A 121,896-nucleotide genomic window follows, 5' to 3' on the forward strand; every position below is an offset into this window, starting at 1 on the left:
TGTTTCCTGTTTACGGATTGTGAGTCAATGTTTCAACAGATGTGCAATTTATCAATCTCAATTAAGCGTTCATGTATTTAAGTTGAGTTATTCTTCCGACTCCAGCTTCTGGCATTCGAAAAACATTTATGGAAAACATGGTATTATGCATGATATTTCACTTTTTTTGTACAGATAAAACCAATATGCGGAGGATATGAGGCAGATCCTATCACAGTTTCGTTATGAAACCACTGAAATGCTTTGGTCTGGATATTTGCATAATATGTCACTCTCAAAACACATCAACTAAAGCCATATTTACATACAAAGTTTACAATTTTTTGTATTTTGTGCTTATGTGCATCAATCAAAACATTTAGTTCATATATTCTAACACCATGTGGCAAAGTTCACAAAGCCCTTAAATGGTTTTCTGAGTTTCTTGAGGTAGAAATGGACCGAGCTGCACAGAGCCCGGAGCTCAGAAAGCAGTGACCGACATCAGTAATGGGAGGGAATCACTGCAGCCAGTCTGTGATTTTGTGATTGTTGGTGCACATACTGTACTTTATACCTTTTACAATTTAAAGCAGTTTTAAAGTAACTTCGGTCAAAGTCAAGTCAAAATCTCTATTAGCAAACTGCACGTTTGTCTGATCTGCCTCTTCCTTAAGGAAACTTCAGAAAGCTTAATTCTCCTGCCAAGTTCTTGTCAACTTTCACAGAGGAGCAATACAAAGCATCCTGATTGGAAGCATAACAAACTGGCATGGTCTGTGCATGGTGCAGGACAGAAGGGCTCTACAGTGACTGATTAAAGGGGCCCAGAACATCATTGGTACCCATCTATACCGAGCATGGGCGAGGAGCCCAAAAGAGCCTGTTCACCCTGCTGCTTGCTGTCTGGCAAGAGAAGCAGAAGTATCATAAGTCATCCTTTTCATTCCACCATAAAAAAAATCGTTTTGCTTTGTTTGGTTTTTTCTCATGCAGCATAAAGGTACTACAGCTTGCATTTGTGCAATCCTGTGTTTTAGAATGAAAAGCTGCTATATTTGTTTTCCTTTTTTACATAATTGTCGCCAAGTCCCTTCAGTGATTACGCCTAATAATTTAATATCCAAAGTATGTGGAAATCAAATTCATTCTTCATTGTTCAGGCATTCAAATCTCGACACTACCAAGTCTCCAGCTGGCGCTCCAGCTTTATTTTACTTTGTTGGGGAAACAATCTCACCTTAAAGCTCCGTTTATAGTCATCATATCACATCATCTTCACCAGCAGATGGATTTTGCACAGTTATCGTGGAAGTGAAGACTTTCATTAATTCTTTACTTGAGCGCTTGAGGCACTGCATGTTGACTTAAAAGTTGAGTTTCAAAGTTAGTTCCTGATCTTTCTGTAAGCGCTACTCTGACTCATTTTTAGCCCAACAATCGTATCCCCCAAACTTTTTAAAATATGAATCCCACTTCTACCAAGGAGGATAAAAATATCCATCCATTCATGTCTGGATCCTTTGGGTTTCCTCGTTAAAATCAGGACAAGAGACAAACACAATGAACAGAGCCGGATGTAAATGCAAACATTTCTCCGCGGATCCATTGGAGACAGAAACAAAGAGGACAGCGGGAGATAGAATAAAGGAGGGAAGAGAATAAAGAACGTCTCCATGCTTACTTTAACAGAAGCTGCTACCCCGGCGGGGAGAGTTTGTATTTTTCCTTTATCAGATTTCGTCCTCACTGGCTACCTAATTGCAGCTTGAGCAGCCACTAATGATAGTCACAGTCGAAGCACTAGCTGCTGTTTCTCAACACAATGAGACCAACATCAGATATTACTCGGACGGGGGGGGGGGGACAGCTTTTTTTTTAATCAGCAGGTTATATTTCATTTGGTCTTTTTGTTGAAATGCAGCTTCCACACTGCACCAAGAGCAGGAGATGAGGTTTATGTATTGAGAGCTAAGCACACCAGCCTCCGAGGCAAAGACGTGTGCCCTGTCCAGAAGAGGCTCAACTGCAGAGAATGACCTCTAAAGTAATCCATAAAGATTTCAGGGAACACAAACACACTCACATGTGTTAAAATCTTGTCCTGATTTTAACACACTCACATGCACACAGAGAACCCAATCCCCTTTTCCTCACATGGGACTAAAGACAATTGGATTAACACTTGGACTGTGAGGACGCTTTCCTCCGCAGCTTATAGCACCTGAAAGTGCCGTGACAGTGTCATCCTCGATGACAACAAAACCCTGACAAATGAAACTGAGCCAATGAGATGCAAATATGCATTTCAAAGAGCAGAGATACGCAACGGAAAAGAGATTGTCTCTAACCATGGAATAACTCCAAGCCCGGATAGGAAGAAAAATAGCTCCCTTCTCCTCTAGAAAGCATTTTCCACCTGGTTAAACCACACAATCTACTTCCATGTGAGCAGAACGGTCAAATCTGCTCCTCAAAGACGAGACGGGTAGGATGAAAGCAGGCACAGCACTGCAGGAGAGCAGTAATCAAGGCAGCACAGGATGTTCTGCCTCGGCACACACTGAGGCCACAGTCCCAGAAACACCAACTCTCTCCCATAATGGCTGAAGTACGTGTTGTAGCAATGAAGCATCAAGACTCCAGAGGAACAGCGTCTGACTGCTCCGTCCGTCCATCAGGTTGCACACTCATCTGCCTGAGGGGTTTGCAGATTTATTGAGAGTTGGCGACCTTTAATGTGTCGGTTCGGTACCGGGCCGGCCTATGTTACCGAGTGACCTTCTGCTCGCTGCCCGAATTGGCAAGTTTGTGAAAAGGTCCTGCTCCATTGCTGACAGATCCCGGGGATAGCTGACAACAGAGAGAGAGAAGAGGAAAGGGAAGGAGAGGAACGTGGAAATGTGGCTTGTTTAGACGTAACAGTGTTTGGTTTCACACTGTCTCGTCATTTAAGAGTTATGACAGCTCCGACAGAGCATAACACCAAAGTTATAGCTGGTAATTGGGAAGGGCAAAAGGCTCTCTGTGTGTGGTCCGTCATATGTCCCATCCAATATTAATGAAGAACAGCGAGGCTCATACTCCGCTCATCGATTGCCTTTACTATCTAACCACGGTTTGTCCCACAAAGATCTCTCCTTTTTCTTTCTCTTCCCTTTTCGCACATCATCACTCCAAACCCGCGCGCTGGTGTGAGCGGGCTTCTGAAAAGTGTCAGAGTTGACTTGCTCGGGCACCCCGTGCCATCTGGCCTCTCCCCGCTGTGGCGATACAGACATCGCTGAATGACAGCGTGTGAACAGCCTCTTGTGTATTTAGAGGGTTCGCACATCAACAATGGCCACATAACACAGGACATCTAATCAGCCCGGTTTCATTCTGCGTTTGTTTTCTCAGAAAAACGGGTTCGAGCAACAAGAGCGTGAAGAGGGCACTCGAGGACTTTCTGTTCCCAACGCTGTTACTTCAGGAACTCGCAGACGCCAGTTTACCACCTCCGAGCTGCAAACCAACATAGTAGACCTGTGTGCCTGTCCTTTTTCTTCTCTCTGTTCGCGTCTCTCTTTACTCGCTCATAATAGTTCAGCGCCTGCAGGTCTTCATTTGAGCTGGTTCCGTCTCTGTCCCCAGAGCTGTTGGCAATATTACAGTAAACATTCAAATAAACTGCTCGATTATAGAACTAGTTTGATATTGTAGGAAATAATCCACTGATCCACTCTCTTGCTGGGAATAAGATTAGAAGATTGATGACACTGTGCGTTCAATTTGAAGCTACAGCCAGCGGCTGGTTAGCTTCGCTTAGCATGATGGAACACAGGGGGAACAGCCTGCCTGGCTCTGTAACAAAATCCACCAATGAGCACCTCTAAAGCTTATTATTTGTATATATATATATAATATATATTCAAGTTATTTGTTTTTAATTCATACAAAAGCTGAGGAGTGAAAACAACAAAGTATAGTTTTAAAGGAGGTTGTGTGCTATTTCTCACCCGGACACAGTGACTTCCTGGAGTCTTGTCTTCACAGTGAAATCAATTATTGGTTTTAATTCGTCAGCCTCAGAGGTGCTGTTGGAGGCAGATTCCGTTATCTTTGGACAGAGCTGTTCACCGTTTTTGTGCAAAGCTAAGATAACCTGCTACAGCCAGCAGTGTGTTAGCTTACCGATCAAGCCAATCTCCCAAAATGTCAAACTGTTCCTTTCAACCAACCACTCCGCCCATGGGACCTCAGGAAGTAGAAGAGTGTCACATCACCACAGCTTCTTTCTTTACCCACCAGTCTTTCCCTCTGTCACCCACCCTCTCCTGGAATTTACATTTGAAGACCAAAGTCTTCTCTACTCAATCATTCTTTAGGCCCATTTGCTGTCTTTCCATTAGTGTCTCAGCACCACACTGTTTCTCCTCCGCTGAGTCCTATTTTGTTGCAAACACAGCTTACGGCCTTTACCCGCCTCTGTGTTCTTTTTGCAATCACATTTTCCCTCTCCCACTGCTGGAACAGTTTGATTTGAATGCAGAACTGCAGCTTTCTCAGTCCCAGTCTTGCTGCGGGCCGTCTGCTAGATCAAGGCCTTTTGCTTTTTCGTCTTTAGACAAGCAGAAGAAGAGGAATCTCCACAGTTCCTTGACTGAATAATGCCGAGAGCTGCCCGTCCTTTTGGCTTTACCCAGAACATCATCAAACGGACAGTGAGAGGGAGGAGAGATAAAGGGAGATTGAGGAGCGATAGACAGAGCTGAGATCAAGGTCCCGACGGAGGCCAGCACTCCCACTCGCTCCACGCTGATGACTCACAGAAAGCATATCTGCTGGTTGTCTCACCCTGCGCTGTATATTTCTATCAACCAGGCGGAGATGGAGCACAGAGAAGAATCTCACCTTCTGATACGTTCAAACACAAGGTTCGCGGTGTGATGCGGCGTGAAAAACATGCACGTTCATCGTATATACAGTAGCACACCGTAAACTAAACGCCCATTCATTGTGGCGTCTGTCACAACACTGGGTTTGATAAAAGCACATAAGAGTAGAAACTTAAATCAGCATTTATATGAGGCGTGTGTGTAGAGAGGCCTCTAGGGAAAACAACTCATGGACTTAAGTCTAATCGTATGTGTGTCCCTGCAGTGCTAATGCTATTATTGTGTATTTCAATGCGCTCCATAATGTTTCCATAGTTTACACACTTTCACTACTGACATAGAATTATTGACTGTGAGCCAATGTCGTCAGATCGTGAGCGATGTTTGTGCTGGATAGGCGAGCTTCTCTCTAATTTAACAATAAAGCAGCATTACTTACAATAAAACCTAGCTCAGCTAATAGACCTTCAAGTAGCCGCATTTGATTATTCCCATCCAGATAAGTCTATTATATAAAAATGAAATGATTGATTGTGAAGTCCAACAACGTACAGCCTGCAAGTGAATGAACATGTAATACATTTCAGTGTTGATAGGACAAAGTCCCCTCATAATGCCCTGGTTACATGCCATTTCCTTCTTGTTCTATTGGTCTTTTAATGGTGCGTTTGCTGGGTAATGTCTTTTTGCTGAGAGTATCCAGAACTAAATGTATATTCTTATGTACTTTGTCATGTACCGGTCATTTAAGTCTGCATTATAATCATGTAAGATAATCACACCACATAGATGGTAATGGTCATTTCTCTCTGAAAAGGGGGGTTGATGTCTGGGCTTCGCCCTCAACGGTCTCGGTCATGATCCACCTAACTGTGAATAAGGTTTGGGCTAATGGTCTTGTTGCTATGACAACAGTTTTGAAGAACTGGGAAAGCCAGGCTTGTGCCAAATTATCAACAATGAAGTCAAGCTCACTACAAATATCCACGTAGACAGAATGAGTCTCAGGTCTCATTTAACCAGTGCAGACAGAAAGGAAAGCAGGAAGCTCAGAACACAGAACACCACACACCTTTAAAAATGGATGACCTCAACCGGCCTGAGGCGCACTAATACGCCTTAGTTAAGCACTTTGCAGACAGCAACAGTAGCTCATCCTCTCTCATCTTATTTAACCACCACACTACTCAGTTGTGCCTCCTGGTATCATTTCATACTTGGCAGAGTTCACTGACACAATATATCAAGGCGGTTAAAAACATTTACGGGCTGCAAATATACACTCAGCGTTGACTTGGTTGTAAAACATTTAGACAAATTGCAAAATAAACAGGCTCTAAGTGTTGCTGCAGTGATTTTGTAATGAGCCTTTGGTGGAGTTCAACACATCTGTCATTTGTCACAGCCACCACCCATAAAGGTCAAGGGAATCTTTCAGAATAAGCCGCACGCTGGGTTCTTAAGCTCCTGCGACTGATTGGACTTGTGGGTGTCGCAAGTTGAATGATGGCCCTGAAAACCTGGATGGGTATAGACCATTAACTCCAAATGTATTGAAAAGAAAGAAAGAAAAAAAAAAAAACTGTCTTTGAAAAATGGCACTCGTTCTGGATAATATGGAGCTGTGTCCATCTAGTGTTCGGACACGGTAATTGATAAGACACAGACGGGAGAGGAAATGAACCAAGTTACAATCAGGTTACAATATGTACGCTAGAGGAACGTAGTGTGGTTTGAACCGAGCTAAAAATACAGGTAGCTGTGAGTAAACGTGTGACTCAGTTCTCAGCATGAATGTTTTCTTCCATTGTTATCGTACAGCTGTGCAGTAATGTGCTGATTATGCGTATTACTAGAGCTCTTTTGTCAAGTCACAAAACAGCAAGGAAACAAAACTATTAACATATTAAAAAACAACAGTGTCCGGTTTAAACCATCATTTTATTTGGCATAATTTAAAATCATCTCACTGTTAGTTCATTTATACAAATATGCTTTTGTTATATATAAAACAATTACAAACAGATTTCTACAAATCAAGTTCCCAGTGTAAAAGCGTAGTACCACGCACACGGCAGCATACAGCTCCAGGACACAGACAGAGAGCCCACAGGTGTATGTTCCACTTCAACAGCACTTTCTGAGTGAAATCAGGACATGAAAAAACAAAACAAGCTCACCACAGTTGACAGTTTGACATATTGTGCACTTACATTCAACCCTCCACACACACACACACACTCTCTCACCGATCTCACACATCCTTTGGCAGATCTCAAATCACATCACTGTTGTTCCACAGAATCTCCCGCTCGTGCTGCGCTTCGGTTATGCTCGACTTTACACGGGCCACAATCTAGGTTGACTTATAAAAAAAAGTAGTAAAAAGGGGATGCTGGTATTACTGGCAGCTGAAAGCACAAATGAGCAACCAGTCATTACTAAAAAAATATTTTATAAAATGTATAAAAATCTTCAGATGTGATAAGGCACGTTCCGCCAACGCAGCTCTTGCTAACCGTATGTGCAAGTTGCACTGGTGCCTTGCCTTCACTGCACCATTGCAATGCAGGGATGTAAACCACAATCTGTGAAGAGCTGCGGGCCACGAGCGCTGCGTTTCATGTGCTCGGTTGTGTCAGTTTAACACCTGTGTCTTACAAAAGGGTGAGAGAGTGTGTTTACTGGCAGAAAGTAGGGCGGAGAACTTAACGACAGAAATGAAAGCCAGAAATGGTTGGACCTGGAATTGAATGTCTCGTGGCACCTTCATCACTATGAGAACTTTTGGGTTGAACAAAAGAACACTGCTATGGTATTTGGTTTGGATAAGGCACCTGACCAAATGAAGGGCTCCTTGTGTATAGTAGATAACCTGCTAGTACAAGATGAAATGATTTAATGCCAGTTAGAACATAGTCTGCTGTTATATGCTATACTGAATCAATTAGGCAGTGGTCATAGTCTGTTGAACTTAAATGTAAGGCAATGATGTAAATGACAAGGGGAGCATTATGGAGTTCTGGTTTATCAAATATGAGTATTATCTATTACACACAAACATCTTACTGATCAAATAAACATAAGCTATTACAAAAAATATATTCAACTTTGGCCATAACCGCACTCGTAGGTTAAAAACATTTGAGGAAAAAAAAAAAAAAAAATCATTTACAGAGTAAATTCAACATAATTAGACAACAGTCTTTTCGACCCCACCCTGTCAAAGAGACATTCTTAGGCATGTTTTAATGGCACTCGGTGTCAGCCTCAAGAGTTAAGACGTAGACAGAGGAGAGCTGTGCTACAACCTGACTTCCTGATATGCCAGCTCGAGAAATCCTGTACCAGTGTGGGTTAATTTGGCAGAGGCCTTATGACACCTGCTCCTCTAATACTGAAGAGGGCAAACGGCCAGCTGCTTTCAATGGGTCCCGCTTATCTTCAAAGGCCTACTGGCTCCTCCATGCGTGGCAGTGAGAGAGAGCAGTGCAAGAGCCTGGAAGGGCAGCCTGCCAGACAGCTCCAACATGCCAGACTGAGCACAAGGGGAACTGCAGCTCGAGAGTTTAACCTCTAATCTGTGCATATTGGTTAAGGGGTACTGGCATTTGTCTGGGAGTCACCACATCATGTCTGGATTCAAGCTGCTTGAAATTTAAAACTTGGTCACCCTCTATTTGGCCGTTTATTACATCTAGATAGGCAAGTCAAAGCATTTTGATGGCGACGTTGCTTGATACTTATGAGATGCAGCCTAGGTGAGAGTATGAGGTAGTCATTATTTCTCCACCTTAACAAAAGGCAGATCTCTTCTCTCCAGTCAGTCAGGGTAGCTTGGTAGGTTGGTTCCGATGTTGTTATGGCTTGTGACAACCACGATCAGCATTTATAAGGCAAAGCAGAGAAGCTATAAATCTAGAACAGATGTAAAATTGGAGAAAAGTGTAAATATCAAAAGTTAAAATGTAAGAAAAATAGAAGGAGATCCGGTCTATTGCCCCCATTTTGGCATAGTCACTTTGGTGGTGATGGCAACGGAGTGAAATCCTCCAGGAGATGAATCAGGAAGAGAGGAGTAACAGAGGAGCTGAAATCAAAGTCTCAACTGCTGGAGGTGGTATTGGAGGCAGCCAGATGACGACGTTCATTCCTCAGCCTTTGCATCTGTGGATCTCCTTCATCCCTCTCCACAGTCCAAATCGGGGAACCGTTTATTACAACAGCACGCACTTCTTGGGGTTCTTTTTCGTGACTGGATACAACACTGCCCTCACAGCTTCGGCAAAGACCTCCCTGACGCCATCCTGCAGCAGAGCAGAACACTCCATGTATTTGACAGCCCCGATCTGCTTGGCCAGGGCGTTTCCCTGCTGCTGGGTGGTAGGAGCCAGGCTCTGCTCCTTCAGCTTCTTCACTGTTTCTGCATCGCCCCTCAGGTCCCTCTTGGTGCCTACCAGCAGGATGGGCACGTTGGGGCAGTGGTGAGACACCTCAGGGTGCCACTTGTGCCTGACATTGGCATGGGAGGAGGGGCTGCCGATGGAAAAGCAGATGATGAAAACGTTGGTCTGAGGATAGGAGAGCGTGCGCAGGCGGTCATACTCCTCTTGGCCTGCTGTGTCCCACAAATTGAGGCTGACGGTGCGGCCGTCCACGCTCATCTGAGCGCTGTAGTTGTCAAACACTGTGGGAATGTACTCTTCTGGGAAGGCATTGGTGGTATACGAGATGAGTAGGCAGGTTTTACCGACTGCCCCGTCACCCACCACCACACACTTTATGGTCTGCATCCTGCCTACGACCACTGGGGCTGCAGCACCTGACAACAACAAGAAGAAGGCACCTGGGTAACTTATATTATTCATGCACCGAGATGCTTGGTTACATTTATCAGCACCACTGATAAGCAGGATAAATATTAATCTTCGAACAACAAAAGCTAAAATTGCCGCCATTAACTTACGAAAGCTGTTTTTTCACAGTATTGCAACTTTTCACCCAATTAGCAGACGAGCTAATCAGCGCCAAAGTTAGCTTGTCGACGTAATTAACGTTACATTTGTAAGCTACAATCCCAGCCGTCCACAAATAAACATCGTCTAGAAAGTGTACAGAGCTAACTATAGTCCTTGAACCAAAAACAACTAGTGAATCAGAAGTGAGACACTTGTTTGCCAGCGTTTGTTATTTCGCACGGTTCACTTATGATACTAGGCGTTCCCCCGGTGGCTAGCATCAAGCTAAGGAACTAGCGCATTCAGTGGCTAACAAGCTAGCTAGTTAGCAAACAAGTTGAAAGTTTATTTGAAAGCCACTTCTCATAAAGGTCTGGTCCCAAAAACATACCACAAGTAACTCTAAAAATTACATTATGTTCCAATACAAATGTTAGAAGTAGTTACTTGCAGTAACGGAGACATTTGAAGGATTTTTGTGACTTACCGCCACTTGGCTTTCGATCTCTTTTTGCCTGGTATAGTCAATCACAGCCGCATCCGGGGAGATGTCCATTACGTAAAAATCGCCGTACGGAAACAATGCAAACTGGTAGTTGTAGTTTTATTTTGTGATCGTTGTTTCCGTCACACTCCATGGACGCTAGATGGCGATGTTAAGCTGTTCTGTTTTCCTGGGATTTGTCTAACTTCTATGTGACCTGGGTTGACAACAGTCTGTGCAGAACCCAGGACCAGCACGAAAAAAGTCAAAGTTTAATATAATATTTATATTTGGCAGTAACTGCAAGTGTGGTGACATAATGTCAGGATAACAGAACAGGTTTTGTCCTTTCTGGTAGCTTAAATAGTGGCTTTGAGTATTTAAGTATTGAGAATATTGTAAAAATGTTTGTGCAGAATAGACTCTTTGAAGGAGTTATATTGAGGTTTACTGATGTATTACATTTGTAAACTGCATATTAATTCTGATTGAAGTGAAGCTCATATTAATGACTTTATATACTGTTGAGTAGCACTAACAATGCTTATAAATCTGCAAACAGCTGTCAAATAAATGAGGTATAAAGTACAGTATGTGATACTGAAATTAATACTACGGTATAAGAGTAGCAGGATATGGAGGTACTTAACAAAAGTAGGCCTGTACCTCAAAACTGTAGTTAAGTAGAGTACTTGGGTAAATGTACTTACTATGCACCACTGTCCCCAGTCACACACACACATGCACGCACGCACGCACACACACACACACACACACACACACACACACACACACATACCTGCCTGTCTTCAAGGTCATAATTGACAGATTTATGAATATAGTTTGGCTTGATATTTACAACTTCGTTTTCCATGAATGTGACCCCTTGACCACAATTATTATGACTTTAAATACCTATATTACACCTTGCAAAAACCAAAGACAGTATAACATCTCTCAAAAGTGACAAAAAAAAGGAAAAGGACGTCCCAAAACCTTACTGCTTCTAAATTGTACCGGCCTGTTAACATTTCAAAAGGAGTGTAAATGCATGAAAATACTTTTTGCTCTGACTTCACCCCTTCTCTTGAAATTGCCACATTCTCGCCCCTCAAATGTGTCACTGTGTGCATACATACCCCGCATTCAAAGGCCGTAAACAAATCCTGTCCCTTGGACCTCATCCTCTTTGGTGAGCACTGGTCTTAAAGCCCAGATATTACTTATTCACCTTCAGACAAGTTATTATTCTCACTAAGCCAGTGCTGTCAGATCAATGCGGGATACATGAAGGCAGCTAAAATAGGGACCACTTTAGACTACTCTGTCCTGCACCCCTGGAGACCCGTTGATGATGTCACCTCTATACACTCGGGCAGGTTAAGAGGCCAACGCTGGCCGACAACCGGACACTCAAAAACACAAAGAGGAACCGGTTTATTGCCTTTCCCAAGAGGTTCTGGCGTCACTGCAGCTTATAAAGAGAGAATTCCCACTGGGACCCTACACCCACAGTCACCCTCCACCCCAACCCTTGCACCCCACCATTCTGCCAGGAGATTCCCCGGGACGTCTGTGGCATTTCCATGACAACAGCCACTGACAGAGTTGGGGGTGATTGTGTCAAGAGATGCAGCAAGTATGGAGTTCAGAAACGAGAGGGAGAGAGAAAAGTGGGGGTGACAGGAAGACAGGACGGCAAGATGCAAGAGCAGAGCAGAGCTTGAAAGTGAAAGCTCCTCACAGCAAGTGCTCGTCTGTATGCAGAGACTGAAGAATAGATGTGAATATATATCAAAAAACACACAGGTACTGTTGAATACCATCTTTATTCATCTTCTCTTTTTTGTTTTATAAATCCACATAATACAGTGAATAACAACCAATGCTATTCAATTAAGTTATAGAATCTTTTGATACAAAATAAAAATGACAGTAATCATCTCCTCGCAGTTTTTAAAGTGCATCAGAACAATGAGGCCTCTCACCAAGAGGATAATCAGGTCAATGTTGTACCGAGTTGATTGTTGAGTTCAGTTCGGACTGTACAGTAAGATCACTTAGCGGAGGGGTCACAGTATTCAAAACATTTGGACAAAACTACTTTTTTCAAGAGATTGAAACAGTTTCCCAAATATAATAAAGACTATGCAAAGTAATGTCAGTTGGTTGCATTTTACTGACCGATTTGCGACCCAAATCTACATATATATATATATGTAGATATATATATATATACATATATATACATATATATATATATATATATACATATATACATATATATACATATACATACATATATATATATATATATATATATATACATATATATACATATACATACATACATATACATATATATACATATACATATACATATACATATATATATATATATATATGTATATATACTGTGTATATATATGAAGAGTTACTGTAAGATGGCTGGTCTTGTGGTGTCCTATTGCCTGCAAAGGACACAAATGTGTATAAAAAGGAGGTAGAATTTATTCTGCTATTGGGTGAAGCACATGAGATAAATTGTCCCCGATGCTCCCAGTGCAGCTCCCTCTCACAAATGTAGAACATAAGCACTCAGAACTACATACAAATTTCATAAAAGTTGAGTTTTGACGACCGATATCTAATTAAGACCATAAATCTGACTGATGACTCACACTTTTCATGAATACCCACACTTTTTATATTAGACTATAATCCATGAAAGCGTGAAAAGTGTGAAAGGGCATTTACAAGCACTTATTCGTCATCACTTCCACAATGGCGAGGCTGCAGAAGCTCGCGGCATTTTGGGACCAGGTATCCGTGAAACTGTGGGGATTTTCGAGCTGGCAGGAGACATGCTTGTGCTTGTTGTCTTGGCAGTTTTATTTCGGGCAGCAGAAATGACAGCCGTGCGTATGGTCTTGGCCGTGGCGGATGACGAGCTGTGGGCGGTTCGAGGCTGGTAGGGCGCCTGAGTCTCCGAGGTTGGGGCGACTCTTTTTGACACACGGAGAGGGGTTCCTCTGATGAAGGCTGGCTGGATGCTGCCTGAGACCTTCTCCGGTACGGATCTGTCTGAGGTCCTGCGGGTTACGGTGGGCTTTCCTGTGGTCTGTAACTCACTTATAGTTCTCTCCCGTGTGCTATTGCTGCGTTTCACATCTGTCTGAACCGCTGCAGGCCGTGTGATAGGCGACGAGCGCATGGATATGCTGCGAGGACTAGACAGCCGGCTGGGAGGGGATGGGTTAGCGGGGGTGGGGGCTTCATTTGAAGGCTCAGTTTTGGAGCGCACCCTGGGAATGCTTGTGCTATTGGAAGATCCTGCACGTGACACGAGTCCCCTTTTGGCCCCTATTCCACTACGCACGGGGATCTTCACGGTTCGAGCCTCCTCCTTTGATGTAGGAGACCCTGGAGTTGTCCCCGCTCGGAGGTCAACCTCCCTCTCTTTCCTCCACTTGGAGCAGAGGCTCGGTGCGGGTCGTGGGAGTGGGGAGGTTGGGGGTGACAAGGCATCATAGGATCGGAGGCTTTTCACCAGAGTGTGGCACTCCAGTGTTTCGCCCACGCGGGAGAACGGCCTTGCCGTCTCCCTCTCGGGACATGGCAAGTCAGAGTACTCCTCTCGCTGTGATTGGCTGAACTCCGGTAGACTGGAAGGCATCCAGTTTTCCTCCACAGGTGTGGACGCCGCCTCTGTGTTCGTGGGCTTTGCTAAACATACATCAGGCAAAGGCATCACAGCACTTGCTGTTACGGTGGGCGTCTCTCTCGCCTGTGGTTGGGACTGGATCCTCTCTGGAGCATTTACACAAGATTGCGGTTCACTCTCAGATCTCTGGTCCCCTAACGTCCCAGTCCTGGTGTCACTGTGAGGAAGTATTCCACTTGAATGAAGAGAGTGAGGCACAGACTCACTCACACGAGAGCTGTTAGATTTACTCTGAACTGGTCGAGTCTTGTCTGTACCTGGCAGGCCAAACCTCTGCCTGTGAGTGGGGGTCTGATTTTTAACACAAAGGACGGGTTTATCGGTAGGTATAGCAGCAGAGTTTTTACAAGATTCAGCGGACGTCGAAACCACGTGCTCATGTGGAATCTCAGCTTCTTTTTCAAGTCCTGTTGTCTTCGATTGGCCTTGCAGCACATAAGAAATGCTCTCAGGCCCGAGCTGCTTGACTGTGAAGTCACGTCTGTGCTGAAAGTGACCAAACATGGCGATGTGCGAGTCCTGAACTGCATCCATGCTCCTGTTCGTTGCTCGCCTGTGCTGAAACCTGCTCCCTTGACCCAGAACAGGTTCTTGGTCGATGGGGGAGCATGTGCCGTCAGTCTCTGGGGAGCTACAGAGCACAGCGGTGGTCTCGTGGTCGGAGGAGCTGTTGGAGTAATAACTGGTGGACGTGGGGCTGCTGCCCAGCTCGGGGAAGCTCTTGAGCACGGATGAGTTGTGGGGGTGGGCGTCGTTGTGGAGGAAATGGGAGTGTCTGCGGGACTCGGAGCTTCTCAGGCTACGTCGACTCCAAGTGCAGCTCAAGTTCTTCTCCAGCAGCTTCTCCAGCTCTCCTTGGTTCTCCTGACTCTGAGGCTCTCTGGCCAGGCTGAGAGTCACGTCCAGCCCCGTGCAAACAGCCAGGGAGCGACGCTTTTCCACCATCTCATGTTGACGCTCCAGACGTTTCTGCTCCTTCAGCTCCCGCTCCGCATTCTCCTGTAGAAAGGGGAAGGAATCAGTGCAGAGTTAAATCTATACTATTTTTGACAACATACAGGTTTTTATCAACAGATATTTGCTTAATCTAACCTGGACAGCTCTTTGGAAGCGGAGGCAAAACGAATGGAAGACCTTGCACGCCTCCTCTAGTTTGAAGGTGCTGTCATCTTCACAGAAGAATTCCACCAGAGCCTGACTCGACATCCTCATGCCCTCCACCTCATCCTCCGCCTCCTTCAGACGCTCCTCAGCCAACTGCACACAGTTTACACAGTCATCTTCGGAATTTAAGGCATTAGGCGACGTTTTTGATATACAGACTAGGTTTCATACCTCTAGGAAAAGTTTTGTGTGCTGCAGAATCTCTGCCTCAGTCTGGATGTTTGCTTTGAGGGCCACCACTCTGCTTTTTAACTTGGATAAGTCCTCCAGCACAGACTCCTCACTCAACCTGCAGAGTGAGAGAGAGAGAGAGGACATATAATACACAATTAGAACAAGGACTGTAGAGAAATAGCTCTGTAAGATATCATGAGAGAGGTCTCGTGAACAAAAACAGTTGATAAATACATACAAATCATTCAAAGTGTGCAGGAAATCAGTACTTTAAAATGGACTCCATGCACCCAAAAACGAGATTGCAGTGGCATGGAGGAAATGCTTTCCTTTATAAAGTATAAAAATAAGGATGGTCATTCCTTAGCACCTTGCAGATAAACTCTCCTGCAGAGTTTAAATATTGGCTTGGAGTATCAATGTTGTCATGACCCACTTTCTCTCAGGCAGCTAGCTATTGTCAACAGCTGGGCTCCTTGCTCTGATACAAGAATGCAATAGATTTACGTTATGTTTGTTTTGTTGGGGTGTACTGATGTTATTAAGCAGGGCTTCGATATTCCCTCAGACACAGTTGCTGTAGGATCTAAATTTTGGGAAGAGACTGACCTGGAGGCGGAGCCAACATGGCCTATTTGGCTGGGAAATGACAGTAAACTCTGGTCCTTTTTCACAGCTTCCTGGGGAGACAAACACAAATGATTATCCAGCTATTGTTTCAAAAGAACTAGCCCTCATTTGTTAATGTTGACAAAATAATGTGCTTGGCGAAGCAGGCTTGACAGGCCGCTGTTCTCAAAAACAATTGTGTCTTGCAAAAACGGTGCTATAATGAAATTCCCCCAAATATTTTCAACCAGAAATATTGACACCTTTTTACTGTAAAGGTGCAGCTTTTCACAAATACATTTACACACAATGTATATCCTCTTCATGAGGAATAGTGTTCAAATTTGATAAAAAAAGAGGCAGTTGGCACATAAATAGTTGTTTTCCATTAGCTCTCTGATTGGATACTACATGTTGTTCTTTACCATTGCAACAAAATGCAGTAGATTCATCCCCGGCTTGTTGGCTTTGGTGTCAGCCAGTTTCAGCAGCGATGAAATTCGGAAACCAGCAGCGTTCCCCGCATATCCTCCCTAAGAGGCCAAATACAAGGTCAGAATAACACACACACACACACACACATACACAACATGGGACAACTTTAAACAAACAATGATACAAAACCCAGGTGCACAGTCAGAGTGACGCCCCTGAACACACACCCAGACCCAGACCTGCATTGTACACAGACAAAAAAAGGACTGATTCCGCTTTGTTGGGTTTAAGAAAAGAAAAACAATAAAGAAGCGCTCACAGCGTTCATGTAGTTCCCTGCTTTCAGGACCAAACGAAGGATGGAGTGTAATTCAGGACAGCTCAGCAGTTCTAGGAGAGAAGACAGAGATTTAATATTGTGCCTCAAGGTTGAGGCATAATGAGCATGAGCGTGCATGCAGCTGGCACCAAGGCCTTAAGATGAGTCAGCAACTTTGTTTTGAAGAACTGACACTAAAGCTGACTGGTGAATTAAACTTTTAGACCAAACAATATATAACTGATCGCAGGTTTCTCCTTAATCAGTATAAAACTATTCTGAATGCTAATCACATTTGTATTCCGGGTACAAACTTTACCACTCTAGACTAATTCTGAATAGGACCATATAAGAGGGACCTAGGTCTTTATAGTGGTGGTGTACACAACTCCCTGCTGTTAACTTTACCTCTGGCCGCCTCCCTCAGACATCTGGCTGCCACACACAGAGAGGTCACAGCTGGGTCAAACTCTTGTTGCAGGATCATGGCATCCAGACGAAGCCGAAAACTAATGGAGGAGGAAAGAGGGGGACGGACGGATAGATGGACGGATGAATGGACAGGGGAGAGTGACGATGGCGACAAAACGATCAATCATCAGTTAAACAAGCACACGTCACCACAAAGTAAAGCATGTGAGCAGGACTAGTGTCACATAAATAAAACGAATGCTTAATGCTAGAAAAAAAATAAAAAATGTTGGAGAGTACTGGGGCTATTTCTGGTCACTTTATCCAATCTAGGACTAAGGGTGTACCTGGGGACTTCCACCAACAGCAGTAGGAAAAGATCAGGCTCTCCAAGCCAACTCCGCTCCCCACTGAACCTCCTCAGGCGGGACTCCTGAGAGAGAACAGATGCTTAGTCAAAACAAAAAAAAGCAGCTTAAATTGTAAAAATAGAAAAAGAAAAAACATGCCAATAACAGTCAATTCCAATATCTTTCAGCGCGATCCTTCTCCGGAAACAGGCCACATCATACGACATGGTGTAATGGCAAACTTTTGATCATCTAACCAGAGCCAGATGACGAGTAAGAGAAGTGGAGGGGAAGGGAAAGGGGGTTGTCACTGTTGTATTTGTATGCAAAAACAAAAGGCACTTTACCTCCTCATTGTCAGGCAGCAGTTTGCAGAGCTCTGAGAGCTTCTCTGCTCCGTAACGGTCCCCAGCACCGTGCCTGATATCCTCAACTATCTCCTTAGCAGGCCTGCGGAAAAATGATAACAGACATGTTTTTGGTATGACGTCATTGTTAAATGTGCGATGGGGATTTCAGCCCACGACACCCCTCAAGAAAACTCATATTATGAGCAGTATCGGCTCTTTGTCTCGCCTTGATCGCGCGGTGTTCAGGCTTATCACATTCTTATCAGTCAAAGATTGTTGGGGAGTGAGGCTTGGTTGACGCCACACTGGCGCCACAAGGTGGCATATCCATCCAGTGGGCAAATAAAAGGCAGACATGCAGAGAAAGCGTCTGAGAGGCCTTGGGATGTCAAGGTGAAAGAGCAGAAACATAACTGACTGTTTGACCTCTGACTTACTTCCTCTGAGTGACACATCTGTCCAGCAGTTTTCCATTATCCTCTCCCCTCCCCCCTCATCACACATGCTCATACTCCATTACACTACTGTGTGTGAGGCTTACTCTCCTCATTCATAGCTCAACATTCACATCCATATTCATCCAATCCTTTGACAACAGCACTTCTATCTGGATGTCCTGATAGCTCTACCTATCTAGAGAGATCCAGATAAATTATTCTCATAAGAACTCTCTTTCAAAACCGGAGCGTGGTTTGATACTCTTATTGTGTGTTGTTATCTGTCCCAACTAGTTTTCTGCTGAAAACAAAATGCGTCAGGAAATAGCCTACAAACTGAACTAGTAAGTGACGACTACAATACAAAACCATATTTTGTTTGAACTACACCCACAATTCAGCAGCAGCTCTTCACATAATGGCTTTCCCTACAAGTCTTGACAAATCTAGGCAAAAAAAAAAAGAAACGCTCTTCCATTAAGTCTCTGTGAACATGTCATGCACACGACAATATAGCCACTCAGCACTTATTTTCCATCTCTTTCTATCATTGTTGCAACCTGCAGTTTTCAGACATTGAACTACATGTAAGTGTGCTTTAACGATTATTAAAACAGCCCTATTCTTGACAAGAGGAGAAGCTTTGTTTGAGGCAGGCCGGCGTGCTAAACAGGCGTTAGGGGATGGGTGGATATTACAAGCCACCTGGGGTCTCTTTCTGTAGAGGGTTGCCTTAACATAAGACACTCTTTAAGAGCATCAGCAGGTGTCAACTGTGACTCCTCGGGCTATACTCGGCTACTTACCCCCCACCCTCCTACAAGTCCCCCAGTCCTGCTGCTCAGCGTGCACCCTCCCCTCCACCTGTCCCCCTGCAATATACTTGTGTCCCCTCTCCGACACCAGACATCCTCTCTCCTGATGAGACTTCACACTTCTGACACCACACACTAAAATCTTTGATTTATGGCCACACACTCTCGTTCAACTCAAGTGACGTACCGTTCCTCAGGGCACAGTTGTACACACTTCTGTTTCCTCCTCTTTCATTTTGACTGACGGTGACTAAGGATGCACCAATTTGACCTTTTCAGTCCCGATGACGACACCAATACCAATATATGGGCTTTTAAATGGAAAGTTGAGAAAAAAATGTCCATAACAGTTTCTCAAAGCCCGATGCAACGTCTTCAAATGTTTTTCATTTGTACGACTAATGGCCCAAACCCAAAGATATTCAATTTAAGATGATACAAAACAGATGAAAAACAGCACTGAAGCTTACATCTTAAACTGACGTAGAAATATTCCAATGTTCATACTGCGTTTGGAGTCCAACAGGGAAATCTGTAAAAACAAATGCAAAGGGCACAATTAAGGGGAGGAAAAGTGCAAGAAATCTCCCTGTCTTTATAAAGAGCTGAAAAATATCACTGTCACCCTAATGATCTGACCTCTTCCGAGCTGTCCTGCGGGGATCTGCAGCGCAGCAGAGAAGACCGGCGTCTCAGGGTGCTGGTTCTGTCCCGAGGCTTACTGTCCTTCTGACCAAACAGCTCATCCAGAGAATGGAGGTCTATGGGGAACTCGTCCTCGCCCGGAGCCGCCCCGTTCCACACACTCTTCCTCCCCTCCACCTTCTCTTTGGGGATGCGCTCCCAGTTCAGCTTCCTCAGCCGGCTCCGACGGGCACTGTCGGCCCGGCTGAAAGGCGAGGAAGACCCAGGAGGTGGTGGTGGTGGCGGCGGAGGGGGTGGAGGTGGAGGAGGGGGAGGCGGAGGTGGAGGAGGTGTTTGGGGAGGCGGTGGAGGGGCGACCAGCAGCGGACGCGACTCCATGGCTGTCACTCCCACAGTGTCAGGGGCAACGGCGGGGAGGGCAGGCTGTGTTCCATGAAAGGCACGAGATTCCTTGATGGCCACCGTCAGGTTGATGAGCATAGAGGCTGTATGGGTTTAACAGGGAGGGGGGATGGCGGGTGAGCTGTCTCTGCTCAGTCGGTCAGTGACGTCTTATTCCGGTTTTCCAGTGAGTTCAAAGGCCCATCAATAGTGGCAGCCTAGGAGACAGGACAACAATACATCTTATCTCAGGCAGTATTGAACACAGAGAGACACGGGAAATCCGTGTCATCCCAGAGTCATGTATCAGCAAGACGGCTGATGGCCTCACCTGAGCTCGTCTGACACCTGGCCTCACTTCTCCTTTCATTATCATGACTCCAGTGCATTAACTGGCCCAACAAGTGATTGGAGCTAAAAACGTAACCCCTGGCTCAACCTTCGGATGAAGTACAAGGTGTTTTGGGGAAAGTACGAGCTGAGCTAGAATGAGCTCTCCCCCCTCTGTCGGCTGTTTGAACTTCATGTCCCATCCTGTTCAGCTTCACCTCACTGCATGCGCACACACGCTTCCCCCTTCTAATTAAAATACATGGACCTTGACACCACAGGCAAGGTAAGATGCGCAGTTAACCACAAAGATGAGAAAAGTCTGCAACTTCCGAACCGTGACTTTTCCTTGTTATGGGAGGTGAACATCTGAAAGCTGGTTTGCACACACTCTTGCACAAGCAAGTTTTAAACAGGATTAGTGATGCAATTAGTGTGACTCAGAGGTTTCAGGTGTCTGGTTCAAGGAAAAGTCTTTAATCACGACATGGATTAGCATTTGGCCAAAAACACAGCTCGTCCTGTTCCGCGCTCGTAGCATGAATCAGAATTTATGGGAAGCTTTTCAGGGATGCGCGTGATTGCCGTGCTGTTCTGCCGAGCGCCGCACGAGCGCGCTGCTAAAACCGCTGCTGGTGATGTCACCCCGCATCTTTTAATCTGTATCTTGACAAGCGAAACTTTTTTTTTTTGATAAATCATGTTGCCCAAGAGTTCATAGGAACTATAAAAAGTAGCGGGGAAAGTGACTTATCAATTAAATAAAAACCGCAGAGTGATAACTTTTAATTGAAGCATCTTCACGGCTTTTTCTTTTTTTTACAATAACATTTTGTTTAAGCTTACAACACCGGTTCTCATAACCCGGTAATTTATCCCTGTACATTTTAAGTATAGCCTTACATTAAAAGTTAATGCCGCAATTAAAGTTTGACATACCATTGTTCAAGTAATTCTGTCAGGATAACCCAGTCAAGTTATTTCACTTACCTGCCGTTACGAAGTTACTCTTCATGAAGGTAATCCCAAAAACACCAACAAGAGCTCGCGACTTAATTGTATGGAAGACGCATTTACGCTTCAATGCCAGGTTTTTGTTTCCTGTATCCCCTTTATCTCAGTGACCTGTGCCGCTCCACTCGCTGCAGTCCCCTTGTCTTTCTCTACTTGCAGGGAAACTTCCACACAGTCCACTGGGAACGCGCAGACGCGCGCACCCGCTCCGCATATGCCTCATTGTATCCTCCCAGTTTTTCCATGGGCGGATTTAGATGTTTTCAGGTGGGAGTACTCGCTCTTAACTCCCTTTACTCCACTTTTAGACTTTGAAGATGTTGTGATGGGACTGAATGTCTGGTATGTTTGCAATGTTGAAACATACTAAGTCCCTCAACACAATCAATAAACCTAAAATTGTAATTCCTGTTTTTCTTTCATCTTTTAGAGGAATTGTTTTGATGGCAGTGATTCCTCATCTATTGTCTTTATAATAATGTTTGTCCAGATAGGATTGTGCATGAGAGCTTGCTGCCAGGAGCTGTACTGACAACATGACATGTCTCTATTTCAGGCTAATCATCATAGTGGGCAGGACTCTGATCTGTAATTGGTGCAGAAGGCCTTGATCAGGCTAAGAGGAGTATACTGAGAACCTGAGAGAGGGAGCAGATGGCTATCAGACATGGGAAATGATGTCTGCAGCTCCTCTCTGTGCCATGAACGAGGCATAGGTGAAAGCCAAGAAGACCAGAAGTCCCTCTGAGGTGCTGAAATGGCCCAGGTTCTGGGATGTAGACCCATAACACCGACCTTTCATCCGAGGTGCTGGAGCGCTCCTGGCCGATGTCACCTGGTGCAACCGAGTCCGGCGTAGGTAGCACATTTCACAGGCCACGCTGACAGGCAGTTTTCATCACTTCTGGGTTCTGCGGTAATTAGGGGGTTACGACCCCAAAGATCTGGTTATTATTGTGCCTGTGCAGCAGGGCATGTTATAGTGTACCCGTGCCAGAATAAACCTCTCTCAGGAAACTTCACTTTCTATTCAGTCACTCACTTCTCGGAATACAGTGCACTTCTCAGAATACAAGGAAATGCCAATGGTGAGAGACGGCAGCTTTATAGTCCATAAAGGCTCCGAACAACCCTGCACGATTCCACATATTATGCCAGCATTCATGCAACACGGACGTTGTGACGTTGATTAATGAATGGTAAGGAGTTAACTTGGCAACCCTCAGATGTTTCACCAAGACACTTACATCGCAAGGAGACAAAACAGTCTGTGATGTGTTTACAGGCCCACTCCCAGATGGTACTTGATCTCATCTCTTGGATTCATTTCATGTTTCACTAATGGTGCCTTGATATCTGCCCTCGGCCTCAAAGCAATATGAATTTCTTATGAAACTAAAGGCATTACAATACAAGGTTGTCAAGTGGAAATGTCATTGTTTATTTAAAAGGTTAAGGTTAATATATATGTTGGCACAGTTCAGGCCATCACATTGGCAGCCTGTGTGGGAGAAAAATGTATTTGTGTCTTGATGAAGAATTCACATTGTGGCCAGATTTCCTCGCCTAGTAAATCAGCTCAGCTGTGGTATTGGCATAATGAAGAGACCTCAATGTCCAGGTGGAGAAATGAAGCTGGAACCACAGCAGGCTCAGGTGTGGCTCAGTAGCTCACGACCAACATCCTGAAAACATTTTTATTACATATGATATATTTCTTTGACATATCATATGACATTTTTATAACATATTTATGACATACTATGATATTTTTATAACTTATTATGCTAACAATTGTTATGGCACACTATAGTATGATTTTTTAAATATTTGTATAACATTTTTATGGTATACTATGATATTGTGTATAACAATTATTATTGCATACTATACTATGACATTTTTTGACTCATTATGCTCTGACATTTTTATGGCATACTATATTATGATTTTTTATTAAATGTATACTATGACATTGTTTATAACATATTATTGTATGATATCTTCATAGCATACCATACTAAGCCATGCTAATGTCTATGACATTTGTTATGACTCATTATGCTTTGGCAGTTTTATGGCGCACTATATGATTTATTTTATTTTTAGAGATAACTATAAGGATGGCTTGTTATGAAGCCTTATAGATACATTAGAATGTGTTATGATTGTGCTTATAAAGCATTATACTCATGAGCTTTTTATGAAGTTTATTATTGATTTATTAAATATTATTCTGGTTGACTGACAGGCTTTTATTGATGACTTATGCGAAATTGAGAAACTCAAGACCGTTTATTAATGACTACTAATACTGTTCATTTTGTCATGTGTTTTCTTGCTGTTGCAGGGTTAAAGAGGTTAAAAGTGTCACATGATTTACAAATTATTTATCTTGTTCATGTGCTTGAATGTAAATGTACAAAATCACATTTGTGTTATGAAAGCATTTTCTAATGATTAAATAATTAACATTGCACGAGTTTTGTCATTTTTAATAGGCCAAATATGAAATATTGCAGGATTTAAATGATGGAAGACTTCACATTTGAAATACCTATTTAAGGAACACTTTCGCATTCAGCCCAGAGTCTTTTTATTCAATTTTGCTGACCTCAGATGGCCTCATATCTTTTTACGATTAGACAAGACTGAAATCAGTCAGACAACGTGCACTATTGAAGTGCAGCCTTGTGAGGGTGAATGTCTTAAAATACATGAAAATTCAGCTGTTAGCTTTGAACTTTTCATTGCAAAAAGCCAAAGAATCAAAGACAGACATGTTGCATTTTGAGATATTTTTAGTTATTATTTAATAACACTCACTTAGTGAAAGTAGCACAACATTTACAAAGTATTTTTTTCATATTTTCTAACTTTGACGATATGGAGATTATGGAGATAAACTGCAACATCAGGAAGATCATTACAACTGTGCAGCCGCTATGTGGCCACACCTCTGTTAATGCAAACTATAAAGTTAAGATAAAAGGCTCCTTCAGCCTTTATCTGCTCTCAGTTGGCAGTATTTGATTATCCTGAGTTATATTTAAGTGCTGCTTTTGAAAGTGATCTTAAAGTACCATTATGCTTTATGTTGCCCTAAATCAAACAGCTACAGTGTTTACAAGTCTTCATATTTTGTACTTTTGTACAAATATTCCGTGATACTTTATTTAGTTTTATTAATCTATTCTATCTGCATTCCATGCCACTTTATTATTACTTTTATAACTTAGATATTTATTCTGCTATTCTTAATAAAAAATGAATCTAATAATCAGGGGTCTCTGTGAAAGGCAGGCAACAGAAATTGTTGTCATGAAGGAGCGGATGGCCGCCAAAGAGCTCACTTGGGACCATGAGAAACAGAAAATAATCAATACTCTCAAGTCAGAGAGAGAGCGTAGCAAAATAGAAAAGGTGGTCACAGAGAAGAAGAAGGACGAAATTAAAAGTCTGCTTGAAAAGCAGAATGAGAGTGCCGAGTTCAACCGGGTTGTTAAATCCTTGAAAGAGGAGAACGAGACGTTCAGAAAGAATGTGATGGACATGGATGCAAAACTTGAAACTCAGCAACAGAACTTGCTGAGGCAGACCATCCTGGACCTGGAGAGCTACGCCAGGCAGAAAGACAGCGAGCTCATCCGGAGCGAGGCGGAGTGTAAAATAAAACTCACGGCTCTGGAAGATCGGATGAGAAGCGAGCTTGCTGCAAAGGAGGAGGAGATCAAGCTCCTGACACAGCAAAACGCTGACCTCCAGGTACATAACCTCAGGCTTCAAGTGCTCGCCCAACAAACTGACAAGGAGAAGGCGCAGTTTAAGAAGGAGGAGAAGAAGGCCAGGAAGGAGGCGGAAAAGACGCTGAAGAAGGACAGGAAGGAGGAGGAGAAGAGGGCGAAGAAAGAGAACAAGAAGAGAGAAAATGAGGAATTGAAAAGACAGAAGAAGGAGAGAAAATAAAATGAGAAAAGAGAATAGGGGGAACTGAAAAGACAAAAGAAAGAAAAGGAGTTGATGGAGAACAAAAAGAAGGGGGGAAGTAGAAAAGAGAGAAGCAACATCCTTTCTCTTCTCCTCACTCATCCCCACTTCTAACCTGTCCCCACTTCTACCCTAACCTACCCTAACCCTACTTCTACCCTAACCCTGCTTCTACCCTAACCTACCCTAACCCTACTTCAACCCTAACCCCACATCTACCCTAACCTACCCTAACCCTGCTTCTACCCTAACCTACCCTAACCCTACTTCTAACCTATCCCCACATCTACCCTAACCTACCCTAACCCTGCTTCTACCCTAACCTACCCTAACCCTACTGTTGCCCCAGACAGACAGTTTTATGTACTGAGTGAGTCAGACAGGCAGACAGAGAGACAGACAGACAGACAGTTTTATGAACTTAACACTAACTAGCTTTTGTCAAACACACATTAAAAACGACTGAATGTAATTAGACAGCAATATAACGCTCACGTTACTTCCAAAAGTGCTTATTCAGTTTAATAAACTATTAATTTAAACTAATTGGCTTTAAAGTGAATCCTTGTAGGAGTGCCCATGCACTCAAAGGGAAAGTTTGTCCCAGATAATATTACAACTCCCCACACACTCAGTATTTGCTATTTTACTGTCATCTATGGACATTGAAAACAATACAACACTGTCAGTCCTCCACATTGACCTCTCTTGCCCACATTGTGGAGTTTGATTTTAGCTAGTTAGCCTAGCTAACTGAATGTGCGAGCACATTTGAGCTAACGTTAGCTTTCAACTCGGTCAGGTTAGCCCTCTGCTATTCGGTATTTCAAGACACAAAAACAACTGGAGTGTATGTTGAACAACAATATTAAGTTATTCTAATTATTCTTTTCTGCTGAAATGCCAAAATTTGGTTTCATAAGTGATTTAGAGAAACTTCCCACAGTCTTTTGAGTGCAAAATGGCGCGGTGAAACTCCTGATCCGTTTGAAAGGAGAAGGAGGGGAGCGGAGCTTTCCAGAGTACAGAGTACTTTCCAGAGTACACTACGTCTTGTAGCAGTGAACAATGACATCGACACTGGGAGGGGGCGTTTTACTCTTGCTGTTGTTGTAATAACTCTGAAATAGTCAATGTACTTTGACACTGTATATTATACACTGAAAAGTTTAACTCTGATTATTTTCACCAACACTGGCTGATAAATTGGTAGTAATTACTCTTGCCGTTGTTGTAAGAACTCTGAAAGAGTCCATATACTTTGACACTGCATATTTGATACTGGGGAATTTACTGTGTACCCCCCTTTGCATAACAGTGAGCTTCAGAGTCGGCGCTTCACTCAGCCCATTCTTTAGTCAATGAATGTGCATGAGGGTGCTCATGTATAAGATTTGTGTGTGAACCTGTGTGAGGGGGAATCCATGCATGCAAGTTGAATTGTGCTGCGTAGACATACGTTGGTAAGAAATAGCAGTTTTTCTTGATCAAGGATTTAAGTAAACGTCCAGAATTGGTAGTTCATAAGCATGAAGGAAGGTAACACATCAGACCCCAACAGCAGCAAGTCCATAGGAGCTCAGCCCTTAGTTTGGTGGGGTGGTTGCAAGTGTTAGCCCTTCTTAATGTCGCTTTGAAGTCCAAGAGGGGTTTAGCTCCCTCCTCCCCTAACTTACACACACATAATCAGAGTTGGACAAAAACACACAAAAATTGATCTGATGCTGTACTTTTGCTACGGGTGTCAAATTCTGCGCAGTGGCCTCTGCTACAATTGGCTTTTCACACTGCAGAAAATGAATCCGGATGTTGAGAAATCAATACAATAGATCTTTTGCCCAGATGTCCCATTTATATAGCGTGTAAAAGAGGCTGTAAAACTATTCCATGTGAAACTATCGACATAACTGTATGGGGGCTTAGTGTTACTCTGCCACTCTGGTCGGCCTCCTGGGTCTCCTGGCCATTTCCATGGTGGAGTAAATAGGTCAGTGTGACTGCTGCTCTGCGGGGGTATTAAACACAAAGTGTGTGTATGTGTGCGTGAAAACGACATGCATGCATACGTACACCTGGGTCTGATCCCAGACTGGGACAGTAGGTCTGGGGAGGTATTCCTAATCGAACCCAGCTTCCTTAGATCTCTCTCGGTTTCACAGCTGCACTCAGATCACGTGCGGTTATCCAGAACAGCCTGACAAGGATCTCTGGCTTTGGTCAGACTGCCGGCCTGATAAGGAGAGACAGCAAGAGACAGACAACACAGACACACTCTTGGCGTCTTGCCCTCCTTTTCCCAAATTCTCTGGCACACAAACACACATGCGCACTCACACATGGCTGCTCCATACATGGGGGCTTTGAGTATATCCACTCCCACACATACATATGTTATACATGACAATAAAAGACACACACTGCTGCTGCACAATGTGACTTTAGGGGTTCACAGACACAGGCCATTGGACCACGATACAAACATTATGGAGACAGAAAGATGAAAGGGCTGTGAGTCAAATCGTGGAGAAAGGGAACGACGCTATTAAGAGCTATCTGTAGAAGCTTTCACTTGTGGAGCTTTTCATCTTTTTGTCTGAGAAGGACCTGTGTGTTGAGACGTCTTTTTTTATTCTTTCTTCTTCCTCTTTTTTTTAAGGTGTCCTGTACATTTTGTGATTTTGTAGAAGTATTGGCTAAGCTTCTGCTTTATTATCGATTGAGAGAAGTATGACTGCACCTCACTCTGTTTTTGTCAGAAGTGACGCTTTGATTTACCAAGCTTTCTACTATCACAACATTTTTAGCATTTGATGTATATGTGCACTTGTGTGTCTGCGTCTGCTGTGTTGTAAATAAGTTGAATTCCCCCAGGTTGGATGGAGGGGAAGCTTGTGGAGATGCTTGTGGTCAGTTGTCCTTGCATATTGTGTGTGTCTAAGTGTGTGTGCTGTGTTTAAATTAAACTCAGCAGGGTGGCAGGGAGGCCGCAGTGCTTGTGGTCAGTTGGGGGTTGGGTCGACTCTGTTTGTCTTTGCACATCTGGCCACTAGAGCCACTTCCGACTCCAATTAGGATTTCCTGAGACTCAATAAAGGGGATTATTGGCCTGCAAAAACACCAGCCCAGACTCTCCCACCCTGCGTCGCCTTCCTGCCCCAGCTGCTACGGTCATTACACTAGCCAGAACTACAGTCGCACTCCACTAGAGGCTCACAATGACACAGTGACATACAGCGACATAGACACATCAGCCCTTTTCTTCCCCTCCTTTTCTTGAATCTTTTTGTCTCTTTTTTGTGAAATGAAAGACTCCTCTCATATTTGATCCGTGCTCCATAAATGATGTCAACGAAGCAATGGAAACTCAATGTCTCCCTAACTGGCTGATGAGAGACCACAAGAGTCTGTATACCAAGCTGTGGTTGGGCACAAAGCCCTGGAGCAGAGTGCAGGGGAGCTGGGCTGCGCTGATAGGGGGTCCTGAGCGGCTGCTTGTGTGGCAAGAGTGATCACACAGTTAATATTCAAAGGGCCAGGTCTGTTGTAAAGAAGCCACTAAATAGAGGTTGACAAAGCGCGTCGTACAAACAAAGGCTTCTCCTTAAGTAGGCTGTGTATATAGCACCAAGGGCAGTAAAGGGATGGGCTTTGCTGGGGTGGTCATGTATGGAGTCTATAGTGAGTTATTAAAGCAGGGCCTCCTGCTCTTCCTCCCCCACCATCCAAACCACACATTCTTCATTTCATGCCGCTCTGGCTTTAATGCATTCTTATTTTTTTATTTTGTCACAACACTAAACATTTTGCTATATGAGAGAACCAAATGTATTGCATTTTGTCGCATCAACTCGGAATTTGCTCATTAAATATGAACTGCATTATTTCTTTCCAATTAGAGCATTCAGATACATATTTCCCTTGGGTTCTGTTGGAGTAGCAATTGTAACGTCTACGTGCTTCCTATCGAGTAAACCCTTGCAAATTCCCTTCTACATCACCACACACTCAAGATGCATGTATACACACACACACACACGCATATGGTTACTTCAACCATCTAAACCTAATTATTCTCCCCCTGCTTCTCGGTGCCAACCAGTGATGTCACCCACAGAGAGACAGTGGGATGGTTGGCTTGGTGCCTGAGGGTGCCCAGATTTTTGGCTGACCCTGGTGTTGGGGCTGCAGGGATTAACCAGCCTGGTCTGCTGCTGCATCCACAGAACCTAACCTCCTCCTTTCTGCTCTCTCTGTGGCTACGACGGACATTCAACCAACACATTTAACGCTGAATGGAAAACAGAGGAATTATGAGGGCCAGGCCCCAGGGGCCTCCCTCTTGGATTAACCTAGCTGCTACTCTCTTCCCATCATTTCCCCTGGCATTCACTGGGCCTGTGCTGGAACATATTCATCGTCACTAAACTGTTGCATAACAATGCAGCCGGCCTTTTGCTGCAGCACTGGAGCTGTTGGTAAAACAAGGCACCCTTGGGCCCCCCGAACCCCCGAGCCAAAGGCCCAGTTTCTTGTGTTGTGGGGGAAGCTTTGGTGCCTGGAGAAGTTGTGTGAGCGACTGGACATTTAGGGCACACGTCATAGAGACAGAACGCAATGCGTCATACTCTGAAAACCACGCCCACCGTGGCGCCACAATATGCACCCATGGGCTGAAACGCAAACAAAAACCTCAGATTTCAGCATGTCAAAGGATTATATTTGCCCCATAGCAAACACAGTCTATCAGGGGTGCACTTGATAACTAAAATTATGATGGGACAAGTTAGTCGTTACAAAACTACTGTAGTTAGCATAAACATAATACTGCATAGCTCTCTGATTTATCCACACTCTACCAACAGAAGTTGCATACTGTCAAAATGCTTCACCTCAACTTACCGACATATTGTTACCCTAAAATTGACTTTGGATAAAAAGCTTGCTGCACATGTAGGCATACTGAAGTTCAGCATCCCACCGGTTTCCCATTCTTCCTGCTGATGCCTCACATCTGAATTCTTGAAGGCTCAGTTTTTTTCAGTTTGGCATCTTATAAAAATTTGTTCTGGGTTCTTCCTGTTGGTAGTTCTGTTATTTGCTAGCAGAATTGAGAAGAATTGCTTTCCCCTCCAGTGTGGGTGGGCCTCTGTCTCTAAAGTGGTGGCAGGAAATAATGAGTGGCATGTAAATTGTGTAATTGCTGAAAGAAATAGCTTGACATTTGGTAAATAGACTCTATCTGTCCATGTAATGCAAAATGAAAGTGATCACCCGGTTAGCTTAAGTGCTCCAAACAGGCCAATGAATGAACTGGCACATTATCCCCCAGTAAAACCATAGATTTAAACATCATTTCTTGTCGATATTAAACAAACAAGATCTAACATTTTAATCAGTGAGCTTAGAGGTGAGAGGGCAGACTTTGCCACCTTTGGACAGAGCCAGGCTTACTGTCTCCTCTTAATTCCAGTCTTTATGGTGAGATAAGCTGACCAGCTGGCTGTAGCTACATATTCAGCATAAAGACATGGGATTTGTATCGATCTTCTCATCTAACTCTGAAAGTGAATAAGCGTATTTCCCCAAAAGTCAAGGTATTCCTTTAAGTATTGCTGAGAGCATGAAGTCTTCTTGAACGCAAAGGCCCACAGTCACCTTAAACGTGATAGTAACAGGCATCATCTGGTAGCACAGCAGTTATATGCATTTAAAATGACCAAAGCCGGCAATGGAGAGGAGCAGAATGAGGACAAATGACTTAATGTGGGTCAGATAAATGAGAAGACAGCATGGGGTTTATTCTGCTCTCTGGAAACCACGTGCAAACCCTCTCTCCCTTCCTTCTTCTCTCCCCGACACATGGAGATCTGGCATGTTTGGCAGAGGCAGAAAAGAGAGAGAACAAAAGGATGAGTGACCAATGTAGAGTTGCGATGGCCAGCTGAGTTATTTGGTCAAAACCCAGTAAAATGGAAGGACGGGCTGTTGCTAGGCTGTGCTGTGAGAAAGAGAGAGCACTCTGGCAGAGCTCATTGAAAAGAACCAGGCCTCTGTTTACTCACACAGATATAGCACTTTAGAACCACTGCAATCACCACCAATTAGTATTATTACTACCTCCTATCACTCTCACTGAGCCTTCATTAATCACTTTACATGATGAACAGGATCTGAAGGACTTACCAAGAGCGTGAGACAGAGCCTAAATAGCAGTGAATGATAGGTGGAAATAAACAATACAGATGGAAATTTACTATGCCACGAATATATGGAAAGGTACGGCATCTCAGCGGCTCAGGTTTTGATAGTGATGAATCAAAGGTCAAAATCAGGGTGTCAGTATAATGGCCTCTCTGTCCATGACAACCAAAGAACACACCAAAACACACACAACTCGTACATAGAACAAATCACACCCTTGTTTTGCCCAGGTAATTCTGACTGCAGTGGATTGTAAACATGAATAGTAACAATGGTAAAAACCTATATAAATATCTAATAATCTGGTTCTACAGGAACCGAGGACTGATAAAATGATGAATGCAGTTACGAACCACACACTTCATATTGTTTTATTGTATTTCATGAGTATTTTGTGCACATTTTTGCAAAAATTGTGAAAAGTTAGTAAAATGAATATCTATTTTGTGCATGACAATTTTGTTTATTTTCATTTTCTATCTGAGCAAAAAGCTGGTGACCCATTAGATATATGTAGTGATGGAAATACACAGAGAGTCAGGGTTGGAACTTCTCTTTTAAGATCAATTTTTTCATTTGTTACACATGACCATTTCTGTCACGTTCCATGTGAAGTGACCGAGTGCAACCATATGAATGTCTTCCAGGAGATCCACATATGTAGATGATTATAACATCTTCTCCCTCGATTATAACTTCTATGATAACCTTTGCAACACTTTTGCCTTCTGACATGGTTGGACAACACGACGTACAAACTAGTGCTTTTCTTGTATAACGCAGCCCTTACGCATAGTTGGTTTTGGTAACTTTACCAGAAATAAAATATTAACCATCACCCGCCTTATCCTTTAAATGTTTCAAACCTGTTTAGTGTAATTGTCAACAATGGAGAAAAATTAAGCCAACAATTGAAATCCATTTCATCAATGACTGATATCTACTAAGAAATAAGGGAGAATCAAGTTTTTAGGTATCAGTTGTAAAAAAAAACTATACTGTGTGTACACAGGAGAAGTATCGCCCAGCCCAGAGAAGCTTAGATCAATGGATCTAGGCATTTTTGTTGTTTACTCCTCACGTGTACATCACAGCAGCCTCTGGCTCTGTGTTGTGAAAACTCAGGATGGGCTCTAAAGGAAACAGGCTCAAAGGATTATCTTGGGCCAGCCTTAAACGAAAACCAGAGGGAGACTGGAGAACCAGAGAGAGTGTGACCCAAAGAAGGAGAAGGCAAAACAGAAAGAGAAAAAAGAGACCCGTTAAAGATATGTGTGTTGAATCCCTAGAGGCCAATGTCTTGTTTGAAGAGTCCTGAGGTTAAGGTCAGAGGTCACAGGTTAGGCTCAGGGGTTATCAGCAACTGTTTAGGGTTAACTGAGTAGATGAGCCCTCCTACAGTTAAATGGATTACCTCAGTGAAGGTATTCAGGGATTAAAACCAGAGTGCAAGCCCACATCTACTCAAACACAGAGCATATACACTCACAGATTTTTGTGCACATACTGTATATTGGCAGACATACTGGGAGTTGTGTGGCTTGTTGCTCTGGGTGTGGTTGAATGTGGGGCGTGAGAGGAAGTCAGTGGGGAGCAGAGGTGTTGAACCCTGTCATCCTGTTGTTACTGGTCACACCTGCCTGTTGTTCCCAGAGAGCGTAAAGAGCTGCTGCGTTTGTGTATTGCGACCAATGAAATTCAACAGAGAGGAACCACTTAATTATACCATAACCTAAATAGGGCATGGAAATAACTCATCTTGACTGACCCAAGGGCTTGGCAGAGTACACGCAACCACAACAGACACAGCAATCACCCCCTGGTACACATTCAAATACACAAACACACATTTATGTGAATGGTAATGGCAGGGCTCTTGTTTAACGCCCCCTTCATTCGGCATGCTGGGGGATGTACTACAGTGCATTCTCAATGGTCTTCCAACTGTGACCCCGAGCAAGAGGTGTGGAGGATGAGGAAGAGGAGGAGGGAAGGGGGGTGTTAAGAAGAGAGGGAGGCAATGTCTATAAAAACAAAAAGCGTTGGCTCAAATCTGTGTCCTCCACTGGTCTAATTCCAAGAAACAGAATATTCTATTCGCTCATTTGTTGATTGTCTTGGTTTAAATCATGAATCATAGTTGTTTGTTCATATACTGACTGCATCTGACTGAAGCTTGTTTTTGTGTATTTTCAAGCAGAGTATTGCTTGTCGGTTGACAGAACTGCTGTCACTACATACTACATACCCACACAGCAGCTCTGTCCATGTAGGACATCCCCCTCAGCTTCGCCTTGGCGTCATCATTGTTTTGGTTCTTGTTGCACAGGAGACCCCACAGTGAATTCTGTGTATCTCAGGCTGATCTCAGTCATCTCCAGTGACCCGCAGAGGAGTCGCATATGAAACACGCCGGTCGTAATGCCCTGCTCTCGCTGGTGCTGTGATCAAGCATAAACTGAGCATGCCTGATTACTTCCATAGGACTCAGTGACAATGTGGGCATCAAAGTAAAGAAGGGTGCCACTATGGGGCACATCAGAGCTGCAGGGTCCAGGGGCACCGATCTGGGCACAGAGCGGGTCTTTCAGCGGCCCTCTGAACCCTGACTGACATGGAAATTCCTTTGAAGTGCTGTTTGGTGAGGCCTTTACTTCAAAGCTGGTTTAACATGTTGAAATGGATCCTTTTTATTCCCACTCGATGACCACAGATGACCTTGTATGTTCGGCCATGTTTGTTTTTTACTGATCAAAGTAAAATGTATAGCAGAGAGGCATATACGAGGAATTTTAATGACATGTTGTCTCCTTAACGTTAATTCTTAGCCTATTTCCCATCAGAGCTTGATATGTGTGTAAAAATAGGAGAGGGACACAAATTGTGTGCTCCACGGGCATAATAACATAGTGCTCCCATGAAAATAGCAGATAAGCTATAAGGGTACTTATTACAGCTGACAGCCATGATAAAATCTACTATGCAGAGCCGTGGTGTATGGTCTTGCTCTAGCAGAGTAAATAACCGAACCATGACCATTTCCGACTGGACAAGCCGTCCAATATTTTTTTATATTCAGTATGTAGAAGACCACAAACATATTGTGAGGTGGCAACAATCAGGGCAAATCGCATTTATAACCATTCATCCATTTGTCCCTCTTCCACTCCCATATCCCCAGGTGCACTGGGCAGGTCTTTGCCAAGCAATGTTAATTATGAGCTCGTTGGTTTCAGCATTGTGTCCCACACAAAGGGGATTTGCTCCAAAACCAAGGCCATGCCAAAAAAAACACGGCCTGCACCCAATGCATATAAGCTGCCGGGATGTCTGAATTACTGGTTATGTCACTACATCATTTTTTTGTCCCTTCTTTTAACAATAATAATAACAGAAACATAACAACAACAGCTGGCAATTATAAAAAAAAACATTGCTTTACAAATATTAAAGCAATGCCAGATAATAGTCAAACATGCAAGCAACTCAATTATTACAGATAGAACATACTATATTATTTATTATTATTAGATTAGATAACAGTAAAGTATATTAAAACAATGATTGCAAGTCTTTATTATGGCCATACGCCTATATCATCCTGACAACTGCTCTGTTACCTAAAATCTATTCTCTACATCCATAAATTGTATGAGCATGTCTCACTCTGTAGGAATTAGTTAGAAAGAAAGTCAGTCAACCATACTGTAGCAAACATTGTCCTTCAGCTCAGTGTTTCTTATTTTGTTTTGGCCTGAAGATTGCCATACTTCAAAGGGACTAAACATGTGGGTCAACATTTGTTATCCGTCCTTTCCACATTGCTGTTGATATATTATGTTCTCATGTAGAGTTGCTGGAACAGCCAACATCCTTCAGATCTTTCACATGGTTGTGTTTTTCTCTTATTTTCAGCAGAAAAAGAATGGCCCTTATCTGGAACAAACATGCTCACTTGTAGTTGAGTCAGTGCTCTGTGCCAATATCCATTTCATACTGTAGCCTATGCACTTCCCCTCTTCAGCACCCTCCCACCTCTGGGCCTTCAAAGCCTCACCCAACAGCTGGTGCAACAGCAATGTTGGGGCAGGCCCATGACAAATTGCCTCTGAGTTGCTGCCTTTATCTCACATTTTGTTTCCAATAGGTAAATTGACAATCCCTCAGACACAGGCTAGTGTAGATGTCCTGGCTATGCTAACATTGCTAGCCAGCTACATTAGCCAAACTATTAGCAACCATTACAATTCTCCTCATGTCCCATTCCACCTTATTGTCCTCACATTGTCATTACAAGTGTGTAGCTAGTCAAATGCTTGTTCCTTGTGTAGAAATAAAAAAAGAATTGGGAAAATAGCTGCCTCAGGGTAGGAACAGGAATTGTGTTAGCTCGTAGCTTGAGTTAGCTAATAGCTACCTTGCGACCTTTAGTCAGCCAGCCTGCTGCTGTTCTGCTGAAAAAAGTGCATTTCGAGTGCACACAGTCTTTATCATATCTTCTTGATTGCATGAATTATCTGTCTTGATTTAATTCAACACAGCCTTACATCAGTTCCCATGCTAAACGTCCACAAGAAATAAACATGGGTAGCCTACTTTTGTTTTCATTATTTCTTTATTATTTTCCAATATTAGGATATCTGATCAATGTTAAATGCTGAATGTAGGCCAGCCTTAGTTTTGATTACGGCATTTGGAAATGTGACTGACAGTTCATAGCATGAAAGGCACAGGTGTAATAAATAACATTAATAATGTTCATTTTAGGTGTGTCAGTTCCAGGGTCAATTTGACCTATGTTGTGTACACATAGAACCATCATTAATGATACATTTGCTGTACCTGCCAAAACAAATCTAAAAATCTGCCACATTTTAGCTTGATGGCCTTTATGCTACGGTGCAGTGGACTGATTATCACACATGACGAACTAGGTCCATTGAGTTCATTGAGTGCTTGTAAACTACATATATATTAGAATGTAATATACTAGAAATGCAAACATATAGTGAGTCATTTTAACATGATTGGTGGCCCAAGATGTGGAGACTGCAACTCTTTCAGTTGTGATGTCAAAGGTCACCACTCCATACACTCCCTCACTGAACCTTGTTTCTGCATCAGCAACCCCTGACCTTTCACCCCCATGTTTCCCCCCGGTTGGTCCCGTCTCCCGGGGCCTGTCTCTAGGGAGGGACCCAGAGCTGTGGAGAGAGGGTTAAAGATCATTCAAGAGTACAGAGCTGCTTACAAGGGAGGTGAGATTTTAGTACAACACCTGTGACGTTACATAGAAGCACACTTCTCAACACTTCCGTCAGATTTCGAATGTCACACTATATATTCACCATGGGTTGGACGTTTAGATCATCAATTATACTGCTTCATAATAAATCTTTATATGCAAAAGAGTGTCTGACCTTGCACCTAGTTTTAATTCTTTCACTTTTCATTCAGTGGGACAGAAGCTCACACGATTCCTGTCATTGTTTTGCAAGAGATAACACAGGAAAAAGAGATATTGTAATCCCCTGAATCTGAAGAGCTTCCGGATGTTACAAAGAGAAAAGCTTGCCTTGCCCGTACAGTAATTCGAAAGTAGATTGCGCTACCCTCTGCTCTTATGGTGGCATTTGACCCTGTCTGAATGTCATCCCACACTGTTTCCTTTACATGTAAAATTACTCTTCTAACCAAGAGGACTGGTACACAAAGAGTTCACACACTTTTCCCAAATAGTCAAATCTCATATGGTCAACAATTTTGTATTTATTTTGTTGTCGTGAATGTTCTTTTGGTTTGTTACATAATGTTCAATTAGATTTAGGGTGTGTGACTTTTAGTAGAATAGATAATGATATAATCACTCCACAAACCTAACCGGTCAATTTGAGGTGAAAACAGGGTGTGATCAGTGCAAATTTGAGGTGACCATCGTAAAAGTCTTCTTGTGCTTAAACAACAGTAGCCCGGTCCCAAAAAGATTTGTAGTTTTACTCCAATTATCCGCTTAACTTCCCGAGAATTCACATCTACAGTAAAACCACAGCCAGCACTCTGTGGAATCAGCCCAAAAATATCCTTGTCATTTTTGCTGCAACATGACATTTTATAAGAGGTCAGAACACGTACAATAATGGTCAGCTTTGTACTTTGTTATTATGGTCTCACTGTTTATGAGTGTGCATAAGTGTGTGTGTGAGTGTGAAATGGTCTGGAGAGTGTTTTATTGCACCCTGTGGTAAGGGCAGTGAAATTGGTGGACGACAGGCAGCAGTTACGCCTTTTCCTCCCGACTCTTTCCCTGTTCCTTCCACAACCGCTGTGGTCCAACCCGTTTCCGACCTATGCTGTGCACACACAGATACAGAAACACAGAATAAACATACAAATTGGCCAGATATGATTGCACATGTACATTCTTGCGCGTGCATAAAGTAACACACGCGCATATTCTCAACAACAACAAAAAAACACTGTAAAACCCTGACAATCTCTTTAAGATCCAAACCGCCAAATGGAAAGACAAAACCCTGAGCAAAGTTAGATTAGAGTGACAATATTTACAAAATATTGCCTTCATACACAAACTCAAATCGAGTGTGTATTGTATCGGGAAATGAGTCCCGGTTTCTGCAATATTTCTACAACTGTGTGTGTCATATAAACAGGATACATAGAGAGGAAAAGAACAGGGTGGGAAAAACTGACTGGGACACTGTTCAAACAATTGCATGAAAAAATTATTGTACAGTTACTGCATGATTAGAAATAGTGAGTCACCTCCAGGGAGATGGACAAATAAACTGAGCCATATGAGAAGAAAAATCCAGACTAAACTGCTTAACCTATGAATTATGGCTGTGCTCTGCAACTGGTGATGGTGAATGAGATTATAGATCAAACATAAACACCCCAGAGTTGAGAACACCGGCTCTGTTCTGCTACTGCTTATTATTTTTATGAAGCTTATCTCCTCAAAGTTGGTCTAATCCTTTATTGTGGCATAGTGTGCAGTTACATAACTTGGAACGGCATCAATAAGGCAGAGGGGAAAAAGTTCTCACACAAAGTGGAGGACCATAGTAAGTTGGTCATGAAGTATGAACTGTCAACTTATAAAGCGAACAGGTGCAATAAGTACAGTTCAAACACGGGGGCTTCCTCTTTAGCAGCTTACACGAAGGCGGCAAGCGGAGACCTTTGGTTTTAGGGTGAACAGTGGTGTATTGTGCCCTGATCCTGGTCAGAGGCTGATTTCTACTCTCCGGCAGTGACCTTCTTTCCGTTCAAAATGTTCCCCCCTCCATGGCTGACTCACAAGGTACGGCCAATTACGCAGCCAGTGGGAGGAAAGGGGCTACAACAGGGGAGTGGGGTTAGTGATGGATGATCCATTTTTCTGGATAAAAGGTTTGACAAAGTGGATGACTTCTGCGTGAGAATGGGGCACACAACACATGTCCTATTTGCTCAAGGCTGGCCACAGGTCAATTATGCTGTAGCTGTCACTGGTGAGGAAAGCCATTTGAATGATGCAGAGTGAAACTGAAAGAGGTAGTAACTGCAAGGTGAATGACAAGCCCCATCAATCTAAAGAGAGAGGACCATCGCATAGCTGGTGGAATATGGGTGTGTGAGGCCCACAGAGCAATCAACCTGAGATTACAGTGTTTGTAGGGCATGTACAGTAGATAATTATAGGTTAACCTCTGACAGCTTAGTTGTGTTTCTCATGTAAGTTTCCACCTCCATTTGATCTTAGACAAACAAAGAGACAGGCCACAACAAGTGCTCTGTTTACAGTGGGAAAGAGGAGAGACGTCACAGAGGAGTAGGCCAGTGAGCATGTTCCCAGTGTTATGTAGTGGAGACGCCTGCTGTGCAAAGTCAATTTAATTTTGGATTAGAACCAGCAATAAAAAACTAAAAGGGTATAGAATAAATGCTGAATATCTAAACGAACAAGTTAACAACACTATAAAACAAATTGAGGACAAATCATGGAGATACGTTTTTTTATGTAGAAGTGTTTTAACAAGCAAGTGAAAGAAAACGTCACGCTCATAAAATACATTAAAGCAAGTCGAAAGAAAATAGCTGCAGGATGAAAAAGATACAAAGAGTGTAAAACAGTAAAAGACTTGAAAGACAAGCGATTAAAAATGAGAGTGATTCTGCTAGTCTCAAACTGTCTGATCTAAAGCTGCACGCTGGTTCAGGGTAGAATACAATATCAAACAATCATCTGCACAACACACATACACACAGGCAGCCAGGGGGAGTCTCCTCTAATCCTTCCCCACCCCAGACATCCCGTCTCTAGGATTGCACGCCACTGGATGCCCCCTCAGGTGGATCTAAATGAGATCTGGCAAAGCCGGGATCAGTGGAGTTTTCCATCCGAGTAGACTTCTTACATGGGAGATTTAGTCTAAACCCTTGAAGATGTCACATATTCACCATTAAAATGCACTGCAGTGGTCAGCATATCCAGTGACTTTCTTAAAACATTACTAGAAGAAAAGTAATATTTGACAATGCACTGCTCTCCTGGGGTAGTTGGAGGAAGTCTTGGAGACAAAATGGGGCTCTGCATTAGCGTGGCGATTACGCCAGAGGTGGTTGCTGTAATAACTGGTAGAGATTTCCAGAGGGTGAATAAAAGCCAGGATCAGGGTTGGAGAGGGTGTCAGTCAGCCGGTGTAATTGATAGCAGAGACTGACAGCTGCTGTCATGAAAGGTGTCACCAGGTCCTACACACTGCCAGTCTCGAGGGACACATAAGAAGAGGAGCGGGCAGGGTGAAGTGAGAGGGGTCAGGGAGTCAGAGGGATGACAGGTGATGAATGCAGAGATTTGAAGGAGGATCCAGGCAGGCCCTGGCACCACACCAGCCCTGACCTGTCCCGTTCCTGCTCTCTGACACAAGAGCAGACAGGGTTAAACCTTGCTATGTGACTTGAATGATGACAAACGATGATGATGTTCCAATATGTGTTTTCCCCCGTCTGCGCTCAATACCTTCAAATGAATGCCACTGGCAGAGATTAGTGTGAAACTAACTGAAAATAGAGACCATCTGTATTTTTCCACCTGCATATAATCACTTTAACCAATAACCCCAGAGAGATAAAATGTAACTTCAAACAAAAAGAAACATTTTACAGCAGTGCATTTTTTCTAAGTAGTTATGTTGTTCAGACATAACTTCCAACCACAAAATGTGCGGCCATAAAACCTCAGTCTGCACCTGACAAATGTCTTAAATAAAGGCCGGGAGCATGAATCAAACTGGTACCTGATGATTAACCTGGCTGGCAGCTAGAAGTCCAATATCTGCTTGCCTGTTTTCCACAAAGTGCTGTCATTCTTAGAACACAAAATAGGGATAATAATACCCTTAATCACAATATTTATTATAGCTTCACACATTTAAAAGTGACTCAACTTTGTCTCACTGTGTTAGTGTGTCAACAGTCACGATATGTATGCTGGTCCGTACCACAACATTAAAGATGCTCCTGAGGAAATGACTTTGTTCTGTCTGTCTTATTAAAGAGAGGAAGCTTAGAGTGACAAATATGTGCGTTGCTGCAGGCTGTAAAGCAATAAAGTTTTGCACTCATGCAGACACGATGGTTGTCTACTGTTTTGCCACTGATGTAATCTAAACTTTCTTCTCGTTTACCATTTATTGACAATCTTGAAAGTGCAGCCATTAATGTTTTTTTGTAATTTTTTTTCACTGAATTCTGTGTGAAGACAGCTGATGAATTCAAAAAGCACATAGGCCCTTTCTTGAAAGATGCACTCGGTGCAATTTGATCAGTTATCATCGTCAGTTAGGTCCTGCCAAGTCAGCATCATAAAGTGAAATTCAACTTCATCATGAATTTCTAGTTACTGGTCTGTGACTATCTATATCCAGGAAATTAAATAAATACGTTTGTATCATCCCTATAGAGCTGGAGCATCATTTCTGTATTATAGTACCGTTGGAAAACACTAAAAACAGCATAAAATCAGGAGGACTCCTTGACCAGTATAGGCCTGAAACACTGAGATCCATGATGGCTGTTCCAGATGTGTGCCAGCAAGAGAAAATTCCCCCATTACAGTGAAATGTGTTTTCACTGAGCTCATGCCCTGTAAGACAGCTTTCTGTTATGAGTCACCGAACAGAGCAAAAAATATCTAACTAATGAACAAATAACTCCCTCTGTAGCCCAAAGCGACCCTATTCAAGTATTTTGGAAAGCATACCAAAACACCACAAACAATGTGGGTCATCAGCTTGCATTGGATCTTCTCCCAAACTAAATGGGCTGAAATAATTTCGGCCACCCATTTGGTAGCAGACTTTTCTGGCCTGGCAATTAAACGGCACAACAAACTCCCAATATCTTCCAGGCTGTGCTGCCATTTTAATAACGCCTAAATTGACCTGTGAGTGAATGGACCTCTTGCTCTCACATGCGTCCTAAAATAGCTTGTGTGAAAGCAGGGTCTGTTGTGGAGAGCTGTCACCGACCCTTTAGGCAGGGGAAGATGAGTTCACCCTGACCGCCTTCCTAGTGACTGTAGCCTGCACAAAGATAAAGCATGTCAGATGCAATTGTCACAGACACAGTGCCCATGACATCATTCTGTGCACAAGTGACCGCTAAGCAGTGTGAAGAGTGAGAGCAAAGGAGAGGAACGCGAGGAAGAGTACACAAACCCTGCACCATAGGCATGCTTTGAGCACACAGAGCAAAGCCAACATGGGCAATGATGTCAACTACTTTCCCATAGAGGGACTATGGGAAAAACTGGGATGCAGCAAGCAGTAGCCCCCTTTTCAACATCTTCAGGGCAGAATGGCATGTTAATGACTATCACTTCAGGGGCCACATCCTTAAAACTGACGTGTTGACCATAAATGAATTGAGACCATACTGTGCATATGGGAGAATAAGATGAGGGCCTGTGTTGCCTTTAATTTGGATTTCAAATTAATATCGACTGAGGTCTTTAATAAAACTGTGACATTGGCCAAAATTACCAATGTTTTGTTAACAAACTGTAGAAGGGTCTCTTTCAGTGGTATGAAATGAGCTATTTAATAGTTGAATACAAACCCCATATTATAACACAACCCAGGGTATTCTATTGCTAACGACAGACAAGTAAATACCATGGATGTAGGACCTGCAAAAATAAGTAAATCTAAGGCAAAATCATGTTCAAAGCCACTTTGCATGACCCCAGAAATCTTTCTTTCATATAGGTTTACAGAGGCTGCCCTCTGTTGGTGATTCTGAATCTTGCATACCATCTGTACAGAGGCCCACATACAGGAGGTCTACTTTCACTGTATGCTTCTACCAGATACACATTTGGTCAAGCTACAGATCCCTGATACTAACTTCAATAACAGATCAAAAAAAATGTTTACACTCAAGTATGGTTCTGCATAACTGGGCCAAAGGCATTATTAGGAAATCTTTCTTTTCTATAATTCAATCTTAGAAATAATTGAATTGAAAATACTGTATTCCCCTGGACATTGAAATGGCACATGTGCTACACAAAACGACACAACACAATTAAGTAATTACGTTACCGTACAAAATGTATGAAGTTATGTTCTAAATTAATTGATTTGTCCTGTTCCGCTTGGTAAAAAAATGCATGGTTGGAAAAACAGTATACACTACAAGATGTTTGCCGTGTTAACTTTTGGTACTGTCTAGCATTGCTTGTGCTGTTTCTCATAAAAAGTATGGTGTAATCTCTATAACGTACATTTTCCAGCTTGATTGTACAGCACACTACAAGCAAGTCTACAATACAAGCCTGCATACATTATTAAATCATATAGTTATCTTGTATTATTCGACCTGTAGCCTTATATAGACTGCAGAATTGATGCATGTCAGACATATTTAGATGTCATGCCATGTTGTAATTGATAAGCAAACTATGTCATGAATCGTGGAGGCACTGATGATGCCTCTCTCAAGAACACTCTGATATGGACGTGACTTGCACTCTGTCTCACTGCACCAATGTGTTCTTCCGCGCAAAATCATTTTATAATCTTTTTATTTTTCGTCATGAAACGTATAACACACGATTAGCACACATTACTTCAAGCCCACATCCTATGAATTATCATGTTGCTAATACGACATTTATTACAATTGTACATGCATGTTTCCTCGTAATGACGATGCGCGGAACTAGTTTCTCTCAAAAACTAGTTCCACCCATTCCGCCATTTTATGTTCCATAGCAGCTTTGTTGTGAGGAGAACTCACCTTCAACCATAAAGCAACAGCACATTTAACTCCAGTAAAAGGTTAGCTGTTAGGGATTGTAGCGAGGTTAGATGATTAATAATCACCCGGCTGAACTATATACAGACCACTGCAAGAGCGTCATTAAGTGCTGCACGGAGAATCTAATATTAGGGTAACGTTACTTAGCTTGCCTGGCAACGTGATTGCTAGTTGCAGCCGACAAAGACGACTGCTCGTCGCACAATTTTTCTCTGAAACGGTAATCTACCAGGAGACGCATTGACGACCACCGTGCGAGACACGAAGACTGTGGAGATGGCGACCTCCGTGGGAAACGTGGCTGACAGCACAGGTTGGTTGATATCATTTAGCTAAGCTAACGGTAGCGAAATGGCAAGTAAGACGACGTTATCTCGTGTTAAAATGTTACGCTAGCTATTTCCAGCGACTCCTAAGTAGCTCATGTTTATTCAAATTAATATCGCGAATGTACTAACGGCTATGCTTTCACCAATTTAGTCTTTCTCGTCACATATCGGAACATGATTTTATTGGTAATGTAGGCCCAGTTTATGCCTCTCCCGTCATATTATTGCTTTAGTCTCGAGCTATGAATGCTAATTAGTAGCAGGTTGTAAGGGATATCCTAAAATAGTTAACGAGTGTCTACTTGACGGTCTAAATTACGGGCAAGTGTGCTAAAATAAAGGGGGTTGCCCTTATATATATATAGTCTGTGGTTTTGTCTTAAACAGTTTGTATTTAAGCTAAGCTAGCTAGCATGTATGCTAGTCCAAACGGCCTTTTAAGATGCCGTTGTATTTTCTGATCAGTGAATGAGAGAAACGTGTCCTCCTCTGTTGAAAACGTCTCCGTCTTTGGTTGTGATGACCGTTAACAGCTATGAGAGAAAGGTACTCGTCTTGACAATCAACGTAACGTGGGCCGTGCAGCGTCATGCTGTTAAAAATGAGCGCGTACACATCACTGCTTTGTTAAAACCGCGTTAGAATAAATCCTAAAGGAGATCACTGATAGTACATCTTAATGTAGTCCTTAACGGCATTTCGCGTAACTGATAATGTTGCATTACGACAGGGTGCTTTATGTAATCGAAACTATCCATCCAACATGCAAGTATTATTACGTAATGGTCGTGGAACCTGATCTACTGGGATCTTAGTGTGCTCTGGCATCAATTTGCAGATGTGTGCATCCACTGCACAACAGTTGGAATGTCCCCAAAACATGAGAGCTTCTCCACCCTTGTGTTCACCATGCATGCATCTGTGGCATGTTGGTGCCACACCCTGAATAATTTGACCTCAAGTGACTGTAGGTTCGTCTGATATTGACTGTTTCATCTCATTTAGCATAGAGCCTTTAAAAATGTGTATATATAATATGTGAAAAAGACAAATATAACACGTTAAGTAATGAATACCATTATTTACAAGAGAAAGCTGGCTAATCATTAAACGCATGCAAAATGAAAAGTAAATTAATATTTACAACCAACATATCTCTTATAATAAGACTGTATAATATTGAACAGCAACTAAAAGCTGTACTGCCCAATCTTTTTGTTTATCTTTTTAAAATGTGAAAGCCAAACTGTCGCCAGAACTTCTGAAATTCTGCCGGTATATCGTCCCCCTCCCTGTTTGTTTTTCATCTCATGCATCTATTCAGGTTTACTTGAAAAAGTATCTCATTAATCTTTTTTTGTGAATCAGTATAACATATTGGAACTGTGCCAGGTACATAGCACACTGTAACGCAGCCCTAGTTAGTCTTTCAGCTGAGTGTTCTTGTTTGCAATCATTATCCCGCTAAAACATTTATAAATTAAACACAATATAGTGTGTGTGCGTATTCAGTTTCTTGTCTTCATAGGAGATACATTTTAAACTAAACAGTCATCTGCAGTCAAGTAATGTCATTTTGTGACCTTACATTTTGTTATACATAGAAAACAGTAAAACTGCAACTAGATTTATTGAACAGAGAATTCATCTTTAATCCAATCTATGGCTTAAAAATTGCAATTGTGAATTCTCTAAGAGTTTCTAGATTGCAACATTTGATCTGAGTGCTCACTTTATTTCCCCAATTGGTTTGCTTCCAATTGAGTTCAAATTGATAGCTATTATTTGTCATTGACAGTATTAGCTTCACCTCTTTTCATTTAATTTTGTTTTCATTTGTCTGCTTTAATTTCTTCATCGCATCTAACGTGTTGTTTCCCCCCCCCCTCCTTGGGATGTGTTGGTTGGTGCTCCAGAACCGACAAAACGTATGCTTTCCTTCCAAGGGTTGGCTGAGCTGGCGCACCGGGAGTATCAGTCGGGGGACTTTGAGGCAGCCGAGCGCCACTGCATGCAGCTATGGAGGCAGGAGCCTGATAACACAGGCGTGCTGCTGCTCCTGTCCTCCATCCACTTCCAGTGCCGAAGACTCGACAGGTGAGGTGTGGGGAGCTGACTCAACGCACACTGAGCATGTGGCAGTGGCAGACAATAATGGGTCGTCTGTGACTTTAAGTGCACACGGCCGGTCTTGGGAGTCACTTGCAGCAGCTGAGCAGTCCTCTGGAAATCCTTTTTTTGCTTGGTCTGGTCTCGCTCAGTTCCCTTGTGATTCTAACACTGTTTCGGTGGTGGCCATACCCTTGCTTTACAGGTGCCATGGTTTCGGGTCTTGCGAGTTACAGGTTTAAACATTCCATTTTATTTACTCTTTTCTATTCCTTCAGAAATGTGGTGCATAGTCTTCATCATAGATGCACCACTTACCTGGCAAACACGGTTTAATTTGGAGTATACTGCAAGCCGTACTAAACTTTGTATCATGTGCACTCAAATAATGGATTCTGTTAGAATGGAAGTTGGTGAACTGTGTGTTGTATGTCATGTATCAATGTTTTCAGCATTTTAAGGCTATTCACCTTGAAGTGCTGTTTGACTATTTATCCACCTCCTGCTGCCTCTACATAGGGCATCGAGCAAACACTGCCAGCCACTCTCTTCAGGATTCTGACCATTCTGTACCCGTTCTGGCCCTACAGGTCCGCTCACTTCAGCACCTTGGCCATCAAACAGAACCCAATGTTGGCAGAGGCCTACTCCAACCTGGGGAATGTGTACAAGGAGCGAGGGCAACTGCAGGAGGCCATAGAGCATTATCGCCATGCTCTGAGACTGAAACCAGATTTTATTGATGGCTACATCAACCTGGCAGCTGCTTTGGTGGCCGCAGGGGACATGGAGGGAGCAGTGCAGGCGTATGTGTCTGCCTTACAGTACAACCCCGTAAGTGCTGTGGCATTTGTGAAAAACCATAAAGAGTAACTTAACACCGACTGAAAAGCAAAGTTTATCTGCCCCCTCTGACCACACCCATCACTCTCATGTCATTGTATAGTGCAGCACAAAACAAATACGCTACCCCTGAAATCTTAGATAAATATTATAATGGGTAACAAAATATGCTCCCCATATTCTGCCAGTACTTACCCCTGTTTGTAATCAAATCAATAGACTCTAGCATTTAGACAAGGCAGCATAAATCTTCATAACATACCACTTCTATGTAACTGCAGCGCGAGTACCAGACAGAAGTATACATTCAAATGAGTGGCATCCGGTCTCCCACCATGCCAGGTCACTTTGCAGATGTGGGCGGGGCCAGGGGAGGCTCTGTGTGCATGAGAAGCTTTAACCACTTCTTCAAGGGAAATTATTTAGCAGCTCCAATGACAAAAGATTGACAAAAAAAAAATTCTGCATCAATTTATAATAATGCCAACACATTAACGTTGTTGATTACGCCGCAGTCCGGGAGTACGCCTATATTTCACTGCAGGAAGGTGAAAAGTTCAACCACTGGGGGCCGGCAAAGAGGTTTTCAGGGATGTTGAGTTACTCTTTAAATTTACAGCAATCTATTTGCTAATAATGCAAACATATTTGGACTGGAAACATTGATCTGCAGTTTATTGTAGCAGTAACATTAAAATGTTTTTGTTTTACCCCCCCAGGATCTCTATTGTGTGCGCAGCGACTTGGGCAACTTGCTTAAAGCCCTCGGACGTTTGGAAGAGGCCAAGGTATGTTACATCGCGTTGCCCTTTGTATACATGTGTTTGTGTTTTATTTTTTTCCTTTCTCTAAATACTTTTTTATTTTTAGTGCCCCCCCACAAAAGAAAATAGATATTGTTCCTGTCTCCGCTTTAAAAAATTTAGGCCAAATCCAGTCCTTCCCCTTTAACCCCTACGGCCCAGTGAGGGGCGGGACATGGAGGCTACAACGAGTTGACACCCGTATGAGGCAACCAATTTTACCTTTAAAAAAAAAAAAATCTTTTTCATAATCATACAACACACTTTCTGGTGATTACTTTTTAAACGGCTAGATCAATTTTCATTTTTTTTTTTTTTATATAGTATATTATCACATTTGTCCCCGACCTGTATCCCCTTTAAGCCTTTGCTTTACCCCGACCGTTTATCAATGGTCAGCCCCTCTCCTTTAGGAAGAAAGGCTGGAGCTTTTTTAATCGAAACATTTGATCTATATTGTCAATTTTGAACCTCAGCCCGTGCATTGTCCTATAGATTTTGGAGGGAAAATGCTGGCTCGGTCTTTGAAGAATATATGAACTGATGAGAAGCTAGTTTATCTTTGCAGTGCAAAAGGTAAGATGGTTTCTAACCTAACCACTACACTCCCAAAATGGTTTATCAAGTGCCCAGTGACAAGCTTTTGGTCTCAGTTTGCTGTCAGCACAGTTGCTGCCAGTGTGGGTTTCACTTCCCTTTTGTCATTTTAAGACTTCGGTCTGTATAAAGGGGCTCCCTGGGTTGGATCAAACGTGGAGTTGTCTCAGTGGTTACAGGCCATCTTATTTCGTGCTAGAGGGGGGTAAAGGAGTGGGGAGGAGCATCAGGGAGTCACAAGCTCCCCTGCTCTGTCGCTCCACCCCCCGCGCGCTCGCAAAGGATTGGTGGAGTCTGCGCGCTGAGAGCTGCCTTCCTGACCCTTTAGCTTCGCCCTGCCGGTGCTCAAGCACACCGCGACAGTGCTTTTCGTGCACACATGCATTAGTTCTTTTGGCTATGGTTGATAAAATGAAATTGCACTCAGCTGGCTATCTGACTGATATCCACTGCTGTTGAATAGTGTGTTAAACTGAGTGGGGGGTTATGAATGAGTGCTCATTCTCAAGTGCCATAAAATGGTTCCAAGTGTCGTCAGGCAGACAGCTCACAATCTGTACTCCACCACCTGCGTCAGATGCTGGGTCGCCAGAAGACAGGCCCGCGCAGCAACAGCGATGACTTCTTTATTTCAGAGCTTTGGAGGCTTCTAGATGCCAATAATTACACCACAGACTTTTCTCCCCACCCATTGGCCAGGATTCAAGAAAGCAAGCCAGGAAAACGAAATCCAAGATTCAAAAATATTTCGTGACGATGCAAAAAGAATGACCGAAAATGATTAATACTTCTTCCCCTTTCCTTCAAATATGTAATACTATTCCCAAAGAAATGGGATCAGTTCATTTGGCCAAGATCAAGCCAGTAACTGCCCTCCTGTAGTTTCATATGAAACCTGAATTGATGAACAGCCGCAAATCTGACTTCAACCTATATTTTACTGATAAAACTGAACACATCAAAGCCTTTCTTCCCTCCCACTTACCCGGAAGCATTTCTTTTGTTTTCTTTGAAATGAAACGGTCATTGCATGAATGAAAGCCTAAGTATAGTCTGTTTGTTGTGTTTTATTTCCATATTTAAAGAGATTGTATTGTTTGAAGACTTTTACTAACGATCTTGTTTTCTGATTTTGTCTCTTTTGGTTTTTCCACAACTGATATTGTTATTTAGAAGGTTTCAGGTGGGTGACACTATTCCTGCGTAGGTGCCTGGCGGAAAGGAACACTAGGGCAGCCTCAGTCCTCTCCTCTTCTTCCAGCCAGCTGCGGCCACAACTCTGACAAAGTCCAAAAATATGGTAACGGGTTTGTAACTGACAAGAAAAGAAAAACCACCTCACTTCATGCTCCTCTGTCTTGTGGCTTCCTTTGAAGAGCAAAAGAAAAAAAAAAGTAGCAAAAACGAATTACAGTAAGCATTCCCTACAATATGCTACACTAATAACCCAATTCTGTATTAATTAAAACGAAACTAGGATTTGGAAGCAATAATCGTGCAAAACAAGTAAGAACCCTCTAACTCTTACGTGTTTATTTTTCCTATTTTGTTTTGTTTTTCCTTCTTGATTTGGAGTTGCAGCGTTCTGATGATGCAGATAGTGCGCTGTGAGTCTGCAGTAGCGCAGGGGCCGCGCAGCGATATCCTCCAAGAAACCAAAAGGGCGGAAAGCGCAAGCATGCGACTCACACACCCTCACTCCCTTTGGCCCGTTGGTTGCGGACCTCTCCTCACTCACAACCAGCCTCGCTCCCAAATGCCCCTTAATCTCAGACCTGTTGAAAAACACAGATTTGGCCATACAGTAAAACCATTTTACCACTTCAATAACAAATGTTATTGTTTATTGGCTGTTCATTTCCAAATTCCCCCTGTGTTAACATCCCGGTGTAGCCACTGGGTGACCCCCTCAATCCCCCTCAATTCTGAGATGTGATGGGTGCTGAGTGTGTGCTAGTCTGGTGTTTCAGGCGTTCTGCCCGGGGTTGTTGGTCTGCAGCATCCAGCGAGCGCAGCAGCGATAAATGACCTTTGCCATGAGCGAGGTCACGCGAATGGCATGATATGGGGCGTTGTGGTGGTGGCAATAGACACGCCATGCGCTCGCGTTTGTTGCGCACGCATTACAGGGACCATCACTGGCACGAACTGTCCAGCATCCCAGGTTGTGTGATATCATACCCACATTAAATTTGGGATTTCTTTTAGATCTTAGTATAATATGTTGTACTCTTGGGGGGTTTAACTAAACGCCGTAGATTTGACTAAGGACAGCATGCTGTGCCTGATGTGGGGACCACTACATTTGGTGACAATGTGGTTATAACTGAAGGATGCGGGCACAAGTGTGGGTTTTGGTTGGATCGGCGCAGCGTAGGAAAAAGCTATGCAGCTTAGCGCGGCAGAATTTTGCGCACGCGAGCCCATGCTGTAGACTCACTTTTTGCCATGATGGAGAATAGTCACTAATTCTGCTTTCTCTGCCCTTTTTGTTTTTTCTTGCTTTTATTCTCAATCTTCTATTTGTTTTTTTATTTTACCATCCCTTGTCCTCCCCTCTACACACTATACCTCTCCCATTCTACCTCTTCTCCTTTCCTATGGTTTTTCATTGTACACCCTTTGAAGGCTTGCTACCTGAAAGCCATAGAGACTCAGCCCAACTTTGCAGTGGCTTGGAGCAACCTGGGCTGTGTGTTCAATGCTCAAGGAGAGATATGGCTGGCCATACACCATTTTGAAAAGGTCAGTTCCACACTTTTTTTTTGGTACCATTTTCAGGGTTCCCAGTTGTCCCTGGACAACAGTTGACCCATTTTCCAGTCATGGAAAACATGGTAAATGAGAGAAAAAGTCAAATGTCCCAGAAGATCTTGTGTTGTCCTGAAAACTAGTTTGAATATTCTCTTATTTTCCAATCACCTACTAGTCTATTTACCAGCGATCACTGTAACCGATTACAGTAATTGTGGTAGTTTTTATTGAATTATTTTAGGATCAATTTGTCATAATTTCTAAGCATGTAAGAGATGATTTCCTTGATACGTTATTGACTGCACGTCTTTTTAAATCAGACTTCCACAGAGATGAGATGAGTGTACAGAATAAAGGGCGATTATCACTGAGAATGTCCTGGAAAATTGTCTTTAGGAGATTAGGAACCTTGATTTTTGCACCCTGCTACTCTCTGGTCTATATTCTTGTTGTCGCATGTTTTTAAGCTTGGTTTCAATTTTCAGGCGGTGACCCTGGACCCAAATTTCCTTGACGCATACATCAATTTAGGAAATGTTTTGAAAGAAGCCCGCATATTTGACAGGTGAGTTCAAATCATGACATGGTAGACGGTATGATACTCCCTTTATACATTCATGTCTGCTCCTTTGTCCTCTGCCACACCTTGTGGAATTTCAAACGAGTCAAGAACTTTTGTTCTGTCCATTCCACTACCTCCTCGTCTGTGTTGACCCCGGAGCTGTTTAGGCAGGGCACATTTATTGCACCATCGTGGTCATGGCTGTAACTCGACTGCTGTACAGTGGGTTTATTTTCAGAACTGAATTTGTACTTTAATAGTAGAAATGAAATAAAATTGTGTAAAATGTAGCAGTTCGACTGTTAATGGCTTGTGAGGAGTTATTTTAAAAAGATGAAAACTACAATTTATACGCCCCTCATCTTTTGTTTCCAGAGCTGTGGCCGGATACCTGAGAGCCCTGAGTCTGAGCCCCAACCATGCGGTGGTCCATGGAAACCTGGCCTGTGTCTACTACGAGCAAGGCCTCATCGATCTGGCTATTGACACCTACCGCCGGGCTATTGAATTGCAGCCCCACTTCCCCGATGCTTATTGCAATTTGGCGAATGCCCTGAAGGAGAAAGGCAATGTAAGGCAGCACATAGTTGTGAGGTCTCTATAATTCAGTCAGCATTTAATGAATTTCACTTTTTAAAATGCCAATGTCTTTCCCAGGTGTCTGAAGCAGAAGAGTGCTACAACACAGCCTTGCGTTTGTGTCCAACCCACGCAGACTCTCTTAACAACTTGGCCAACATCAAGCGTGAGCAGGGCAACATTGAGGAGGCAGTTCAGCTCTATAGGAAAGCACTAGAGGCGAGTTCAGAGTTGACTGATATGTTCTGCTGTGACTAGGTCTGTTTAACATGTTTGCTGTGAAAGTGAGCATGGCATTTCTTGTGCTGTTCTTCTCGGTAACCCTTTTTGTTTTTCCTCAGGTGTTCCCAGAGTTTGCAGCAGCTCACTCTAACCTTGCCAGTGTCCTGCAGCAGCAGGGGAAACTCCAGGAGGCCCTCATGCACTACAAGGAGGCCATCAGGTTTGTAGCTATATATATTAGAGCTACCTGCTGACTTAGTTTGGATTCATGTAATATTATTTTACAATAGTTGAAGCAAAACCTTCAGTGCACCTAATGATATTGGTGTGAGATCACATCACTCAGATATTCCATCAGTTGGTGAACAAGTACACTTTCCATGTTCTGTATAGTTTAACCGATGATGATCTAAAGTAGATCATCATAAACTAGGCACAATATTTACAAGATGTGATGGTGTTGTACACATTTTAAACCGATTTCCTGTTTGGTTTTAGAATCAGCCCTACATTTGCCGACGCCTACTCCAACATGGGCAATACACTGAAGGAAATGCAAGACGTACAGGGAGCGCTGCAATGCTACACCCGTGCCATCCAGATCAACCCGGCCTTTGCTGACGCTCACAGTAATTTGGCCTCTATCCACAAGGTAGGAAGGATTCTTTGATCTTTGGTAATATTCCCTTGTTGTTTGCCATTAAGATGACTGTTCAGAATTGTGTCTGTTCCCCGTTGAGCTCTACCTCTCCAGGTTCAGCCAGCAGCTCGAACAGCAGTGACATTGCAATAGTTTTTTCAATATCACTCAAATGATATTTGTACATATCTAGAAACAGTTGGAATTAGTCAATAACGGTGTAATGGATAATTGGTTCATATTAGTTTAAATTATATACAGTATGTAGGATTTCAATTGAATTGCTGTTTGAGGCAACTGGTGATGAACTTGTTGCTAGGGAAAGGAAGAACATGTAATGATTACTTTATGGAGTCACATGCAGATTACGCACTGATGCATACATCACCACCTGTTTATGTGTGATGTAATGCATTTTTACTTCTGTATTCTAATGTTTCTCTTGACTATTAGGATTCTGGAAACATCCCGGAGGCCATTTCATCTTACCGCACAGCCTTGAAGCTCAAGCCGGACTTCCCTGATGCTTACTGCAACTTGGCACATTGTCTGCAGGTCCATATATGCCAATGCATTTACAGTACATACCACAGTTATTTCTTTTTTTGCTCCGGTTGAATTTAAGCACATTTTCTAATGACTCTTGTTTCTGTCACTCTCCCAGATTGTGTGCGACTGGACAGATTACGACGAGCGGATGAAGAAGCTTGTGAGCATCGTGGCCGACCAGCTGGATAAGAACCGCTTGCCCTCAGTGCACCCACACCACAGCATGCTGTATCCACTCTCCCACGGCTTCCGCAAGGCCATTGCAGAACGCCACGGAAACCTTTGCCTGGACAAGGTACACGCACTGATCAAAGCAAGTAAACTTTAATTCCTTTTTGGGGGGGGGGATGGAAAGTGGCAGTGGCTGTCTGCAGGGATATGGGGAAGGTAAGGGATGGGCAACATACTGGATGTATTTAAGCTTTGTAGAAAAAGAGGTGACAGTTTGTGGTGCATGGGTTGCTTGCAGGGATGGGGGTATGGTTTTAAAGTTGGACATGAATTTAAATGAGTTGATGGTTGTTACTCTTGGTTCAGTATTAGTCCAACATTGCTACAGTATGTGTAACTCAGTCAAACTGGAATTGGCTATCCTGCTGTCGTTGTATTCTTACACTAATGCTAATTCCACAGATCAATGCGCTGCACAAACCTGCTTTTGAGCATCCAAAGGACCTGAAGGCCAGCGGTGGTCGTCTGCGTGTTGGCTACGTCAGCTCCGACTTCGGCAACCACCCGACTTCCCACCTGATGCAGTCCATTCCTGGAATGCACAATCCGGAGAAATTTGAGGTAGGAGACCTTTATTGTAATTTCAAATTTAGAAATTACAAACTTGACCTGACAAGTTGAATATAATGTGTTTTACAAAGTATGGGCTTGCCGGTAATTGACTGATATAGTTGATAGATTGCTTCTAAGTAAATGTGAGCCTACAAGTCAATACTGTTTTTCTCCTCAAGGTGTTCTGCTATGCGCTCAGCCCTGATGACAACACCAACTTCCGTGTGAAAGTGGTAGCAGAGGCTCATCATTTCACAGACCTCTCACAGGTAACTGACCTGGGGATGCTTCTTGTGTGTCTATTAACCTTAAGGATCATTTGAATATAAGCGTCGCTGTATGCGATGTCAAAAACAAACTGAAACTGGTACCTCTGTCCTGCAGATTCCTTGCAATGGCAAGGCAGCTGATCGTATTCACCAGGATGGAATCCACGTTCTGGTCAACATGAACGGATACACCAAGGGAGCCCGGAATGAGCTGTTTGCCCTCCGCCCTGCCCCCGTTCAGGTGATCAATACATATGATTTCTGATGGACACAGAGTTGTAACTCTGGGGGATAAACGTCGCCTTTACAAATGAATAACTGCATCTTCACAGTCCTATTAATCTGATCTCAACAGACTATGTGGCTGGGTTACCCTGGAACCAGTGGGGCTCCCTTCATGGACTACATCATCTCTGACAAGGAAACGTCACCTTTTGAAGTAGCTGACCAGTATTCTGAGAAACTGGCCTACATGCCCCATACTTTCTTCATCGGAGACCACGCCAACATGTTCCCTCACCTCAAGGTTTGTCCATTCCAACGACTCTGCTATTTGTGTCTGTGAGCTGAGAGTCTTGTTTAAATAGGAAACACTTTGATTGATTATATTTTAAACATTTGTTTTCTTTTTTGGCCCCACAGAAAAAGGCTGTGATTGACTTCAAATCTAATGGACATATCTTTGACAACCGCATTGTTCTTAATGGTATTGATCTGAAGGCTTACTTGGACAGTCTGCCAGATGTGAAAGTGATAAAGGTGAGTTAAGGACATTTCCTGAAGAAGACATCGTTATTATGAGTGTGTTAATGACAAACTAGGGAACTAGTGAATCCCAATTTTAGAGCAAAACAAAACAATATATCTCTTATGTTCAAGTCTTCTGGGGAAAATGTTTGCAATAAGTGACCTTATAATAAGGACCTATCATCATATTGTTGAATGTTTTTGAGTTGAAACTGTTCTCTGTGACCAGATGAAGTGTGACATCAACCAGGAAGCTGTTGGGGACACAAATGGTGCTCTGACCATGCCCGTAATCCCCATGAACACAGCAGCTGAAGCAATCATCAACATGATCAACCAAGGCCAAATCCAGGTCACCATCAATGGCTTCACTGTCAGCAATGGCCTGGCAACCACACAGGTATGTTCAACTCGGACACACTACTCCATGTCAATCCAAGTCTTGGTGGGTATAGCGCGGGTACAAAACATCTACAAGTGCAGAGACGAGGCGAGAGCAGCCATTTAATTTAGCCCGCTGCTTTTCCAGGTCCTTTCAGCAGATGAGCTTTTAGTCTCTGAGACTTTGGCCTTGCAGGTATGATGGCTTCATGACAGTAAGGTGGAGGCACAGAGCTGTTGGTGAGGGAAATGGTGGCACAATGGATTGGCTGTAAAATGATTGGTGCAGTATTGGCTTTCCAAACACCATATTATAACCAATAGGCTCGGTACCATTAAGTTGAGATCTGTCACACTTGATAACTCTTCAGGATGAAAGCAATAAGATTACTCCACCTCCCCCATGTTAGATCAACAACAAAGCTGCCACTGGGGAGGAGGTGCCACGCACCATCGTTGTGACGACCCGCTCCCAGTACGGTCTCCCAGAGGACTCCATTGTCTACTGCAACTTCAACCAGCTCTACAAGATTGACCCCCCTACTCTTCAGATGTGGGCCAATGTAAGTTGGATAAACTTTGGTTCTAGCTGCTTTGGGTGTTCCTTTTGTCTTCTGCTTTTAAAGCTCCCCTCTCCCCGCAGATCCTGAAGCGCGTGCCCAACAGTGTGCTGTGGCTTCTCCGGTTCCCGGCCGTCGGCGAGCCCAACATCCAGCAGTACGCTCTGAATATGGGTCTGCCTGGCTCTCGCATCATCTTCTCTCCTGTGGCCCCCAAGGAGGAGCACGTGAGAAGGGGCCAGCTGGCTGATGTGTGTCTAGACACTCCTCTGTGCAATGGTCACACCACAGGCATGGATGTCCTCTGGGCTGGAACACCCATGGTCACCATGCCAGGTTAGGAAACTAGGGTATCGAGGGGCGGGCTTACAACTGTTGATATAAATGTTTGAGTCTATCTTACTGCAATACTCAGAAAATACAATCATTTTACAAATTTATAAATGCTGGATTTTCTCTGACAAGATACTAAGCACGCAGAGCACATTTCAAGTGAAGGCTGCTTTTTAATTGTAACGCCTGGTTTTTAAGGTGAGACCCTTGCCTCCCGTGTGGCTGCCTCACAACTCTACTGTCTGGGCTGCCCTGAGCTAATAGCGCAGAGTCGTCAGGATTATGAGGACATAGCAGTCAAGCTGGGCTCTGACATGGAATAGTAAGTAGAATTTCATCGACTTCTTTTGAAAACGCATCTTTGTTAAACTCTGAAGTCTTGACTATTTTATTTTGTCTCCTTTTTTTTTAGCCTGAAGATGGTCAGAGCGCGTGTTTGGAAGCAGCGGATCTGCAGCCCTCTTTTCAACACCAAGCAGTACACGATTGACCTGGAGCGGCTCTATCTGCAGATGTGGGAGCACCACAGCAACGGCAAAAAGCCCGAACCCCTGATCAACATCCATTCAGTAGAGGCCAGTGACAATGCCTGAACTGGAAGCACGCTGAATTCTTGTCCCTTTATACCCCAAATCCTATCCAGCCCCCCCCCCCCCCCCGTCTTTTTGTTTTGTTAAACCATTGTTGATCCACTCTTGCTTGGAATGGTCAGTGTCCACTCCAGCCCTCTCCCTCAATGATTGTCTCCATTGCTCTCCTCTACTATAAATGGGACTCTTATTTGTGAAGGAGCCTACAGATGTACACACTTTTCCCCGTCACACCTGTTGTTTCCTCACACATCTGCATTTCCTGAGCCAGATGCAGCCTGAGACTTTCAGGCATCTCGTCTGAGACTCTTGTCCTAAAACACAGTATATTTGGTGAGCATGTGAATGCCCTGCTAAGCCTTCTGTACTTGGATCAGTGGATTTTTTTTTTTTTCTCCTGTGTGTGTGTGTGTGTGTGTGTGTACAGGATTATCTGCAGCTTGTGGAGAAAATGCTCAGCTGTCATTTCTTGTTGATCTATTTATAAATGGATTAAGAGTGCTTTAACATGCAATTGTAAAACTTAGATCGCAATGGAGATTGCTCTTTAGTTTGTCTTAAACTGTTTAATTACTACGAGTAGATGTGGAAGTTTTGAGGAATGTGTTCTTCCCTTCACCAAATGCCAGATTTTATTGATTTTGTCAGTCCAGGAATATGTTCAATGGCTGTTGTCCTGTTTGATGTCACACCATGCTTGTAAAAATGATTGGACAAAGCTGGTCATGGGAGCTTCAATTCATTGGAAAGGGCCGAAATTTCAGTTTAGATGTCAAATTGATCTTGTTTTTTAATCACACAAACCAGAAACGGCCTAGGTAAGTATTTTCTAAGCATTTTTTTTTTTTTTTTGTATTGTCCGTTAACTGTATGCTGTCAATAATGCCGCGAGGTTCTAAATATAATTAAAAAGAATAAAGAGATGGCAGAACTCTGATACGGTATTTTGTGCTTGCTTGATTCAGTTGTTGGGACAATAAACCTTTTTGTTTAGACAGCTAGCATAGGCTTTTTGCTCTTTGCGGCAATAATTGTAAAATAAGTGAAGAATTGGTAGTTCCTCAAATGGATTTAGTCTTTTTGGTGCATTGTAATGATATAAAAGATGTTTAATCTGCTATGGGTTGCCAGGTATATGTGCTCTCAATGGTGAAAAAAGACCACTAGAGGAGCATGTATTCATATATTTTAATGAAGTAAATTTCGAGGTTTCACAATGCCAAAGTTCTTGGTTCAACATTAACAAATTCATGTGCTCAAATTGAAAAGTACAGATGCTAGTGGTAATGTTGAGGCACTGTAGTGTTTGCTAGGGTCCGGACCATTCTGTCCGATATCGACAACTTTAAGATTGACATTATTTTTTACCATAATACAGTTGAGTAATTCCGCCAGCAATCTAATATTAAAAAAATATATATATATTCACGTTTTCTGTATACAAATGTTAACTGTAGTCGAGCCCGCTTTGTATCTTTTCTTTAGGTTGGTTTTCACACGAACAGCGGCGCTGTTTCTCTATGATGGTGGGCGTGGACATAACGTCCTCTTGTCATATAAACCCGCTTCGATTGGTCGAATGTCTTCAACGACAACTTCCGGTCTAATGGAGCACAGTATTTGAATTTACCATCGTTTAGCTCGGTTTGTCATCTCTACGTCTTGTATTTACAACAGCAGACGCGAATTTGGTAATCATCTGTTGAATCAAATATATATTATTTTAGCAAAACTATTAATATTCAGTGTGCGGTTCATGCATACTAAGGGGAAAGTCTGAACCGCTTTCAGAATGTTAGCTCGAGTCCAGACCTAATGTTAGCTAGCAAGTTGCTAACAGTGACGCTAACGTTTCTTTCTACAGTAAGCGCGTGTGTACATTTAGAACCTGTTAACAGATTAATTGCATTAAAACGAACAGGTTGAACGGTTGTTTTAACCACCATTTAGCCGCACTGAGTGTTTATATCGTTAGTTAATTATATTCGAAAGGTTTGACGTTAGCGCTGGACTTTAAATGTTAAATGTCGTGTTGACTTGTGTACCGTTTTCACAGAGCAGGGGAAACAATGAATGATGATACCCGCAAACTATTTCAAGGAGTTGCTAAGAAGATGGGCTGGGCTGACGAGGGAGGACTGGACACAGCAGAAAAAAAGGTTTGTTTCACTATATTTCACTATAAGCTAACGTTATGTGTTTTTGGGTTACTGGGATAAATATTATTGCTAGTATACAAACATATTAAATGATAAGTAGAGTGAAAGCTATTAAATCTCTAACTCATTTGAGAATGGAATCGTTTTCGTATTTTTTTTACAAGCAAAAGCTGTTTCCAGCTTCTTATATGTGAGGATATTGTGCTTTTATAGTCACCTATCATAGCAAACGGAATATATATTTATTTCGGACTCTTGGTCGACTAAAACAAGTAATAAAAAATACTATTTTGCAATTTCATTAACAAAATTATTAATTTATCAATCAAGAAAATAAACAGATTCATTGATGATGAAAATAATCGTTAGTTTTCTGTCTGTCATTATTGTTTGTAGCTGATGAGCTCGATTGGTAAAACTCGACATAATGCCACGAGTGGGCATCGATCGGTGGATCACTCGGCCTCTCCGGTCCAGCTTTCCCGCTCTGATAGTGAAGATAACTCAGAGAAGGAGAACCAATACTCCAAGAGCAACGGCTACAGAAACAAGCCCTTGATTGAGTCCAGCGATGATGATTTTGACCAATGTGAGTTAAAGTGTATGAATTCATATTGCTGAATTGAATGACTCTGTTTACAAACACTAATGTGTTCATTTGACCTTTTTATTCCTTAGTTCTTGTGGGAAGGGCTACACCGAAGACTAAACCTGCCTCACTGAAGCCACGTAGTGTTGCAAAGAAAGTCAGGTACGGAGTGAGCGGAAAATGTTTTCATGAAGCAACATCTTTGTGTTTTTTCTGGTTTCACTTTTACCATTTCATTTCGCTCTTTAAAGTTTTCTGTTTAGTTCTATGTTCTAAAGCATTTTGTTTGTTTTTTTTAGTTTAAATGTTGTTGTGGTGAGCTCGGACGATGACGACGGTTTCGAGACATGTAAGGAACCTTTTTCTTCTGGGTACAGTTCTCTGTTTCTGCAACAGTAGATTCATCAGTTAGATGATGAGGAAAACATCTTTTATACACTTCATCTTACTCTCCTTAATTCTCATTTTGCACATTGAAGTTCTGCAACGAGTGAAAACCCCTAATGTCAAGCCTAAGAAAATATCAGAGAGTGGGAGTGAAGATAGGTGAGTTTTTTTTTCTTTCTTTAAATGTATTTTTCTTCGACTAAATCATTGTCAATGTCTGGAAAATTCTGTTTTTAAAAATATGTTTTATCTTTTGTTTTTGCTTAAGCCTCAAAAAGTTCATAGTGGATGACTGCTCATCAGATGATGACTTTATTAAGACCAAACCATCTTTTAAAGGTAACTTTGAAAGACCCTATCAGTGCTGATGTTCTGTTATATTTCAAAGAAAGGACACTTAACACTATATGTGTATAACAGTGATGTTTTTGTGTCCACTGTTTTACAGTGCCTAAGAAGAGCAACACTCCAGCAGCCCAGCTTCCACCGAGGAGACCGCTGTCTCACTGTGACTCCCCAGTCTTCGTTAGTGACAGTGATGATGATGATGACGATAACATTGTGGTCAAGAGCACTTGGAGGACTCGCCATTTAAAACCTAAAACTCTGCCGAAGGCGAACAAGAATAATGCTCTGCGGTGTGATGAAGAGGACAGTTCGCCACCGCTGCCTTTCCTTTCCGTCCATTCTCCTTTTCCTTTTCCTCCCCACAAAACTCTAACATCCCTGGCCTCTCCAAAACGCACTCTATCTGCACCTTCTAAGCTGAATGAATCGGACAGTTCTGAGGAGGAGTTCACATCCCTGCTGGAGAGACTGAAAAATAAAAACAAGTTCACTGGCACGACATTCTCACCTAGGAGCACCCATGGTAACTTGTTTTGTTTGGATTGTCGCATTTTAAACAATCTCTAGGTGTTGTTTTTGTATTCTAGTTGTTATCTTTTGTGATTACATATTTTCCTGTGTCAGTTCCTCCTGTAAAGACACCTGTAACACCAGCCTCTAAATCATTTGGGGAAACCCCTCTGAGTGTGACGACACCTGGAAAACCCAACATCTTGAAGCCCACAGTGAGTCAGACAGAGCCCAGACACGGCCCCACCAGCAGGTACATCTACTGAGCAGCTTTCATATACAGACTCGAACGTCGCTCACTCCAGTCTGTCTTTCATACACAGACATTTGTCTTGCGTTCACCTGTTCTTTCCCTTCTAGGGTAGCACCGTGTAAGACCCCCGGGTGCTTCTTGCAGTCATTATCAAACCCTGGCTCCAGCTATGGCCGCAGTTTTAAGCAGAACAAGGAAGAACTCACCAGTAGACTGTACCAGCTGTACAATACCAGTGTGTTTGACAGTAAGGTGATGAAGAACAGTGTTTCCCTTCTTTTGATTCTGTCTGAATTTTCACCTGATTTTGATTGTATTCAATGATTGTGTAATCGCTTTGTTAACATGTAGAATGTATTATTTTCCCTTGTCTGACATGACTTCTAGCTCCCCATCGATATGTCGGTGACTTGGAATAAGAAGATGCGGAAAACAGCCGGTTACTGTATCACCGGTCAGGAGCGAGGTGGAGGGAACCGCTATGCCCGCGTCGAACTGTCGGAGAAAGTCTGTGATTCTGCAGGTAAAGCTTTAGTAAGCCAGATATAGCAAAGTAATAAACTGTCTGCTTGAAAGTCCCTGAATGTAAATATGTGATGTCATGCATAGTCAAATCCTCTTGTCTGTTTATGCTGGATTGAATCTTTTCATCACCATCTCCTCGTTGCCCCTTCCTAGATCGTCTCAGGGACACGCTGATTCATGAGATGTGTCATGCTGCAACCTGGCTGATCAATGGCGTGAGGGACGGCCACGGAAACTTCTGGAAGCTGTATGCTCGCAAGTCCACTATGGCGCATCCTGAGCTGCCCATGGTCACCCGCTGCCACAGTTACGACATCAAGTACAAATTCCAGTACCAGTGCACCCGCTGCCAGAACACGTACGTCTTGACTCTTTGCACATTGACTAAAACCATTAACCTCCTGTCGCTCTTCACTATCCACCTTTGCATTTACTGAGTTTTGTGCCGCTTTCCCACCGGGTAATATAATTCATGATTCTTCACAGGATCGGGCGTCATTCCAAGTCACTGGACACGCAGAGGTTCGCGTGTGCCCTCTGCAAAGGACAACTTGTCTTACTGACGTCTGCCAAGCCGCGGGCCCCCACACCTTTTGCCAACTTTGTCAAAGAGAATTATGGGACTGTACGACTGGAGCTAACGGGACAAAGCCACGGGGAAGTGATGCGTAAACTCAGTGCAGACTTTGCCTCCAAGACTAAACTAAGTCAAAGCTGAGATCCTGATGCTCTCTGTACCTGCAGCCATGGACTGAGCTGCACGTGTTCAAACCTGTTCACATTCTGAAATGCAGCTGTGACTATTGATAATGAATCTATTTCAATGTTTTTCATGTAATTTCTGTGTTCATCAGTATGTGATTTTTAGACTGGGTCTACTGGCACTGAAAAACAATCTGAGCCTAAACATTAAGTTCATTTTCCCGAGTGTGTGTGTGTGTGTGTGTGTGTGTGTGTGTGTGTGTGTGTGTGTGTGTGTGTGTGTGTGTGTGTGTGTGTGTGTGTGTGTGTGTGTGTGTGTGTGTGTGTGTGTGTGTGTGTGTGTGTGTGTGTGGATGAGGCCGTGTCAAACAATGAAATTCATCCCTGGTATCTAATATTTGCTGGAATCTTCCAGTGATTGGCATTGTACTGTACAGTAAACGTATGATTTTTATCCATGTATTTGACTGGTTTTATCTTCCTGTTAGGAACTCTATAAATAAAGATTAAATGTGACCGTACATTAAATGGTTTGACATTTTGATTTTAGTTAATCGTTTGTTCATGTTTGACACAGAAAACATTATAGATTTTGGAAGTTACTTTTACATACAATTTGTAATTTTCTGAATCCGGTTTCAGTCCCTTTGGTTATAGAGGGTTCATACTGATCTACTCATTTACGGGATTGTTGGGTTACAAAATTACTTTTTCTCGTCCAAGTTTAAAGCATCTTTTAAAAATATGTTACAGAAATGTGGTAATGTGTGAGAGGATGGAGTTATGTTTTCCATGACTGCACCTCTGCAATCGGGCAAATATTGACTGGTAGAATACAATTCTGTACAAATGCATTAATATTGTCCCAGACCATTTGTATAAATAAGCAAATGTGATCCTGATAACAAACACTAGCTGACACATCACCGTCCACAGGGATGAGGTCTGACACGTTGATGTGGTGGAGCTGAGTAAATGGACAGCCTGTGATGCTGGCACATGACGAGAAGATTCAGTCTCGATCAGTCATTAGAATGAAACGGACTGTTGACCATCAGGAGACACAGATGTGAAAACTGAAAATCCTACTCATTGTGCCTCATGTTTTCAAATCTCTTATGCACATAAGTATCAGAATTCTTACTGTAATTGTTCCTTGTCTATATTTGCCAAGAACTGATCTCTTCCTAATGTGATTCCAATGCAGTCTAAGTGATGGGGACAAAATGTATTGAATCCTCGTTATGTGTAAAAACAACTTCTTTAGTTTTACCAGCAGTCACATCAATTGGTATCTACAAAGTTAGATTTTAGTCATTTCAAAGGCAGAAAAATCCTCTTTTGGTATCCACAGACAGCTGAGCTCTGGTGGAGGAAAACAGTAGTAACATAAAGAGAGAATGTTCTACTAAAAACACAGTAAAGTTAAAAGATACAAAGTTATTTTACCTTTGGCTGATTTTGAAATTCATTTTAGCTTGAAGACTGTGGATTTTGAGATGGCATTCAGAAGGAATCTCCTCACAGCCAGTATGGACAGGAGGCACATCTGCGGCGACCAATAAGTCCTTCAATGTAACAATGGGCATGTGATTATTGTTTAAACAATGTAAACCTATCCTTTAACTTATTGTGTAGTCCTGATAATGTACATCCACTAATAATTTGTTTTGAGTTTTTCATGCTTACTCCATATCATTAATGTATAAAATCTCCACTGTGGAGTTGCTTAATTTCCATGCAGGGTGTTATTTGTGAAATATTCACAGTAGAACAAATATACGACCAAAGGGCAGCATAGTAATTCACAGTCAAAACAACACTCATTTTATCTGGAGGCCTCTTTAAAAGCACGGCCATGGACATAAATGTGACCTAAATTCATGCTCTACACTCTGTAGACAGTCTGCCTGCTGTGACTCATCTATTATGAAAACTGCACTTCTAAAACCTTGACGTGGCAGGTAACAGAAAATAAAAAGCATCTACTTTATGTCCTCACTTTTTTGTGTAGGTGGACCTCTTCCTGACCACAGCTCTGGCTATGGACCGCTTTGTAGCTGTCAAGTGGCCCCTGCACTATGAGTTATTGATGTGTCCTCAAAGGAAGAGAGCAACTGTTGCAGCGATATGGACACTGCTCAGCAGCATGGCTTTGGGTATCAGCCTAAACTCCGTCCAGGTCAACTTTACCCTTCCCCGCTGTGGTCCTCTCATCCTTACGCCCTGCCTGTCAGGGACATCGGCTCTGGTACTTTACTGCACAGTGGGAACTGCTGTTGTGGTGCCTCTCTGCTCTCTGACCATCCTGGGGTGCTTCTGTCTGCTTTGCTGGGACATGCGTGCAGGACCGCTCTGCACCAAGAGAGCCTGTGTGACCCTGACCCTGCAGGTAGCTCAGACCGTCCTCTTTTCTGTTCCGGTAGTCATGGACAGCTACCTGATCCCTGGCTACCTGCACAGCGATGCTCTGGATATAGCAACCACCACCATTTACAACCTTGGGGTGTCATTATTTTTTCCTGGGCTGCCTGAAAGAGAAGAGCGGTATATTCCTGTTCAGCACAGCAGCTTATCCACATTTATTGCATAACGCTTTGCATTTACTTGATTGTTTTTAATAGTCGGGTTGGATAACTGAGTCAATAAGCTGTGGTAAGGTAGCAGCATCTTCCTGTAAATAATTTATCGGCAGCAGTAAAATGAATGATGTGAGTGAAAAGAAAAAACAGGAGTCAAGCTGTTCAAACACTGATAACTAGATGAATGATGAGGGATGCTTATGATAATAAATCATAAAAGGCAGGACAAACTGCTTCAAGATATTTAATTTGTACCGTAAACACTTATATGCTGTTTATCTACTCATTAAAGTCACTATGCATCTTACAAAACATTCAAGAATACAGAGTATTTTGTATATTATACATTCGTTATACACAGAGGGATACATAATCAATGCTACAAGAAAAATGCATACACAATCAATCATATTTTAAAGATAGTGGAATCACCCGTTTTAAGAGGCACAAATCCACAGGTAGCACTGAGGTGAGACATGAAACACTGGAGTTGCCAGTGTAAACCAAATTTAATGCGCATACTGTACTATCAATCAAAGCATTGGAATGTACTGTGTTTGTCACCGTATTGACATAGGCACTGAGATTTCTTGACAATGAATAACCTACATATTATCCTTAATACAACAAATGTATTCTTCATGAAAGTATGCAGCATTCCAAGCAGGAAAGAGAGTGATCTCTTTCGTTTTTTTTGGGCAAATGTAATGTCGATTATCATGTAAGTCAGAGGATGATATTTTGGCAATTGACCACGAGTCTTATACAACTTTCTTCCAGTGACAGTATGTGACAGTTAAACCTTTTGATTGACTATAAGTGGAAATGAAAACACAATAATAAGGAAAGGTAAATTAGATATACGAGCAGCATTACATGTGGCACCACCACTGGACCCCTCCACATCAACAAACCCAATGTCATGCACTTCCTTCAGTACAGGCAGGTTTTCTTCATAATGCGCAGGAACTCCTGCTGGTTCACTTCTCCATCTCCATCCCTGTCTGCTTCATCTATCATTTCCTACAGAGGCGCACAATATAACAGGAGATGAAAAGAAGAATGTAGGAAGCAAATCAAGGTAGTTTAGAAGCATTCATTCGCACAATTGTGTGTTGACCGGATTCAAAAACCATTGTCTTGGAAACACAACCGGCCTGTGAGCTTCAGTAGTCTGCTGTGAGTCTTCATGTATCTTAATATTGTTTCATTCCATAATGGTGTGCTTTACCTGCAGCTCTTCATCTGTGAGGTTCTCTCCCAGCTCTTTGGCAACTCTCTTCAGATTCTTGAATGAGATCTTGCCCGTCTCGTCGTCGTCGAACAGGCGGAAAGCTTTCAGGATCTCCTCTTTGGAGTCCTTCTCGGCCTAAAATCAGAAAAGATGGAGAGTAGTTTTACCACAAACAGCCATTCTGCAGGGGGTATGTAGTCGGCGAAGAACAGACAACAGAAATGTGGCCAGTTTGTGTGTGCCAATGAAAAGCAATACCAGTTAACGGTCAATCTAAATGTGGCTAACAGGGTGCAGTTTGTGGGCTCTAATAAATAAACTGGTTTAAAATCGACATTCTGCAGACTGCAGGACAAAACCAGTAACTCCTTTTGAAAGTAAAGACACATAAAGGACAGTTGGGGTTGCATATTTAGTATATTTCATGACATATCTACCATTTTCTGAGTCATGACAAAGAGGAAGTCAGCGAAAGAGATTTTCCCTGTGCCGTCCTTATCCACGTCGCCAATCATCTTCTTGATCTCCTCTTTCTTTGGTTCAAACCCCAGAGCTCTCATTGCAACCTGGCACAGTGTGAGAAACGTGAGAGAGTGAAGCACACACACAAAACTGTCCCCCCCCCCCCCTCTGACACCACACGTGAGGTTGTGATCAGCGTCCGGGCACTTTTACCTTCAGCTCCTTGACATCGATGTATCCGGATCCATCGGTGTCAAACAGCTCGAAGGCCTCCCTGATCTCCTGCTTCTGCTCCTCGGTCAGCTCTGGTTTGGGGGTCGTCTTCTTGCGAGGAGGTGGCACAGGACCCTGCAGGGATGGTCTCTTGGCACTGGTTGCCTGGTGGGGACACAGGAGGGGAGGCAGAGGGAAACAATTCTTCATTGTTGTAGACTAGACACAAGAACCATTATGATGACAACAGAATCAGAGAGGTGCCTGGGTAAAAAGTAGCACCTCCCCGAAAGGAATAATGTATATTCCCATCACCTCCAATGCGACACACTAACAAACATTCAGGTTAGAATGAAACATTTAAACTCACCATCGGTTGCTGTTTATTTGATTGACAAAAAGGAGCTGCAGATCTATTAGGCAATATGTTGTCCTCTGGTCTATGAAGCCTTCCTATCATTTAGGGAGGAGATGATCAAACGGTTTATACTTTGCATCAGTTGCTCGCATTACCTGTTTAATTACCCTGACAATGAGATAGTCTCCTATTCCTCAAAACCTTCTATTTATTTCGCAGGAACGGCTGCTAAAACGCGCGGAAAATTGACGTTTCTAGCTAACAACATGCACAGGTTTGTCCGTCCAGGAGCTGCCGTTATGGAGCCCCAGGCGTTTGATTTGTTCACCCTTTGTGTTAGCAGACAAGCCGATTATTTGATCTGCATTGAGCAATTAAAGCAGGACACAATCAGGCACAAGCGCGAGTCAAAATCAAACGCACCAGTCGGGCAAAAAGATGATTGGCTGCTGAAGATCACGGGGTGCAAGGCACGATCAGAACATTCAGAGCCGTTGGAGACTGAAATGAAACCTCCTTTGATTTCCTGTAGAAATATAAAACACTGAGACAGAATATGAAGCATGGGAAAGTATTTGTTTCATATTTATTGCAAAATACATGATATTACACATTGCATAATATAAATGGTGCATTTGCTCCTCGCGCATCTCAATACACCATCTAGTGTCTGCAGACCTCAGATTAGCGTTTTAACAGAAAAGAAATTCACGGTAAACGCATTCAAACGGCACAGATCGGGAGTCAGCGAAGGACTTTGCAAAGTTAGCGGAAAGATTAACGTGAGACAACATCCGGTTTTCAAAATAAGATGTCAAATAAGCGTGAAAGATTGCCGTCAGACAACTCCGGTTTCCAAAATAAGATGTCAACTAAGCGTATATACAAATTGCATTTGTGGAAATAAGATTAAATTAATTATATTAACATTAAGTATAAAACATGTTACCTGCATCTCGTGAGTTAAAGGGAAAATACAACCAAATTGTGTCTTTATTCTTTGATTTAAGGGTTGCTGGAAAGATAATGAAATTAATAATATCTGACTTACTGATATGTATGTGTTCAGGACATTTCTGACCAAAATTAAAGACCGTCAAAATGTCATTCACGAGCCAATTTACTTTGAATTTCAGATTAGATTTGAAAAGAAATGGTGCATCGTTACAAAATCTTTTCACTACAGGTTAATAGCAGACTGCCTCAAGGTGTCACTCAGAGAGAACCAGGACATTCTGATGTAGCATTTCAAAATTAAAGCCCTTCAAAATCTCATTCATGAGCTAACTTCAAATCACGTTCATGAGACAATTTGTCTAATTTCAGATTAGATTTTAGAGGAAATGGTTCATAAGGGTCCGGAGTAGTACAGCTATACTCTGTGGCTAGCCTATGGCTACTCACCTCAAATATGTTATCATATCAACTATACGTTTAAATACTTGTTTTCTTTTATTATAGCTGTTTCTTTTACTTTTTTTCTCTTTACTATTATCCCTTTCTTCTATTAGCCTACACGTTTTTCCTTCATACTGTAGTTCTATTTGAAATCAACTGGTATTCGGCAGTCATATGGACATTGGTTTATCTGTCTCTGTTTATTTAATGTTGAGCTCAATGATATGCATGAGCAAACGAAATACAAAAATGAAAACAAAAGCCCAGGGAAGGAGAAAATGTTCTCGGAAAAAATCATTAGGCTGCTTAAGGACAAAAGCTACATTAAACAAGTTTCTCGTTTACCCGCTGTGTCGTTGGTCTGACGAATACCAGGGGGCGTGGTCTTTGAGCGAGGAGGTGGAAAGAACCATTTCGTGTGCTCCGATTGGTTTAAATTGTGGCGTTCTTTGACGTATCTTGTACACCATTGGCCACTCTCAAACATCATCCTCGTGCTGAGCTTTGGCTCCACCAATCACAGACCACTTGTCACTCAGCTCATTCAGACAGTTCATAGTTTATAGTGTTTTCGTTGCACGCGCAGGTAAATACAGTAGTTTATTCCGTGCGTCTTGTGTTAAAAGTTGTCACATTTAGGTGCTGCGTTTTATATAATTCGGAAAACTCTTCGTTACTTACTATTCCACTTGTAAGGGAACATATTTTCACCACGGTGACTGACTCTTTCGCTCACCTCATCATCATGGCCACGCGCGTGCGACCGGTGAGTTGAGACGTTTCTTTTAATGGTGCAAAATCAGTTTGAACTTTTTCATGATGCCAGTGCTGTTTGTTCGCTTGACATGTATCAACCGGTGTCATACAGAGCAGTAAGCGGTGTGCAGTCATCGGGGGCTCTGGCTTCCTGGGCAGACACTTGGTGGAGAAGCTGTTGGATCGAGGCTACTCCGTTTCTGTGTTCGACATCCGCCAGAGCTACGAGCTGCCTGGCGTCACCTTCCACCAGGGAGACCTCTGCGACAAACAGGTGACACTTGCCCCCTTCGAGTACCACATCAATCACAAAAAATGTGGACTTGACTGTTGTGAGACTTGACCTGACTAAACACAAGACCAAAAACTGGCAACATTCTGGAACAATATAGATAAGACAGGGACATGTAGGCCTTGCATAGCACCGTGAGTATTTAATTAAGGGCCTGCACATTTGACCTCATATACAGTATATATATTAGACATGGAACAATTGTCAATAGCTGTAAGGTGTGTGTCACATTCTGCTCCAGGCTCTGCTGTTGGCTTTGAAGGATGTGTCCCTGGTCTTCCACTGTGCCTCTCCTGCCCCTTCCAGCGATGACCGCGGGCTATTTGAGAGGGTCAACATTCAGGGCACACGCACCGTCATTGAGGCCTGTGTCGCGGCTGGAGTAAAGGTGAGGCAGTGGAGGGGGGAGGGGTTGTGGTGAGATGCTAGGATTTTCTTTTTTTGTTTATGCCTGCTATTCACTGTTCAGGGATGAAAGATGCCATCGAAGTGGCTTAACTGTTTTGTGATTATTATTTTTTTTTGCCAGAAACTGGTCCTGACGAGCAGTGCCAGTGTAGTGTTTGAAGGGACGGACGTTAAGAATGGGAGAGAGGATCTACCATACGCCAAGAAGCCCATCGACTATTACACAGAGACCAAGATTGTGCAAGAAAAGGTTGGAGAGTGGTATTTTTAATATTGGTTTCACCAGTGTAGCCCAGTTTGTGCTGTTGCTCCACAACACTTTAGTATATGTGACGTCATCTGATCCATGCTCTTCACAATCAGCCACACCCACGAGAGAGATGAGAGGAATAAGGATGCAGAGTTGGAATATGTTCTACTGTCTTTGTGTTTCAGCTGGTCCTTGAGGCTTGTGACAAGGAGAAGGGTTTCCTCACAGTTGCCATCCGGCCTCATGGCATCTTTGGCCCTCGGGACCCCCAGCTGGTTCCTATTCTAGTGGACGCGGCTCGCAGGGGCAAGATGAAGTTCATCATCGGGTAAGTCGTAGGGGTTTAACCAATGATGCCAATCCAACTGGTTTCAGCAATAATCACTGCAAATAGTAAAAAATATGAATATGTATTGAGGTGCACGCTGTTGAATCATCAACGACGTGTGAGGCTCCAGTATTCAGAGGCTGCAGCTTGTTCTGCTAATCTTGTTTTTACCATAATACTTCTCTAAAATCATATTTGCATTAATTTATGTTTTCACGCTGTAGTCAAATACTGGATTCTGACTTTTTTTTTTATCTCTCAAACCTACTTATACACCTACTTACACCTCCACTCTCCCTCCTCTTAAACCACTCTCTCTCTCTCTCTCTCTCTCTCACCGGCCGACCCACGTCTCCCCTGCCACTTGAAAAGTTTAAATTTCTTTAGCGATAGTCGCTCACACCCACGGACTGTTGTACCAGTGCGCTGAATGATTAACCTCCTTTTTTTTGTATTCTTAATGGTGTATTTCTTAATTTAATACTCTGTCTTTGTTTTCTGCAGTGACGGGACCAATCTGGTGGACTTCACCTTTGTGGAGAATGTAGTTCATGGCCACATCCTGGCTGCTGAACGCCTGAGGCCAGACTCCCCCATATGTGGAAAAGTGAGTGAGAATAAAATCAAACACAGAGCCGGTTTAAACAATGCTGTCCATACAATCATGTTGCGAGTCACACACCTTTTATCATTTAACTTGTATCTTCCGCTTTACTTTCAGCCGTACCACATCACCAATGACGAGCCAGTTCGATTCTGGGACTTCATGTCTGAGGTGTTGGTGGGTCTGGGATACGCCGCTCCTCGCTACCACCTCCCCTACACTCTCGTGTACGGCCTGGCCTTGCTCCTCTGGCTTCTGGCCCTGATCCTGCGCCCTCTAGTGTCCTTTAAACCCACCTTTACACCAATGAGAGTGGCTCTGGCTGGAACCCATCACTACTACAGCTGTGACCGGGCCAAGCAGGACCTGGGCTACAAACCGGTGGTCGGTCTGAAGGACGGCATAGCGCGCACAGTGCAGAGCTACCCTCACCTCAGACAAGGAGCTTGAGGGTAGAAGGGAGACGAAGACTGTTGAGACACGTAAGGCTGTGCAGTTACACCCACTCTAGCAATAAGGGGACCCTGAATGGACAATTCAAAATGAGGGAACAGAAAGTTTACCTTTATCTAAACCTCCCAATGTGAAGCATATCAGTGCCTTTTCAACGTGTATGTACCATTTTCAACAGCAGATGGCAGCAAGTTCCTCTGATTTTGGTCCACACACTGCAGTCTGGCCTATCCAAAGTTTCAAAGCACTTAGTGAACAGTTAAAACCACCGTTTGTGACCACATAAATGTTCTGATCTTACACTGGGAAAACTGCAAAGACTTGTATTCTTGTATATTTTCATCTTGTGCTGTGCACACATTGAGATGCTGCTGTTTATGTCAAAATGCCTTAATTCATTCCACTAAACCACAATTCTCCCACAACAACCTGCCTGAAAATCTTGTTTATATGGCCATAAGTATGTGGACAGAGATATTACTGCCCATAGTTTAGAGTGTAGGCTTACCTTCTTCAAGTGTGTCCTAAGACAACACATGCACATATGCACATTAAAACAATTTTTGGTTGCTGTAACTGTTCCTCTTGTCCACACTGACAATGAAAGGATCTCTTCCTAATGCGATTTATAATGCAAGAAATGGGCGACAAATCCACAGTCTTCATTCATTATATGCACAAATTGATATCGAAGTTCAGCCAAAGCCAATATGAGGCAGTTTTTTTTTTTTTAGATCGACACATCAATGGGTAACATCCAAACCTTCTGTGTACAAGTACAAAATCCCCTCTTTGGGTAATTGTCCCTTGAAGGAAGCTAAAGAAGGAAACGCTGTCCTCAAACACTCGCTGTCCTCACACTTTCGGTCATGTAGTGTTTTTCCATAGATGCATAATTCACACACTTTTTTCACATGTTCCAAACACATTTTACCTTCACACCGATACTGGAGTATCTCTGGTATACTGTATATCATCCTAATGGCATGTGTTTCTGAGAGTTGCGCTAAGTGTTAAAATACTATTCAAGGACTGTCATCAAATACGATAATGGGATGGGCAATGCAAATGCATTGTAAGCTTTCTTAACCCTCCTTTTTTTCTTACATGCCAGCTTTCATTCTGTTGTTTTAATGATGACAGAGTTACGAAACTGACAAACCAGTGCGCTTCATTGTCAAAGTATTAGGTGAAGCATTTTTGTCATTCCGTGTCTTAGTGTGGTGACAACAAGGTGGGGGTTATGTTCAGATAGTTTGAATTCTGGTTTTATTTCCGCACGAGCAGCACCCTAATGATTCACTGCTGGCGTCACAGGCAGGGCCGTCTGACTGGTTTCTTGTTCAGGGGAGCGAGAGATTATCCAGGTAGATAATAGAGCCGAGCTTCTCACCACAGTGAAACTTTAGGCTCTCAGACATGCAAATTTCCTCGTCCATCCCCCCCCTTCCTCATATGTTGCGAAATCTATTCACACTCTTTTCTGATTTGAAAAGTATCGGTAAATGTATGACATGCGTGAGATTGCTTTTTGTACTGAAACACTGGTCGGCCAATCCATGCTTACTGTTGATTGCTGATCAATGGCAGGAGCGTAGACACTCACATTGATCAAACATTTACTTTGTGCTGCGCTTTGTCTGCCCTCCGCCCTAGAATATGAACTACAAAAGGTGAAACTAAGTCATGATTGATTTTACTACACTCTGATTATGTAAGATATGATATACTTTAAGGTGGTGGTTTCAGTTTTCTTTGTACAAAAACAAATGAAAGTACTAATTTCCTATTTCAAATATAAAATTAGAATACCATCCAAATGAGATTGGCTTTGATGTTATTTCTTATTGACGTGTGGGCCTCTGTTTCTGTTTGTCTCACTTCGGTTGTGTGTGTGTGTTGTTCTTGATCTCATTTTAATGATGTGTGTGCGTGTGCTTCCTGGGGGTTTCCTACCCAGTGAGCACGAGAGGAGCGTTCCCACAGGACATGCTGCTTCCTTTATGTCTGCCATGCTGTGCGCCGCGTCGCCCTCTTCCCTTTGCCTCGCTCCTTCTCAGAATTGAATGTCAGCCACCTGTACGACAGGTATGTGCTTGCCTACTCCCATGAACACAGTGCAGGTGTAGTAAACACAAATGAGTTCTTAGCAACCTCTATTACGCACACACTCGCACAGATAAACACGTTCTGCTCCACCCCACACCTATCTTCCTTGAATGACTGGGCTTGGTAGTGCTCACGCCCGTACCTGTTTGCTAGCACAGGGACCGAGACACCTGTCTGACAGAAAGACTTCCCCTCTGCTCACACCAGCCACACTCAGAGGGACACACTAGTCGCAGACTCTCGACAGCTTGGTGGCCATTTCTCTGCTGGATATAAAGTGAAAGCAGGTAGGTGCTCCGGCTGGCAGGTGTGTTATTCACAACATGATTTAAAGTATATGGATAGATTCTGTATTCAGAGTGTCAGTAATCAGCAGCTGTAAGAACCGAAAATCTAAAAGTAATCAATCATGCTACATAAACTGTTTGTTTAGAGTGTCAACAGGTGGTTGTCGGTGTTTGCCCTCTCATTTTCTCTGGGTGTTTCCCTGTCATGATTGCTTGTCAGCAGAGCTGTCGATCCTGCTCCTTGTTTGTCTTAAATGCTATTGCTCTTCATCAATCATTTATCCTCCGTGGACCGATGTGCTAAACCTAAGATAAATATGCTTTCTGAGCCCTCGGTGTATTTGTTCTGTCACCATTATTGTGGACAATATTCTCCAGAGATATTGTGGCAACATGATTTTGAAGGAGTGAATTCCCAGCCCCAGGAGTTTTACAAGTTATATATTTGCATCCTGAATTTGGTTTTACAAATTTGCATGAGCTGTAGTCTGCGCCTACTTTCTTCTTTAGTTCCCAGGGGAAGTGGGTTTCCCCCCCCGAGTAGTTCACTTTTGACCTTTTTAAATAACTGAGTGGTCATTTCGTTTGAATATGTATTGAAGGAAGCAATATTTACTACATAAATCATTCTGTGCAAATGTTTTTTGTATCCAAACACAAAGGATCATAAATATATGTAGTTGTCTGGTTTGTCCATTTGTATTGAGGCAACACCAGTATCTTTGGGGAAGTGGTCAGACAGGATCATCCACATGTCTAAAGGATGACAGAGCACATGTCCTTCATTGGGAGGGAACATGGCGCGGGAAGGGCCATTTTGAGACAAGACTGTCATGATCAATTTCAATTTTCTGCAAATTCAAGATGTGTTTTTTCCATATATTTGTCAGGTGGCTTGTAGAGATAACAGAACAAAGAAGAGAGAGACTCAGCTAGAACAAGCATGTCAAAACGTGAGTAGGCTGACTGGTGTGATCTGAATGTGAGATGACGTGTTTCCTCCAATGAAAGCAGAGCGCGTCCGCCTGTGTACCTCTGCGCCAAGCTGATGACTCTCTGTCATTTCTGATCTGTCATTGCCTTGAGTAAATGCAGAAATACAAGTGGTTGATTGTGTGTTGTGTGTTGGCCCAAAGGGGACTGATTATCACGCATGCTACCAAGGATACAGTGATTAAGATGTCCTTATGATGCAGCCTACCGTGTGTGTAATATCTCAGATGGTGTGTGGGTTGATATGTGACATGCACGTGTTTGTGTCGCAGAGGTGGGAAAAGAATCTGTGTTCCGTACCACCAAAGTGCGGACCAAGCTGAAGGGAGACGGCAGCTGGTTGCAGCGCCGCAGTGAGGCTGAGCCTGAGGATGAAACCGACAAGGAGAAACCATGGTGAGACACGTGTTCAAGTAGGGTTCTGTACGTATTATCGATTACTCGGTCACTTGAAGAGACAAAACCAAGTTCCTGTGAAAACATGCAGGTTAGCAGAAGTAAGGGCCAACCGTTTGAACGGAGCCCCCATTGAGACCAGTCCAGTGTCGTCACCAACAACACCCACACCGCCAGCCACCAAGTCTGACGCTGAGAGGTAAACACAGACTTCTAATGTCACAGAGTTATCTAACGAGCACTTGGAGACCTAACCCCAACACAACACCATTGTGCTGACATTGAGTCTCTGTTTTGAATTTAGAGCACCGTCATCAGGATACCTGATTAGGTAAGAATAACACTTTCACATTTAGAAATCCAGTTTGAAACCAAAATGTAGATTTATCTGAGCACTTAAAAATAGGACGCAATGGGGCGTTTTGTAATTGAACTATATGTTACATTGATGAAAAAACGAATGAATTTAGTGACATTTTTCTTTCAGAGGCATTTTCACTAAACTAGACAAGCCTGCATCTCCAACAACTAACAGCGTTAGGTAAGAGCTTCTCCTGCTTAAACAAGCAAAGTGAATCGTGTGACTAGACATTCCCGCTTTAATGTGATCTGTTTTTTTTTTGACAGTCGACCAACAACACCATTTATCAAAAAACCCTCAGAAAGCTACAAGAAAATGTGAGCAAACACGAATCAGATTCCCAGTTGACCGCTAGGCAGATGAGTGAGAACGTATTTTCATGAGGTGTGTGTTTTGCGCTTCTGTTCCTTAGAGCCCCCTACACTGTGAGGCCCACTCTCGTGAACCAGGAGGACCAGCTTAGCAACGAGGAGCAGGAGAAACGGTATGACTGTCCTCACGCAAAAGCACGCCATCCAATTTGAACTCGCATGCCCCGGAAAAGAGATTACATTAACATCATAATGACTCATTTTGTAGGACGGAGGCTGCCAGCAATGTTCTGAAGAAATCTTCAGCCAGGCAACGGTCTTATGTGCTTTCTGCTGCTAAGAAATATGAGTATGTATGTCTTATGTCACTCTCCCAATGCTAATCTTAACACTCAATAGAAGTGAGTTGCATATTTTAAAAATACTCTTCACTCGCACATGAAATATTGGGCATTTCTTGAGGAATTTATGACAAATGTTTGTTGAAAAAACCTCAGGAGTCAAGAAACGGAGCCCGAAACCTCTTTGGTCGACAGCATTCCAGCATTTGTGGCTAGAAGGTAAATGCTCCCTCTATAACCCCTTAAAGACAAACCTGTGAGTCAAAGTTTTCAAATGTAACTCTATGTGTGTGCACGCCCAACTCCACACATGCATTCATGTGTGTGCACACTTGTGCTTCGCTACAAATGTGCAGGGTGGAGACTACTGAGGATGAGAGCGCTGTGACACCAGCACCTGCCAGCCCTCTGTCCCCCTCCCCCGTCGTGCCCGTCACATCTGTTGCCTCCAAGTCTGAGCCCAAACCACAGAAAGTGTAAGCCCTGCGCCGTGTTTCTACATCCAGCACAACGAGTGCTTTCTTCAAACTCATTGATTGCCTGTGTTGTTTACAGAGTCGACACCAGTGTTAAGACAGCTGTTGACGTTGCTGCTAATGAGCCGGTGGCACCAAAGGTGGTGGAGCCTGCCCCAGAGCCTGTGAAGGATGACCCCCCACCAGTGTCTGTGACAGAAAAGGACCCATTTGAAGGCATGGAACCAGGCTACACCAAGGAGGCCACTCCTCTCCCTGTACTCATCCCAGAGTGTTTTCAAGTCCGTACAGAGCCACAACCCAAGAATTCAGACATTTCTTGGGGGGTTAAGCCCCCTCTGGTTGACCTCGTCCCAGTGTCAACAACCCCAATATCATCTACTCCAGCAGCCCCTGCCCCGGCTTCACCCATCCCTCTGTCATCTGCCCGAGAGCCTGTGAAGGATGACCCCCCACCAGTGTCTGTGACAGAAAAGGACCCATTTGAAGGCATGGAACCAGGCTACACCAAGGAGGCCACTCCTCTCCCTGTACTCATCCCAGAGTGTTTTAAAGCAGTCCGTACAGAGCCAGAACCCAAGGATTCAGACATTTCTTGGCGGGATAAGCCCACTCTGGTTGACCTCGTCCCAGTGTCAACAACCCCAATATCACCTACTCCAGCAGCCCTTGCCCCGGCTTCACCCATCCCTCTGTCATCTGCCCGAGAGCCTGTGAAGGATGACCCCCCACCAGTGTCTGTGACAGAAAAGGACCCATTTGAAGGCATGGAACCAGGCTACACCAAGGAGGCCACTCCTCTCCCTGTACTCATCCCAGAGTGTTTTAAAGCAGTCCGTACAGAGCCAGAACCCAAGGATTCAGACATTTCTTGGCGGGATAAGCCCACTCTGGTTGACCTCGTCCCAGTGTCAACAACCCCAATATCACCTACTCCAGCAGCCCTTGCCCCGGCTTCACCCATCCCTCTGTCATCTGCCCGAGAGCCTGTGAAGGATGACCCCCCACCAGTGTCTGTGACAGAAAAGGACCCATTTGAAGGCATGGAACCAGGCTACACCAAGGAGGCCACTCCTCTCCCTGTACTCATCCCAGAGTGTTTTAAAGCAGTCCGTACAGAGCCAGAACCCAAGGATTCAGACATTTCTTGGCGGGATAAGCCCACTCTGGTTGACCTCGTCCCAGTGTCAACAACCCCAATATCACCTACTCCAGCAGCCCCTGCCCCGGCTTCACCCATCCCTCTGTCATCTGCCCGAGAGCCTGTGAAGGATGACCCCCCACCAGTGTCTGTGACAGAAAAGGACCCATTTGAAGGCATGGAACCAGGCTACACCAAGGTGGCCAGTCCTCTCCCTGTACTCATCCCAGAGTGTTTTAAAGCAGTCCGTACAGAGCCAGAACCCAAGGATTCAGACATTTCTTGGCGGGATAATCCCCCTCTGGTTGTACTCACCCCAGCGTCACCAACCCCAATATCACCTACTCCAGCAGCCCCTGCCCCGGCTTCACCCGTCCCTCTGTCACCTGCCCCAGTGTCTGCTGTAACAGAGATCACAGTGAAGACCGAACCAGAAATGGCACCGAAACCTTCTCAAAAGCCAAGGTCAGATTTCCACTAAACAAAATCAGTGCTGTCAGATATTTTAACATAGTATCAGTGGTGGAAAGTAACTAAGTACTTTGTGTATTAATATATTAAATACAAACTTCAACTAAATACACACTTTTACTTAAGTAAAGGATCTGAATACTTCCACCACTGCATAGTGTTTTCATCAGTATACTTTGTCTCTAACTCGGTGGTAATGAGCCTCAAACATCAACATAAAGTCTGCCAAGATATTTTTTATATAATGCAATGAATACATATCATAATTCCTAAGCAAAGCTTTGAATATGCCTTCATGTGGTTTTCTTTGTGCATGTTTGCTCTTATTCTTTTCACGTGTATGATTGAAAGCTGACCTGGAATGTCATGTGTTTGTTCTCCATATATTTTCACAGCTCCAGTGTTGACACGCGCACCACCTCGTCCGACACTCTCATCTCTTTCGACTCAAGTTCAACCAGGTACTGGCAAAAGAAAAAGATGAAAGCAGCAGAAACCAATATGGAAAAAAAATAGATTTTTATGTTCCAGCCTCAACGAGCATCTGATAATAAGAGTGTATTTCCTCTCCAGCTTTAAGGATGATGAGCCAGTGATGGCAGAGGAAGAAGCAGGTTCAGCAAAGAGTCGCACCAGAGAGAACAGGTATAAAACCAACAACTTCCTCATTCATGGCATAGCAGGATTGGCAAGAAAATAAATAATGGCTAACTGCCACTGTGTTCACTTTAACGTAATCACAAAATATTCCACATCTCTATTTCAGGTGCCTTAAACTACCTCACACAAGAGGGTCTCCCTAATTAGACTTGATTACACGTGGTACTTATAAATGTAATATAGAGATATACACGTACGTGCCAAAGCAGTTGCACTCATTTGTTTTTCTCTTACTGTCAGCAGTGTTGAACAGGAGCCAGCTCCAGCGCTCAGCAACGGTATACCATTGACAGATGATCTCCTGGCTTTCACCAACGGGTTAGTTAGAAATACATTCTTGCCGTTTTGAGAAAGCCTCGCATTAGAAATGCTCTTAATATTACCCACAAGGTGGCACTGTTGGACTTCTAATGACCCCCCTCTCTCCTCTACCTCAACTGGCCTGTTCTTGCCCTGAAATCTCCTCTGAATTCTAAACCCCCCTTTTGTTCATCGCCACCATCTCCTCTTCCTCTTCCTCTCATCCTTCCGCCTCCGCAGTCCAGAGGAGTCCGCAGAGCCCGTCTCCCCCAGTACAGGACGCTGGAGTCAGGATCTGCTTAGTGGACCAAACAGGTATAGGAAGAGAGCTATTTCCCACCCAAGCCCCAAATACAGATGTTATGCAAAGAATTATCCTTTCATCAGTAGAAAATCAATAGCTCCCTTGTCCGTAGCAAGCAGAGGCATTACCTTAAATTACTTTGCCAGAGTTGGGTACGGTTTAGAGGAAGCGTGCGCACAAACTCTGCTCTGTATTTGATTTTTGTGTTTGATATTTTTAGTGATTCAAACCCAGCAAAGACAAGTGGCACCCTGGATCTCCTGGCCAACGATTTCATTCCAATCAACACAGAGGCACGCAGGTGAGACAGAGACAGGCTTGTGATGGCCTCTGCTCCCCATACCTCCCATCTTTGTGTACCATTAATTCTTATCACCGCAGATGAAAGAGCCAAGCGTCCCAGCTCCCTGAGGTGTACGATTTTTAATAAACCCCATCCGCCTCAAGTTTGATCCATAAATCAGGGCTCCTCCACTTCCAGCGTTCTATTTTAACCCCTGCACCGTGTTGGATAGAAACAAAGTCGCAGATTCCTGAAGCAACTGAGTAATGCTTTGAAACAGAAAGCCACGTCTTATCTTCGAACGCGACTGGAAATAGAAGAGAATGTTCTGTACTGATTAGTATTGCTGCTTTGTTTTGCCTCCGCCAGCCGCAGCATGCAGCGAGAGGAGAAACAGACAGATGAAACACAAAGGTAGAAGGAGATGACAGGCTGCTCTTAAACAATTATCTATCTATGCAGAGCTGTTCCTGCTAAGAAATGCATTCTATCCAGATATGCCTTGTAATGGTTTATACTAACTCTGTCTGCAACTATGCTGTGGCTCTCTTCTCACCAGCCTCACAGAGACCGTCACTATAACCACCAAAACTGTGATCATTACTGACAAAAGGTATGAGAACACACACACACACACACACACACACACACACACACACGCATACAGAAAGAAAGTCTGCTCTGTACTATATTCAGATGTTTTTCAGATGTTTTTCATGCTCGGTAAATTGTTCAGTGGGTTCCAATCTTTTCTAATGGACTGGCATTGTAAATAGTGTATGAGAAGAACCACACTCACCTTTACTTGCCCTCTTTTCCCTTCCCATCTCATGCTATTCATCTGTACCACTCTCCTTACTTACTTACTTTTATCTCGCGCAGCCAAGAGGACAATGCAGATCCATGGAGCTCACGTGAGACGACCACAGTCACCGAATCGAGGTAGTTTATTTGCTGCCATGTCACATATGAGCTGGTGTTTTAAGATGTCTGTGTTAAAGTGGATGCAATATGTATTTAAAAGTCCACTGATACTGCTTAAAAATAGGATTCAATTGTAAAATAGATTCTCATTCCAGTTAAATAGGCAATTAAGTCTAATGCCATAAATGTTTTTTGATAAAAATGTTTAGGAAATCATTTCATGTTTGTAAAAAAAATCTGAAAACAGATTTGATCACATTAATGATCTGTTTAGTTTTCAGTAGTTGGTATAGACTGAAGTCAGGGTTCATTTTGGGTGAAGAAAACCTTAACTACACTGGTTTCAGCAGCAGGATAGTCTTTCCATTTGTCAAAGACATCCAGATTTTGATTTTGATTGAGTTTGGCCCCGGGTTCCTCTGTGTTTCTGTTTACCATTCAAACTGCATTAAATCTTTCCATTATGAGTCAATGTGATCAGAATTCCTTTGACACAAGATGGGCCATGCTGACAATTGAGAGTGAAATCAGTGTGAAATTGTTTTTCAGCTCGGCTGATCCGTTTGATCCATATCCGATAGGGACCACATCCTCTAACAGGTAATCATATTGGTTTGGAGCTGTGACTGTTTTCCAGCCAGCCAGATAGCATCCCGTCATGCATAATGCAGCAGTTTCTGATTATGAGCCACTTTTCTCCATTGCAGCTCTTCTGACCTGCTCCAGCCTCGCTCTGATATTTCCAGCAACAGGTACTGGAATGATAATGCAAATCCCCCTTTTTCTATATTGCAACCTTTGCTTGTAGCACTGATATTATCATGTTGCTACATAATATTAGAATTACTACAACTGCTGTACTTTATTGTTCATTGCAATACTTTGTATTCATAATCAGCAGCTGGTATACTAGACACACTGAGCTCTGTGGGTACATCTTATTGATACACTAATGTTGATTTCATGTTTTACATTATTATTATTATTTCTTCAGCGCATCATTTACTTTCATGGAGAACAAAGATCCAAGTCCAGCAACCAAGTAAGTTGCACTCATCTAACACCTGCTCTGTGATCCAGCTAACTATTATTTTTAAATTAATTTAGTTTGAAAATCATAAAAATAAAATAAGGCCACGGTGACTTCTTCAAATTGCTTATTTTGTCTGACTAACTAATGTAAATTATGATATAAAGCAGAAATGACCACATTTGAGAATCTGGGCTATTTTTGTTCGATAAATGACTTGAAATTTTGAATCAACCAGCAAAATGACTGGTAATAAATTTTCTGTTGATTGTCTAATTGATTAATCAAATAACCTTAAACAATAAACTGTAAATGTTCTTTATATTGAGTGTGTCAGTGACCTTTTTATATGTGTGTGTGTGTGTGTGTGTGTGTTTGACAGTATTAGCAGTAATGCGTTGGAATCTCCTGCAGATAGCGTCATCCCTATCAACGCTGACACCTCAAGATATTAAACTGAGTTTAGTGCATAATTGTGTTATGAATGTATGAGTGAGACGCATGCAGGGGAATGGAAATGGCTCTCTCAAAGTGCACACATTACGGTCTAATATGCTTGATGTGTCATAACTTCTTCTCTCTCTCTCTCTCTCTCTCTCTCCCTCTCTCCCTCTCTCCCTCTCCCTCCCTCTCCAGTCTCGGCACTCAGCGGTCATGGGCACGCACATGGGAAACCAACCCACCTCAGCAGGCTAACACTGAAGAGAGGTGATGAAACACATGGATTTACTCTTATACTTCCACACAATATCGTCCACTACTACACGCACCCATCCATGTCCATTATGTGCTAAAAGCCTTTCAATGTATGTCCCCCTCTCAGCCAAGAAGCTGCACCAGGAGGCCAAACTGTAGATCAACAGACGATGGTCATGTTTGAGAGAAAGTAAGTCATCTTTTTTTATTAAAAGCCCTGTGTGTGCATCTGTTCCTTTTATTCCCACAACCTCCTAACGAGGCTTTTGCAGCAACTAAAATAGGTCAGACGTATATTTGTTACCATTTTTCTTCACAACTGCGGTAAACAGATCCCCTTAAAGGCTTTGTTTTTTTTTAAACAATATTAGGAGTGTAAATTAGTCATCTTCTCATGCTACAACATGATGTCTTTGTTTGTGCTTAAGGTCCACTGAGAATGACTCCCCATGGGACAGGTGGACATCACCCACTGTCTATACTCTCACTACCACTACAGGAGAAGAAGAGGAGGAAGAGGAGGAAGAGGAGGAGGAGGAGGAAGAGGAGGAGGAAGAGGAGGAGGAGGAGGAGGAGGAGGAGGAGGAGGAGGAGGAGGAGGAAAGGTATCTCCATGGTGGCTGGGCTCATTAAATGCATATTAAACCACTTTATTTTTCACAATTCCAGCAGGAAGTCATTACAGCATCTTAAAATTCGAAGCCTGTCAACCATTTAATTGAAAGCAAGCTAAATGCAAGTTAAAACTTCTTCACAGCTTAGTCTGAGAATAATCAACTCCTTTTCAACTTGTTCTTTTTTACTTCTTCACCTGTCCTGCCAGACTTTTTTATAATACAGGATTGTCTTCTGTTTTGCAGCACAGGGTATACACAGACGGAGACAGTCACAACCGTCACCACTATCAGGTTTGAATGATTGATTTGATTCTTAAAACTCACTTCTTATGATGAAAAACTGTGGAATTAAGAAGGAATTGACCGCGTGAGAAGCATTTGGGTGATGTAACAACAATGCATGGGAAGGAGAGGGCTCAGAATGAGGCAATGCTGCAGTACAATAGAAAGGAGACCACACCTGGTAAATAAATCCAGCAGAGAAAGAAAGATCAGCCTTGTACATCTATTAAAAACTGCACAGTTCTTGCTCACTGGATTGAGTCCGGCTAGTTGACTCCTACAGCCTACACTTTCAGTCTAATAGAGTTTCTTTACTTTCCAGGGACGTACACAGTGACCGACAGCCCGCTATGGATCGGTAAGTTTATGATCTTAATGTCAGACACATCATAATGCAAAGATACTTTCTCCAGAGTGTTGTTTTCTACTTTTTGGTCTGCTGATTTTCTTGCTTTTGGAAGGACAGTCTCCTTCAACTGGAGCTTTTTGTCTTTTGTTTTAAGCAAGGATGTGGTACTGCATGGGAATTAAATGTATTTAAAAACACCAACCATCTAATATTTAGGCCATCTGGGCTTGTTTTTACACTTTCACCACCTTTTCTCTGTGTTTGCAAGTTAGGGAGTGAGGAATTTAGGCCGAACCCTGTGGGAATGCAGCTGTATCTGCTTAATACTGCAGTCTGGATCTTATGCGACCTGCAATTCCTGCATGATTCCTGCTTAGACAGACGCCTGACTATTACTGAAGTTAAATGACAAGATCGGCTCTCCCATTGTCTTTCAATTTGCCCTCATTTCCTTCCCTCTAATTATCAGTCTCCAGATGTCGGATTAATGATGTGTATTAGGGATGTCCTTTTGTCAAATCACAGCCCGTTAAACAGCACGCCATTAACAAGCGATGGCAGAAAATGATTACCTCCTGAGTTACATTTGACAGATGTAGAGTCCTTCTGTACAACCCATCACCCTGCTGTTGTCAGTGAGTGAAAGATGAGGCTTACGCTGCTTGCACTCTGTCTCCAGTTATGAAACCTATACCAGGACCGAGACAGTGGAAGACCAGCGTGTCCAAACACCAGAACCTGAGGCCAAAAAGTGAGTGATTTAAATGAAAGTGACAGCTAATATTTTAACTATGCATATTAACTCAATCTTTCTTTCATCTGCCCACTGCTCAAGGAGTTTCGTGTACGTGAAGGAGTATGTCAATGCAACAGAGCTGTCCTTGCATAATGCCAGAGACAACATCGATGGGTAGGAACGATGCACGATTGTTTACACAATCAAATAACGATATTGATTGAGAACAAAATGCGGCTCGATAAACCTTTCAGCACTGCGCTTACCATGACTTTACTAACTGCTCCTTTTTCCATAGTGGGTCAGATTATTTGACATCCAGTTCCACCAGTTACTCTTACAGCAGCCCCTCCACTTACTCCAGGTAATAACACAATTCCCTAAAAGGATTATTATACCTGCATTCAGCTGCTTTCATCTCTTGCTCTTTAGATGACGATTCAACTGCTTTCACCAATTACACATCAACCGACAGTTTGACTCCTTTTAATGCTTACACTTCGACACACACTTCAAACCTTTTTAGATCTTCACCTTTTAGAAAAAAGAACTTCAGCTCTTCTAACTTCCACAGCCGCCCTTGTTTATACACAAGTTACTTAAACTGCTCTCAGTTACACTTCAGTCGACACTTCTCGCACTGACACTTCCAGCTCCTCTAAGCATTTTCACTTCAACCTACAAACTGAACTAAACTTTACTCTTCAGCGCCAACACTTTTCTGCTTTAGCACTTCTATTTTAAAGTGTCATTTCAATTACTTTCAATAGTTTTATTGTGACTGCCACATCAGCTATTTTCAGTTTGTATTGTGACTGCCAGTTCAACTTTAACTTCAGCTATTTCAAATGATTCAAATGCAAATTCTCAGCGGGGAGAATACACACATTTTCTTCAGATTTTTTTCTTTTTTAGTTGCTCTTGTTTCTGTAGTGAGTGAGATTATTTGACATTTCTCTTACGCAGCTCCTCCACTTACTCCTGGTAACAACACAATTCCCTAACCTGCTTTAAACCAGCCATAAGCCCCGTCTCCCCCTGCCTTGTTATTTCCAGTTCTGCCGGAACTAGATATGTGTAAGCAGTAGGGCAGAAATTCCAACAAGTCAGCTCATTAGGAGGCAAAGCGGGGACATCAAAGGATTATTTACACTTATTAAGTTCCCTCGCACGGGACAGAAAGGGTCGCGGGTTATTTTTCCAGACAGAGCTGCAGTTGCATGAGAGCTGCTTGAGTCGTGGCCAAAGTAACTTGTCTCCATCGCTGTGTCTCCCCAGTGGCAGTCTGTCATCCACCTGTAACTTCTGCGGAGAGACGGTGGGTAATGATGCCAAGATCACCATCGAGCACCTCAATGTCAACTGTCACCCCCGCTGCTTCAAGGTAGTTCATCCGTCTGCTCCTATGAAGATGCAATTTGGTATTTATTGGACTATAAAAAGCCCTTGAAGGGTCTGACCTGGAGGAAGTGAGCTTTTGTTCTCCTTAAAAAAATAGTTTGACATTTTGGTAAATGTGTTTATTTGCTTTTTGTAGAGAGTTACAGGAAAACATTGAGACTACTCTCTGATGTCCGGAGAGTTAATGTGATGTTACAGACGGCAGCCAGTTATAGCTTTAGTCAGTATAAACACTATCCACTGTTCAAGAATCCACCTACCAGCAGTGCCAATGCTTCATAAAAGCGTTAATATAACATGTTGCTGTCATCTTTCCTCTCTTTATGCTAAGCTACGCTAACCAGCTGCTGGCTGTAGCGTCATATGACAGACATGAGCGTGGTGTCGATCTTCTTATCTATTTCTTGGCAAAACAGCCAATAAGTGCATTTCCCAAAACTACTCCTGTAATATAATAATAAAACTTAAATTTGCTCCTTAATACTTTTTTACTAGTACTACATTAATACTCTACAAGTCTTGAATACAAATTATATTTAGCTATTGCATATTGCCAGTGTATGAATCAAGGGTTGAACCAGTTTATTGTGTATTATGGAGCAGTAAATTAGTATGAGATGATGTCAAGGATAAAAACACTGCTCTTCACTGCCTTTTCTCACGAGTACATTTTCTTTTACGTTCTCCCAATGTTTCAGTGTGGTGTGTGTAGTAAGCCGATGGGAGACCTTCTCGACGGTATGTTCCTACATGGGGGGAAAGTCCACTGCGAGGCCTGCTACAACAAAGCCTTGGACTGATTACCGAAGCCCTTCTGCAGCCTCTTATCCTCGTACCCTTGCCTTCATGTTCATTTGCATATAAAGTGGGAACTCGCATCTTTCTCATAGTTTGGACTGTGTTTGGTTTGAGCTCAGGGATAATGTGGTTTAGGGTGATCATAAAGGTTGTAATAGTGAACAATATGACTATTTAATGTTGATTCTTACTTTAGGTTAACGTTCTCAAACATGTTATACAAGCTTGTGTTGGTTTTTTTTCCCCCGGTGGTGGAAGCTGTATCTGCCTAAACTATGAAGGATATGTATTGTGAACAGACTAATACTGGCTAGTGGGCAACAACAAATTTAGCCACAGTTGTGCAAAAAATGACTTTATTACAAAATGTTTACTTCTTTTTCTCTTCTTGATACAAAATAGTGTGTGTTTACATGTATGATGCTTTGTTAAAAAAAATAAAATGATTTATATAATCCTGTTATAAACATGTGATGCAAACTCAGTGTGCCAGCAGACACACAGGACTGTCATGGAGTCTCAAGCAGTTCAATGTTTTAGAAAAGCATTTTTTAAAACTATTGCAGATAAATGTCTTATCTTAGCATTATGTAACAGAAAACAGTTCGGGCCATGTTGTAAAGTAACCGCCAAAGAAATTCATTAGATGAGATGTTCCCGAGCAAAAGCAGTGGTGAATTCCCAAAGGGGAGTTGGGCTTAACTTTGCCTTTCTCCACTTCTTGGTGAAATAATATTTTCCTTGCATAGACACTTAAAATAGCTGTGTACATTAAATGTGACTTTAGCTAATAACCTGCTGAGTAACTGTAAAAGAAGCTAATGCACTTCATTGGCTACTGTCTTGATGGTCTTCACACACAGTTAGGCAGAGCTCCCTTGGCTCTGCCCCAGTCCAATGAACGTCTGCCTCCCGTGAGAATGAGCCTCTGTGGAACAACTGCACTGCATCCAGTTAATGTTAACAATGCAAGGCGCAGTAAGGGCACCTCGGTTATAGTAATAAAAAGACTTGGAAATATTAGCATCTAGAACATTATTTCCCCATTACTGAACTTGGGATAAAGGACAAACCTATCATGTCAGCTGAACAAAATCTATTTTAGCATAACTAAATTGCTCATACGGGTAAAGAACTTTTTGGCTCAGGTGCAAAGGTATTACTGATTTCTGCTTCATTCCCTCATTCAAACAGAGAGGATGCATAATATGGGACACCTCTGATTATAATCCTGGATGTGCTCCAGCCTCCTGTTTGTTTCAAGGCCTGTGTCAGTGTTTTCCTCTGGCTCTGCTCACAGCAATGTTTTGGATGTGCTTCCACAGCAGCGAAGGGTCTGACTCGTTATGTCTTATCAAAGACTCCAGCCCCTCTGCTTGGTCCAGGCTCTGCCAGTAATCCTGCGGCCATATTTGCAACCATCTGCGGACAGATGCACAAACAGATTAGCCTCATCACAGAGGATATTTTAATTAGACCATAAAAATAGACTGATGTCTCTCCCTTCGGGACATTGTTATTCACATTAAAAGTACAGAAAGTAGAAGGCTTTCACACCTGGCACAGTGAATCATTTAAGACAAACTCACCCATCATCTGCAGGTAAGTCTTTGACATTTCCGTACCCCGGGTTGGGCAGGGGGCACCCCATGTGAGCGTTGTTGGCCATTTTAGACTGAGGCGGTTGGTTCTTCTTAGGGGCTTTCCTAAATGCTCGTTCTGCTGCCAGTCGTGCATTCTCCTGGTCACACACGTAACATTCAAATCCATTTAGGTAGTTGGGTTTACTCATGTCATTAACCCCCCACTCACGGGTCTCCAGAGCCTCCAACAAACGGGGGTTGGTAATGCGGCTGGGGTTTTTGAACTCTATATATTTAGCATATTCACCGTCGTTCCCATCAAGATGTTTGAGGAATTCCCCGAGAGCTTTTGGCGAGGGGAAGTTATCTATGATGATTGCGGAGTGGTCGTTGGGCATCCAGTCTGCCACCACAGGGGAGCCTCGATAGACCGGCACACAGCCCTGATGGAGAGGCCGCCACAGCTTCTCTGTCATGTAATCTGGACACAGGCCGTTCTCCAGCGCCAGGTGGAACTTGTAGCGCGCAACAAAATTCATAAAGTTGGCCTCTTCGCCGGTAGCTGTGGCCGTGTCCTCCAGATGTGCAGGCAGAGGTTTGTTGTTCAAGCATTTCCCGTAAGAGTCTACCTGTGGAGAGAAAAATAATGAGTGAGAAAGGAGAGCGATGGGGACCATACTTAGGAAACATTTAGGAGATCACTAATGCGATACTCTCATATTCTTAAATGGTCTATATTTTTCAAGAAATCCTGATTAGACATTTCTAATTGAAATCTAACATTTCATTCCTCAATGGGGATTCACAAAAATCACACACGGGCTATATTTACGAAGCATTTACAGAGGTGTTACTGCAGTTGCATGCGTGAGGATTCATATTTTTGACCTCTTAACCTTTGTGTGCAAGTGGAAACGAGGAAGAGCTACAGATTTTCAGTGCATGTGATCCAGTTGAGGTTTAATATAAAGAATAACTATGGCAGAGTTCAAAATTGAGGAGACTACTGAAAATGGTATTTAACACCAAGCAGAAATGTGTCGTGATACGTTTTCATAACGGGTATAGAGGCAAAAAAATACCAACAAAAATATTATATTTGAGAACAAATGGAGGATGAGAGCGAAATAAATAATACTTCAACAGACTTTACTTTTAGTATTTTTTTTCCTTTTTTAAAATGAAGGAATAACAGACCATGGAGATGTGCCTACCAACTACTTTATATACAGCAATGTTACAGCGTGTGGATTGTGGAACTATAATCCTCTTCGGTTATGATAATTGGAAAATTGCTGCTCACTATGCAGCATACAGGTTTGATTTAGGAGTCTTAACAAGCCAGGTACTAAACTGGAAACGGCTTCACTCTTCAAGCATGCATCTCTGTACTGTACCTGAATATACTTCATGAGCTCCTGGACATATCGGTTCCTGTCTGATGGTACATCGCAGTGAGACTGCATGTAGAGCACAGGACCCAGGCCCTCCCTCCTCAGCCGGTTCTTCTCCTCCAGGGACACGACCACCGGCTCCAGCAAGTAATCCAGAGAAGGCAGCCACTGCAGGGTCAGCGGATAGTCGGACTCCCTGCGAAACGTGGCAGTGTAGTTGAACAGCCTGATTCCCGGTCCATGGGAGAGGATGTAGTTATTCATGGGTGACTCCTCATGGAACAGCGCCCAGGTCTGGTGGCGGAGACGAGGGAGTGGCGCCTCGTATGCCCGGAAGTCTGTTCCATAAAAGATGATGGATGCGGTCCGTTTGTACAGCTGGACCTTTCAAGATCAAACTCAACGTTACTGGCGGTCAGAACAACGTCAGATCGTGATTATTATTAATGTGAGCATGCATCTTCTCTCCGTCTGAGCCAAGAGTTTCATTAAAAGGCTTCACGAGGTTATACATCTCTGGTACCTTGCGGTTGCTTGTGACCAGGCAGGAGGATGTGGCACAGTCTATGCGTTCAGAGTCCCCAGGGAAATGTGGGAACAGACCTCCACTCCACCAAAGGAGGATGGGCAGCTCCTTGTTGTTGCGGCGGTCTTTGTTGCCAGGTCCTCTGTATGGACCGATGGAGGCAAACTCCATCTCTAACAGAGCACTCTGGGGCTGAAAGGCTCCTCGGTCCAATGCATCCGAGACCTCCAGGGGATGTTGGTCATCTGGAAAGGAGGCAAAAGAGACCCAGACCCAGCACAGGACACCGAACAGCCCCAGACACGCACAGGGCACGAGCCTGCCCCTACCCGCCATCTACAAGGTTGAAAAGAGCAACACACAATACAGAGATTACAAGTAGGTCACCATTCAAACGAACAAATCAATTAGATTTTTTTAATCTGTTTATTAAAATAGGCGTGATTCATAAGTGTCGCAAATAACCCCACGCTGTGTTTTGGCGCTCATCATAACCCATATTAAAGTATTGCGGATGTTATTATTTATCCTCGCAGCTAAAGTCGTTGAACAAACATTATAAATATTGACTCTAACGTTTTAATTATACGTGTCAGTGCTAACTGAGCAACTATCGAACCAATATCGAAACATAAACACTGTTTCCTACCATCACCGCTGCAGCAAACACATGAAGGTGCGTTATTCTTGATTCTTCAAACAGTAAAACATGCAGCTATTCTCCTTTTGAGGAGCAGGGATAACAAAGTGTAGACTGTTCAGCCAACGGTATGAAAACAGCTGGATTCTTCTTCTACGTTTCAGCTTTTTTTCTTCTTCGGGTAGCAAACGAACCCACGCTGCACACCGCCACCTACAGGTCCGGAGTGTGTACTGCTCTATTAAACGTCCGGACACTGCAACCTGCAATTTGTTCTATGTTCAGTTTGGACAAATTCAACCCTAAATTTACCAGAACACGATAGGCACGTAGGGTGTGAACATAATAGAAAAGATGCTCATTGTAAAGGTATGATAACAAATAGTTCACCAATACATACATTTTTTTATTTTTATAAATCGAGCCATAAGTCAAAACAGCTTTGAAATGTACTAATGCAAACCAGTCTGGTACATTTATACTACCAATAGAGTCACATCCGCAGAAGTAAATGTCAAAAGCCTCTAATAAAAAGTATCCATGTCATTCCTTCATTTGATTTCCATAATTGGTTTGAACTAAATAATGCAAATGATATGATTTGTCAATGTATGAAAGTTGTTTGACTAAGTTGTGTATAAATTATGAATTTCGTATAGGTCGAATACTTTTTTTTATCCACGGCGATTTCAATTGTAGTCTTTACTCGGTAATTGCATTCTTGTACCTTTATTATTGTCAAATATACTGCTCTAAAATGCACAGTTTACAGGTGTCCTCTGCTTTAAGCATTTTTGGGGATCTTACTTAAGTAAAAGTATTACAGTATTAGGAGCAAAATATACTTAAAGTACCACGAGTAAAAGTAGGTTACTTGTTATGAGCCCCTGTGAGTGTTGTACCCTATTATTATAAATTGTGTTGAGGTAGAGTTGATCTATGCACTGTTGGGTGGTTTTTAATCTATAACAATACATCATATTTTATTAAGTCAAGGTCTGCTTTGCACACAATCTTAATCTGAAAAGTGACTAGTGACAGCTGTCACATAAATGCAACTGAGTAAAAAAGTACAATATTTCCCTCTGAAATGTAGTGTAGTAGTATATGTATATAGAAGTATAAAGTAGCACAGGTGAAATACTTCAAAATGCGCTTTGTACAGTAACCACACCTCACAGTGACACTTTGTTGTCATCGTTTATTTAAAAAAGTGAACTTTACGGGTTTTAGGACCCGTGTGGGCGATGTGCACGTGCAGCTTCTCGATCGGGCCGCGCACGTCACGACACTAAACCTCGGTCAGATGTAGGGTGGACCACGCGACATAAACAATCAGGAACAGGGTGAGGTCACATACATGCTTTTTATTCTACTTGTATTTAATGCATTACATTATAAATACATCGCCTCACTGCAACGTGCGTTCTTTTGTTGCTTTAAATATAGTTTTGAGTCGCAGATGCACTGAAGCTAACGGTTAGCCTGGCCAGGGCAGAATGTCAACAAGCCACCACACCAGCCGGCTAGCTTGTTAGTTGGCTGAGATGCTTGCTGAGCCGCTTCACTGTTGGTCTCTGCTTGTAGTTTTTTTTAGAAGCCTCTCACTTGTTTCGGTTCCTAGTTAACTTCTGTTCCGAAGCACTTCATGAACAGTTTTCACAGAGACTCTCGACGGAGCAGTTTAATCAGAGTTTTAGCCGCCAGTCACAACAAGCTTGTACATGTCTGTGGTCTGCGCAGGTGCAGTGGTCAGCCCGTTAACTTGACTCGCCCCTGTTATTGTGGCGTAGGAAAAAACTAGGATGAAGCTAATGTTGTCTTAAGTTCTGTACGATAATGTTCATACGCTATGGCTGTCAAACATAGTACATGTGTAGTATTGCTGTGTCATGTAGTAAACAACTAGACATACAGCCCAGAGCTTCAACCAGAGACCTCAGGCAGACTTCTCGGTCCTTCACCCCTGTTGTCGTGTCCCTGACACTAGTCAACCATTACACATCTCCCTTTCATTTGTCGTCAGTAAGGCCCCTATGAGGTCGAATACAGATGTTGCGAGAACAGCAGTCTTTTCCCCGAGTTATCTACACTGAATCATCCACAAAGTCAAGCCCTCAGACTACTTTGGGTGTTGAATGTTTCCTGAGAATTGTTTAATTTCCAAGTGATTTGGTTTCCCTTTTGAATGTGTAGTATTTCTCACTCTTTCTAGGTTAAATTGACCCTGGTCTGCCACCTGGTGTGGAGGCCTTGCTGGGTGGAAGGAAACATGAGCGGGAAGAGCCTACTCCTGAAGGTGATCCTACTGGGGGACGGTGGAGTGGGCAAGTCCTCACTAATGAACCGCTACGTCACGGACCGCTTTGACTCCCAGTCCTTCCACACCATTGGCGTGGAGTTCCTAAACCGGGACCTGGAGGTGGACGGGCGCCTGGTCACTCTTCAGATCTGGGACACAGCCGGCCAGGAGCGCTTTAAGTCTCTGCGTACGCCCTTCTACCGAGGCGCCGACTGCTGCCTGCTCACGTTTGCTGTGAACGACCTGCAGAGCTTCCAAAACCTCGGCTGCTGGAAGAAGGAGTTCATGTACTACTCGGATGTTAAAGACCCGGAGCGGTTCCCCTTTGTGGTGCTCGGCAACAAGGTGGACATGGAGCAGAGGGAGGTGGGGGAGGACGAAGCACGGGCCTGGTGCGAAGAGACCGGCTGCTGCCCTTACTTTGAGACCAGTGCCAAGGATGACACTAACGTCACAGCTGCGTTCGAGGCAGCTGTCAGGGAGGTTCTGGCTGCTGAGGACCAGATTGACCACGCACTACTGGGTAGTACTATCGATCTACATGGCAACCGCAAAAACTCCCGTGCGTCTTGTTGCTGATTGGTTCAGGTGTGAATCCACCTTGTCTTAATCTCTCTGGCTGAAACTCGCCCATTGTTATAATGGTAAACGTGCTGTAGGTACAAGGTAATATGTACGGTATCCCCTAAAGATAATGTGGATAAGACACAGCTGCTCTGTGGAGCGCTGTGTCGGGGGTTCAGCTGGAGTCAAGGTTGAATTACTGCTCTAACCACGGTACAGGCACACTGTAACGGACACTCACTTCCTTTGTACTCTTATTTGCTTTCAGTTGTGTTGCACAAAAACATTTCTGCCCAGCGTCAGCTTGGTCTGCCTATGCAGGAGTTGTATCAAATAGTGCTTTCAGAGCATTTATTTTTAAATGAAATAATGGAACTGTGGACGGGAGAATACGCCGCCACTCTCTTGACGAGCACACTCTACAGCAACATACAGTCGGACTTGTATCTGCTCAACAGTCTGTCCGTGAGCTGGTTTTCCTGGGTTTTAGAGGGACTTTGAATACAACGTCACATTTTCTTGTTTTTAGATCTTTCAGCAGAGAGATGGTGTCTGTGAGTGATAGTGTTCCTAACCCAGGCAGATATTATGCATGAGAACTCCCAACATGTGATTTTAGGTACGAGGAATTTCAAATGATTGCTACTCACAAAAGCAGGATGACCTTGCTTGTCTTCAATGGGAAGGGAACTGAAAGCTTTAATTTTGCAGCTCTTGCTGTCAGCAGCATTGGGTACGTGCTTTTGTGGTGTCCTTATCCAGTTGTCTATTATATGTATTAGCACTGCACTAGTGTGTAGCTGGAGGTGTCAGGTGTACGAGTTAGGCATTATCAGATTATTTCCCATTATTAATGTACATGGGCCTGTTTACTATAAGTAAGGTTCAGTGTTAAGTCAAGTTAAAAAATAATACTGCTTTTGCTGCTGTTGTTGATAAACTGCTGTTTATTTTTCTGTGAAGCACATTTTGATCCTATTGTTTTTTGCAGACATTGTGTAATAGTCCATTTAGATTTGATTTCTGGGTTGATTTTAGTCTGTTTTCCTGATGTATAGACACGGTTATAATTTTCTTAATCATCAATCATTTTCATAATATTGGCACGTTTGTAATCCTGTGACTGCTTCGTTGATCGCGTGGCAGGCTTTAACATGTCCACCTCTCCTGTCCATTCATAAAGTATTGAGTGAAGCATATATATTCTGACAATTGAACAATGTTTACTTGTTTTCCCCTTGGTGATACTTTACTTTCATTTGAATGTGTTTACATACAGGCTTCCTTTGGTTTTACTGCTATGGGCCATACAGGGCATTGCCTGTGTAGTCCAAAAAAAAATCAGCTGATATTCAATGCCATAAATTAAGTTTAACGTTGTCTAAATTCATCCTCATCAGTATTTTCCTTGCTGCTGGAATAGTGTTTTATATTGCGGCTAGTGTTGGAGATCTTGTGTATTCTCTCAGCCTGAGATTTGCCTTTTCAAGTAAAGATTGCATCATATTTCAATGTGTGTGCAGACTAATGGGGAACGTTACAAGAGCTTCACTGTGAAAGTGAACCTAATTGAATCAGGTACCGTCATTTTTACTTATTACATGGTTCTTTGCTTTAATGTAGGCTTCTAATAAATGGCTTGTTCGTGTGATTATCGTACGTGTGTTGAGTACTAGTACACACGGCAGTATGAGAGAAACGTAATTAACTGTGAACTGACTAGGGCATTTTAACTAAATCAAGCTGGTAGCCTACATTAATTCAAAGCAAAAATGAGGGCCGTTAGCTTATCATTTGTCAGTGTTAATGTTTTCTCTTTACCATTTGTTCAGATAATGTAGCCGATCAGTGTTTACCTGAGAACTAGTGGTACTTAGAAGCGGGTAGCATAACCATACATGTTGCTGTCTTATGTTAGATTTTTTTCTGTTGCTGTAATATTTATGAATGTAAAAAGTAATTTCTTTGGGCTGTCCATATTAATGGCTTATGTAAATTGCAAAAGGCATTCATTTGATGTATAAAGTGACACTGAACGTCTGTCTCACGCTCAGTGCTCAACCCATGAGTGTGATTTAAGCTGTGTGAAAGTCAGACTGTTCCTCTTGATTATGTGTTGATCTGATGGGCAACTTCCCTCTCCCTCTCTTTTTGCACTACGGGGGATACAAATGGTTGTGCCAACATGCTGGCAACGCGGTGAATACTCTCCAGTGCTTGGCTACAAATAAAACACGCAACATACCAAATGCAGAAACTCTCCTGTTTGAAATTCATGAACGTGTGTGCCTTGAACATGACTTTAAAGTTTAAAAACAAAAGCTCTTCCACTATTTTTAAAACTAAAATAGGTCACTCAAATTAATCGGTATACCTCAGCTCTCCAGCGTTCAGCAGTCATTTTACCATCAGGGGAAAAAAAAACTATTTGCAGTAATAACGTAGTGTTACAAATAATTACTATATTTCTCTGCAAGATCTAGAGTACAACACTGGTCACCTTGTTTGAATTTCATCACACAAAACCCTCAATGTCATTGAATGATCAAGAATGTGCGGGAACCCGAGAGATGGTGAACACTGTTTATTTCCTCTTCATTAAAAAGGAAAGCAAGCATGCACTGCATACTGTAAAATTAGACCTGGCCAGAAGAAAATAAAAAAAATCAGGTCTGCCTTTCAAACTAAATGTCTGATTTAAGGAAATATCCAGAAAGAATAACACATAACATTATAGGAAATAAGCACAACATGTTATGACTCCCTGTATTTTACAACATTAGACATGAACACACAATAGCCGATATTTTAGTGAAAACTTCAAAAAGAATGAAGGGAATCAATTTACCAAATAATAATCCAGATGTACACTTCACAAAACAGAATAATGTTGATGAGCAGCTCAGTTGTGATCGTCGTCATGAAGCCCCTGCAGCAGAACTAAAGGCACTGTCAGGAGATGTCAGATGGGTTTGCAGGGTATGGAGAGCACAGTGTCCCCCCCCTGTCCCTCTGCAACCTCCCATACAGGTCATAGCCTCGCTCTTTTTCCCTGTGCCCCAGCCTCCTCAGGTACGCCTGGTTCACAGCCAAGTGCAGGGAACAGTGCACCTGTGGACACAAGAGGAGAGAATACAAAACACCTTACAAAACACTTTGGCCCCTCGATATGGCGGAAAGCCAGGGATGGAGCTCCAGTTTAACACTGTGACACACAACACCACACACACCGCACTTTCACACAGACTACAAACAAATGTTTTCAGAGGCACTCTGCACAAATACTTCAAAGAATATTCTTTTTTTATTACCACATTTTACCAACACAAAAACAAAAATAAACAGCCAGCTGCCATTTGACAAATCCACCAATCACAGCTGGGTAAAGTTCACACCAAATGGAATAATCTACTTATTATGCTGCAAAAACATTGTTAGTAATACCCAAAGTGTAAAAAAAAAGTAGTAAATTCAGCTACAGTAAGTAAAAATATGTTATACAATAACTACAAGAACATTCCCAAAGGATTAGAGACAAAACAAAGCTGTCCCATCTCTATAAAAGCACCTCAGTCATGCATTAACAGCAGGGTCTAGTCACACCTCAGTGTGTTTTAGGTCTAATAATATGAGGTCACTCCATAAGTTAGCACCTAGTGCTTTTGCCATCTCAAAATGATGAGAAACAATTTCAGACCTTTCTAGATCAGAACTAAACAAGTACGTCCCTTTGTCAGAAAGAAACTACTTAAAATCATCTAAACTTCCTTCAGTCCTCTCCCTCTGAATCCATCACTTCAATTATTGGGAGGGAGGTGGGGGTCATGCAGCAGCCTGTTGATGGTGTGTGTGTGTGTGTGTGGTTGCTGTCCCAGAGGAGCTGCATTGAGGCTTTAGAGGGGTCCAACCCTCTCTTTGTCAGGAGGACCCTCTCCCTTGACATGTAATATAACCCTTGGCAGAGACTCGTAGCGCAGGTGGCCCCCACAACTGGCTCTTTATTGGCTAGCTTTTAAAAACAGGCATGACTCCATTGTTGAGGCTTTTCTCCAGCCCGTGAGAAAAGTCCTGAGGTCAGCGCGAGACCGCAAATGCATGCTTGTCTGCCACCATGGCAACCAGATGTGAAGGATGGCAGCCATGGTAACCTATAATCCCTTTTCTCCGCAACAGCTGCATTCTAGCAGCACATGTGTTGCAAATTGGTGGTTAGTTCTTACATATGTTAATTGATTAGGGATGTGTTATTTGTGTTTTGAATGCGACGGGAAGCAGAAATAGAAACAATATTTTACAAATATTTTGGTGACATGGCATAGGAAACACTGACATAAGACTAACTGCATGTAAAAGCAGTAGACAACCCCACACACATACAAAATAACAAAAAGAAAAGGATGAACAATAAAATAACATTGTTCCCAACAAGTAAAAATATAAAGACATTATTTTTAAGAGTCCACAAGAGGTTCTGTGCAGATGATGTGGAAGGAGAGAATTGTTGCCGTCCCCATGTTGGTGGTGGAGAAGTGATAGAGCAGACAGGAAGCGGGTGAGCCTAACACCGTGCAACTATGCCCTTTCTCCCCAGATACCGAAGAACCGCAAAGTTATAGGTGGTTGACACAGTATAGGTCAGCTATGGAGGAAGCAGAGACAGGAAGTGTCAGAGCAGAAGTGAAGAGAATACAAAAAACATCCAGAAATAAGAAGGAAATATGATTAACTGCTAACGGCATTGATTTGATAGCAGATTCCATCCGTATAACAGCTTCTGTAATGGAGCATGCTGGTACAATGGGTGCACCATTTGCCTGGCTGGAAAATCACCAGACATTACGGCATTATTATGATGTTTGTGTCAGCTGAGAAAGAGGAACAGAGAGCAATAGTATAAAAGTCATCAGTCATGGAGGTTTCGGATGCCTCACCGCCTACACTTTGAGCGTCACCGAGTCACATGAGCCACAACACTATTGTGCCCCACTGTGGGAAAAGAAGCCAAATTAGCCCCGTCTGAAGCATAATCACTCACCAGAGCCAAGAGAGTGATGCCCGCACCGGCAAAGGCAGCAATGTAAAGGTCATAGGTCATTCGGTACTGAAAGGAGATGGGAGATTTTGCATTAGTGGCGATGACGTGCGTCTTCATTTCCTGTCAGGCAAACTGTAGCAAACTGTAGAACATGACGGCAGAGCTTTAATTATGTCCTGGTTCTTACTTCTCTGGTCTTGCAAACCGTGGACAGAGTCATGCCACAAGCTTTCCCTGGCACTGCATTCCATGGCAGGAGCCCTGTTAAAAATAGAAAATGTCCCCGTTCAAGTCCACTTCTTACGTACGGTGACAATCAAAAGCATGTTGGCAATGTTCTATATTTTTCTTACTTTCCACAAATCGCATGAAAAGACCAAAACCATCAATGTGTCATTTCGTTTGCAATACTATTTGACTTTCCTACATTGTTAGTTCTTACTATTGAAGATATACATTTTTTTAAAACGTGTCACTATATATATATATATATATATATATATATATATATATATATATATATATATATATATATATATATACTGTAGGTTTATTTAAAAAAAAAAGGAGTAATTTATCCAAATGTTGCAAAACATGAGTAAACGGTGCATTTGTTGGGAAATATTTTCAGCTGCGGATTAATACACATTTGATGAGGTGGTGAATATTTACACCCCCAGTACAGTGAATGTGGGATAGACTCTACAACTGCGTGCCCATGTTCATGGTAATGAAAGAACACGTCACCCAGTGCAACAGTGTTGCTCATTGTGTGGCAAATGTGCTATTGGCCACACTGAAGGAGCTCTAGAGATGTCAATGTCGGTCGGGCTCACCACTTTAGTCCAGACTGAAAGATCTCAACAACTTTTAGCTGGATTGCTGCAATTTTTTACAGAGATTCATGGTGTCCAGAAGATGAATCCTATTTAACTTCGGTGATCCCCTGACTTTTGTCTCAGCTATGGGATGGATTGCCATGAAATTTGGCAAAAACTTTCACATTGTTATTTGACCAAATACCTGATAAACTAATGACATCCCCGTCAGTCTCAGCTTTACTTTGTGTTAACTGCTAAGTATTAGCATGCTAAATCAAGATGGTGAACATGGTTAACATTAGACCTGATAAACATCAGCATGTTAGCATCGTCATTGCGGGCGTGATAGCATCGTCATTGCGAGCGTGTTAGCATCGTCATTGCGAGCGTGATAGCATCGTCATTGCGAGCGTGATAGCATCGTCATTGCGAGCGTGATAGCATCGTCATTGCGAGCGTGATAGCATCGTCATTGCGAGCGTGTTAGCATCGTCATTGCGAGCGTGATAGCATCGTCATTGCGAGCGTGATAGCATCGTCATTGCGAGCGTGTTAGCATCGTCATTGCGAGCGTGATAGCATCGTCATTGCGAGCGTGATAGCATCGTCATTGCGAGCGTGTTAGCATCGTCATTGCGAGCGTGATAGCATAGTCATTGCGAGCGTGTTAGCATCGTGTTAGCATCGTCATTGCTAGCGTGTTAGCATCGTCATTGCGAGCGTGTTAGCATCCTAATTGCGAGCGTGTTAGCATCGTCATTGCGAGCGTGTTAGCATCGTCATTGCGAGCGTGTTAGCATCGTCATTGCGAGCGTGTTAGCATCGTCATTGCGAGCGTGATAGCATCGTCATTGCGAGCGTGATAGCATCGTCATTGCGAGCGTGATAGCATCGTCATTGCGAGCGTGATAGCATCGTCAGTAGAAACAATTCATTGTTGGTCTTTTCATGGGATTTGTTCATAGAATTAGTGCAAGAAGCTTGTCTCACAGGTTGCCATTAAAAGATGTCTTGTTACCGTATTGCCTTGCATCAACACAGAGCTGGTTGATACTCGCTGGTGTCTCGGTCAGCACATCAATGGTGTGGCAGGTGGCATCCATGTTGTAGAAGAAGTAGACAGGCAGGGCCGAGAAGGCGAACACCAACAGCCACAGCACAGCTAGTACGTATGTAATCACTATAAACTGTGCAAGGAGGGAGCAGAATAAGCATTAGGCTGCATCATCATAATAAACCGATGCACATAATCGAAGAGCGATTGGATGAGCAGTGACTCACTTACTGACCACATTCACTTTTTTTCTGATAGGCTTTACTTATTATCTCTCTCTCTCTCTCTCTGTGTGTGCTCTTCCAACCACTCAGCTTTTCCCCCCCCAACCGCTCAAACACACACTGTATGCTTATCTTTGCATGTTCCCAAAGGTTTTTAGCAACCTTAAGATTTTCAGCTCAGCACCCACCAGGGAGTGATATGTGTATTAATCCCATCCAATCCCCTTTACTTGTCCAACTCTGGGCCCTCTCACCGAGGAACTAAGGCAGCGGCCACACATGGTGCTCCTGAACTCGCCAAAGGTTTGCTTGGCAGCGCTCGTGGTGTAGAAGCCCTCAGCCAACAGCACGATGCAGTAGAGGAAGAAAAACGAGGCCAAACCATAGATGACATACTGGAAATATTGGATGCTGAGGAGGAGGAGGGGGGAAAGGGAAAAACAGTCAAAATTCAGGGTTACAAAAACCTAAATCTTCTGAATAGAACCTGAGAAATCCCATGACAGGGTTAAAAAGATGTCTCTCTAATGATGGAAATGCTTAGGTTTAGCACTCACATGTAGGCGAGGGTTATGTAGTCCTGAAGGTTACGGGCGAAGTAAGTCTCGATGAGTCTCTCCGTCTCTGTGAGTGCCTGGTGCCCACAACCACAGAAGAGGGCAATGCCAGAGAAACACAGCAGTGTGGCGACCAGGGAGCAGTATGGCACCCCACCCAAACAGCGCATACAGCAGTCATAGCAACCTGAGACAAGACGCAGCAGCGTGAAAGTCAGGGCGCATAATTAAACTGATGCAATATGACAGACAGACGTCGTTCCAATGGGCAAATCATGCACACTAGAATTTAGAGTAGGTGCTTTGTGAAGAAGGAATTTTTATTTTTTAAGTTCTTTCCTCTCTGTTAAGTTAATATGGACATGTGCTACAACCTGTACAAGTACAGTTCACCCACATCAAATGTAAGAAAAACTGTTCACTTATAATTTTGGTTGTGCACTGGTTTGGAGATATCCTTCCATGGGATTTTTGCCTCCAAAACGTTACAGTGAAGGTGAATAGAATTTAGTTTGCTCTGCTTGTATCTATGGTTGCAACCGAATAATACTGTCATTATTGATGAATCCATTGTGTATTTAGTCTAAAAATGTAAATGAATTGTCTACCACAGTTTCTGACAGCCCATGTTGGCATCTTCAAAATAATCAAAGAGATGCTCGATATTGAATTAATTATTAGAATTGTTGGCGATTCATTTTCTGTTGATCTACAAATCAATTATTCAATCAATTTTTCTGTATGATTCAGAGAACTCGCTGTCAACAGATCCATAGTGACTGTTTCTTTGGGAAAAAAGGGGAAAAAAAAGGAGAGCACAAAGAGTTGGATTATCTAGATGAGCTCTGTCATTTACTTTAATGGTGTGAACACCACACACAATCCATTGAACTGGAGCAGAGGCAGAACTCTTAGCAGTGGGTATCTCAAAACTAGGCCACATGAAACCGAAACCATCTCCATACTATCTAGATAACAACCAGAGGTAAGCAAGATTTAATTTAAAATCTGAATTGATGTTGCGTTGACACTGTGGACCGAGCTGCAGCTGTTAACACGTTCATTCCCATGGTAAAGCGGTGCAGTGTCCTTAATAGTCATGTGCCTGTTGAATGGATGCCAAAGGGACAAGGGCATGGGGATGTGTCTGCTCTGACCCCAGCTCACACCCCGACTCCATTCACTAGCCAGCATGGAGAGTGTGAGAAAAGGGAGAGGACGGAGAGGAGAGACAAAGTGAAAGAGAGAGAGAGAGGCAGCTTTTGTGACTGCAGAGACAACAGTCTTTGTCCCACAGCATCATGGGGGTACAAGGGCCACCAATGTCACGCAAACAAAGACCAGAGGCACCTCTATGCTAGACGCACACGGACACACACACCCACACTCGTGGACTTCCTTCTGGGGAGACACGGGAACAAGAAAGTGATAGTGAGGAGCTGTCTATGCTGGAAGAGGATGGGAAAAAAAAGCAAAGCTATAAACAAACAATGCAACTGTGTGCATGTGTGCCATTACACGCTTGCTTGCATGCGTGCATCCACACAGACACCCACAATGGAGAAAGACAGACTGTGGTTGGTACCATTACAGTAAACACAGATGGCAGGAGGGGCGAATAGATAGCTCTTTAACTGAGCAGTGTATGTGAGAGACAAACTGTGATCACTGTCATTCAGATGGCATAACTTTACAGTGGTATGGATGAGGGAACTGTACTGATGAACTGTAAGGAAACTAGCAAATAACAGACACTATTTTTCAGTGTTATTTTAGGAAGGAAGTAAATTAAAGTCACAAAGAAATCTGGTCACCAGGAGTAATGTTAGGCCTACAAGTAGCTAACGGCATGCACAAAGACCAGCACTTTAAACACCACACCGTCTAACCAATATTAGCCGCCATGCCGTCAGACACACCTTGTGCCAATTAACAAATTAATGAGATTACCAGCCCGAACAAAGAGCTAAAGCCCTCCGAGCCAAAGCTGCCCACAGTCTCTCGATTGTGACTCAAATGAAAACAGGCCTCGATCTGGTAGGAAATGCAAAGCTGAGGCCAAGTTCGGCTCTTTAAAAATTGAGAAAGATTGCGACCGAAAGCAAATGCGACAAGGCTCCTCTGAAAGTGGCCCTGCCATCTCAAGCATGAAATAAATCTCATAATATCAATGGTGCATCAGCCGGCGAGTAGCCGACCTCTAAACTGACAAAAAAAAAACCCGTAATAACTTCTGATGCCCTTTCACAGTCCCATTCATATATCAGCGTGCAATCGCATGAAATAAAATGCAGATTTCATAAAGTGACGTATTCTATCTGCTAAAGGCTAATAAGTGGCTGGAGTTTCTTACCCATGTCTGGAAGGATGCGTTCAAGTCGGCTACTGCTGCTTGCACCGCAGCTGGTCCACTGATGATATGCGCAACTGGTCGTCGGCCCCCGTATATCAACCTCAACTCGCTTTCTGTTCCCCCAACAATGGACAGACCCGCTGATGACTGCAAGTGCAATCTTAAAGAAACAATGTCGCTTTTCAATGAGCTTCAAGGCGGAGAATAATGAGGAGGTCAAGGTTCTTGCGCTTGCAGAAATGTCCTTAGTTCATTGTGGACGCATATTTGCATATGGAGAGAGCGACTTGCAACTTCATATGCAAATACAGAAGAGGGAACGTTTTTTTTTTACCATATTAAAAACACTTTTGCTCCTCTGTTTGTTGACCATCCCAACGCTGGGGCATTCAGTCCATGTTTCTCCAAGGCCTTCTGTTTTTTAAAGTCCACGTTTTCCGCCTGATAAATCAAAATAGGAATTGGCTGATGGATTATGGTTTATGAGAATGATAAAATGCTGTATGTCTGTGGTCAGTGAAGAAGATCTGTCTGAAGTTACACCATCAATATGAGCCTGTGGACAGTCAGGTGACGCTCTCCGGGCTTCGGGAAATTGTCAGATACTATCTGTTTGACTGCAGTGTTTGAGATACCGAACTGAACATAAGAAGATCCCAGCTGGCAAAACTGATATGAGCTTTATCATTTATCTCTTAAATGGGTCTATTTAGTCCTGAAATGTTTTTAAAAAGCAAGCTTAAAGTGGCATTCACAGACCATTAATATGTGGAATAATCAAGTGCGATAGAGCCTTTTAAGCCGGATAGTTGAGGGGCAAAGAGGGGTATTTCTCATCATCACTACACAGAGTTTCTTTGATAAGAAAACCATCACAGCTATTTTAATTAGACTGGATTGTTATGTCATTTGTGATCATAAAACCCCTGATGTGTATCTCGGAAATAATCCATGGTATTTGGGTCGATGCCAGCTGGGCTCTTTGTCCATGTCAGCTCATGCAACCCCATAACCCACTATCAAATGTTCAGCTTTAGTAAAAAAGAAAAAAGAAAAAAAGAATTTGATTAAGATGAGATGTAGCAGGGTAGCATGCAGCAGGGAAGCATCACTGATCTCAGGTGACCTGACTGTGGCGGAGTGAGAGACTGTCCTCTGATTCATCTACACCCTCTGGCAAAATACCAGAAATAAAGGACCAGATTTGGCTTCATCTGTGTCCAGCAGATGGCAGGCTTTGTCTTGCCACAGCATTTGTACATCAGCAGACACACAAGTCTTATCCCACAATACGATTTATTTTTTGAGAAAAATTCAGTTTTGTCAAAAAAGCATATTTAAACCTGATGGTCCTAAAATCTAGTCCATAAGGATGTTAGACATTTTGTCAAATAGGTCAAACATGTCTCTTTTGAACCACTACAGTTTCATATACATTTGTACATGTTTTAAATCCAATAGAATCTGAAATTTCTTTTGTCAAAATGCCTCTTTAATTAATGTGTAACTTTGTTATGTAGCACTTCATTTCCTTTAATTGAATGCAGTTAGTGTCACAGTACAACCCTATTCGATTATTTATTTTGAGCTGCTAGCTCAGAAATCCTCAGAGAAACACCACTCATGTTATACAAGCCTTGTTCTCTACTAACCAGCTTGTTGTACATTGTGTTTTACGACTCATGGTGTTCCTCCTTTTGTCTTACACAGGTGTATCTTAAAAAGATCACTCAATAGTTTATGATATCGTAAAGATAAAAGCCCATTTCCTTTGGTAAAAGCTAAAACAATTATCCCACCCTCTTTGTGCAATTGTGTGTTCACAGATTTGTAAAAAATGTTTTACCCTGACTCATTCATATTTTATGCATCACTTAACCTGGTTTTGATGTCTCAATTGTTCCCCAGCACACAAATGTACCAGTAATAACTGCCTTTTGCAACGATTTCTTTGAACACAGCGTGTTTTCATTCCAAACAGCTGTCATCAAAACAACAAGCCTGTTGGCTTACCGGGTGCAGTACAGTAGGTTTTTTTTCTGCCTTTTGGGTGCGATCCAGCGCTGTCGGTGAGTAGCAGCGCTATCGGGTAACAGGTGTGAGGCGGTGACTTGAGATGGTGGTGTCCCTTCCCTCTGACGCCTCTCACCTGTCCACAGCTGCGCTCCGCCTCCTGTGGTCGTCTCAGAGCTTGAGAGACTTTCATCACCTCCCCAGTGGAGGAACATTAAACCCTTTTGTGTGTCTAAATACTTTAGACTCCCCATCACTCTGAGTCGGAAATCTGAGAAAGACACAATCAACTTATAGCGGACCATTACCCCCAGTCCTCTTGTCACTGCAGGGGTCATGGAGAATAATCCCTGATGATAATGACTGGTATTTTAGCAATGCCTCACTGTGATATGCTCCATCTTATGATGACTACACTGTACACATCAACATGTCAAAATACAGTGTTCTACATTTGTCTGCAACTCTCTGCTGGTAACTTCAAATACTGCACTTATCAGATCACCTTTATATACGCTTTCCAGGCAGCTTATCAGAAAATGGATCCACTTTATTTCCACAGAATGTTGCAGTTTTACAATGTTTGAATACACTGTGTATCTGAACATTTCAACAAATTTGATTATCAAAATGCAAGAAGCCTTCGACAAATATTCAGAATGTATTCAATTCACAGTCTGATTTCATCCTTGACAAAGTGCGACTGAGGATTACACACATTGCTTGCTTTATTCTGTTAATCATCAGAGTAATATTTGTCTTTGAGCCTGAGTGGAATCTCAATTTCCTCAATGTGCCCCCTCTTGTTCTGTTGTAGACTTCTTCTCTTCTGTTTCAGGTATAAAACAACTGTTGCCACAAGCAAACATGTGGATACCAGCATCATACCCAGGCCTACTAACAGCGTCAGCTGAGCAGATCTGGTGTCCTCCACCTCGCATATGGGGGCCTTTGAGGGGGTTTGATGCAAGTCAGATGTCCCTGTCCAGGTGGGCGCCCTGTCTAAGTTGCAGGGCCCCACGCTCTCATTGACCAACAGATTAACCCAGATAGTGGTATAAAGTGGAGCTGGTTTCCCCCCATCTCTGACCACAATGAACAGGTGATGCATTCCCAAGTCCTTCTGTAGAAGTTGCTGAGCTACGGTGATGTTCCCTGACCTTGAGTCCAACCGGAAGGGGCTGCTGTTTCGCACTGACTCTGGCGCCACAACAGTGTAGGTAATCTCCGAATTCAGCCCTGAGTCCTCGTCGATGGCATAGATCTTTGCTATTATGGTCCCTGCAATGGTAGCTGGAGAGACAGTTTGGCACGAGGAGTTGCTGCTGGGAAGGATCACTTTTGGCTGGTTGTCATTGATGTCCTCCACAAAGATAGTTACCCTGGCAGTGGAAGTCAAAGCGAACGGGCGCCCATGATCGCTGGCCAGCAGGTAGAGTTCATAGCGATCGTCTGTCTCGCGGTCCAAGTTGTTGGTGGTGCGCAGTGTCCCGTCGGTGTTATCCACAACAAAAGGTCCACTGCTGTTTACAACATGCAACTCTGTGTTCCCATTCTCTCCTTCGTCTGGGTCTGTCACCCCAACTCTCCCCACCTGGGCGAACGGTGGTACATCCTCACGGATAAAAAAGATGAAGTGAGGGGTCAGAAAAACAGGTGCATTGTCATTGTGGTCCAGAACACGAATGGATACTGTGGCCACTGACTCCAAGGGAGGCGAGCCGCTATCTTGTGCAAACACAGTGAGATTGTACACACCCTGCTGTTCCCTATCCAGAACGGCTGACACAGACAGTTGACCTGTCTCGGGGGCAATGTTAAAGATGGTAGATGTGTGTTTGTCCAGTCTGTAGGTCACCCTGCCGTTGTATCCACTGTCTGCGTCTGATGCTGAGACCCTCAGCAGTGACATCCCTGGCTGGTTGTTTTCCTCCACCTCCAGCTGATAGTGAGACTGGAAGAAAAGTGGAGCATTATCGTTGACATCTGCCACCAACACCCTGATCACTCGTCTGGAGGAAATGATCACAGATCCCTCAGCTGATCTCCTCTGCACTACCACATAAATATAATGTTCGCTTTTCATCTCATAGTCTAGGGGCTTTGATGTGGAAAGCAGATATTTGCCATTCTGTGGGCTCAAAGTGAAAGGCACCTCGCTCTCAATGGCAAGAGATGAGCCTTTAAAGCTGCTGTCACCCTCGAGCTCTAAAACAGCTAAGACGGTGGGGGGCTGGTTCTCTGGTAACACCATAGTCTGGTTTTGATGCTCTGCTATGAACCCGATCTTGATGGTCAGCTCTTGGTTCGCCTTGGGGAGGACGGATACGGTTACCTGAGTGTCTGCTGGGGGGCAGTGATGGCCGCTAGCTAACACGTTCAACAGCAGCACCTCGGAGTTGTCACTCTGGAGGTCCTGTGTTAGTCTGATGTGCCCAGTGACACTGTCGAGGCTAAAGAGTTTCTTGGCCCGCTCTGAGACTTTGGGACTGAGGGAGTAGACGATGGCAGCATTCGGGCCTGAATCTTGGTCTGTGGCTCTGACCTGAGCAACCAGCATGTTCTTCGGGGAGTCTCCGGGGACGGTGACATTGCGGGGGCTGTCAGCGCTGAAGCTTGGACAGTTGTCATTAACATCTGTCACTGTGACTATTAAAGTTGCTGTAGCACTTAAAGGCTCTGAGCCACAGTCGGTGGCCACCAGTGCCATGTGATACATGTCCCGAGTCTCCCTGTCCAGAGCTGTTTGCACTACCAGCATGATGAAAGGCCCGTCTTCTTCCACTTTTAAACTGAAAACTCCATCAGAATCTTCTAGGCGGTAATGCAGCTCGCCGTTTGGTCCAGCATCCCTGTCCTGAGCCTGGTCATCTAGTATGAAACTGGTCCCCACAGTCATGTCCTCAGACACCCTCAGGTGTATTTCACTGTTTTCAAAATGAGGTGCATTGTCATTGATGTCCTCTATGATCACAGGAAACTGTATAAGGTCTCCCGAGGGTCCAACGACAGCATTGTGTAATATAATGCATTCCTCAGCTTTTGTCTCCTCGGGGCAGAGAGTCTCACGATCCATCTTTTGTTCAGTGGTGTAGAAATTGCCTGTGTTTTTGTCCATCCACAGATACTCCTGGGTCAGGAGCTGGTACTGAGGTGGAAAGTGTTTACTAAGTGACCCTGCCAGACTACCAGGCTCCTGCTCCTCTGGGATAGAAAATCGGACAGAACCACATATGAACTGCTGCAGCTGGACCACAACCAGCAGATTCTGACGAGAAAAGAGACAAGCTGTGAGCAGTAATTCTTTGCTTTTTAAAAGAACCAATTTCTTTTTAATTTGGGTTATGATTATACTTTGTTTGATTTGTCTTTTTGTTGCACTTCAAACTGGCAGAACATAGAAGTTTTCCCTGGTGGTGATACGGTTTAAACTTAATGCCGCAGTGAGCTCTTTTAAAAGCAAGCGACTGTACAATGAAGCTCACTTATCTCCAACCAATTACTCTAACACACAAACATGCACAAAAGCAAAAAGCAAAAGCATGTGCTTCGCTTTACAAAAATGAAAAAATAACATTTGCATATATATCTGCATTTTCACAATCACATCCGTTTTTCTTTTAATCTTTACGAAGAAAAATGTAATCTTTAAAAAATGAGAACATTTTCAGCGTACTACAAAGTTGCACAGAAGGACAACATTCCAGTTACACCCTTTCTCTCTATCAGAAGCACTGACACAGTAAGTATAGACACCATCAGAATGGAAAATCCTTGCATGGCTTTTGACTCACTGACCTGCAATAGTCCAGCCCAGTTCATATTATCAGGAGTCCCATGGCCCATCGCCCTCACACATGTTACCCAAGTTCCCCCGTCAGTGAGTGAATGCGGAGGACAGAGGCAGCGACCTAAACCTGCACAGCTGAAGGCATAATGCATGACATGCCCCTCCCACAACACTTACCTAGCCTGTCGGACGGACACAGGAGAGGAACAACAGGTTTACCTGCATGAGTTGGACACGCTCATTGTTTTGCTCAATAATAAAACAATGGGCTTATGTTTATGCACACATCTTGGCACTAAACTACACGGGACAGGATTCATGTTCTATTACCAAATGTGCTAACACACCTGTTTTTATAAGCACACCTGCCTCCTGTTTACTTCATAATGGTCTCTGAATCAGCTTCTCTCTCTCAGATTGTTTTTCAGATTGTTTCTCTTTTGTTCTGTCCAAATTACCAGAAGCCTCTATAACACCTGGAACTAGAAATCAAATCTTTAAATAATACCAATACAGTGTTAACAATGTTGGTTGCACAATAGCAGAAGGCAACCCAAAACGACACGTCATTAGGGCTATACCAAATAGATCAAAGTTTCATTTATAATGTTGGCATTATTATTTATAACTTACAAAAACATTGCGTGTTATAGCCTCAATCCTTCTCACACACAAGGTGAGCGATGTGGCGCTCAGTCGATTAACTTAGTCCAAAAGTCAAAATGTATTGAAAAAGAGATGGATATGATCATTTCCAAAATTCACTACATATTTCATCTAATGAAATGTTCTGCTTCAGACCATATTTGTTGGTGTTTAGCTTTTCAAAAACAACAGTTTAAAAAAACCCCCAAGGGAAGCGTGCAACGGGGCAGTCTAGCAGCAATAACAGCTTCATAAATTACATTTATATAAACACAGTAACCCAAAATCATATTTTCCCCATGCTTTAAGGTGATGATATCGTAAAATATAACGAGTACTTTGAAATTATATTTCCTTTTATGACTTGTTAAATGACTGCAATTTTCGGCCTCTTTCGTTCTCTACATGCCATGTGCAGCACAGTATTTATATTTAGGAGTGAAAACATTCACCTTAATTTGAATAAAACCAACAACAACAAACCGTGAAAGAATACATGAATGAACATCAAATTAAGTACAGAGCTATGGTACAGAGCCATATATACGACCACACACAAACGCAGTGAAAACTATCTTCCTACCTAACCGCCGTCTTTCTTCTGGACTTCTTTGAATAAAAAGGCATTGATCAGGTCGTCAAAGTCCAACTCCCGGACGAGATCCGATTCAATTACCATGAGTGACAGCAGGGAGAGGCGTCTCTGTGTCATCCTTTTTAGTCAATTTTTGATCCTGGACATTTGTGAAAATGACCGTACTCCCTCGCAGTTGCTGACAGTTAGCGTCAGTAGCAGTAACAGCATCACCTTCCACAGATTTTTGCTGAAAATGTTGAAACAGAGGGTATTTGTTGTACCAAAGCAACATCTTTAGCTTCTTTTTCTTTTTTCTTTTACGCTTTGCTGACCCTCTATCTCGCTCCTCCATGTTGATAGAGAGAGATTGACCTTTGACCTATGGCCCTACGTCACTAGGCCTACCACATTATGACATTTGTTATTTAGTTGGCTAATTTACAAAATATTCAAACAATTTCATAATCATACAACATCTTCAAAATCACATTTACTCAATTTTTTTTTACTTTACCCATGCTGTCTATGGTCAAAGCCATTTCTGGTCCCCCTGGTCTCCTTTTGTTATACACGGAATGCATGTATAACCTCAACACTGTAATGCACAATCATGTTATTTGCATCTCTTTTTTTCAGGAAACAGAACTGAACAGTGATGTCACATGAAGGTATAAATGGTTATATCACCATAAATTCAAAAACTAAGATTTATATATATACAGTATATGTATATACAGCAACAACAACTCCTTTCAACACAGATACATGATACATTCTCACATTTATTTCGTTTTATAAAGTCTTTTTAAAGCTGCGAGATCTGAGATTTGGTGTAAACAAAGCAAGGAGAAGAACACACACAGAGGGCGAATGACTTAATTATCTGCTCAGGCAGACATTACTTTTTGTCTTTACATGGCAAATAGTTAAATACAGCTTCTTTAAAACACATTTGGCAAGTGGAAAACTGCATTTTATGGGTTGTATTGTCCCTTGAGAGGTATTTCAACAGGTAAAACGGACTGGGTGGGCTATAATCTTTCGTGTGTGTGTGTGTATTTTTGTCTTCTTGAGGCATCATAGACAACAATTGGCAACATATCTGTTATTAAGAAAAATCTCTCCTTTTTTAATGTGATACAATTGGCCACAAAGTCTGACTTTTATTTCTTAAATTGTAAGCAGATGCCAGGTCACAATGTCACTGAAATAGGTAATTTACCATCTGAACACAGCTGGAAACTGCAACAGTCAAATGACATGATTCTTATATTAGAATGATTTTTTGTTTGTATTGTTTTGTGTCTTCACCCTCCTGAAAATGCCGGAGGAGCAGCTGGAGAACCACAGGGAGGCTCATCAGAAGCAGTTCAGTGGACTCCGTGACGAAGATCTAAGACAAGCAGAGGATGCCGGATGATCTCAGAGTAAGGAAACACCAGTTAAGCAAAACGTTGTCTTTTAACTTTGATTATAGTATCATTACAGTTACAGCATGATTAAGTATAGTATGCGATATCAAAATCAGAAACATGCAATGTAAAATGTCATAACAAATGTTATCAAAAATTAAAGAATAGTTTGCCATAATAATGTAAAAGAATATCATCATCGTATGATATGTCATGAAAATGTCACAACAAATAGTATAGTATGTCATGAGAAAATCTCATAATATAATATGCCATAAAATGTTATATCAATTATCATAGTATGCCATGAAAGAGTCATAAGAAATGTCAAAAATGTTATAGTATAAAATGCCATAAAGGAGTCAGAAAAGCTTCATGAAAATAGGATATCAGATGTTATAAAAAAAGTAATAAAAATGTCATGGTATAGAATGGCATAAAAATGTCTATAAATGTCAGAATGTATACTTTTCCTGTCCGGCTCTCGATCGCTCCCTAAATTGGCACAAAGTAATTCAAACCTTGAGAACCCTTCTAGAAGTTTAGTAATAGTAGTCGTTGTTGTAGTAGCTGTTGTACTAGTTGTGTTTGATGTTGAAGAAGTTGTTGTTGTAGTTGTTGTTGGCACAGACGTGTGTGTGAATGGGATTCAAATTCTTATGTCGTCCTTCTCTTCTTTTCTCCCCAGATGACTGCAGAGTTTCCAGACCAAAATTGAAGACGAAAGAATTTCTCCGCGTCGTCCAACGTCTTGTGCTTCATGAACTCAGAGGGCTTAACAACCCCTTGTCGGGTTGGCCTGCCGCATTTTCATTAAAATAGTTTGTGGTTTTCTGTTTCATAAACCCCTCCTTCTGTCTCTCCAATCCAACAGGAGGTGACTCAGACTCATGCTCCTTTGTCCAGCGGTGGTCCTCTGGACACTAGCGTGAGAACTCTAACCCGTCCTTTGCACCTTACAAACCAGTTAACTAACCACTGAACACACACCCTCAAATATTCAGACCGCCCTTTAATTTCCCTGAACTATTTCATCTGACACACAAGTTTTGAAACACTATACTACTATTTTTATGACTTTTGTCAATATCCAATGACGTTTTCCAACATACTATACTATGAATTTCTATGAACTTTCTTTGTCATACTATACAGTGACTATTTTTTTTCCCTTTTTTCGACATACTATATTACTTTTTTATGACTTTTTCGACATACTATACAATGACTTTTTAAAACCTTTTTTTGTCATACTATACTAAGTATTTTATTTTCCTATTTTCGACATACTATACTATGATTTTTAAAATACTTTTTCAACTTACTATTTTGTCTTTTTTATTAACCTTTTTTCAACTCAAGTTTTTTGTCATATTATTCTATCCCTTGTTTCACATGCTATACTATGTCTTTTGTATGACTTTTGTCGACATACTATACAATGATTTTTCCAACATATACTATACTATGAATTTTTATGATTTCTTTTGACGTACTATACTGTGATTTTTTTCGACATACTATACAATGAAATTTTCTCTTTCATGACTTTATTCAACATCGTGTACTGTGATTTTTTATGATATGCTACAATGACGTTTTTTGAGCTGTTATACTAAAACTTTTCCCGACATACTATATAATCCCTTTTTTTTGGACATACTATTCCAGCGAATTACGCTACGACATTTTAACAACTTTTTTCAACATGCTATACTATGACTTTTTCATGACTTTTGTAGTCTTTTTGGACTGTAGTTCAATATTCTTTCTGAATAAATGTGTGTGTGTGTTTGTGTGTGTGTGTGTGTGTGTGTTATTAAAAATGCAAACCCTAAAAAAATACTATAGGCTACTCTAAGGGGCTATTCTGCATAATTACAACTTATTTAACCTATACTTTGCTGTATTGGAGTATGTTACCCTCTATTACTTTTACGTTAAGTTAAGGATCAAGAGTACCACTTCTGTGGGAGTTTGAACAGAAATTGCACTTGAGGGGCCTCTGTTGATGGAGCAGAGAACTGCACCGTTCACAGTAGAATTATGAAAGCAAAAAGTTTTATGACAAATGGAAACTTTTTCAATTCAAATTCACTCAACTCAGAGTCAAAAATGGGTACAAATTCCCCCAATCAAAACGATGTGGCTAAGTAAAATATCCCAGATGTTTGATACGATTTGACTGCAGTGTGACAACACCTTTACAGAGTGGTTGAACATCCTCCCAGTTTATATTAGTCACTAAAGCTTCACTCAAACTCAGATTATTCTTTAATGTAAAATCCTATTGTAGCAAGATCCGTGTGCCAACAAATGAATCGGGGGGGGGGGCACTCGCCCTGATTTACCTAATGACTTCTTCTCACTCGTCAGTCTGTCTCAGTTACGTATAGTTTTCCTTTCTAACTTTCCGCCCACTTTTTCCAGTCACAGTAGACCGCTGAGGGTTTTCTGCGACATGATTGGTTGTTTGTATCCGCTGGCTGAGCACGTGTGTGTGTGTGTGTGTGTGTGTGTGTGTGTGTACGTGGTTACGTGTGCGTGTGTGGAGGGCTTGATAATAAAACTACCGCCCTGACTGTCAGCTTTAAACCGCTCTGAATCCAGACGCACAGCAGCCCGCTGGTGTTTAATTTCCCTGTTCCAGCATGACCTCAGACATGACCACAGGTGAGTCTTACGACTACTTGAGCCGTTAGTTTTAAGTAGAGTGATAGTGATCACGGGTCTGTAACAAACAGCTGGCGCCTGTATAATTATTTATCAGAGGCTGTACACCATATTTTAACTTCTTCAGATCCCACACTTGACTAATCCCTTTTTTTTTATCACATAAAGTTGATACATATTAAAGTTACACTGAGAAAGTCAGCAGTTTTGTCAATCATGTTGCCTGTTATGTCTTCTAATCTACATCATGCTTTCCTATTTGTTGATATATTTTGAACAGACTACATGCTTAAAAAACAAGACAAGTCATTACTTCTTGCTGGCTGTCTTCTTTCAGAACATACCAGACATTGACATTTTTGAATGTGTGTGTGTGTGCTTGTATTTTTCTTGCTGCATCAAACCTTTTGCTACTCCTTTTGCTTCCTACCCCATAGGGGCCTGTTAAAGCTCCATCATCATATTCATAAAATGCAGTTAAACAGAGGTGTGGTCATCCGTTATTTAATGACCTCTATTTAAGGAATAGCAAAAAGTGTTGTTTTATTGCAGCCCAAAGCATAGAACTTGAATTTAAAATGTAATATTTATGTATCACAGTAGACCAGGTGTTTTACAGGCTGTTAGATGTTTTATATGCCTTATGGGCTCTTATTTATTTTCACACATCAAGTTATCTGATTCAACCCACTGACAAACTTCAACTGCAGTTTACCTGCATTTAATTTTACTGTAACCCAGGATACATTTTTGTTATTTATTATTATTTATTATATTCAGAAATATCTAAGAGATTTTAGTTGTCTGTTGGTTTGTTTTATTTCAAAAATATATGTGTAAATGTCATTTTTTCTGGACTTCTACTATTTTTTTTTAGCTTTCTGCAAAAACAAGAGAAGAGCTTGAGAACATTTTCTTTTACTGGAATAATGTGGTTTCTCTCCAACTGCTGTCACATTTTCCGCAGACTTGGAGCTGGAGTTGGGCGAGCTGCTGCAGGAGTTCCAGGATGTGGTGGAGGAGCTGAAGGCCCCTTCTCAAAGCAAACCTCATGCTTACCACCACGTCCTGCAGGAGGCCAAAAGTCGCACGCGGCTCGGGGACGACAGCGGAGTCGAGGACTCGGATTACAGTGAGCGACAAAATCATCAAACTAAAACAATGTGGCTGTGATTAAGATGATATTTGCATACTTCACAAAGTGTGGACATTATTTAGTGCATCATTTGCTGGAGAGTGAGGCTGTCGGCAGCTGCCATGGGTGCCGGTTGAGCCCCTTTATCAACCCAAACAACTGCAGCCTGACGCGTTCAATTTGCATGAAATTGGTGTTACAAGAGGACACATCACGGTACACTTCTATCAAAGTGGCTGTTTTGCTCATGAGAATAGCGGTGTACCGGAATGAACTGCAATTACGCATAACCCATTTCCTGGAATTGTCTGGAATTCTTTTTTTTGTGTTGCGCGTTTGTCGACGGTTATGAGATAAAAGAAGATATTGTGTTGCTCTGTTCTCATGCGTCGTCATTATTGAGAGCATTTTGGCCCCCTAACGTTTCAAAAGCTGACACTTGGGAGTCTCTAACAGAGAACACACGTTTACCTTAATTTCACTGCATGTTATCATCATTATGTGCAGCTCCTGCATTGTTTTAAAGTGGTTGTCATTGTTGTTGTTGATGCTCATTTGCATGGGCTGGCCTTAGTGCTTGTCTTCTGTTTATTATCTCCGCTCACCCTCTCCTCTCCTCTCCTCCCTCTCCCCCCCCAGGCAGCGAAGCTTCTTTGGGAAACAGTTTGAACACCAGCGAGGAAGAGCTTCACACAGCAGGCACAACACAGGCACCGAAAGGTACTAGAGACTCCCATCCGCCTATCTCCATCCAGATAGCCCTCGTTCTTACAGTGATCACTATCGCTTTTGCTCTGATCACTATCACAACCACACAAAAGCCCTTTACATTAGGCTGGGAGCTCTTTTGTTTTTACACAACAAAGCCCTTGCCGCTGTGACTGTGACGTCTCAGACCCCCCCCTCCCACACACACATACACACACTCTTCCCAAAACTCTTGCAGGCGTTATTTGTGCTGTTATGAAGTGATAAGACTGTCTTAGGTTTGTGTAAATGAATGAGAGCTGTTGCATGCAGACGCACAGGAGACTACTGTTAAATCTCAATGGATGAAACCAAGAAGCTGTCATTCACGTCTGTGTTAACGCAGAACACCTGAAGATATTTACTGGAGAGATCATGGTAGGAGCCAAGCTGCCTGGGTTGTACGGCTTCATCTCAGATTGTAGGAAATAATCTGAGATTTTTCAGGTCCAAAAGCGGTTTGGTTCGAATGTAATTCTGTGATTTAGATTAGTTTTCAGCTTTTGGTCCAAAGGAAATGCCAATGACCTGAGCCGCATTTCTCCACAAAAATGTTCCACTGCTTTTCTATAGTTTCTCAAATTCCTTTTCTTTCTGTCTTCTTTCTGCAGCCAAGCTGGGAGACACAAGGGAACTTGAGAGTTTTATCGACATGTTGGACCGGGAACTTGCAGGTGCGTGTTTAAGAGAATTACACCCCCCCCCCCCCCCCCCCGCCTACTCAGTCTTTTCTTTATTCCTTTAGCACTTAAGCTGACAAGCCACTAGGCAGTCGTTTGTAATGGTTGCAGAGACCCAGATGGAGTGCATGTGTTGTTACACATTGAAAAACAGAGTCCCTAGTAGTAGCCAGCTTGTTTCTACCCTGTACTACCCCCTCATTCATCTCTGAGCACCTCTTGTGTGTAAATGCCATGTCTGGGGACTCAGGTGTACTATCTACACGACCTTTTGTGATAATAGCATACTTGACTGCACGAGCACCGTGGTTCTGCTATCAGCACTAAAGCAGTGGTGTTTCTGAGGCCTGTGAACACATGCATGGTCCTGTGCAGGCACACAAACCACAAAGAACAAAGCATACATCCGCTGCTATCAGAGGTCTTACCGCAGAGAGAATGACTGTTACATATGAATTGTAACCCAGTCCTGCATCTGTACAAGGCTCACCTCGGTGCATGTTTCTGTGTGTGTTAATATGCCTGTGTGCTTCCTCTTATTCTGGCTCCTGAGCTTTTGTAGTTTTCTCTTCCCCTCTCTTTTGCAGAGATGTGAACAGAAAGAGAAAGCGGGCCACGTAGAGGGGGGGGAGAAACAGGCCAGGGGCGACATGGCTGGCTATTGCCGAGCAGACAGGAAGATCTACACCAGAGCAGATCTGACGGAGCAAATGCTCCCCTGGCTGCTCCAGGGCAAAAGGTTAACGTCAGAAATTAAAAGGCCACTCCATTCCAAAATGCAAGAACACCCTCAGACCCCTGGCGACGCTGCGTCCAGCCGGCAAGACTACATCCCCGCAGCATCAGATCCGAGATGTGTGACATATTCCAGAAAGTAAACAAAACTTCCATCTGTCCGGCCGTACAAGAAAGATGCTGCTCAGAGTTCAGAAAGCATTTTGTGCAACGTTTAAAATTTTCATAAATACTATGTCAGTAAATACACCCATCTTTTAAAAAGGAGATTGTTACAAATTACAGATGGCACTTTGATTTTAAACTAAAGTCCAAGAGGTTCAGATCTGCTGTGTAAATCAAATAACATTTGTGTGCTGCCATTTCCAGTGTACAGTTCTTGTTAATATTTGTGTTTTTTTTTTTTTTTTTAAATAAATTGATGTACAGATGAATGCACATAAATAAAGCTACACTTTGATTGATTTACATTTCCTTTTTCTTGTTGATATATCTGATCAATTCAATCTCGTTTCAGAATGAGTGCAGAGAAACTGCTGACCATGCCGTCTGATTCTAAACACACAGGCAATGTTGAAAGCCTTTCACTTTCCTAAAAAAAAAAATTACTCTTGACAGTAGTGACAACAAATTGTATTCCATGTGCCCACACCTTCACTATCTCCTGAATTGACTGTTGCTATACTGTCACACCACATGTCTCAGGAGCCCTTCACCCATCCTCCTTAGTGTGTGCCTATGCTTCCTGAATGTCTGTTCTGATTATGCTTTGAGTTTCACTTCTGCCTCCAAATCAGGAAACCCACAAATTTAGCTCAGACACCACGTGAAGACAGCTTAAAAAGGAAGTGCGTCAGTTGTGCTGTGAGAAACAATGCTCATTAAGACTTTGTTCTGTAACTCTTTTTGCGTGGGCTTTGACTCTACTGTAACTTATTGCGACAAATCCAAGCTTTGAACAGAAGGAAGGAAGTTGTTCTGCTTTGTTTGAGTCGCCTGTAAAAGAGCATCTTGCAGTTTCCTAGCAGAGACTTTTCCACCGTGGTTTTGTTGATAGCCCGCTGTCACTTCCCTCCACCGAGTCTCATCCATTTGCAGGTGTCTCCTCCCTGTTGTCAGAGCAACGCTGCTTAGAGAAACAGACAGGGCCGAGGTGAACGTTTGTGGTTGTAAGGTATGATTCTTCACTTGTGACTTGTGATTTTACATTAAGCGACATGTGCTGCATAATCCAGCTGAAGTATGCAAAATTATTTTTCGTCTGCTAAAGAGCTGCCAGATTTCCCTTCAGGATGTGGTCGAATGAGGAACTACAATTGGCAGTAAACAATCTCTGAAGTATTTAGCTGCACAGTTTATTCTCATCACACATACGACTTTCAGGGTGTTGAGAGTCAAGGGAAAGTATTGCCCTCCTAGAAACGGAGATGTCATGAACCAGCAGTATACTAAATTGTCATTGTTTTAAAAATCCCTGGACAGGTGGTTGATACGGCCCGTCATACCACCAGCCCTGGTGACATATTACAGTTAGACTGCCTGGGTGGACCTGGTTTTTGACTTTGTGTCAGTGGCAGCGGCCAAAGGAAGGAAGGCTGGACATTAAAGATACTGTTTCCTGTCTGTTTCCGTCTCATTAAAAGACACTTTGTACAGAGAGTTCACTGCTCTGAGCTCTGGCCAACTATTTAACCCCAGTGACTGGGACGAGAGTTGGCGCAGGTTTGGGGGGAGAAGGGTATAGTGGTGGAAGCAAAAGAGCTTAAAATTTGACATTACTGTAAAGCAAAGAGGAATAATTGGAACAGAGAGAGACCAAAAGGGAAAATGAGAGTGTTCAAACAATGGGGAAATACACGGGGGTGGTATAAAGTAACCTGCTCCTCCTGTGTTGTCTGTTCCACTTAGAGAAAGGCGAGGATGACTGATTGAGGCCACAGCTGTTCAGCATGGTAACAAACAAAGTTTGCTTTGACATGATGGAACTTCCCTCACAAACGAAGGGCACATCCTGTTTTTCAGAGAAAGAATGCAAGAATGCAGGAAACGTGACGGTGTAATACAGATGAAACTAAAAGCCATTTGATTGGAATTCTCCCTTTGTGTGTCCCATGGTGGTTTTATAACAGTTTGTCTCAGATTTGCAGCTCTGTAATCGGTCTGGCACTCGACATTGCTGCCGCACTTCCCTGCTCTTATTCACTCATTTCATTGTACGCGAAAACTCGCCGGCCGCCAATTATGCTGTATGGCTTTCACTGGATTGCTCTTCATTGGGATCTGATTCTGAACTCCCCATTGTTTAGCTAATTACTATGAGAACACTGTTTGATTGGCAGGGCACCAAAGTAAGAGGCCAACATGTCGGCCTCTTGTTTAGATAACAGAGTAAATGAGGAATGAACTGAGTTCATTAGCTGCTAAATTGGAATGAATTAATGTTATGATGAGACAGTGAATGGTCTTGAGAGTAGATGAAGACATACTAAATATCACGTTACGCCCCTTTCGGCCCGCACCTATATAGACTCAGGCATCTTGGTAATAAATGTCACATCGACTTAAAATCTCCACACACAATGCTGGTTTGTTTTAAGTTAGTTAGCAGGCTAATGAAGATGTAATTGAGTATATCAGAATAGAGACACTTGTTATGATCAGACAACGAGTAAATGAAGCAGAGATATGGCCTGTGCAGTGAAGCTATCGTGGCCTAGATGAGTGCAGCATGCAGAGCA

The 121,896-nt window shown here is 42.8% G+C and overlaps 10 protein-coding genes across 16 annotated transcripts; 6 read left to right on the top strand and 4 right to left on the bottom strand.

The window, feature by feature from the left end:
• Positions 1-6,778: 6,778 nt before the first annotated feature.
• Positions 6,779-10,395, bottom strand: rhogd (ras homolog gene family, member Gd). 2 transcript variants are annotated; one of them, XM_076103004.1, is made up of 2 exons: positions 10,302-10,395; positions 6,779-9,678 (listed from the first exon to the last, which is right to left on the bottom strand). In XM_076103004.1, exon 2 carries the CDS (start codon positions 9,647-9,649, stop codon positions 9,074-9,076), a length of 576 nt encoding a protein of 191 aa, XP_075959119.1. In that variant the 5' UTR covers positions 9,650-9,678; positions 10,302-10,395; the 3' UTR covers positions 6,779-9,073. The 2 variants fall into 2 exon arrangements, with proteins under 2 accessions (XP_075959119.1, XP_075959120.1); XM_076103005.1 differs by lacking the exon at positions 10,302-10,395 and adding an exon at positions 9,823-10,098.
• Positions 10,396-12,108: 1,713 nt separating this feature from the next.
• Positions 12,109-21,559, bottom strand: fhdc2 (FH2 domain containing 2). 2 transcript variants are annotated; one of them, XM_076103002.1, is made up of 12 exons: positions 21,433-21,559; positions 19,726-20,330; positions 19,557-19,618; positions 17,832-17,934; positions 17,482-17,567; positions 17,132-17,232; positions 16,724-16,794; positions 16,395-16,502; positions 15,970-16,040; positions 15,358-15,475; positions 15,115-15,279; positions 12,109-15,021 (listed from the first exon to the last, which is right to left on the bottom strand). In XM_076103002.1, the coding sequence occupies exons 2-12, from the start codon at positions 20,209-20,211 to the stop codon at positions 13,072-13,074; spliced, it is 3,321 nt and encodes a 1,106-aa protein (XP_075959117.1). In that variant the 5' UTR covers positions 20,212-20,330; positions 21,433-21,559; the 3' UTR covers positions 12,109-13,071. The 2 variants fall into 2 exon arrangements, with proteins under 2 accessions (XP_075959117.1, XP_075959118.1); XM_076103003.1 differs by lacking the exon at positions 21,433-21,559 and having other exon boundaries at positions 19,726-20,675.
• Positions 21,560-43,917: 22,358 nt separating this feature from the next.
• On the top strand, positions 43,918-58,558 carry LOC142963075 (UDP-N-acetylglucosamine--peptide N-acetylglucosaminyltransferase 110 kDa subunit). Of its 5 annotated transcripts, none has more exons than XM_076103777.1 (22): positions 43,918-44,284; positions 46,217-46,397; positions 47,000-47,243; positions 47,972-48,040; positions 51,281-51,397; positions 51,892-51,971; positions 52,344-52,539; positions 52,626-52,766; positions 52,889-52,989; positions 53,268-53,421; positions 53,863-53,964; positions 54,074-54,253; positions 54,592-54,750; positions 54,921-55,010; positions 55,126-55,251; positions 55,366-55,536; positions 55,653-55,769; positions 55,987-56,157; positions 56,549-56,701; positions 56,782-57,034; positions 57,230-57,353; positions 57,444-58,558. In XM_076103777.1, exons 1-22 carry the CDS (start codon positions 44,248-44,250, stop codon positions 57,622-57,624), a joined length of 3,147 nt encoding a protein of 1,048 aa, XP_075959892.1. In that variant the 5' UTR covers positions 43,918-44,247; the 3' UTR covers positions 57,625-58,558. The 5 variants fall into 5 exon arrangements, with proteins under 5 accessions (XP_075959892.1, XP_075959889.1, XP_075959893.1 ...); XM_076103774.1 differs by having other exon boundaries at positions 43,919-44,284; positions 54,074-54,271; XM_076103778.1 differs by having other exon boundaries at positions 43,919-44,284; positions 46,247-46,397; positions 54,074-54,271.
• A 137-nt stretch (positions 58,559-58,695) lies between these two features.
• On the top strand, positions 58,696-63,324 carry gcna (germ cell nuclear acidic peptidase). The gene is made up of 12 exons (XM_076103781.1): positions 58,696-59,780; positions 60,177-60,369; positions 60,459-60,531; positions 60,669-60,718; positions 60,849-60,915; positions 61,025-61,095; positions 61,205-61,627; positions 61,729-61,867; positions 61,975-62,119; positions 62,255-62,390; positions 62,546-62,750; positions 62,879-63,324. The coding sequence occupies exons 1-12, from the start codon at positions 59,691-59,693 to the stop codon at positions 63,108-63,110; spliced, it is 1,824 nt and encodes a 607-aa protein (XP_075959896.1). The 5' UTR covers positions 58,696-59,690; the 3' UTR covers positions 63,111-63,324.
• A 2,582-nt stretch (positions 63,325-65,906) lies between these two features.
• Positions 65,907-68,936, bottom strand: cetn2 (centrin, EF-hand protein, 2). Its single transcript, XM_076103167.1, has 6 exons — positions 68,367-68,936; positions 67,956-68,038; positions 67,586-67,750; positions 67,348-67,476; positions 66,908-67,045; positions 65,907-66,699 (listed from the first exon to the last, which is right to left on the bottom strand). Exons 1-6 carry the CDS (start codon positions 68,506-68,508, stop codon positions 66,610-66,612), a joined length of 747 nt encoding a protein of 248 aa, XP_075959282.1. The 5' UTR covers positions 68,509-68,936; the 3' UTR covers positions 65,907-66,609.
• Positions 68,937-69,898: 962 nt separating this feature from the next.
• Positions 69,899-74,252, top strand: nsdhl (NAD(P) dependent 3-beta-hydroxysteroid dehydrogenase NSDHL). The gene is made up of 7 exons (XM_076103233.1): positions 69,899-70,107; positions 70,210-70,371; positions 70,631-70,777; positions 70,919-71,047; positions 71,233-71,375; positions 71,880-71,982; positions 72,097-74,252. The coding sequence occupies exons 1-7, from the start codon at positions 70,087-70,089 to the stop codon at positions 72,427-72,429; spliced, it is 1,038 nt and encodes a 345-aa protein (XP_075959348.1). The 5' UTR covers positions 69,899-70,086; the 3' UTR covers positions 72,430-74,252.
• A 1,519-nt stretch (positions 74,253-75,771) lies between these two features.
• znf185 (zinc finger protein 185 with LIM domain) lies at positions 75,772-87,700 on the top strand. Its single transcript, XM_076103791.1, has 32 exons — positions 75,772-75,781; positions 76,094-76,217; positions 76,309-76,416; positions 76,522-76,548; positions 76,705-76,758; positions 76,845-76,895; positions 76,991-77,062; positions 77,158-77,238; positions 77,387-77,449; positions 77,587-77,706; positions 77,786-77,798; positions 77,832-79,312; positions 79,714-79,779; positions 79,892-79,963; positions 80,222-80,296; positions 80,519-80,593; positions 80,803-80,883; positions 81,235-81,279; positions 81,425-81,478; positions 82,339-82,389; positions 82,497-82,541; positions 83,211-83,267; positions 83,465-83,527; positions 83,643-83,705; positions 83,944-84,046; positions 84,374-84,423; positions 84,737-84,772; positions 85,443-85,514; positions 85,599-85,673; positions 85,798-85,863; positions 86,778-86,883; positions 87,599-87,700. The coding sequence occupies exons 1-32, from the start codon at positions 75,772-75,774 to the stop codon at positions 87,698-87,700; spliced, it is 3,561 nt and encodes a 1,186-aa protein (XP_075959906.1).
• Positions 87,701-88,037: 337 nt separating this feature from the next.
• Positions 88,038-91,992, bottom strand: pofut4 (protein O-fucosyltransferase 4). The gene is made up of 5 exons (XM_076103754.1): positions 91,851-91,992; positions 91,199-91,537; positions 90,679-91,059; positions 89,288-89,910; positions 88,038-89,120 (listed from the first exon to the last, which is right to left on the bottom strand). Exons 1-5 carry the CDS (start codon positions 91,851-91,853, stop codon positions 88,970-88,972), a joined length of 1,497 nt encoding a protein of 498 aa, XP_075959869.1. The 5' UTR covers positions 91,854-91,992; the 3' UTR covers positions 88,038-88,969.
• A 1,079-nt stretch (positions 91,993-93,071) lies between these two features.
• rab9b (RAB9B, member RAS oncogene family) lies at positions 93,072-96,964 on the top strand. Its single transcript, XM_076103221.1, has 2 exons — positions 93,072-93,187; positions 94,057-96,964. The coding sequence occupies exon 2, from the start codon at positions 94,114-94,116 to the stop codon at positions 94,720-94,722; it is 609 nt and encodes a 202-aa protein (XP_075959336.1). The 5' UTR covers positions 93,072-93,187; positions 94,057-94,113; the 3' UTR covers positions 94,723-96,964.
• Positions 96,965-115,713: 18,749 nt separating this feature from the next.
• Positions 115,714-119,623, top strand: LOC142962694 (regulator of cell cycle RGCC). Its single transcript, XM_076103305.1, has 5 exons — positions 115,714-115,861; positions 116,829-116,993; positions 117,636-117,716; positions 118,355-118,417; positions 119,011-119,623. The coding sequence occupies exons 1-5, from the start codon at positions 115,840-115,842 to the stop codon at positions 119,016-119,018; spliced, it is 339 nt and encodes a 112-aa protein (XP_075959420.1). The 5' UTR covers positions 115,714-115,839; the 3' UTR covers positions 119,019-119,623.
• The last annotated feature ends 2,273 nt before the right edge of the window (positions 119,624-121,896 follow it).

This window comes from Anarhichas minor, unplaced genomic scaffold (genome assembly GCF_050575085.1).
Source record: "Anarhichas minor isolate MPS153535 unplaced genomic scaffold, ASM5057508v1 ptg000028l, whole genome shotgun sequence".
In the NCBI taxonomy this organism is placed as follows: Eukaryota; Metazoa; Chordata; class Actinopteri; order Perciformes; family Anarhichadidae; genus Anarhichas; species Anarhichas minor.

Excerpts from the sequence above, each read along its gene's own strand:
- nsdhl (XM_076103233.1), top strand. The coding sequence starts at position 70,087 with ATGGCCACGCGCGTGCGACCG. Across the intron at positions 70,778-70,918 it reads GTGTCGCGGCTGGAGTAAAG|AAACTGGTCCTGACGAGCAG; the intron begins GTGAGGCAGTGG and ends TTTTTTTGCCAG. Across the intron at positions 71,983-72,096 it reads ACTCCCCCATATGTGGAAAA|CCGTACCACATCACCAATGA; the intron begins GTGAGTGAGAAT and ends CTTTACTTTCAG.
- rhogd (XM_076103004.1), bottom strand. The coding sequence starts at position 9,649 with ATGCAGACCATAAAGTGTGTGGTGGTGGGTGACGGGGCAGTCGGTAAA.
- gcna (XM_076103781.1), top strand. The coding sequence starts at position 59,691 with ATGAATGATGATACCCGCAAACTATTTCAAGGAGTTGCTAAGAAGATG. Across the intron at positions 61,868-61,974 it reads AGACACGGCCCCACCAGCAG|GGTAGCACCGTGTAAGACCC; the intron begins GTACATCTACTG and ends TTTCCCTTCTAG. Across the intron at positions 62,751-62,878 it reads TGCACCCGCTGCCAGAACAC|GATCGGGCGTCATTCCAAGT; the intron begins GTACGTCTTGAC and ends GATTCTTCACAG.
- LOC142962694 (XM_076103305.1), top strand. The coding sequence starts at position 115,840 with ATGACCTCAGACATGACCACAG. Across the intron at positions 115,862-116,828 it reads GACCTCAGACATGACCACAG|ACTTGGAGCTGGAGTTGGGC; the intron begins GTGAGTCTTACG and ends CATTTTCCGCAG. Across the intron at positions 116,994-117,635 it reads AGTCGAGGACTCGGATTACA|GCAGCGAAGCTTCTTTGGGA; the intron begins GTGAGCGACAAA and ends CTCCCCCCCCAG.
- znf185 (XM_076103791.1), top strand. Across the intron at positions 82,390-82,496 it reads GGGACCACATCCTCTAACAG|CTCTTCTGACCTGCTCCAGC; the intron begins GTAATCATATTG and ends TCTCCATTGCAG. Across the intron at positions 84,773-85,442 it reads CGACAGCCCGCTATGGATCG|TTATGAAACCTATACCAGGA; the intron begins GTAAGTTTATGA and ends CTCTGTCTCCAG.
- LOC142963075 (XM_076103774.1), top strand. The coding sequence starts at position 44,248 with ATGGCGACCTCCGTGGGAAACGTGGCTGACAGCACAG. Across the intron at positions 47,244-47,971 it reads CTGCCTTACAGTACAACCCC|GATCTCTATTGTGTGCGCAG; the intron begins GTAAGTGCTGTG and ends TTACCCCCCCAG. Across the intron at positions 53,965-54,073 it reads ACTTGGCACATTGTCTGCAG|ATTGTGTGCGACTGGACAGA; the intron begins GTCCATATATGC and ends TCACTCTCCCAG.
- pofut4 (XM_076103754.1), bottom strand. Across the intron at positions 89,911-90,678 it reads AGCTCATGAAGTATATTCAG|GTAGACTCTTACGGGAAATG; the intron begins GTACAGTACAGA and ends TTCTCTCCACAG. Across the intron at positions 89,121-89,287 it reads GACTTACCTGCAGATGATGG|ATGGTTGCAAATATGGCCGC; the intron begins GTGAGTTTGTCT and ends ATCTGTCCGCAG.
- cetn2 (XM_076103167.1), bottom strand. The coding sequence starts at position 68,508 with ATGCTTCATATTCTGTCTCAGTGTTTTATATTTCTACAGGAAATCAAA. Across the intron at positions 68,039-68,366 it reads ATCATCTTTTTGCCCGACTG|GAAGGCTTCATAGACCAGAG; the intron begins GTGCGTTTGATT and ends CCTAAATGATAG. Across the intron at positions 66,700-66,907 it reads TCACAGATGAAGAGCTGCAG|GAAATGATAGATGAAGCAGA; the intron begins GTAAAGCACACC and ends GCGCCTCTGTAG.
- fhdc2 (XM_076103002.1), bottom strand. The coding sequence starts at position 20,211 with ATGCTCATCAACCTGACGGTGGCCATCAAGGAATCTCGTGCCTTTCAT. Across the intron at positions 17,935-19,556 it reads TTTCTACGTCAGTTTAAGAT|GCCTGCTAAGGAGATAGTTG; the intron begins GTAAGCTTCAGT and ends ATTTTTCCGCAG. Across the intron at positions 15,476-15,969 it reads CATGTTGGCTCCGCCTCCAG|GTTGAGTGAGGAGTCTGTGC; the intron begins GTCAGTCTCTTC and ends CTCACTCTGCAG.
- rab9b (XM_076103221.1), top strand. The coding sequence starts at position 94,114 with ATGAGCGGGAAGAGCCTACTCCTGAAGGTGATCCTACTGGGGGACGGT.